Raw genomic sequence first — 124515 nt, 5'->3', positions numbered from 1 at the left:
TCAGATTAATTCAATTAAAATTCAACATATAATGGGTTTAAATGAAGACGACGCCATGGATTGTCACGCTCGCAGGTTCTGAACTTAAAATTCAAGAGGCGGTTGCAATATCGACTCTTGTTTTATTCTCTAAAATCTAAGTGATAGGTTGCAATTACAATATATGAATAATGAGACCAAAATTACTATTTCTATACTTTTATCCATCGTTTATCTATAGGAATGATAATATTTATCCGTTAATACTAGTTTCAGTTTGTTTATTATGACATCTTTTTAATATCAATTTATCCGCAGTATTTATATCAATTCTAGCAAATTTAATTTGCATTTCCATCCATACAATCATTTAATGTTATAATTCCTTGGAAGCTGAGTTGTCCAACAATCCGACGATTGACAGATTCGCGTCATTTAACTTTGGAGCTCATCAATGGATAAGTTTGAAGTCTTATATAAATTTATTTTCGGTTCCAACAATTTTTATAGTGCTTGTTATATTATCTTTGTATTGGTGTTATATTAGCTTTAGCTGATTTGTTTGATATGTACAAAATTGAGTGATTATTGTAATTTTTTTTTGAAGGTAAAAGATGTATTCTTTTAATATTTTAAAACAAAATCAACATTATTTAAACAAAATATATATTTTTTTTTTTGGCAAAATATCTTATCAAAATACTATTTAAATACAAATTCAAATTCAAATTAATATTTCATTATAGAGTAAATTTATGTAATTTGTTATTAAGTATAGAATATAATGTATATATTTATATAAGTTGTTCTTTTAACCATTATAAATTATTCTATACATTATGGAGTATATTTGTGTAACATGTTATTAAGTATAGAATATAATGTATATATTTATATAGTAATTTTTTAACAATTTAAAATTATCCTATACATTATGAAGTATATTAGTGTAATATGTTATTAAATATAGAATATAATGTATATGTTTATATAAGTTTTTTTTTTTAACAATTAAAAATTAGATATAAGAAAGTACAGGTCTTTAGTCGTGATTTCAAATTAAAATCAATATTTTGTATAAAAGATATTAAATGTTTATTGAAAACTATATATATACAATGTAAATCCACACATTTACTGTGCATTTTTTTTTTCAAACTTTAAATTTAGTTTTTTTATTAATTGTGTTTGTATTTTGTGTATTGAGTTTTTGGTTTAATTAAAATATATTTTGTAAGAAAAATACTTATTTTATGAAATAAGTGTATTCTTTTTTTAAAAAAATCATAAATAAATAAAGTCTCCACAACCTTTTGCATGTATATTATACATATCAAATCTTAAAATTGTAAATAACAATTATATGGTGTATAAATAATGTCACTTGTCATGACAGTTCAAAACATTTTTTTATGGTTTAAAATCAATTTCAGATTTTATTTTTGGTCCGATTTGATTTATTAATCAAGGATTAAAATCATCATTTTTATTGTTCTTTTCTTTCTTTCGATATATGTTCCATTTTGGTTTTTGCGGCTGACTTTTGTTAGGGTTCATGTGGTTTATTATTTTACCTATTCAATGACAATACTCTCATAAATTTTAAAATTAAGCATCTTAAAATGTTTACATTATATTAAAAATATATATTTAAGACTAAAATGTACGTATTTAAGTTTGAATGTAATGTTTTTCAATACTAATTTCTTAATTATGGTCATTTTATTTTTACAAAACCTTAAATATAAATATATATATATATATTTCATATTCGTAATCATGGATATTTATTTATTTTTTTAATAAACGAAAAGACATATAAATAAGTTATTATGTATTTTAGAGTTATAAGATTCACACACACATATTATGGCCCAACATATTATGGTCCATTTAAAATGTTACAAGTATCTTCCTAATACATACCAAAATAAATTATTTAATATTATATGGTATATAATCTTTTAACCGTATTGCCAACTATTGATACACAATGACTAAATTTTTTTTATTGAATTTAAACAAATATTGTTCTTTTTTTTGTTTACTTGATAATCGTTTTTAATTTATTTATTATTAATTATTTTTTTCAAAATAATATCATACATATTATATAAGTAAAATTTTAAAATCGAAAGTAAAAAATAAAATAAAATAAACCAACCACCAATTAGTTTATTTTAATCATTTTACTCTAAGTCCAACAAAAACTGAATAAATTTACCCAATTTTTCAACACCTAATTAAAAGTGAAACCAAATATAATTATAAACATATATTAAAATAAACAAAGCTGTGTTTAGATATGTTCCGGGGTGTTTAGGTTCCGTTCAAATATAGAATTTTAAAAAAAATTAGTAAAATTGTATCTAACGTAATATTTTTTTTTTCAAAAAATATTTAATTTGATATTAAAAATAATAGTGCATATATAGATATAGCAAAAATGGTTTTTCGATGTATGTAAATAAAATAGAGCTTTTTAATTTTTTTGTCAATTTAAAAATAGTAAATAAATATTTTATATGCTATATTCCTTCCGTCTTCTAAAATTGTGTGTGTATATATATATATATATATTTTGTTTGTCTTATAAAAATATTCTTATTTTTTTAATAAAAACTTATACCATTATTTATATTTTTTCAATATAAAAAATATCAAAAAGTTTCCATAAAAAACCCATACATTAAAAAATGTAAAGTAATAGTCATTAATGTTATGTATAGAATTATAAATGAAATAACAGTAAATTTTATATATAATCTTTGACAAAAAAGTAAAAATAAAAATTATATCATAGTAAAAATAAGCCACCCTTTTATTACTTTATTTTTCTTGGCATGCAATCGTGATATATATATATATATATATTTCAAAAGAAAACATATAAAATAATATGACAAAAAAGGGTAAATGACAAATGCCTAAAAAGGGGAGAATTGATAAGCCAAGCATGGTTTACATGAGACAAAACAATGCTTTATTTCATCGATTTATTTAATTTCGCTTCACATCTTTTCTGCCCAGGATATCATTTTTAATTCCTTTTTTTTTTAACATTATTATAATAATAATTTATTTATTTATTTATTTTTGTAAAATGTCCATTTAAAAAAAAAAAAATTCAAAAACAATACAATATTTACTTGAGACAACTTGCTGGTGAGGTGGTTATAAACTCGTAAATAATTCCAATGTCCCTACTCCCACCTTTTCATGAAATTGTTTTTTTTTTTAATAAATTTTTGTAGTTCAAATATTTTTAAAATTTATTTTTTATCTTAATTATTGCACACATACGAAAGGTGTGAGTATGAAATATTCATAAAATGTAGTCCCATTTATAATATTCTCAATTAATACTGACCATTTGATTAAATACTCGACGGTAATCACTGACGGGATGTAATGAAATTTGAGCTGACAAGTGATCACATGGAATCAACACAGCCGTATTTACACAATTGGCATAATACGATATGTATGTAACACAATCATTTTTAAAATAACACGTAGCTGTATATTTCTATATAATCGTGTACATAACAAGACATGGTCGTGTTTAATGAATATGGATAATAGACGAACGTATTATTACACAGCCGTGTTGAATAAAAATACGGTTTGTTGGATTGAATGTGACATGAAAGATTCTTATTTTTATAGACAATGCCGTATTTTTATCTATTTTTCAAAAAAAAAATTACAATTTTTTGAACAACTATTTTCATCTATTCATAGTTTTTTAAAAAAAACTTTTTTATTTCAAAATATAATTAATAAAAAGACACGCACTACAAAAAAATATCAATTTTGTAACCAGATTTTTTCGTTGTTAAATCCACTTTTTCTGTTACTAATGATATTAGAGACGAAATTTGAGATGGAATTACGTTAGCTACGTGAACTTTAGTAACGGAATTTCATTACGAATAAACTATTTTTTTGTAGTGACGTATACAATACTAATTATTATGTATACTGAATTCATTTGTGTATTAAAATGTTTAGGATATTATTCAACATTTTAAAAATAATTTCATAATATTTTTTCAAGAAAACGCAAAATTTGGTGTACATTTTGTATAGTTTGAAACAAATGAATTTATTTATTTTATTTTTTCTAAATTGAATGTAATATAAACAAAACACAAGTGTAACCTAATATAATTTTTAACATGGTTTTTTTATTAATATTAAATAAATAAAATATATACACACTCATACAATATATTTTATTCACTCAAAAAAAAATTATGCAAAATATTATTTTTATATTACTAACATAATTTTTTATAACACATAAATTTTATACAAAAAATTGAAATACAAAATAATGGAAAAAGTAAACATAATTTTAAATTATATATGACACGTGTCATGCCCTAATCGAGAGATATGACATTATAACTGAATTTTTTAAAATTATTTTGAAAAAGGTAAAAAAATTGAATGAAGTTAATACATTTGGTTTAATGTAAATAATTAGATTAAATATAATATTTTAAACAAAAAAACTATGTATTGTACGTATTTTAAATTAGCTACAAAATAAAATTAAAAAAAATATACGGAAACAAGGCATTATATTGTTATAAATATGGTGTGAGCGTGACAATATGTTTTTCAACGACTTAGGGACCAAAAATTAATTATAGATAAAAGCCGCCTCGTGGAATAAAATAAAAGGTTAGGCATTAAACACCTAATACTATTCATTATTGATTTTTTATTTTTATTTTTTTTAAAAAAAAGCTTTAAAAAAATAAAATAATAATAATAATAAATAAATAAAATAAAATAAAATTAAATTAAATTAAATTAAAGTTAGTAGAGTACATCCAAATATCCAATCATGGAACAAGTGTCGGATCACGCGCTAAGCCACAATTGAATTGTTTTTTGGGATAAGCTCTGGCTCTGTTTGTTTGTGTTTTCAAGTCACTTTTTTCGTATAACCTAACTTACACCAAGGATTTTTTTATTTTTTATTTTAACTCTCATTTCTATTATATTAACTTTTGTATCTAAATATTTTAATATTAATTATTATATCAATATATAATACAAAATAAGAAAAAAAAAATAATCATATTTTTATTAATATCTTATAATACAAATATAATGATATTTATGCTGTAAATTATATAAATATAAAAATATTTTGAACGTTAAATATAATAATACAAAAGATAAATAATATTATTTTTATGGAACAAAGATAGTATATATATTTTTTTTAAAAAAATTTAAAGTTATCGCTATTTTCTATACAATATTATCTTTAAAAATAGAAATGTTGGAAGTTGTGAGAAAATGAAAGAGTTTTATTATTCCAATCTCAATACAATACAGTAGTCTTGTTTAATATTTTTGTCCATTCTAAAATAAAAGTTTTATTTTTATAAATAATCATATCACCATAAAACTATCCATACTTTTTCATTATTATTACACAATTGTCACTACTTTTTATACTAATATACTCGTAAGGGCAAAAAAGTTATTTATTTTTATTTTTTATCAACTACTAATATAATATCAATATTTTTTAAATCACGTGTCCAACCCAATAAGATTATACTTTTGGGACAAAAGGAGTATAAGGTTAATTGAATATATATTGTTGGGATGGAAATGAGTGCAACTCCAATAAATCCTCGTACACAAATCCAAATGGGCCAACCTCCCGAAGTGTAGTTATATCACAGTTATGACACCCACTTGTCGATGAAGTAAATGAAAGTATTTCAAAGCAATAAATGAGATGCTATTTGTTTACCCGGTTCGGATAAAAACCATCCTACATCCGGGGGATACCAATCCAGGAGGTGTTCATTAATCAGTGCTGATTAATAACAAAACACTCAAACCTCCACCAACCCACGCTACAAATTAATTACCCTCCAGGGCGTCAGTTGTTACAAACGCGTACTAACAACCGTCATAGCTGGGCTGCACAGAGTTCGAATGCTCCCCTGATCAGAACTCCAGTCTTCCTTTGATCTCCAAGCTTCTCCAACAGAAATACAATGAAAATCACTTACTTAATGCATGGAGGTGGAAGGGAAGTTGTTGAGAGGATAAGCACAATAATTATCTTACTACCCAATCTCTCTAAGATCACTCTATCCACTTCCCAAAACTCTAATACTATGAAACATACCACCACAGCAGCCATGAAATGACATGCATTAAATTTCCTTTGATCTAACCAAGGAATGATGTTGTATCAAATCAGTTCTGATCACAAGAAGACAAATTCGAAATGTCCAATTTGTCTTTGAGCAGCCACCAACGTTGAGGGGACACAAGGGCTGCATGATTGGACTTAACCAGCAGGTCCAGAGTTGCTGTTTTTGAATGCCAACGACCACAGAGGCAAAAAGTGTTTTTGTCACTATGCCAAAATTAGATGTAGAGGAATTGAGATTATCTTAACAATCTCCCCCTTTTTGGCATATGTGACCACACACACAATGCAGGAGATAATCTCCCACACATGTAGATTAACCCAAATTAAGAGCAAGTTAATGTTAGGTTTACATGCCATCAATCCAAAGAAGGCTACATGCAGCCTTTACAGAAATTAAAGTCCAAGAACAGCAAACAAGAGTCTAAAACAGCAACAGGCAGTGAAGAAGTCATGACACAGTGATGCTACAAACACAGTTCAAACAGAGCTCCCCCTTTCTTGATGATCCGATGATCCCATTCCTTCCAGTAATGCAGCAGCAATCCCCCCTCTCTCCTGCATCTCTCCCCCGTGCGTGGACAGATGCCAAAAAAGGCTGGGATGCTTATAGGAAGTCAGGGATTTCCTCCTCCTCATCCGGACCGGAGGCAAACCGAGGATGAAGATGCAGAGCACGAATGATTTTCTTCCTATGTTCAGCTAAGGTGGAGTGAATAGAAGCTTGTTCCTGCAAAACTTCAAGAAGTATCCTTCGGGCTTCCAAGAGCTGACCGGACGGATCGGCTGGGAGAGGTTCCTTAAAGTCGTTGAAAAGCTTGTGCAAGTTCGACCTAGGCTTGAAAAATGTTGTTTGAATTGAATCTTCAGTGGGATCAGGAAGGATCCCATTCTGCTTCAGTAACAGTGTAATGAGGGCCGGATATGGGAGGTTCGTTTTGTCAAATGACTTGCCGCGGGCATACTTCATCATTCTGGAGATGACAACAAAGCCGAAATTGATGTCAGCACAAAGTTTGTCAATGCAGAGAAGTAACTTACCCATCTCATATCCAATGTTAGTCCCATTACTGGTGGGAAAAACATTCATTGCACAAAATCGAAACAGACACTGATATTTCATAGTCAGTTCAGTTGCACCCAGGCCAGCTCGTCCAAAGTCATCTGATTTCCATGCAGATAGTCGAAGTGCCACTTCTCTTCGGGATTCTTTGATCAAGGTAGAGGGAAACACTTCAGGATTATCAGACGGAAGATGTAGTAACTTGTTGATCACTTGAGGACTGAGTTCAATCATCTTTCCCCGTACATAAGCCCTGTGGAACCAAGGACTTTCCTCTTCCAGTACGTCTCGTGTGAGATTGGCATAGAATTCTCGGACAAGCTTCGGGCAATAGGATTTGAGACAAACTGCCCAACGTCGCAATCCTTTCATCCTCAAGAAAGCGAGGAAGCCAACATCTTTGTGTAGGGGATCGGTAAACCGAGCCTCAGGAACAAATTTCCGATTGGCTAAGATATCGTATTCAAACAACTCTGCTCCATCGTCGAAATGTGTAACGTCCATTGCTTGTTCAGCCGAGACTGGGGGAAGTGTAGCTTTCCTTTTTCGAGATTTTGACTTCTTTTGCTTCAGCTTCATCTTGGCAATCACTACCTTCTTTCTTTTCTTTGAAGGACCAGAGAAGTCATCAGAAATCTTCCTTTTCTTCTTTTGTTTTCCAGAGTGGCGTTTTCTCAGAGTGGCAAGAGGGGCATTGTCCGAGTCGTCAGACTTGGTTTCTGGTTCAACCGGTGCAGGCATCACCACAGCATTTTCATGCTCCATTCGTTCAGAAAAAAGTTTGTCAACAGTTCTATCTATGATTGTGTTGAGACTTTCATCAGAAAGAGACAAAGAGAGTTCAGCAGTTGCACCTTCATGAGTAACCGCTGGTTCCTCAGGATGAAGGGGTGAAGTACCCTTTTCGATCCTCTGTTGTTCAGATTCAGGGGCTCCCTCGGAGTGTATCATGGTGTCTTCCTCAACATTTTTAGGATCAGCTTCACCAACCTCTTGGTCCTTCCCATCGTCCTCTTTTTCAGCATGATCAGTCGCTTGATCTCCAGGAATATCATCCTCAGGACTATCATTTTGAGTTTCATCAAGGGTTTTCTGCACAAGTTCCTCAGCATCAGCAATGTGATCCCTAGAAGAGGGCGGAGTCACACTGTCAGTGACCACAGCCGGAACTTCCTCGCTTGCTTCAGGTTGAGTTGGAATCTCACTAACTGGTTCGCTGGGAGGTGGAGAAGAACTGATTCGTCCACCACGGCGCCCACGACCTCTGTTTCTTCCACGACCACGTCCTCGAGCAACTGTACTTCCTGACCCTGTTTCCTTTCCAAAGCGAGTTCGCACCATTGTTCTCTCCAAGAGAAAATTGTAGGAAGAAGAGTAAGGATAACCCTCACCACTGTACTCAGCGAAATATGAAACCACGCGAAATGAGGAAGACGAGTGACCTGTTCGAGTTATGTATTCAATGTCCTCTGAAACACTACTTCCTATAAGGCTGTGATGACAGCCAGAGCAGTGACGCAGAGCCGTCAAATCATCTCTTTTTGGGTTTTAAACTTAAAACCCTTCTCAAAATACCGATAATGTCCTTGATGCAGATTTTCTCTTTTCGCAAAATGATCCTTCTTCTTTTTGATATTTTCAGAAGGCTATTTTTAATCTCCAATTTTCTCCCAAACAAAATGGAGATGTTTATTTATTTATTTAAGCATGCATCATCAAGGAGGACTTGAGCACATACCCAAATCCCTTCGTAGCTTTTCGAATCGATCAGCATCTAGAGCCTTTGTGAGAATATCAGCTTTTTGATCATTTGTTCCAATGTGCTTTAAATCACATACTCCATTTTCCACCAAGTCTCGTATAAAATGGTACCGTATGTCGATGTGCTTTGTTCTTCCATGTTGAACGGGATTCTTGGAGATATTGATGGCGCTAGTATTGTCACAAAACAGGGTGAATGAGTCTTGAGCAATACCATAATCATGCAGCATTTGTCGAATCCACAACAACTGAGCACAGCAACTTCCAGCAGCTATATATTCAGCTTCGGCAGTCGATAAGGCAATGGAATTTTGCTTCTTCGAACTCCAGCTAACAATGTTATCTCCAATATAAAAGCATCCACCAGTTGTGCTCTTCCTGTCATCACAACATCCAGCCCAATCTGAATCTGTGAATCCGATGAGATCAAGACCAGACCTGTTGGAGTACCACAATCCTAGTTCTGTCGTTCCTTTGACATATCTGAGAATTCTCTTTGCTGCCTTAAGATGTGATTCCTTAGGAGCAGATTGAAATCTTGCACATACACCAACATTGAAGGAGATGTCTGGACGACTTGCAGTCAGGTAGAGAAGGCTTCCAATTATGCTTCTATAGAGTTTCTGATCAACTGTTTTTCCACCATCATCTTTTGACAACTTTTCTTGTTGTCCCAAAGGAGTTCTGACTCCTTTTGAATCTCGAAGTCCAAACTTCTCCACCATGTTCTGAGCATACTTGGTTTGACTCAGAAAGATACCATCTGCATGTTGTTTAACCTGCAATCCGAGAAAGTAATTTAGCTGACCGATCATGCTCATTTCGAATTCGGCTTCCATGAATTTCACAAATTCATTCTTCAAGGATTCTGCAGTCGACCCAAACACAATATCATCAACATACACCTGTGCAATCATCAAATCTTTTTCCTTCAACTTGATAAACATTGTCTTATCAGTTGATCCTCGAACGTATTCTTTCTCCAGCAGATAATTTGACAATCTTTCATACCATGCTCTAGGTGCTTGCTTTAATCCATACAAGGCTTTTCGTAACCTGTAGACATGGTCTGGATGGAAATGATCCACAAATCCTTTTGGTTGTTCTACATAGATCTCTTCTTTAATCCATCCATTCAAAAATGCTGTCTTGACGTCCATCTGGTAGAGAGTAAAACCCAAGGAACATGCAACAGACACTAGCAATCTCACTGCTTCAATGCGGGCAACAGGAGCAAATGTTTCATCGTAATCAACCCCTTCAATTTGAGTGTACCCTTGTGCAACTAATCTCGCCTTATTTCTGGTAACATTCCCTTTTTCATCAGATTTGTTCTTGAAGATCCACTTAGTTCCAATGACATTCACATCAGTTGGTCTTTCAACCAGATACCATACTCTGTTTCTTGTGAACTGATTCAACTTATCCTGCATTGCATTGATCCAGTATTCATCCTTGAGGGCCTCGTCTACTGTCTTTGGCTCAACTGTAGAAATAAAACAGTTCATCCCAGACAAATTCTTGAAATCAATCTGTTTCCCTTGAGTCAGTCGACCACCCATTGGATCACCAATAACTGCATCAATTGGATGATTATGTGAAATTCTTGAACCATGTCTCCTCACTTCAGCATCTGATTCAGTTTCAGCAGGTTGTTGATTGGTTGTTGTTACATCCGTTGAGCATTCAGGTTCTGACCAATCGAATCTTACAGAACTTTCTGCAGGAATGTTGTCACCAGTCTGTGGCAGAACATCTTGGGACTGAGGAATGACTTGAACCTCTGAAGGATTCTGAGTCACCTTAACATCTGGTACAGTTTCATCATCATCATCATTTGAGTGAATAGATTTCTTCTCTGAGATGGTATCATCGAATATCACATTCATGGATTCCATCACTTTCTTGGTACGGTTGTTGAATACTCTGTAAGCTCTCGAGTTCAGTGAGTATCCCAAGAATATGCCTTCATCTGATCGAGTATCAAACTTATGAAGTTGATCTCTGTCCTTCATTATATAGCACTTACATCCAAAGGTATGAAAGTAAGAAACATTTGGTTTCTTCCCTGTCTAGATTTCATAGGCTGTCTTCTCTGTGTGAGATCTGAGATAAACTCGATTAATCACATAGCAAGCTGTGTTGACAGCTTCAGCCCATAGATATTTGGCTACTCCCTTTGCATGCATAATCGATCTAGCCATCTCTTGTAACGTTCGATTCTTCCTTACCACTACTCCGTTTTGTTGTGGAGTCTTTGGAGCAGAGAATTCATGCCTGATTCCCAATCCATTGCAAAATCCAGCAAATCTTTGATTTTCAAATTCCTTTCCATGATCTGTTCTCAATCTGTTAATCTTTGATTTCTTCTCATTCATGAGTCTCGTACCCAGTTTCTCAAAAACATCAAACGCATCACTTTTCTCACGTAAGAAATCGACCCAAGTATATCTCGAAAAATCATCTACACAGACCAGGATATACTTCTTTCCTCCAAGACTGCAAACATCAACTGGACCCATGAGATCCATATGTAACAGCTCCAGACAGTTCCTGCTGAACTGTTGTTCCAACGAGGAATGCACAGCCCTTTTCTGCTTTCCTCTTGCACAGTCACCACAAGTAGTATTTGGAATTTTTGAAAATTTTGGTAGTCCTCTGACAGCTCCAATTTTGTTGATCCTCAACAGATTCTGTGGATTCACATGACCTAATCTGGTGTGCCACAGCATCGATTCATCATCCTTCAATATCAGTGCTTCCATTTGAGGATATTCCAGTAAGTAACAATTGTTCTTCGAACGAATACCAGTCATCACACATTTTTGTGCAGTGTCATAAACTTCACATGAATCCTTGGTGAACTTCACATGTAGATCATCATCGCATAGTTGACTTATACTGATCAGATTCGTACTCAGCCCTTCTACGAAATAGACTTTTGATAACCTTGGAATTCCTTCTCTTTCAAGAATACCATAGCCACTGATCTTTCCTTTTGCTCCATCTCCGAAAATGACTTCTCCACTTCGGTCTTCGACAAAATTCTTCAGAATTCCCTTTTGATTAGTCATGTGCCTTGAGCAACCACTATCAAAGTACCATCGATCAGCTCTGGTAGACTCTTGACTTGACAAGATCACATTACACTCGAGCTGTTTCTGAGTCTCCTTAGGTATCCATACAAACTTGACCTTAATGTTCTGTTTCAGCTCTTCAGTAGGCCATTGAATCCGTCTCCCACTGATAACATCTTTTGCCAGCTTCAAGCACTTCACAGCCGAATGGCCTGGATACATGCAGTACTTACAGTTAGTAGATTGTGACAGCTTTGTCATCTCACTCTGAGTTTTTCTGTGGTTTTTGTTTCTGATTCTGCTTCTTTTCTTTCTTGAATTCTGTTTCCAGACTTGAGTTGATTTCTTTTCTGGAAGTTTGACATCAGTAAGCAGACCACCTCGCACAAATGTAGTTGGTCTACTTTGAGAGGATTCACAGAAGCCTAATCCTTTGTGATCACCAAACGGTTTACCAATTGAGAGGACTTCATCCAATTTTTCTTTCCCTTTCCGAAGTCTATCATTTTCATTCTTCAACTTCAGATTATCTGACTGCAATTCCTTTGATTCAGTAGATTTATCTTCAATGATCTTTGTCAACTTCTCAAGTTCATCTTCAAGTTTCTCCTTTTGAGCTTCCAAACGATAAATGGTATCCAGAAGTTCTTTATTTTTTACAACAGCTTTCTTTTGCTCGGCAACCATTTCCTCATAAGCCTCAATCAACTCATCAGTATCAAGTTCTCTTGACTCATCAGTAGTTTTAGAACTGGATTCTGTCTTTTCATCACTGGAATCATCATCATCTGCCATGAATGCAACAACTTCATGATTCTCAGTCTGTTCATCACCACCAGCAGATTCACCATCTTCATTGTCACTCCAGGTAGCTTGATAGGCCCTTTTCTCCCTTTTCTTAACTGTTGGGCACTCAGATTTAATATGTCCAACACCACCACATCCATAACAGGTAGGTTCTTGAACCGTCTCAGGTTTTGCAGACACTACAAACTTCTTCTTAAATCCACCATCAAATCTATCTTTCGGTTTGCTGTATGCAGTAGGTTTCTGCTCAGGATACTTTCGCTGAGAGCTGGATGTACCTCCTCCCTGATAGCTATTCCTGTTTTGAAACTTCCCAAACTTTAGCTTGGCAGCTCGTTTCTCACTGATCATTCGAGAAAGTTTACGACTCAGCAGAGCCATTTCTTCATCAGACTCAATCATCTCCAAGTCTTCAGCACTCAGAGCCACACTTTTGGGTGCTTCATCTTCAAGATAGTTCATTTCATAGCTTACCAGTGTACCATATAGTTCATCCAATGTCATGTGTCTCAGCTTTGGCGGTTCATCGAGCATAATCACCTTTGGCCTAAAATTTTTTGTGAGACTTTTAAGCATTTTTCTCACCAGTCTCTTTTCTTCAAAGTGCATACCAAGAGCTTCAGCTTGATTTACAACATCCATGAATCGGTTGTGATAGACAGCAATTGTTTCATCTTCATTCATCTTTAGTGCTTCAAACAGAGTTTCAACATGATCCAGCTTTGATTCTCGAACCTGCACAGACCCTTCAAATGCATTTTCAAGAATATCCCATGCTTCCTTAGCAACTTTGCAGTTTGATATCAGCTTCGCTTGAGTTTCATCAACAGCATTGAAGATCGAAAATAAGGCTTTCGAGTTGGCGATTGCAGCAGCCTTTTCATTGAGAGTCCATTCTCTTTTTGGTTTCTTCACAAGAGTGACAGTATTATCTTCATTTTGAATGGTCTTCATGGGATGAGACCATGCAGACTCGACAGCTTCAGAAACATCTTCACCTTGTAACATTAGAAATGCTTCCATTTTGTTCTTCCAACTTCGATAACTTGTTCCATCAAACAGTGGAGGTCTCGATGTAGATCTACCTTCTTTACTCATCTTTGCAAACTGTGAGAGAATCTACTCAGCAACTTAGAGAACACAGCTCTGATACCAAATGTTGGGATGGAAATGAGTGCAACTCCAATAAATCCTCGTACACAAATCCAAATGGGCCAACCTCCCGAAGCGTAGTTATATCACAGTTATGACACCCACTTGTCGATGAAGTAAATGAAAGTATTTCAAAGCAATAAATGAGATGCTATTTGTTTACCCGGTTCGGATAAAAACCATCCTACATCCGAGGGATACCAATCCAGGAGGTGTTCATTAATCAGTGCTGATTAATAACAAAACACTCAAACCTCCACCAACCCACGCTACAAATTAATTACCCTCCAGGGCGTCAGTTGTTACAAACGCGTACTAACAACCGTCATAGCTGGGCTGCACAGAGTTCGAATGCTCCCCTGATCAGAACTCCAGTCTTCCTTTGATCTCCAAGCTTCTCCAACAGAAATACAATGAAAATCACTTACTTAATGCATGGAGGTGGAAGGGAAGTTGTTGAGAGGATAAGCACAATAATTATCTTACTACCCAATCTCTCTAAGATCACTCTATCCACTTCCCAAAACTCTAATACTATGAAACATACCACCACAGCAGCCATGAAATGACATGCATTAAATTCCCTTTGATCTAACCAAGGAATGATGTTGTATCAAATCAGTTCTGATCACAAGAAGACAAATTCGAAATGTCCAATTTGTCTTTGAGCAGCCACCAACGTTGAGGGGACACAAGGGCTGCATGATTGGACTTAACCAGCAGGTCCAGAGTTGCTGTTTTTGAATGCCAACGACCACAGAGGCAAAAAGTGTTTTTGTCACTATGCCAAAATTAGATGTAGAGGAATTGAGATTATCTTAACATATATTATAGTATTTTGTTTGTATATAGTTATAAAATTATTGAAATATACTCTAAGTTATATCTACCAAATAGTATTAAATAAACGTAAACTATGTTATGTTTGTATTTGTATGTCCTACTAATTAAATAGAAACTCTTTACTATTTATATATATAAATATAAGACTATCCAAATATATTTATAAGTTATATTCAAATATATTTATAAGTTATATCTGTAATAGTGTTAGATGAATGTTAATTATACGATATTTGTATTTATTTGTCTTGTTAATCGAATTTAAATTATGTGTTATTTGTATATAAATACAAGATTGTATGAATATATTTTAAAGTATTTTCATTATATAGTGCTAAACGAATATTAACTATGTGACGTTTGTATTTATAAATTCGTTTTCTTAAATTATTTTAAAAAATAACGTTGGTTGAATGAATATTAACGGCGTGGTATTTATATTTAGAGGTGTTGCTAAATATATACTAAGGATGTGTTCTTATATGTATATGTATAAATATATTATATTAATAATTTTATCTGAGTTTGGGGAATATAAAATGTATTTATTCTATGCATATGATATGTTAATTATGTTTATACTAAGTGTTGTTTTCATATGTAAAAATAAATAAAATTAGTATAACAATATGATTAAATTGATATTTGTTAATTAATTTTTTTAAATTGAATCAAATTTGATTAAGAAAATTATATAAAAATGAAAAAAATAAATAAATAAAAATGAAAAACAGATTAGAGATGATGAAAGGATTGATTGAAAAAATATCATAAAACAAATAAAATACTTTTTGTTATAACAACTATTCAATTAAAAATTAATCCAATAGATCAAAAGATGCTGATTAATTAACTTTTTCCAAATAATATAATTAGGTGAATGAATAAATCAATATTTGTCTTAAATGGAAAGATAATAGCATTGTAACATTATTAATTTTAGATTTATCAAAATGATAAAATTAATAGTAGATTAATTGCGGACCGTCCCTATATTTTATAAAAAAAAAAAAAAAAATTGCACATAAAAACCCTTTTGAACCCATGATATTACGATCACGAGTCTAACCCGTACACCACCAGACCATCCATTTTATTTATTTTTGTTAATATAATCTTTAGCAATAGTTGATAGTATTTAGTTATGTAAAAATATTTATGTCATTTTTAAAAAGTAACAATATTTAATGATATGATTGTAAATAAATGTAAAAATAGTGGTATTGTAATTTATATTGTAATTGATAGTTACTATATATGTATTGTAATTAGACAAACAAAAATAAAAATATATAAATCTTAAAAATAAGTAGAATGATTATATTAAAATTTCAAAATATTTATTTTTATTCAATAAAGAATAATTTGCATGATAAACATATGACTTAGGAATATTTTACAATTAACTGCTAACTTAGTCGTCATCAGAGTAATTCTATTATTCTATACAATTTTTTATACTAACACAATGATAATTGATCCAATGCTGCCTATTTAAATTTTCTTGAAATAATAACAGAAAGAAAAAAAAGAAGAATATGATTATAAATTTTAATTTAATATAATTATATAAAAAAATTTATTTTTTACACTAAAAAGAAAAATTTGAGGGCTAGTTTAGCCTCACTAGTTGGATTGGCTACTGCATAAACATATTATATTGTGAAATTTACCCTATATTATTTATTTTTATTAAAAATTATTATATCAAATAATTTTAGAAATTTGGTATTATTAATTTTTTTTTAAAATTATTAAATCAAATTTATATATAGTTTTTTTATAAAACATTACATAAATGCTAGTTTTTAGTACCTTCAAAATTTAGAACTTTAAAAGTCTTCAAAAATTACTATCCAACTGACCTTTACTTTACATTAAATGGGTGTGTTTATTTGTGAGATTTGATTTTCGGTTTTACTATTTAATTTTTTTTAAAATATTAAATCTAATACCTTTATTTATTTATTTATTATATTTCATTAAAATTAAATTTTATATTTAAAATTACATCCATATATATTTGTATCACATCAAACAACTATTTCAATTCAAAATTTTACTATTCAAAATTAAAATTCTGAAATCAAAATTTTATAAATAAAATAATTATTTTAATTTAAAAATTTACTATTAAAAAATCAAGTTGAAATCCTTAAACAAACAGACCCTTACAAAACTCTAATTTAGGCGTGACAACTTAAACAAACCAAAATAATTTTCACAGCCAACAGTTGACTTAACAATAATAATTACAAATATAAATTGCGTGTTGCTGTGGTAACTTGTTGACATTAAATTACATAGAGACAGACAGCTGATTATATATAAATATGGTTTAATAATAATAATAATAATAAATAATAATAATACTCCCTCCGTTCCATATAGTATTACTGTAGATACGAAAATTTAGGTAAAGTATAATTAGTAAATAATTAAGAATTTTATTAGTAAAAATAATTATAGATTAAGATTAAGATAAGTAAATAGTTTAATTAAAATTAAAAAAATTATAAAATTTAAAATGAGATTAAAGTGAATAATTATATTTTTAAAAATAGAAATGACAAGTTATATGAGACGAACGAAAATAGAAAATAGGGACAAATTATGTGAGACGGAGGGAGTAATAAAGAAGGTAAATGGTATAATTTTTTCTTGTATTTTAATTAAAATATACCAAAATATTTCATATTTTATTTATGGTGTAGAATTTCTGTAAAGAGTATTAAATTAAAATATGCACCAAACACATTCTTTATTCAAAACTAATACTATTTTGTTTATAAACTCACATTTAATTATACATGTTTTATAACTTAAACAATAAATTTTATTTAAATAAACAAATAATTTATCAATAATCTATTTAAATATTTTTTTGAGACTATGCTATTAATTTTTACAAAAAAAATTATAAAATAAAGGATTGTTAAATTATTTATTACTTTCTCCTTTTCGGAACTATAGTTTTGGTTGTGTTGGACACGAGATCTAAGGAATATTGATATTATAGTGATAGTGGGTAAAAAGTATAGGTAAAAGATATTTTGCTCTTGTGAGTGTATCAGTGTAAAAAGATAATGACAATTGTGTAATAATAATTGAAGAGTAAGTGTAGTTATATAGTGATATGATTATTTATGAAAATAAGACTATTGTTTTTTGACGAACAAAAATAATAAACAAGACTATTGTATTGAGGCATATGAAATATTTTTTATTCAAAAATATTATTTAAAATACTTGACCGTTTTTATTTGTATAAAATTTGGATAATTAGGTGTACATTTATGATAAAATATCAATTTTGGACCAAAAATATATATATATTTTATACATATTTTAATTTAACATAAAAATATTTCATAATATAAATGGAACACAAAATATTTTATGTATTTTCATTAAAATATGAAAGATATTATATAATTTACCATAATAATAATAATAATAATAATAGGTATTTTATTACAAGTGAATAACTAATAGTAGTCCAAGGGTTTACATTATATATGATTTTTTCAAAATATATAGAAAAATAAAATATTTTTAAGTTATAGTATCACAAATTTATTTTAACATATGTTGAAAAAAAAATCATTATCTAAAAAAAAATCTACAATAAATCCATTGTTATACTTATTATTATATTTTAATTTACAATGAATTCATGTACAAAGTATCTTTATCAATTTCATACAAAATAGAAAATTTTTATTGCCAAAATGCTTTGTTTAGTTTTAATTTTAATAGTATTTTGGTATAATATTTTGTAAAAAATGTAATATAATTTTATTTAAATAATATGGACTAAATTATATTGATTTGAATTTGAATCTCAAATTAAATACAACTTTTTTCAAACAAAATATTTTAGCAAAAAAAAAAATACTAATAATAATAAATTGTATGCTGCTAAGGCCATCTCCAATCCATCAACTCCTTTTACCAAATTTTAACTCCAAATAAGTAGTTACTACAGTAATTTTACTCAAAACATAACTCTATTTTTCACTATTATTCTTAAAATATTCAATTTTTTCTATTATTTTAAACAAATTTTTATTTTTATAATTTAAAATAATATTTTAAAAAATTTTAAAAAATAAAAATTAAATTTATAATTTTAAAAATTGCCAAAAATGACGTTGCTACAGTACAACACCAAAATTGGCTTTGCACTGTACCAACGCCACAAATTGGCGTTGAATTTAGCGACAATCCACGCCAAATAAGCCAACTCAGCGCCACGCGCTGGGTTGGAAATACACTAAAGGGTTTGTTTGGTTTTGGTTTGAATTTGAATTTTTTATTTGAATTTGGAGTTTTTATTTGAATTTTGATATAATATTTTGTAAGAATAAATAAACTATTTTTATTGAGAGTTATGCATTTTAAATAATAGTGCTTTGCTGAAAAAAAAAAAAGTAAAAAAGAAATCCATAACCTTAACTTTAACAATATTTAATTTAATTAAATTTGTTCAATACATCATTATTTGACTTTAAATATAATGCCATTCTATTGCATCCGTCTTTATTAGTAAAATAAAATTTTGAAAAAGAGGTTAATGTTACATATTGGTAAAAGTTTTCAAATGTTAGGAAATTCTCTAAATGGGATTTACTAATTGTTTGAAATAATTCTAAAATGAACATATTTAATAGTAACTCCACATATCATAAGAATTTTATTACGTATGTATCACAAAATTATAATTTTCTTTTTTTTTGGATTTTAATATATTTTTATAGAAAATTACGATAGTTGCAAAATAAAAAAAAAATTAAAATAGAATTTCAGAAGAATATAAGAAATTATTTTTGTTTACATTTTAAGATTCGTGTATAACTCGGATTTGTTTGGTTACATACAAATTGTACTCTTAACATCTTTAATCTCAATTATTTTTTAAAAAATTTTAAATGTAAAACTAAGTTGCAATTTCATGTGTATATTTCTCTCTTAAATATATAGATATATTATTTAAATTTCTTTATATTTTATAAGTTATCTATATTAAATATGTCTAAATACACATATACTCCATCCGTCCCCATACAATAGTTTTGTTTACTATTTTTATCCGTCCCAAAACAATAATCTTATTTTCATAAATAACCATATCACTGTATAACTATATTTACTCTTTCATTATTATTACACAATTGCCACTGCCTTTTACACTAATACACTTATAAGGACAAAAATATCTTTTACCTATACTTTTTACTGTGCCCAAGACAACCAAGACTATAGTTTTGGGACGGAGAGAATATTATTTATTTATAGTAAATAATTCCATATTACAACCAATTACATTCATCAAGACTATTAAATACTTCCCCATCATTCAAATCTATCCTCATTTTTTTTTTGTCATTAAAAAATATTTTTATTTCTTTTTTAAGTAAAATCTATGCTCAAATCTATGCTCATTTTTTTTTTGTATTTTTTTATTATAAAAAAATTAACAATTATTACACACTTTTATTAAAATTCGTATCCGATCAAATGAACACACATTTGCACGACGGAGATAGTATAATTCATTGTTTGTCACGGTTTTAATTTTAGGTATTCCACATAATAATAATAATAATAATAATAATAATAATAATAATTTGATAGACATGAAATTATTAAATAATGTTTTGTCACGGTTTTAATTTTAGGTATTCCACATAATAATAATAATAATAATAATAATAATAATAATAATAATAATAATAATAATAATAATAATAATAATAATTTGATAGACATGAAATTATTAAATAATGTTGATAAACATAGAAAGTAAAAATTAGCTCAATAAATCTGAAAAAAAGTCAACATAAAAAAATGAGTTGGTTTTTAAGCACATATTAAAAATAGTCATTCAATATATTATATTTTAAAAAAACGTGACGTATTCAAATAATTGAAATAAATAAATAAAAGACAACCTACTATCATGTTAACATTTTCCTATATTTACACTGGCAACGTCTAAATCCAATGTTTATGTATTGATTAATTTTGATTTATTCAAGCATAAATTATAAAAATAATCTCTGAATTTTACAAAAAATTTCTATATTAATATTGCAAATGTTTTAATAAAATTAAAAAAATAATTTTTTTTTTTATTCGACTGAATTCTTCATAAAGAAATCCTTAAGTAGTAACTAAATTCAAGCTTAAGGTCATTTTAGGATTATTAACATTGCTCCAACTCATTAAAATGATTGGAAAAAAGAAAATGATAAATTTAAATCAATGTTAGAAAATTATTTGCACAAAATTTTCCTTATACACATTTTTATCTAATATAAAATTAATTGTAAAATAAAATTCGACAATGTTTTTGTTTACTTGATGTGTTTTTCTTTTCTTAAAAAAATATATATATATATACTTTTAAGTAAAATAGTTGTTGAATTTTGAACTTAAAAAGTACACAATATATTTATTTTTTACTTAGTTGAAATTATTTTTGGATGAAAAAAATATATTAGTAGTGATTATATAAAATTTAAATCACTATTATTCACCCCAGACAGTTTCAATAAATATATATATATATTTACAAAATATCAAATTAAAATATTATTTAAATAAAAATTCAAATTAATACATCATTTCAAATAAATTTTAAAAGACAATAAAACAAACCCATAGTATTTGCTTTGTCCATGATCAATGAAAAATATTTTACGATTTTTTATTATTCATAATCAAAATATTTATTTTTTAATTTAGTAAATATGATCTTACTTAATAATAATAATAATAAAAACCTTTATATTTATCTATATAAAATTGTCTAAATTTTTTAAGTTATTGTATAAAATAGTATTGAATGAATATTAACTATGTATTATTTATATATATATATATATGTGTTAAAACTGTTTTAAATTTCGTAAAGATATTTTACCGAATGGTATTGAATAATTTTAATCATGTCACATATGTATTTATATACATTAGTGACTATATATCAATGATGTGTATTCTTTTCTTTTTTTTTTAATTAGTGTTTTAAAAAAATATGTCTGATGTTTTATAAAAATATATCTAATGCTCTACGGAAGTGTTATACAGTGATATTTATTGTGCTCTGCAGAGATACATCTAGACTTTTGATTGGTATTATCAGAGTAATTAAACAGTGCTTTATGAAAATTTGAACCATGCTATAAGAGAAAATCAATATCGTAATTTACATCCAAACGGAGCCTAAACGTTTGCTGTTAGCACGAAGGATGTGTTTGGAGGATTGTTTGGTGTAATTTTGACATTAGGAGCCAATGAATCTTTTTCGTGTTGAGATCGTTTTTGTTTTGTAATAATTAATTAATTAATACCAAAAATTTCTTTTTTTAGAACAGTTTGAGATAACAAACCTCATCCACAAACCCCTTTTTTTCTCTTTATTTTCAAACACTTTTACTTTAAAATAATAATAATAATAATAATAATAATAATAATAATAATAATAATAAAATTGAACTTCAAACTTTTCAGCTCCAACGCGTTTCTTCATCATCACAAATTTGTTTGGATTTTTTTTAAAAGGATTTTTGGCTTTGAAAATTTTGGAATATAATTATGTAGTATCAATTTAAAATATATGTACAAGTATTTTAGAAGATATAATAATTTAATAAAATATACTCTATATATTATTTTATTTAAAATAAAATTTTATATAAATAAAGATATAGTTACATGTGATTAATATAAACACATCACATTTATAAAAAAAAATAAAAAGAAATAATATATAATATACATTTATATATTTTATTTATTTGTTCAAGAGTGCCATAGAAATAAAAAAAATATAAATACAAAAGTAATTCAAAACCATAATATCCACATTTTTAAAAATAAAAACAAAAATTGAGAAGTCATCCAAACAAATCCGCAATCTAATGCCTTTTTCTTTTGTTTAATTTATTTTGTCCCATATGTATATGTATAGTAAAAATCTATAAATTTGGACAAATATTAATTTTACTTGTCATGATAATTGTATAAATTTATTCGATCGTGATTTAAAACTGAAATCAACACTGTTTATTTCGATTTATATTGTTCTCAATATAATAGACACTATTTTTTTTTATATATATATAAAACATTACATGAAAATTATTATTTAAACAAAAATTCATATCTAACGCATTATTTTAAATCAATGTTAAACACAACTAGACAAACAAACCTTCTTTTACGATTTTGACCACTATTCAGCGCTTCCAATAAAAACATAGGCTCTGTTCACTTATGAGATTTTATAGTTGATTTTACTATTTTAATTTTCTTTTTCTTTTAAAATATCAAATCAAATATTTATTTTTTTATTTATTTTATTAAACTAAAATCTAATTCTACATTCAAAACATCACATCAATACATATTTATATCACATCAAGTAACTATTTCAATTCAAATTTTATTATTCAAAACCAAAACAAAAAACCATAATCTTACAAATAAACACATATCACTTCAAAAAATTATTTAAATTAAAACTCAACATAAAAAAATTCAAACTTAAATTAAAACCAAACAAACTCCTCATGGAGGAGTTTTATTTTTTATTTTTTATTTTTATCTTACACTAGAATATCTCATTTTCTTTGAAAATATTAAATTTAATACATATTTTTAGTTAATTTATTTGCATATAAGTATTTAATATTTTTAATTCAAAACTAAAAATTACCTTAAAAAAAAACAAGCGCACCTACCTAAGAGAAGTTAATTTGAAAATGTAGTCTTTTTATTCCAAACCAAAGATATAATTTTTATAAAAATGTATTATATTATAAAAATGATAAATTACATGAATTTATTAAAACTCTTCCAATTTAATGTGCGTATTTTTTTATTACAAAAAATACCATTATTTAATATCCTAATAAAAAAAATATATATTATTTTATTTTATAAAATATTATATCAAAATATTATTTAGATCAAAATTTAAATAAAAAATTTAAATTCAAAACAAAACCAAACAGGCCCATGTAATTTTGTGAGTATATTTCTAATTATAATTGCATAATAAAAAATTAAAATTTTTATAACCAAACCCTATTAAAAAAAAAAAAACCTTATATTCTTATACTATATCATAAAATATTTTCAACTACTTATTAGATGACCTAACGGAACATTAAAAAGAATACTTTTCCTTTTACGTATTATTTAATTTTGTTAGTGCCTTCATTGCACATCTTCATTTCGTTGATGTAACACCCAAGGGTGTTTATTTTACTGTTTTTTTATTATTGTATTTTTTAAATAAAATAGTTGTTAAAATAATATTTTAAGTTAAAAGTAAATATTGAATATAATATTTTTCAAAATTTTGAACTAAATAGTAAACATATTAAAAACACACAAGTTAAAAAAAAGAAAAAAAAAAAAAAAGACTACAATTAAAACAAATAAAAATCCCTATTTTTTTCTTTTTACATCGTAAATCTTTGAATCGAACGCAATAACATACAAATTATACTAACAAGTTAAGACAAGAACAAAAATAATTGTATATCACTACAAAAAAATAATATATTTGTAACAGAATTCCGTCCCTAAAGTTCACGTAGCTAATGTAATTCCATTCATAATTTTGTCTCTAATGTCATTAGTAACGAAAAAAGTAGATTTAGAGACAAAAATATTTTGTTACTGTTGATGTAATTTTTCAACAAAAATAAAGTAAAATTCAAAGATATAGAAAATATCCTTAAACTTGATTAATTAGTGTCTGAGATTAGGAATCTCTAAACACTGTATGGTACAGAAAATAAACTGGAAAATAAAAGACTGAAATTTAAAGTGGTGATCCCCAAATCTGACTTTGCTTTGTTGAAGTTGATTGAAGATGCCCTGCCAAATGATTATCCAAATCCTTAAATAGTCTTTGAAGAAACTGTACTGAAAACCGTCGCCCGAACGGTTACAACGTCTCCTTCCCAACCGTCTTCCAACCCTTCTCCTGCTGACACGTGTCCTCAGCAGACCAAAATTATCCCTATATTTCACTCTTTGAGCCGACCACAGACCTTCCGCCCTTTTGGCCCGACTGCCAATCTACAATAGTATGGGTCCGACTGCCAATCCTCCCGACTTGCAAACCATCTGACTTGTTTGGATTAGAGGACCTCCCGACTTGCGGACTTTCCGTCCTGAAGGCCACCCGACCTGCAGACTTCCCGTCCTGATGACTTTCCGTCTTGAGGACCTACCGACCAGAGGTCCTTCCGCCCTGATGACTTTCCGTCTTGATGACCTCCCGACCTGAAAACCTTCCGACTTGAGGTCTTTCCGTCTTGAGGACCTACCGACCTGAGGTCCTTCCGTCCTGATGATTTTCCGTCTTGAGGACCTCCCGACCTGAAGACCTTCCGACCTGAGGTCTTTCCGTCTTGAGGACCTCCCGACTTGAAAACCTTCCGACTTGAGGTCTTTCCGTCTTGAGGACCTCCCGACCTGAAAACCTTCCGACTTGAGGTCTTTCCGTCCTGTATTTTCTTTGATTTCCACACGGTGTCCTTCAGCCAGTTCAACCAACTCTATTGCCAGGCCCATTCTTCTTTTTACCTTGGGCTTTTAACCTAATTCTAAATTTCGTACGTAACAGTTACAAAAATAATTTTTTCTTGTAGCGTATGACATTTGATTGAAAAAACATTGGCAAAATTTTAAACCCATAATCTTGCGATTATAAATTTGGCCACTCTTATAGATCAAATAAAACCTAAATTTCATATACTCCCTATGTCCAAACTCAAAGTATCTTTTTTATCATTTTTGCCCGTCTCACTCAAAAGTATCATTTTTCTATTTTAGTAAAAGCAATCATACGTCAATATCAAAATACACTCAACTTTTATCTAAATTACGAACATCCAATTACTTTTCACATAAATTAAAGGACAAAAATATCAAAATCTCTTACACTAACTAATAAAATATTATTATTTTTTAATCTACTACAAAATCTCAAAAAGCCCATTTGGACCGGGACGGAGGGAGCATAATACAAAATGTTGTTGAGATATGAAGCCTGATTATATCATAAAATCTAGGGATATGATTTCGATATTATATTATAGATTTTAGAGGTATGATTTGAATATTATTGGCATGCTTTGCCTATAAATATCCATGTATTTTCACTTTAACACGTGTCTGCGTACTTTATAATAAAATTTCTGGCTTGACAGCGTGCCCAAAACGTAGATCATTCTGATCAAACCGGATTACCAAATTCTTGTATTCGTGTTTGTCTCTTCTTAATTTCCTGGAATTTCCGCAAAAAATGTGCACACACATTATCTCTCTATATGTGTATATATATATATATATATGTTGTTGGAAGTGGAAGACATAGGGCATTAGCATAAGGGCATGTTTGGGGGGTGGTGTAGAGTGAGAAACTAGAAAGTGAAAGAGAATGGCCACCTCCCCCATGATGTTTTGGAGTATTAAGACAAGATAAATGCAAGTGCCCTAACATGGGGAACCCATTGTTTGGGACAACCAAGGCATCATCAATATCATATCATTAATAATAATCATAAAAAAAAGGATTTATATATATAATTATACTTTATTAATTATTCTAATTAAAATTCTACTACTAAGCTAAACCCTTAATTTGTTCCCATGTGCCTCCATTGAAGTGTATCCTTCCAAAACACACACTTACACATGTTCATATATATATGCCAATAGATGATTGAATTGGACAGGACAACACATTCATCAATTAATTAAAATATAATGTTTGTTTTTTGTAATATAAACCTAACCCTCTTTTATTTGAATTAAACTATGAATGGCCTCAACAAATTGGTGTATGGAAATTGGAGAAGACATTCCCATACTAATAAAACAAAATTTCAATTTGATTCAACATTATTTTCATTTATTACAAAGTCTTAAGTTCGTTTCGTCGGAATGGGAACGAGATCGTATGTTGTCAACATTTGAATATTTGAATTAGGGCTATTGTGTGGAAAAAAATACGACAAAAATTCATTGATCTTGACCTCCCTTTTGTTGCGACGGTTGTTTCCCATTTATAGAATTCATCTTACTCTTATTATCCATACGATATTTTTTTTTTTAAAAAAAAGATAATAGATAATGAATGTCATAATTTTAAATAAAAATTAAAAGATTGAAACTAAAAAAAATGAGAGAGAAAAAAAAAAAAAAAAAGAATGAACAAACCCTAAATTATTGAAAATGATCATTTGGTAATTTTTAAGTAAATAACAACAACAACAACAATAAAGACAATCCCATTGATCATATCTTTTTCCTCTTTTTTTTTTGTTTTTTAATATATATTTTTTTTATAATAAATATAACCATATGTTAATATCAATATATTGATTATTATTATTTTATATAATAGTAATTCACTAAAATATAGTATATTTTTTAGTTGTTAATTGAACTGTTGAACCACATGTTATTTATGAGGTTGGAATTTATTATTACAGAAATGCAAGGAATGTTAACTTATTATATATATTTTTTACAAAAAAAAAAAATAAAATAAAAAAACTTATTATTTTATTGAATTAGTTTATAGTGTATATGTATTAATATATATGTATATTCCAAATAATTACCTCAAATTATGCAAGTACAAAAAGGTCTAATTTAACTAAAGTCAAACCTCCATGTGCCAAGGCCAACTATTATTTCACACAATCATTCATTACATTACAAGATATATACATAAAAAAGATTATACAATATATATTTTTTAAAAAATTTTTATTTATTATTTATATTTTTGCTTGTTCTTCAAGATTATATGAGCAATCCACTGCAAAATAATTGGGCATGCCTCCAAATTGCACATTATTCTATAGTATTTTCTATTCTACAATTAATATTATGCAATTTTATTTTTATTTTATTTTATTTTTAAAATGAACCTAATTTGTCAATTTGTCATGATGTAAATATAAGTGTGAGAGTTGAAATTGTGGGATGATGACACTATTATTGCCTTTTCATCGAGGCAAAAATAAAAAATAACATTTTTGAAGAAATAAATTAAAAAGGTGAGAAGATGCCTACAAAGGTTGTATATACTTTTTTTATATATATATCGACATCATTTTCCATATTTAGTTATTAACCCAAATATAAAATATAAAATACAAATTAAAAATACAAGTAAATATGCCCTTAACTATATTTAATTGATGTTTATATATATATATATATAATCCATATAATTTTGTATAGAAATATATTATTTATTAGCACAAATGATCACATTCAACAACCCAATTTTGTTCTCTTTGCACTCTTATAGTTTTGAAAAACACATGTATCTTTTATATACACTATCTTAAAATTGATAAATAAAATAAAATTAGGGTAAAAAAATCATTTCAAACAATCTAATTTTTTTTTTTTAAATCTTTTATTTTTCTCTAACTATATAATTATCATATATATATATATATAATTTTTAAAAAATATTACTCATAAAATATCACATTTAAATTATTATTTTTAAAAATTATAATAAAAACAAAGTCCTAATAACATACACATCCGAAAGTAAACACCCTGGAAGAAGGGTTAATTAATCCGTGAGGGAACTCCAAAAGGGCAATCTTGTCATTACAACCACCCCACCCCACCCCACCCCCCACGCCACCCCATACACACATTTTCTCAAATCCCCCAAACCATTGACCTCAAATTCCTCTCTCTCTCTCCTACAATATATATACATATATATATATATTATATATTATATATGCAGCTAGGTAGCTAGCACACCCACAGCCCCTCCAATCCTGAAGAAAGAACTCAACGAAGAAGAAGAAGAAGCATGGAGGAGCACTGGTCCTGGGCAGTGGCCGCGGCGGCGGCGGCGGCGGTGTGGTGGTACACCGCCGTGAGGGTGTGGTGGGCGCCGAGAAGGATCCGCAACCACTATTTAAAGCAAGGGATTCGAGGCCCCAAGTATCGACTCTTTTTGGGGAATTTGAGAGACCTCGCTGCCCTAACCAATTCCAACAACAATAATAATAATAATACTAATAATTTCTCCCATAATATCCTCCCCAGAGTCCTCTTCTTCTACCACCATTGGAAGAAGCTCTACGGTAGGTAATGGAAGAAGCTATACATATATATATATATATGGATTATGATTAATGAATGAGTTTTGGCTGAAGAAATTGAATTAGTGGTGCAGGTTCGATGGTGGTGATATGGTTCGGAGCGACGGCGAGGGTGACGGTGAGCGATCCGGCGATGATTGTGGAGATATTGGGGGGGAAGTCGTCGGAGGTGTTCGAGAAATGTGAGTCGCCGCCATTGGTAAGGGAGATTGAAGGAGATGGTCTGCTCAATCTCCCCGCTGCTCATAAATGGGCTCTTCATAGAAGGATCATTCAGCCTATTTTTCACCTAGAAAATCTCAAGGTACTCTATCATCTATTATTATTATTATTATTATTTTCAAAGTTTTAATTTTTAATTTAAATAGTAGATTTTACTTAATATTTTGTAATAAAAATGATATTTTTTTTAAAGAAAGAAATTATAGATATTATTCTTTTACTCTAGCAGAGAAAGTAAATGAATTTGAAGGACAAATGAAGAAAGTGTATAGTAAATATAAAAATAAAAAATTATATATTTTATTTTATTTTAAAAAGTATTACATTCAAACTATTGTTCAATTTAAAGTTAAAATAATTTTTAGAAAAACTCTATTTTAGCATTAATTTATAATTTTGGTTCCATATTATTATTATCTCGGTACCAAATGAAAAGTTTACAGTATTAGTTAGTGAAAGAACTTTATGTTTGATGTATAAAGTAACTGTATGAGTAATGCTATATTTATAATTTAAATAAAAATAAAGAATATTTTGATATTAATATACAAATATTTCTTTTAAATTATGAAAGTTATATTTTGAATTGAGATAAATAAAAATGATAAAAACGGTACGAGTTTAGAAGTGAAAGGGGCCTGAAGTGAAATTTATTTTTATTTTTTATTTGATGAACTGATTTAGAGTTTTATTGGAGTTTGTAATTTTCCCATGTATTTTTTGATGTAAAAACAAATGTTCTCTTTTAAGATTTGACAAAATTTTCTACTATATTATCATCAACAGAGTTTATAATTTAATAAATTTAATTTTTATATTTAAATTATTATTAGTTTATCCGTGAATAATTGAGTTGAATTTTTGTGTAATATATAAATTGTAAAAATAATTATTTTAAAGACAACTTAGAGATATCTACATACATCTCAAGACAACATATCATCTCTCCATGTGCTCTCTCTCTCTCTCTCTCTCTCTCTCTCTCTCTCTCTCTCTCTCTCATTCAATTTTACGTATTTACTAATTTAAGAAAAAAAAATAAATACTTTTAAAATTGTAATGTTTGCTTAGAGGAAATCAATTTAATATTAACAGTCTATGTACTAATTATGCTATTATTCATTTTTTTTATTTTTTTTATGACGTGATAATCCGTAACCACTATCCGAAAATGCATACCGGGTAAACCTCCGGCCGAACCTAATCAATTTTTTGTTGAGTACGAATAGTGCCACTTTAGCAAAACTAACAATGACTGCAGATAGTGTGTGAATAATATATATAATAAAATTTAAATTATTTTAAAATAATAATTCATCACTAATTAGTTTTGGAGAAAATAGAATTCATTTCTATTCATATTTATAATTTAAATAAAAATGAGAAATTTTAAATTAAATGATCACAAGAACTGTCACATTTAAATTCCAAGGAATGAATGCGCGTGTGAAGACTATGCTGTCATTTACTACTAAATTATTAATTTTATGTACAATACAAATATTATTTGATGTAACATTAAAATAAGAATGTCATCAATTTTTATTTAGAGTCTGTTTTATATTCGAATTTGATTTTGATCTTATACTATTTTTTTTTTCTTTCAACATTATTAAATTAAATATTTCATTTTTTTTTGTTAATATATTAAAAAATATTTTCAATTCCAGAATTTTGATCCCAAATTCTCTTTCTATGTTATATATATAGTTGATGACTCCAATGATGGCAAAAAGCATGGAAGAAGCTGTAATGAAATGGAGCCAAGGAATGTCGAATTCCGCCGCCACCTCCGGCGGCGGCGGCGGCGGCGGAAAGGTTGAAATTGAAGTCTCCGAGTGGTTCCAACACTTGTCCGAAGACGCCATCATCCGAGCCGTTTTCGGAAGCCGCAGCTACGAAGCCGGCCGAGCCATTTTTAAGCTGCAGTCTCAGCAGATGGCGCAAGCCGCCGAAGCTTACCAGACTATCTTCATCCCCGGCTACAGGTAGATATATATATATCATATATGTGTATATATAAATTCTCAATATTTATATATTATATATATTGGAGTATTAATTAATTATTTTAATTGATCAGATTCTTACCGACGAAGAAGAACAGAATTTCGTGGAAATTAGAGAAACAGGTTCGAAAGTCATTGCTGGAGGTGATCGATCAACGGATGAGAAGTCAGGAGCCGTCCGATCCGTCGTCTCCTTCAGATTTGTTGGAAGTGATGATCAAGGCGAGTCTTCAATACACTTCCGGCGCCGGCGAATCGTGGCCGTCGATCACTATAACAGCAAACGACGTCGTAGAGGAGTGCAAGACGTTATTGTTCGCCGGGAAGCAAACGACCTCGAACATGCTGACGTGGACGACGGTGCTGCTCGCCATGCATCCCACGTGGCAAGAGCAGGCACGTGAGGAGGTCCTCCGAGTGTGCGGCGCACGTGACACCCCTACCAAAGATGATCTCGCCAAGCTCAAAACGGTATTTGCCGATTTCAAAATATTTTTTCAAAATTTTTAAATTACAATTTTATACTCCCTCATCTCATGTCTGGTCACGATACACACAACTATTTAGAATAAATATAATTAGTAGATAATTAAAAATATATTAGTAAAAATAATTATTTTATAATATAAATAATTATAAATTAAGATTAAAAAAATTAATTAGTTTAAAAAATTTTAAATTAAAAAATTTAAAATGAGATTAAAATGTATAATTTTTTTTAAAAAAGAAAAACTACAAAATTTTAAATCATTTTTTGAAAAATGATTACACACTTTAATCTTATTTTAAAAAATTTAATTTATAATTATTTTTACTTTAATTACAGTAATAAGTTATATTAGTCTTAATTTATAATTATTTATTATATAATAATTACTTTCACTAATATATTTTTAATTATTTATTAATTATATCCCTTCTAATTAATCAATTTATTTATTTATTTATTTTGCGCAGTTGGAAATGATTCTGAAGGAGTCACTGCGATTATATCCGCCGGCTGTGGCGTTGATCCGACGGGCGAGAGAGAATGTGAAGGTGGGTGGGGTCCACATTCTGGGTGGGACCGAGGTGCTAATTCCAATCCTGGCCGTCCATCACGATCCGGGTCTATGGTGCCACGACGCACACGAATTTAACCCGGCTAGATTTGCCAAAGGCGTGGCGCGCGCCGCCAGCCACCCTATGGCTTTCATGCCGTTCGGGATCGGCTCGCGCCGCTGCGTCGGACAAAATCTGGCCGTTCTTCAAGCCAAACTAGCGGTGGCGATGATCCTCCAGCGGTTCTCTTTTGAGCTCGCGCCGACTTACAAGCACGCGCCGGCCCTGCAGTTGATGTTGCACCCGCAATACGGCGCGCCGGTTGTGTTTAGGAAACTGTAGTATTGTTTGTAAAGGAATTTGAATATATATATATATGTTTGTCTGTATATTTCTTTTTTATTTTATTTTATTTTATTTGTGTGTGTCTATTTATTCATTTAAAGGTTTTAGGATTTTGGCTTGGGTTTTTTTTTTTTTTTTTTTTAAATGATAGGATTTTGTATCCAACTATGTTGTATATTCTTGATTTTGGGTCTTTATTAAAAACATGATTATTCTCATATATATATATATATATATATAAATTCTAGATTATTTACATAATTTATTGATCAATATCTATTTTCAATATCAAATATCTATGCCAACCATTTAATAACTACCTTAAAATATTTTTAAATTAAAATAATAAAAAAAAAAGAACTCACATTTGTCTATGAGCTATAATATTTTAGTCTTCATTTGTAATTTAAATTTTTATTAACTTAGATCGAACTAGTTTTTATTAAAAATAATATGTAATATTTATTTTAATTTTAAATATTACATCAACAACCTTACAAAATAAGGCTATCAGAGTACTAATTTAATCTCAATCATCCCAACAGCTATTGGGGAACACTCAACAAATTAAATTTTGTAAGAGTAATTCAGTAATTTCACATATATTTAGTATTTATAAATTTTAATTTAACATTAAAAAATATATTTGTCTATATTTAAATAAATAAATTGTTTATTAAGTATTAGCAATGTGTTGTATAGCGCTTAATTTATTTCACCATTTTATATTACTTTATTGAAATGTGTTGAATGTGTTAATAATATATTGTCAGTATTTTATTATATTATTAATTAAATATTAACAATGTTTTTTTTTATTTTATTTTTTAAATGATATGAGAAAGAATTATAATACAATATATATATATATATATTATTGTCTAAATTTTATAAGTTATTTCCACCATGTGTGCTGAAAGAATATTAACATGCTTTGTAGGGATTATGAAAAATTATTAAATGATTGATAAAATAAGGTAAGTAAAAACATAGTGACAAATTAATTATTACTCTCTCTATTCAACTAAAACTATATACTCTCTCCGTCCCGGTGCAAGGTTGTCATTTATTTTTTGCAAGTAGATTTTTGAATATTAATATTATAATGGATTGTAGTGAAAATGACGAAAATGCCCCTATTAGTATTGTGTAATATAAAAGTAATGATATTTGTGTAATATAGTGGAAGTTGTAAGGGTATTTATTATGTTAGGTAGGTAGTACAATTACTAAATTAGAAAATGATAATCTTATTTTGGAACAGACGAAAATGAAAAATGATAACTTTTCAACGGGACAAAGAGAGTATATCTTTGGTGCGAAATGTAAAATAATTGTATTTAAATTTAGCGGACAAAATCATAATAATAATAATAATAATAATAAAATTTTGATGACAAGGAGAGAAATTTTAATTTTACCAAACATGACAGGTAATTCCCATGTACGATGGAATCTTGATGCAATTTCTTTTATCCCCCAAAAATTAATTTTCTTTTCTTAAAAATATTCTTCTTAACAGTAGTATCTCAAAATAAATAAAATTAAATGTAGAGTCAACTTCTAATTATTTATTTCTGCAAAATTAATCATTGATTTGCTGTCCCATGCTGTGTATCAATTATTGCTTTGTCAGTACATTTAAATTTAATTTGTCTAAGTGGTAAGTACCAATGATTAATAATTTATACATTTTTGCAGCCACATTTGCTTCCAATTTTGGATATTTTAACAATGATTGTCTACAAAAGGACAAAAATGAAGATGTACTAAATCTACACTTCCCAATCGATTTCGAACCGCCGGTTCGGTTCATCAAATGGAAATCGAAACCGATTTTCATTTCATACAGTTCGGTTTTGATTCCTATTCTTTTTTGTAATTTCAAATTGTATTTATTCTCTACCGCTTTTAATAAAAAATAATTAGTACACTCGCCGTCCCTTCTATAGTGTCTGAGTTACCATAGACACGAAAATTTAAAATGAATATAATGAGTAAATAATTAAAAATATATTAGTATAAATAATTATAAATTAAGATTAAAATAACTGATTAATCTAATTAAAATTTAAAAATTATAAATCGAAAATTTTAAAATTGACTAAGATATGTAATCATTTTCCGAAAAAAAAAAAAAGTAACATGAAATATAGAACAGATAGAAACGACAACGTGGACATAATAAGTGGGACGGAGGAAGTATTATTAATAAAAATTCAAATTTTATTTTAAATGAATTTCAAACTACAATTAAACAAACTTTATATATTACTTAATTTTTACAAAATGAATAAATATAAACATAACAGTTTTTTAATAGCACTTTTGAAACTGAAAGTGTAAAATTAAAATCGAAATTGTGATTCGAAATATTCAATTTCGCTTAGATATTTTGATAAATTAAAGCTGGCAGTTTGAAACTGTAAGAACCATTTAGACAAATCTATCTAAATAAATGGTCTTATTTTTATTTTTTATTTCATGGTTAATTTTCAATGTTTTTTGTGAAATAGTTTTTACTACAAAACATATCAAACAAATTACCAATATTTTTATTATTATTTCTAAACATATATAAATTTAATTATACCCATCATCTTGACCATTTAGTTATAATATTGGAGGAATGTTCGTAGTGTCACTAGAAATGCCAACACTCAAATAAATCTATAATTATATTTTGAACTATTTACACGAGTTTGTTTAGTTTATAATTTAAATTTAAATTTTTACTATTTAGTGGTAATATTATTAGTACAAATATAATAATTTCAATAATGAAATCAAAATACAATTTAATTAAAATTTAAATTTGAATACAAATCAAATAAATCCTTTATTTTATTTTATCTATATTTTATGTTGTTGAGAGTATTAATCTACCAATTAACTAGAAATACATTGTTTGGGGGATTGAATTTAATTTTCACTGTAGATCCCATTTTTTCTCCCCAAAACATCAAATCAAACACCTATTTTTCATTTTTTTCATTTTTTATATTATACTAAAATCAATTTTACGTTCAAAACATCACATAACACCTATTTATATCACATCATACAACTATTTAAATTCAAAATTTTTACTATTTAAATCCTAACTCAAAATCCAAACCTCCAATGCGACAAAGTTATATTGCATTGACTGGAAAGTTTTATGTGAAATGTGCTTCAGAAAGCAACAAAACAAAACCTTAAGATGGATACAGATAATTGTAGGGCAGAAGACATACCTAATGTTTTCCAAGCAAGACAAGGCATCAATTTGGTAAATACAAGTCTTTGGCACTTCCAGGAACTCCAACTCCAAGGAAAAATTTAGCCAAACCCAAAATTTTCTCACCTGGAAGCTACCGTTGTGAAATCCCGGGAGATCACAAGTTAGCTAAAAACCTAAAATAAGTATAGGAACCACAATGCAATGCATCCGGTATGCACACATACATTTAAATTTTCAGAGGCAACTGCTGCAAAAGTTGTGATTCCACGAACTACTGATGCTGAGGCTGAAAGGGGACCCTGGTGCCCATGTGTATCAACTATTTTCTCATCGAAGTAACAACTGCCATCATCTACAAACAAGAGCATATTTATATCACACAAGTAGTTCAGAAATACTCTCCTGCTCTTGTCAAAGTACAATTTGCTACTGCCATCCAATTAAGAATATTAAAAGTTACAACAGACTCAATTATAGTTAAGAGCAATATTAAAGGAGACAGGCACAACAGAAATCAAAGCCCCAGATTGCTAGTATTGAAACTTAAAACAAAAAGAAATAGGTTAGGAATTTAGAATCTGCTTACTTCCTGCCATAATAGTTTACAGGAATTGATAAAATCATCAAGACCATGTGCCATTAATGCAAATTGCAGCAGTATTCAAAATGAAAAAAGCACTAAAGAAACATTCAAGTGTGTATGGAGGAATAAAATGTGCACACAAAGCAATAGAAGTGAAGAGGTGAAGACAAAACACATACCATATCTTTTGATGCCATCAAAAAGCTTTATGATGTCATTTTTCAATGTGGTAATCTGGCATGAAAAGCAGACCTTGATCAGAATATTAAACCTATATAAAGAATAAATTTCCAATATACATGCTTCATTGAAATATAAAAGAGAAAAAAAAAAGAAAAGAGGAAATCAATTAACACTAAGTAGAGAAATGGACCATTCTTGCCGCACTTTATATACAGAGTTGATGGCCACATGATACATTGACAAAAATACAGATTATGAAAATACAAAGTTCAGAAAGAAAAGGTGAGCAAAATTGAATTGATTATTCTAAACAGGGCCATTGATGAAACCTAGGGTGCTTTTCAGTTATTGGCTATTAATCCTCGACTACTAGAGTAGGTAATTATTATATTTAAAAAGAACCATAGAATTAGCATAGTTTGCTCAGACGCTTAAATGGAATCTCAACTAAGAACTTAAGGTATCAAAATCATTTTTCAAACTTGAAAATAATGTTACAATCAGTGGGAAACAGATTAACAAATAATATACTAACCAGAGATTGATCAATCTCAGAAGATGCTAAGGAAATAGCTCCAGCTAGAGCTTCTAAAGCTGCCCCTGTAAATAAATGATAAAGGATTATTAACAACATTCAGCATATAGAAAAATACATCCCCGGTAAAAGGTAGACAAACAGTTCATTTGTGGAACCAAAAAGTGGTGAAAGTAACTAACGATGCAAGATGTTTAACCAAAACATCCCCAATTATAAAATGCCATATAAGTTACCAGTAGCATCATTACTGGAGTCGGGATTGTTGGAACTATGGCGCCAGCGCCCATCACTCTCACTGAGAGTCTGCCAAGAAAACAAATGCAAGTTAGGTATATGAAAAACCTAAATACAGCAACATCTTCAGGACAGAGCAAAATTATTGAGCCAAGACACAACAATATCCATGGTTTACCTTTACAGAGCGAAAAACTTTGTCAGCATCTTCGAGATGAATGTCAGAGCCAGAAGCATCCTGATAGGGAAATATATATATATATATATACACATATACACACACAATAAACAAAATGAAACTCGAAACCAAATAACAGGAAAAATCAAAGATAGGAAAAAGATGCACGAGGAGATTACAAATAAGAAGAATAAGAAGAAGAATGGTGGTACTCTTTAAGCCTTTGAGAATAGACACTAGTTGAATATAATTTTCCCATACAAGCAGCATGTGTAAATCTAAAATTCATTCATCAAGGAAGGCCTTAGTGAAATCTTCTTACCTTTATAAGCACCAAACTCCCTATTGAGTAGTAAAAGTCAAGAAGTGAATTGGCTTCTTTTAGAGAATCCTTAAATCTAGATTCAATTCCCTGTACACAATAGAAGAAAGTTGTAAAAAAAAATTGCATTCCACCAAGTTTTTATTTAAGGAAGAAAAGGGGTGTGGACTTTGCATACCTCAAAAGCAACATTATTCAGCTCACACTTGAGTATTCCATTCGCTTTTAATGCATAGAATAAATCCTTTAAAGCTGAAGAAGTTGATGATAGGGTATCGGCCACAAATTACAGGCAGATGGTCTTACATTAGATTTCTTTTCAATCCCTAGAACATCATATGTCCTTAATGCCTCATATGTATCCTCCAGGCTGAGAGAGTAGGAACAGAAAGGTAAGCTGAACAATTATCTTGAACTGTAAATGAAAAGTTATATGCTTTCAACACAATATCTAAAACACCAAGAGCAATAAAAAAATCCTAGATAATAGGTAGAGTAACTTGCATGGGAGTTCTTATCCTTCCAAAAGCCAAAGAGAATGAAGGGCAGAACATGTATAACACATAAACTGGAATCAATAGCATATTAGCATGTTCACTCTACACTAAAGAAGGCAACTACCAATCATGTCCCATTAGAGCAACAGTAAGAACCCATGTAATTACTTCGACGAAAATGAGTTCATTTAACATCTATTTCCATTTGAGATACAGACATTCTTCTTCAAACTAATTACAGTGTCCATGCTGCTATAAACTACAAGATTAAATCTTCCCTCCTTCCATGCAAACACAGCCGAGCACCGCCAAATTTATCAGGATCAAGTAGTGAACGTACCACAGAACAAAACAAGATTCAAATTACAATCAGCAAATAACGGAGAAAGCGTGAGTGGTGTAGATAGGATTTAAAAGGGACCTTCCAAAAGACCCATCAATGGGTAAGAAGAGCTCCGCCGCAGCAGCTCGATGAAATTCCGACACAGGACTGACAATGGCCGATTCACAAATCGAAGTCAACACTGGAAGTCCTAGGATCAGAAATCCCAAACTCCCAGCCATTCCTAGAGAAATCACAGCCGAATAAAAAATGATACTATCAAATTCGAGCATAAAATTCACATGCTTCGCAAAATTAGCTAAACTTTGGATCATCCACAAAATAGACAACAAAAATGGCAAGAGTTCTGACAAAATGACAAACACCATTGTCTATACGATAATCATAGTAGCTAAGGTGAGGATAGCATCACAAATTCACCGGCTTTTTTGACTCATTGATACAATGTGTCTGCAGTATGGTGTTGTTTAAATTTAAGTCTCATCAAATATTAGGTGAAGCAATTTGCACGACTCATATCTTTAAATTTCTTAGATTACAAATAAGAGTAGAGGAAAATAAAGATTCAATTCAAGATCGATAGATGAAAGTTAGCAGGATGGACAGAAGCACGCAAACCCATAGGCGAAAATGGAAAAGTAAACAGACAAAAAATCCAGAATTACATTCAAAATGCGAAAAACAGGAAACAAAGATGATAGAAATATTTAAACCTTGAATAGAGATTTACCTACGTTCTTCCTCGAATTCCAGGGACCTGAGCTACCAGTCAGAGAGCGATTTGAAATTAGGGTTCGCCGCTTTCAAACCGGCGTTCCGGTCGCCACCGAACCGAAACCCAAACCGGTGTTACACGGTTCGGTTTCGGCTCCTAAATTTTCGAACCGTAACCGGCCGTTCGAACAGGCGGTTCATCGTTTTTTATATTTTTTGAAAATATATCCAATTATGAGTCCCTATTCAAACTTTTTAAAAATAATTAAAACGAAACGTGGCTATTTCTCGGCCACTTTCATGGTGGTTCCTCTAACCTGCGCCTAGTGCGCACCGCGCACGATAGTGCTCTTAGTAACGGTAGTTAGCAAGCCACCTCAGTCATCCTTAATGCCGCGCACGTTAGTTCCAACCGCTGGGAGGCGGGAAATACGTATCCCATTTAAAAGCCAATAACTCTCTCATTTTGAATTGCCACAACTTCCGTTTCATTCAATCAATGCGACCTACACTTCTCTCACTGCCTTCCTCCTTGAACCCTACAATGGCGTCCAGATCGAGCTCGCTGATGTGGTTCAGGAAGGGGCTCCGCCTGCACGACAACCCTGCGCTCGAGCACGCTGCCAAGGGGTCGGATTTTCTGTACCCGGTGTTTGTGATCGACCCGCACTATATGGAGCCGGATCGGAATGCGTTCTCGCCTGGTTCCAAGCGCGCTGGTTTGAATCGGATTCGGTTCCTGCTCGAGAGTCTGGTGGATCTCGACTTGAATCTCCGGAAGTTGGGCTCGCGGTTGCTGGTGCTTGAGGGTGAGCCTAGCGAGGTTTTGATTCGCTGCTTGAAAGAGGTGATTCCTGCTGTTTTTCGCGTTTTTTTTTTTTGGTGATTGTGGAGGGAGATGGAGTTAAGTTGGAATTTGGCTTAATGTGTAACTATGATCTTTATGCTGTGAATTCTGAGCAACTAGCACTAGCAGCAATTATATAGAACAATGACAGTACTGAGCAGAGCATAAATTGTAAATAGTTAGCATTGATGGGGTCTGCAGTATACTTCTAACACTTTTCACCTCTAAGTCAACTTCCTTCTGATGTACCAGTGGAGCATAAAGAAGCTATGCTTTGAATTTGATACGGAGCCATATTATCAGGCTTTGGATGATAGAGTAAAGGTAAAATTCTTTGACATTTGATGTATCTGTATTATCTTACTAGGAGTCTTCGAAACCCAAAATGCAGGGGAAATGGTGTGTTATGTCTTATGTTGACAAATAGTTTCATGCGTATTTTATGGTAATTTTTAAGCAGATTAGGTTAATGTTTGATCCCACAGAAATATGCTACAGCTGCTGGTGTTGAACTTTTCTCACCTGTGAGCCACACACTCTTCAATCCTACTGAAATTATACAAAAGGCAAGCATAGGTCAAGAAAGAACAACTATTATTCTGTGTTCACAAATTCTAAATGACAATAAAGTGATGTTCTTTGAACGTGTGTTTGACTCCTTTTGTTCTTTTCCATTAGAATGGTGGCACACCACCTCTGAGCTATCAATCTTTCGTCAAACTTGCTGGGGAACCATCTTGGGCTTCATCTCCCATTTCAACTGATCCTATCAGGCTTCCTCCTGTTGGAAGTGTTGTGAATTGTGCAATCTCTGAAGTTCCATCAGTCAAGGAACTCGGATACGAGGATTCAAAAGAGGTGTGAAGTCACTCGTATATTCTAAATATCCTCCTGTTTAAAAGTCTGTAAATTGATGATTGATGCATAGGACGAGACTCCCTTCAAAGGTGGTGAATCAGAAGCATTGCGAAGATTAAGAAAATCAATTTCAGACAAGGTATGCAGACTAATATTCTCGTCAGCTATATTAACACTGTGCCGGGTGATCTGAATGAAAGTTCTTGAGAACACTTTTTTATTTCATTCAGTGAAAAAAAAAAAAAAAAACCTCAACTCTCTCTTTATCACTATATATGGAGTGCTGATTTTTTCGTTCCTTTTGTACTCTTGACAGTTAAAATGCCCTGGTCTTTATTTGCAGGAATGGGTGGCCAAGTTCGAAAAACCAAAGGGAGATCCATCGTCATTTCTCAAACCATCAACTACTGTTTTATCGCCTTACTTAAAAGTAAGTTGTATATAGTATCTTTATATATTTACTTCTTTATACCAACTAATATTCCCTTCTCCAAATTGTTGGAAGTTCGGTTGTCTCTCTTCCAGATATTTCTACCAATGTCTTCAAGAGGTCCAGAGAAGTGTGAAAAAGCACACATCTCCACCAGTTTCCCTTCTTGGGCAGGTTAGTTATTATCACTCTGCAGTAAATGTGACTGAGTCCAACCCTACTGATATCTGAATTCCCACAGTTGTTATGGCGAGATTTCTTCTACACGGCTGCTTTTGGCATGCCTAATTTTGATCAAATGAAGAACAATAGGATTTGCAAACAGGTACTGAAACTATTCCCTGTCTGATTGTTTAAGATCATGTACTCTTACCAATACACAGTATTTATTCAGTTTTTCGTTAATGATTCATAGTAAATGATGTAATGAACTAGCTTCCAACACCGTGTTCTCATTTTCTCTCATAAAATGAATTTTTAAACTAGTGCTTGTCTGAGGATCTTTTCAGTTATATGCACGAAATGCTAGCGTCAATCATGCAATATATCTTGAGTTTCGCCACGGTGTAAATTTTGTATGTTTTAATTTATAACTATAGATACCATGGAAAACTGATGAAGAACTCCTGGAAGCTTGGAGAGATGCTAGGACAGGATTTCCATGGATTGATGCCATAATGGTTCAGGTTCAATGCAGTTTTCATTTTTTGATGCAGTCTGCTAGTTTTGGCCGTTCTTGTTCTCATGCAAAACCTTAAAACTTTCATTTGCTGAAACAGCTTCGGAAGTGGGGATGGATGCACCATCTTGCTCGACACTGCGTTGCTTGTTTTCTAACTCGAGGAGATCTGGTAATTTGACTTTAACTGCGGTGTTGATTATAGAATCTTTCACTAATCATTGTTCGAATGCTGATAGCTCATACATTGGGAGAAAGGACGCGATGTTTTTGAGAGACTTCTTATTGATTCTGATTGGTCACTCAACAATGCTAACTGGTTGTGGTTATCATGCTCATCTTTCTTCTACCAGGTTCAACAAAACCATCTAATCATTTGTTTTATGCACAAGTCCTTCGATTTTAATCTGGCATTGATTTGTTCTTTTATAGAAGTTGATTCATAGCTTTAGTCTGAAGTATTTGAAACATACCACTGTCTGTTTCTTTTCAGTATAACCGAATCTATTCTCCAATCAATTATGGCAAGAAATATGACCCAAATGGCAACTATATTAGGCACTTCCTCCCTGTACTAAAAGGTGACATATCAATCTAATGCTTTTTTTTATATCCATTTTGCTCTATAAGTTTCATCATCTTGAAGGTTTGGTTGCAGACATGCCTAAGGAGTACATTTATGAGCCATGGACAGCTCCTCCCGGCATACAATTGAAAGCCAAATGTATAATTGGAAAAGATTATCCCAAGCCAGGTTGCCATGAATCTCTTATCAATTTCACTCTCACATTATTTTCAGATTTCTACAACTTTATCAGCACAATATCAATGAAGGTCCCTTCGAGAATGCATCATCCTTTTTTTCATAGCTTTTAATATGTCCTCATGATCTTGAAATTCAATGTTGCTACATAGTTTCTTACAGTTGTCACTGATGATAAAAAAAAGTAGTAACCTCAACCTTGTCTGCTGTCTCTGTCGTAGTCGTGTCTCATGATCTTGCAAGCAAAGAATGCAAGCGGATATTGCACGAAGCGTACGAGCTGAACCGAAGGCTGAATGGCCAGGTAAGTGATGAAGACCTGCAAAGTTTGAGGCAAAAACTGGAGGATGATAAGAAAGCAGAGCCAAAATCCAAGAGACTGAAACAAACTACCCTTGCGTGAGTGATCTTCCTTGCTCTTAAACTACTACAGGTACAATATATTGCTTTCGTTTATATATTATTGTAATTGTTGTTATCATCTCAATTTCACAATATAGTAAATTAGAATGGTAAGACCATAATTCGAAGAAGTTGATGGATTTTTATTTATTTATTTATTTTTCCCGCATAATATTGTATCCAGGAATTAATTGGCATGTTGAATCTAAAGGTTAATTTAATGTGTGTTAAAATATGAGTAGATTGTAGGAAATTTTATACTCTGTCCGCTGTTAAAAGCATTCGTTTACTTCATGCCAAATTTCAATAATATCGTTTGGTTTAAGCTTTTGAGTTTTACTATGCCCATTTTTATCGAGAATTCAAAAAATTGCCAATAAATAGTTTAGATAGCACATTATTGATATTGATATAATAATTAAAGTTTAATTATTGTTTTTTATAAAAATATAATAACAATAATATGTTTTAAAAAATATGAGTTAATATGGGTCTATTTGAATACCAACTACCATCATTATTCAAAATATTACGTACGACACTCATTCAAAATTTATTTTAAATATTTTTCAATAAATAAATATATTTATATACTTTTAAAAGTTTTTATTAGTAAAATTAATTTATTTAATTATAAGTAAATATTTATATTACTTTCTATATAATTGTATTATATAAAATTTTATTTTATATAATATTTATATTGTATACTATCAGTGATACTAGCCCTTGAGTTTGGAGAACATATAAATTAGATTCTATAAATTCGATGTTATTTTTTTTCTTTGGTGTAGCCGTGTATAAAATATATATATATATAGAGAGAAAAAAATTGGACAAAAATAATGTGCGGGAAAAAAAATTTACCGTAACTATATAGTAAATTTTATTATCTTTTACTAAAAAAATTAAATACTATAGCAAATTTATATAAATTTTATTATTCTACAGAAAAATAAATAATTCCTCCCTCAATACCATTTTTCTTTTTTATCCATTTCCTTATTTAGTAATTATATTATTCACTTAATATAGTTAATCCCCTTAAAATTTTCAATATATTAGCATTTTTTTCATTTTTACTATAAAACTAATATAATACTAATATTAAAAAAATATACGTAGAAAAAAATAAAAAATGTTACTATTTTTCCGGGACGGAGGTAGTATAAACAATAAAACTTGGGATATCAAATTATTAAAAATACATTATTTTTTAATTCTTTTTAACTATATACTCCTAATCTCCACGTGGTTTCGTCCATGTATAACGTAGTACAAATCAATAGCAAAAAAATTTATCTTTATAATACTTGTACATCATTAAATAAAAAAATAGAACTTGGAATTACAAATTATTAAAAATACGGTCATTTTATTAATTTTCTTAACTATATACCCCTAGTCTCCATGTGGTTTTGTCAATGTATATTATATCAATCCAACTCTAAATATTATATTTACTCTTTGTTGGCCTTTAAATATTAATTATTATTTTAAATATTAATTATTATAATGAATAGCAAAAATATTTTTCTTATAATACTAATATAATAATATTTGTAAAAATAATTATACAAATATAAGAATATGTTTAATATTAAGTACCTTAAAAATAAATATAACCCTTAGAGAGAGACTGATGGAGTATATGTTATAAAAATATATAATACTACTATTAATTTGTTTTCGAATATAACAAAAAAAAAACATAAAATTTGTTTGTTTAATACTTTAGATTGAAATACTCTTTTTTTTTTTTTTTGGCTCTATCTACTTTGTTCACATTGTGGTTTTTTTTTTTTTTTCATTCCACTTATTTTATATTTTATAAAAATATATACTCCCTTCGTCATGGTGCAAAGTTGTCGTTTACTTTTTGCACGTGGATTTTTTAATATTAGTATTATAATAAATTGCAGTGAAAATGACAAAAATGTCACTATTAGTAATATAAAAATAATATATTTGTGTAATATAGTGTAGGTGATGAATGTAGTATTTTGTATATTTGATTTGATTTTCTTTTAAGAAAAAAATCAATTATGTGCGAAAATTTATGAACATATATACGCGTGTGAACAGAGCTCAAATTTTTAACACACATAAACACCGAATTACAGAGTCAAATGGTGGATCCGAAGTTAGTGTGGAATAATAATAAACACGTGCGCGAATCAGACCACCATCTTCTTACCTTACAGATCAAAACTTTTCACTACAATTCCCATTTTCTGTCGAAGATATCTTTCTACAGGCAGATCAACTGATCAAGGCTTCGTTCTTGATCCACGGAAGGCGACCGGGAATCAATTCCGAGAAATTTTCAATCCGAACCATGTTTAGAAGGCTCGCTATTCACCTCAGAACGTTCTGCCCGGCCCGATCCGCTTCCAGACCCGCACGATTCGCCGTCAGCTCTTCCGAAGCTTCGGAGAATGTTCTACGCATTTTCCCCGCCGTATGTCGCGAATTCAGCATCGCATCTGGTTTGTTCGTGTACTGTCTTCAGTGTATGCTAATTTGATGTTAAGATTGTGCATTCCTTGATTTAATGGATTGTAATTCGCAGGAGCTGTGGGTAAGAGAGTGGAGGATATAATGCCGATTGCTACTGGTCATGAGCGTGAAGAGCTCGAAGCTGAGCTCCAAGTAAGTGCTTCACTGCCATTGATTAGCTATCCAGACGTCTGTATACTGTCGATTTTGAAATTGTTGGTTCATTTGTTGATTCTTCATTTTTTTTTGCCCTAATTTCAATGTGGTTTAATTAGGGAAGGGATATCCTGGAAATTAACTACCCATCTGGTCCTTTTGGAACAAAGGTCAGCAGCATATGAAATCTTTCTACCTCTAATTTGTTTCTTCCTCTGTTTGTTTAGCCTTGAGATTGTCTTAACTTGTTGTGGCTTATGATGAAATTATCTTACTGTGGCAAATCAACCAAGATATATTCTAGTTATGATAATACTTATGATGTTTCGAAATTTATGAGTATGAGAAGGGCCTGATTTTTTGTTCAAGGACTAGTTTGAATTCAAGATTGTGTATATACCATTAGACCTATCATGGAAGATCGAATGGAGGCACTATTAGATACAATCTTTGTCTATACCTATTGCATTTTTTAGGTTATATATTTGAAGCTTTTGTATGTGTGTGGATGTGTTCGTTAAGTGGTTCCGTAGGATGATCTTCAACTCTTACTTCATATGGACATTTTAGTTTGGGAATTTTGATGGGAAGCTATATATCTTGTAATCTTGATTCTGTACATTCCATTTTCTTGCGCGTGTATTTATTCAAGAAAACGAGTATGAAATTCATTCCTGTATGAGGTTTCAGCCTAACTTATATTTCGATGAATCTCAACATGTGTATTAGAGAGCAACTAGTATTAAAAATGAATGAAACTTTTCTATGGTTGGTTAAAAGTGATGATGAAATAGTTACTTAAGGTGATATAGTTACGGTTGTTGATTTTAAATGATACGGTTGTTTATGATTCAACGTCGATTGCTATTCTTAACAAACATTTTAAATCAGATCCTTGTGAGCTGCATTCATGTGAAAACGAGTAATCGGTAATAAAATTATTATTGCCTTTCTTCTTCGACACTCACCTCCAATGCACACAGGAAGAACCTGCTGTGATCAAGTCTTACTACGACAAAAGAATCGTGGGATGCCCTGGCGGTGAAGGCGGTAATCAACGAACCAATAACGTCACTTCATTTCGATGATTTCATTTACTTCTGCTGAACTAATTTCTGACTGCGTCGATCCAAATTAACTCCTCTGCTCAACAGAGGACGAGCACGATGTTGTTTGGTTCTGGCTCGAGAAGGGAAAGCCTCAGGAATGCCCAGTATGCTCGCAATACTTTGTGGTAAGTACAAGAGGAGAGTCACCGAGCCAAATTGTTTGCTGTCGGCATATCTGTGACCTTTTCGGATCTTTTTCTCATTGGCAGTTGCAAGTCGAGGGCCCGGGTGGATCTCCGGACGGCGATCATCACTGAATACATTCAGTCCGGCCGGAATAAAATCTGGTGAGAGAGCATAGGTGAATGCAATATTATCATTGTTGAGGAGAGGATTCAAATAATACATATATATATATATATATATGTAAGTTTTGGTAGATTTGCAGCATAATTTCTTGTTGCTAATTACTTGTTTGTCTCTCTGTGTTGTCCGATTATTGATTTATACCATGCGTATGTTTATTTTATTTTATACTTGGTACATGACACAATATTATAGTATTAGTATTTGTATCAATAATTTTCCTTTTTGCATATTTATGGGCAAATCAACATATCTGTATAGATATATTTTGTGGGCTATTCTTTGAACACTTGTTATTTGTTAAGATCATATATTATTACGTAACTTGTGTATGTCATGACATTGTCTATTGTCATGACGTAATGGTCACAAGTGCAACCCCTACACTAACAGGTTATCCCTTACTGGACGACTAGGTCTGATATATTGATTTCAGATAAAATGTATTAAGACATTACATCACAAATAGCACAAATAGTTAGTTTGAAATGATAAAAGAATAACTCACAAAAATTTTTAAGAATTCATATAAACATAAGAGAATATAACAAATTCACAGAAGTTATTTATCCAGTTACTTTATCATTAGTTAGTCAACATGCACATATTATTTTTAAGAATTTATTATCTCTAATAAAAATAAAAAATAATTATTTAATTAATTATTACCAAAAATTTTAAATTTATAAATAATTATTTATACAAATATATCTTCAAATTATTTCAAAATACTATGGTCCATCTACACATTTTTAAAATTAAATTTCTTTAAATTTTTATATTCAATTTCAACTGATCAATAAGCATAGTAATTTCTTCGACTAGTTCTTTAACAAAATTGTCATAAATAAAGATTCTTCGACCTATGTATTAATTCTAGTTTATTTCAACTTTTAAAGACATTCTTCGACCTATGTATTAATTCAAGTTTATTTCAACTTTTAAATTTCTAATGTCATTAATCTGACAAATTCGAATGATTTTAATGTCTCAAATAATAATAAGAATTATACTCCTTCCGTCTCTAATATTAAGTTTTGATTACTATATACACGAGAATTTAAGAGGTGTGTTAGTAAAAATAATTAAAAATATATTAGTAAAATTAATTATAATTTAATACAAATAATTATGTATTAAAATTAATATAACTAATTAGTTTAAGTAAAATTGAAAAAAAAAATAAAAATATAAAATTTTAAATTTTAATATTATTAAAATATATAAATTTTTTTAGAAAAAAAATGACATGTAATATGAGATATAAAAAAAATAAAAATATATAATATTATATGTGGGATGAATAAAGTATATAATATTATCAAAATTATATAAATTAATATTTTTAAATTAAAATATAATATAACATAATAAATATTATTTATATATTATCAAACATATAAAATATATAAAACAAGTAATTATTATAAAGATAATGAGTTAAATGTGATAATATTATTACGGATTTTCGAAAAAATAGTAATTTGAATATTGATATGAATATAATATAAACATAAATATATATATCTATAAAATTTACCGATAGACTACATGATAAAAAAATTGTAAAAATTCTTAAATAAGTTATCGCCCAATGTGGAAATAATAATACTAATAATTAAGATAGTGACTAGTGTGGGATGAGCATCTAAATAGTACAATTATACTTTCTCCATCCCAAATATCATGTTCATGTTGTCGTTTCTATCCGTCCCACATGCCATGTCACTTTCATTTTTTGGAAAATGATTACACACTTTAATCTCATTTTAAATTTTTTAATTTTATTTTTTTTAATTTTAATTAAACCAATTAGTTATTTTAATCTTAATTTATAATTATTTATATTATAGAATAATTATTTTCACTAATACATTCTTAATTATCTACTAATTATACCCCTTCTAAAATATCGTATCTACAGACACGGTATTTGGGACGGAGGGAGTAGTATTGATTCAAATGGTGGCAAGCATTATATTATGTGTCCTAATCTTACCAAAAAAAAGCAAATAAAGAAACAAACAATAACATGCACAATTTGTGGTTGTTTAGAGTGTGTTTTGAGTACTAAATTTTTTAATTAAAATAATTATTTGATATAATATAAATATGTATTAGTATAATATAGTAAATAAAAAATAAAATTATAGTGTAATATAAAAATAAAATAGAAATATTTGATTTCATATTTGGAAGGAATTCTTTTTTTATATATATAAATAATAAAAAAACCGGATAAAACTCACACTAAAAATCTTTGATTTTACTTTTTTGCCATTATATTGTTATTGTATTATTATTAGATTAGACCAAAGTCCATCATATTATATATATATATATACTCATTTTATTTTAATATAATTTTTAATTTTTTCCTTAAAAACTAATATGGTATTAGAACAATTTTGCTATTTACGTACTGCTATTGAATATTTGGTTTTAGTGTAGTCTAATATTTGATGTCCCTCTCATATTGCGTTTATTAATGACTTTCGAAAATTATATTAAAAGTATTTTTCTAACAATTTTCATGGTTTACTTAGGGTGTGTTGGTTTGGGCGATTAGATTTTAAATACATTATTCATCCCATTTTTTTCGTAAAAAACATCAAATCAAACATCTATTTTTTATATTATACTAAAAATCAATTTTACATTCAAAACATCACATCAACACCTATTTATATCACATCATACAACTCTTCAAATTTAAAAATTTTATTATTCAAATCTCAATTCAAAATCCAAACCCTCAAACAAACACACCATTAGCTTATTTTTTAAAAAAAAATATTTTTAATTATCCAATATATATTCAATTTTCTTAGATGATTCACACTCAATTTTCATGCTCTATTAAATCTTGCGTACTAATAATATTTATGAGTACAATGATTCGCTCATTTTTTTTATATAATTTCTCTCTAGTCAAGTTATCATGATGTAGTGTTCATGTTCTTATTGTTCCAACAAGGTGGAGGGACAAAATGCAAACATTGTCATATTTCAATATTATTCATGCTCTTTCTCGTATATGTTAAATGTCCTGATCACTTTTGGGAGAAGCAGTCTTGAAACATATTTACACTATTAATATATTACCTTTGTATGTTATCCATAACATTAGTCTCATCGAGTTATTATGCAATCAGTTTATTGATTATAGTATGTTACATTCCTTTGGTTGTGAACGTTTTGTTCTTCTACCTCTCCATGAGCAAAACAAGCTACAACCTATGAGTCATTTATGTTATTTTTGGGGATATGTTGTAGAATATAAAGAGTTTAGATGTTGGAATTATATCTCTAATATGTTACGTATCTCACATCATGTCACATTTTGGGAACACACTTCTTTATTCACCTTATTCAAGTTTAGCATACCGTTTGACTCGTTTTCTTCAATTTTTTCATTCTCTTTCTCTAATCTCTTTCCCGACACCTATCTCTTCTCTATACCAAATTTCATTTATTAGTCTCCCTCCTCATGTCTTTTGAATTCAATCTCTTCTAAATTGATGTCTCCTCCTGAATCTACTTATGATCACTACAGTTCCATTTGTATAAGTAGACCTTCTACTCACCTCATTGACTATCATTGTTATTCTATCATTTTATCCCATTACAAGATTAAGTCATTTCGTGAGGCAAGTGCTAATCTATTATTACAACAATTATGGATAATAAATTTCAATTTTGGGAAAGACTCATACTTGAGATTTGGTGGATCTATATTTTAAAAAGATATTCATTGGGTGCAAATAGATTTTTAAAATAAAACAAATTGAGATGCTTTCATTAAACACAACAAAGCTCGTTTGGTGGTTAAGGGTTACTTACATAATATAAGATCAACGATAAAAAGACCTTTGTTTCAATTGCTTGACTTAATGTTGTTTGTTGTCTCCTTACAATTGTTATTGTTCACTCTATTTCAGTTGGATGTTAAAAACCTTTTTACATGACAATACTATTGATGAAATTTATATGAATTCTCTTGTAGGTGTCTTATATTTTGAGAAGATTTGTCGCTTATGTACAGCTTTGTATATGTTGAAACAGAAGCCCTGCGCCTGATATGCTACCTTTAGCTCTGTAATGTTTAAGTTATATTTCACTATGAATTGTCACAATTTTGGCTTGTTATTTTGGCATTTGTCCTCGAAAATTGTCATTCTATTACTTTATGTGATAATATGATCATCACAGAGGATGATGTTTTTGGTATTTCTGATCTACAAATATGTTTGCATCAACAGTTTGAAATGAAAGAGTTTAAGTCAACTTCACTACTTTATAAGACTTGATGTCTCTAATTCATCAAATGGTTTTTATCAATTTCAAGCTAAGTATGCATCTGATTTTATTTCTTGTGTTGGTCTCATTGATTGGCCTTACTGATTGTCGTACAATCTCTATACTGTTTGCCTATAATGTTCGATTTACTCTTCATGATAATTCTCTTCTTGTCTTTTCTCAACTTTTTGAAAATTTGATTTATTTGACTGTCACTTGTCCTGATATAGTTAATGTAATTCATATTGTGAATGTTGCTTCGAGGACCTCTCATCACTTCGTCATCTTAAATATCCTTCGTTATGCCAATGGTATTTTCCTACATGGTTTACATTTCTCAGTTTGTTTCTTATTAAAACTTAGCGGCTACTTTGATGCGCATTGGGCTTGTGACCCTACTAATTGTCATTCAAATATTGATTTCTACTTCTTTTTAGATGATTCTCTCATTTCTTGAGAGAATACCATATTGAGTCAGAATACTTTGTCCTTGATAACTTTACATTAGAACTATTTTAGCTATATCGGTTACTCATGATATTGGTGTCCCTCAATCATCTTCTACAATTTTTCATTGTGATAGTCAGAGTGCTACGAAGATGACGGATAATAATATCTTTATAAGCGTACCAAACATATTGAGCTTAGTTGTCTCTTTATTTTCCAAGATGCTCGTCATTGAATTGTACATCTCTTTTTGATCTGCATATATTATCATTAAGTCTATTCTTTTCCGCCGCTTCTGGTTACTCATATACAAACTCAGTTAAATTCTACTTTTACATCTTAAGTTTAAGGGAGTGTTAGCTATATTGTTATTTATATTTTTATTGTATTATTTATCTTATTATTAATTTGGACTCAAGTCCAATGTGTGTACATATATATCTCTATATGTATACACTCAATTTAGGTTAATATTTCATCTGTTTCAGCTAAATTGTCTTATTTAATTTATGCAAGGAATTTTAGGTATTGTATAATTCATAAAGAATTAAGAAGTGTATTAGTGAAAATAATTATGATTTAATAAAATAATTATAAATTAAGATTAAGATGATGAAGTAGTTTAATTAAAACAAAAAAAAAATTATATATACATAAAATTTAAAATGTGATTTAAAGTTTTTAATTATATTTTCAAAAAAAATAAATAATAAATTTTGTGGGACGCACGAAAATAAAAATATACTCCCTCCGTCCCAGAAGTAAGTATCTATTTTGCTTTTTGCACGTAGTTTTAGAAATATTAGTATTATATTGGGATATAGTAGGAATAAAGTAGAAATGACTAAAATAACCTTATTAATATGTGTGATATAAAGGTAATGACATTTGTGTAATATATTGTAAGTTGTAAGGGTATTTGTAATGTTAGATATATAGTATAGTTACTAAAAAAGGAAATGGATACTTTATTATGGAACGAACTAAAATGAAAAAATGAATACTTTGTTATGGGACGGAGAGAGCATGACAAATTAAGTGGGAGAGAGAATACACTTTAAAGTTTTCTTTCCAAAAACTAACAATAATCTCTCGTTATTGTTTTCTGTTTTGTCCTAAATTAAAGAGTTAGCAGCCAACATAATGAGATGTGTTTATGGTGTTGTTGAAAAAAAAAAAAAAAAAGCATTCAACATCATTTCCCAAAAATATTATATAAATATACTCCCTCTGTCCTCAATCTATTTATCCATTTGTTTTTTACACGGAGTTTTAGAAATATTAGTATTATATTGGGATAAAGTATAAATAAAGATAAAAAGACTAAATTAACCCTATTAGTATTGTATGATATAAAGGTAATGACATTTGTGTAATATATTGTAAATTAGAAGGGTATTTGTAATGTTAGGTAGATAGTACAATTACTAAAAAAGAAAACGGATACTTTGTTATGGGACGGATTAAAATAGAAAAATGGATAGATTGTTAAGGGACGGAGGGAGTATATGTTTTACTTCCTCCGTCGTTCAAATTTATGCTAATTTTTTTTTTTATTGTCATCGAAAAATATTCTCATTTCCTTTTTAACTAAAAAAATTATTCCATTTTTTTACTGTTTTAACTATAAAAGAAAAAATTAACAATTATTACTCACTTTTATTAAAACTCGTGTCCAGTCAAATGAACATACATTTGAACGACGGATGGAATATTTAGTAAAAATCAACAACTACATATGTATAATAAAACTTAAAAATTAAGACATACCAAACACCATTTCTATAAATCATCGTAATCGTACCTAACAAATAAAACACCTAAAATTAAACGTTAGAGAAAAGTGTTCAAATATATTTCTGTAGTTTTTAATACAATTATTATTTTTTTTAAAAGTATCAAATCAGAATAATATTTAAACTAACTCAAATCAAAACCCTAATGTTAAACACAAACCAAAAAATCTTTTATGGGGTGTGTTGGTTTGTGGGTTTTGTGGTTAGGATTTACTATTTTAAAAAATATTTCTCTAAAAATATAAAATTAATTATTTCTTTTTATTTATTACTCCCTCCGTTCCAAACACTCCGCAATATTTCCTTTTTTGTTTGTTCCAAATTCACTGCAATATTTTCAAATTTAGAAATAATTAATAATATTTTTATACAAATATTAATATACACTTCACTTTATCCCATCACATCACTCAAATTAAAAAAAAAAAAACAAATAATCATTTCTCTCTCCAATCACATCACTTAATATCCAAATTATCTCAAATTACTATACTTAATACTCCACACCTAAATTCTCATGCCAAACACAAATATTGCATAGTGTTTGGGACGGAGGGAGTATAATATATTAAAATTTAATTTTATATTTAAAATATATAATATATATATATACAGGATAATATAAAATAACCAATCATATATATGTATATTATATATATATATATATACCGTAAACTTTCATATAAAAAATGCACATTACTTTTGGGTTTGTTCAATTTTTTCTCTGTGTTTTAGTTTTCCAGATGAAATAATTACTAAATACTAGTATAATATTTTGTATAAAATTTTAATATATTTTTATAGAAAATTATAAAAATGGTATAACTTAAAATTATATATATCAATATAATATAGGTAGTATTTAGCTTGATTCTTGAAAAGTTTTAAAATATTTAAAATTTTAGAACATGGTAAAAATATTTAAAATTTAATATGATACTATATTATAAATAAATAAATAAATATTTAATGTTGTGTTTCCTTAAAATAATATTATTAGTATATTAGATATATCTATTGTTTTTATTCATAAAAAATATATAGTTTTTATTCTTAACAAATATTTGACATGTATTTTTTAATTCATATTCTTCAATATTACATTTATTTATAAATATATCACACAATCATTTGCATATTCAATCTAAACAAAAAAGTTTCTGCATCATTAATTCATGCCTATAATTTCTAAAATATATTTTTTTATGTTAGAATCAATCCATATAATAATTTATTCATTAAAATTTGTATTTAGTTCAAATGAATATATATTTTGTGAATGGAGTAAGTATAGTAGATGAAAATTATCAAAAATATATATTTTTAAGTTTTATAAGAATTGGTTCAGTGGAGTCCATAAACCCTAAACTCGTGACCGTAAAGACATATGATCTTGCCAACTATACAAATTTATTTAGAATACATTCGAAGAATTGCCAACAATATAGATTTATTTAAAACATACTCGAAAAGTAGCAACTGCATGTTCGAAAATTATTAAAAAAAACTTTTTCTTTTAAAACATATTTATTAAGGCATAGATTCTTTTTTCTTATATTTAATCCTTGGAATTAGATTCACTTACAACTATACAAGTTGTATATTTCAAACATCATAATTTATTAAATTTTTGTCCACAATTAGTGGCAAAAGGCTAAACATCACACTCTACACTTAATTAAATAACATTAAGGTATTCGAATCCATACTTGATTAATTTTTTGCAATTAATAATAATAATAATAATAATAATAATAATAATAATAATAATAATAATATTTCCTTCGTCCCGTCATATCTGATATATTTTTCATTTTAGTATATATCCTATAACAATTGATAAGTTTTTATTTTAAATAAATTTATCAATATTTAATATACTAATACATATAAATATAAATAATATGAATATCATTTAATTAAATATGTAAAATTCTAAATGTATAATCGCTCAAAATCTGCTTATTTCTACATCTTCAATTCCACTCAAAACTTTTTTCTTTCTTCCAAAACTTTTTTATTCTTCTCTCCTCAATTCCACTCAAAAGTTAAAACATTTTCCATCTTTAATCAATAAATAAATATTTTTTTATCTATATTTACAACTTCCTATTTTAACAAGAAATATTTATATTAATTATAAATAAATAGAAATAATTTTTTTATTAATCGTATTACATAAATTTTTATTCTTTTCAAAATAATATTTATATTATATATATTTTATTAAAATATAATATTTAAAATGTTTAAATAGTATATATTTTAAATTTTTAATCACATATATTAATTTTTTTATTTTAAAAATATAAAAACCACAATTCACATAAAAATAATACAATAATATCTAAGTAATCTTTAAAAATGAAAAGTTGGATTCCCTTTTCAACATTGATTTTCCTTTTTACTTTTCAACCCATAATCATATTCATACTAAAATTTTTTTATTTAATATCAAGTCAAATGGGAGAATCATTACCCATTTGTCAGTTAAAAAAAAAAAAGTTCTAATTATAAATAAATAAATAAAATTTATCAAGATTGTGTGAATGTGTTTTTTTTTTTTTTTTCCGTGTATTTTTAATTTTTTTTACTATTTAATTATTTTATTTTCTAAAAAATATTAAATCAATTTTTTTATATATATATTATGTTAAAAATTAAATTTACATTTAAAATAACACAATAAAATTTATTTATATCATATCAAATAACTATTTAAATTTAAAATTTTATTATTAAAAAATTTAAATGCAAAATTTAAACTCTTAAATAAACACACAGCATGTTCATAGAACCGAAAAAACTAAATAAATAATTATTCATTAAATTTCATATTCAATATCATGCATAAAATTTATCATATGCTTTCTACGGCTTGTCCGATTTCAAAGAACGGGAGGCAGACAAATTTTGTTTCATTTCTTCGTAAAAATACAAAAGAATTGGATTAAATTTATTGGATAAAAAAAAGTAATTTTAATAATATTAATTAGAATATGTATTGAACATAAAATTTTATGTATATATTTTCACCGTTCACTGGTAAATTTTTTATTTTAATTTTGCATCGTAAATTAATATTTTTTATTTGAACATACTGAAATAACTAATAATTGTTATTATACTCTCTTCGTCAAAATGTCTTATTGAGAGTGGACATGAGGATTAAAGAATAATAGTATTTAATTGAAAGTGAGTATAAAGTAGAAGATAAAAGACTAAAATACTCTTACTTTTTTTTTGAATGATTTTAAAAAGTAGATTAGAGTAATAATTAGGGATAGTTTGAAAATTATAAAGTGGGAACCACGATTACTAAATAAGGAAACAAGACAATTATTTTGAAAAAAATAGAAAAATAAAACAACGTATTGGGACCGAGAGAGTATATTGTATTATGTTATTATGTAATATGATATACTAAGATCAATTGTAATTTGTCTTGTATGTACTATTATCAAATATTGTACTCCCTCCGTTCCAAAAGATTTTTCTTGTTTTTTCATTTTCGTCCGTCTCAAAATAATTGTCTTGTTTCCTTATTTAGTAGCTATGGTCTCCACTTTATAACAAAATTATTCCTACTTTTCCATACTACCCTAATTATTACTTTAACATACTCTTTAAAATCCTTCAAAGAGTAAGGGCATTTTAGTTATTTACATTCTACTTCATACCCACTATTATTTCTTAATCCCCGTGTCAACTCTCAACAAGACACTTTTTTTTTTGGACGGAGGGAGTATTGTATTATATTAATAGAAATTGTAATATTTATATTGTGTTTAACATATGATATGTGATGTATTCAATGATTTTATGTACTTATGTCAACTATTATTTTTTGTTGTCAATTTATATATTAGATTTATATTATTAAATAAACTATACATTTATTATCTTTTTATTTATTATATGTTATTTATGTATATATTATATGTTGTTGCTCCTATGCTGAATAATACCCTTACAAACCACACGTTGATATGATAAGGATTATATACACAATTATTTGTTTTATTCATTCCAAATATTTTTATTTTTATTTTTATTCTTTTTAATAAATAAATATTTTTATTTATATTTAAAACACCTGATTTTTTTCTATATAAAATTAAGTTATATAAATCATAAATAAATCAATAAAAATTTTATTTTATTTGTATCATATAAAATTTTATTTTTTATAAAATGATATTCATTTGTTATATTTAATGAGAATATATATCTAATTTTTTAATCATATACAATAATTTTTATTTTATAAATAAAATAACATCATAATATAACATACTAAATTTTATTATCCAAAAGCATCAATTATTTCCGGAGGTATCAATGTCTTAACATATACTTAAATTTATTTTCACTTTCATTTTTAGCATGTTCACTAAGTTTATTCAATTACTAATTTTGACAAAATTAACAAATCAATATTTAACTATTATTCTTCATTAACACTTATTTACTGCAAATATCATTATTTTTATTATTTTTTTATTTTCTTTAATTTTTAACTAAATTTTTTAAAATAATCTCAATTATCTTTTTATTTTTATCTTTTTTTTTTTAATAAAATATTATTTTTTAAAAAATTTTCAAATGTTATAAATTTAGCGAAGGAGTTAGTATTTTAATTAAATATAACAGATGCATGTACATGTGTAGATTATTATGGATTTTTGTGCATCATTTTGGCTTTGAAAAAACTTCCCCATTATTAATTTTGTGGTTAATTATCTAATCTGATCTAATTGGGATTATTTTTCAGATAAGTCATCATCATGACTTTATTAAATAATCCGAATTGTTCTCTTTTATTTAAGAATAAATAAATAAATGTAGTCAACGAGTCAATGATTATTTCGTCAAATATGGGCCCACATGCTGACGGTTAATGGGCCACAAAATCCATTTTGGCGGCCCAATTATTGCTAAATCTTTCAAGTAAATATTTGAAGATTTATATTTAATTCACTATTGTTTAAAATATATATACTCATTTCTTATATAAAATATTGTGATAAATAACTATTTCATCTTAAAAAGTATTAAAATTGAAAATTGGAACATTAATTTATTTACAGATTATGATAATTTTTTAATTATGCAATTTTTATAATCTATTATTCTCTTGTTCTGTTAAATTTATTTTCACATTTATTTTTAGTTTTTAAATTTATTTTATTATTAATTTTTGACAAAATTAATAAATTAATATTTAACTATTATTCTTTTTTGAAGACTTATTTATAACTATCATTATTAGTTTCCTCTCCTTATTTTCTTTAATTTCTAACTCAAATTTTGAAATATCATCAACTATTTCTTTTTATATTTTTTTTTTAAAAAAAATATATATATATTTTTTTAATTTTTGTATGAATCTAACTATTCTAAATTTACCGACTTAGGGAGTAGAAAAATACTCCCCTACTATTTATCTATTTATTTTACTATTTTGTTATGTACAAAATCAAAATATCTATTTTTTAATAATTTTATTTTCAATTTAAATAAATAAATAAAAACTTCTACCGTTAGACACAATACTTTAAGAATCTCATAAAAGAAAAAAAAAAGAAAAAAACAAATTGGTAAATAAGGATTAAAAAAAGTCTTTTTATCATTATATTGTATTACTTAAATGTAAAATATTAATATTCTAAAATTTATGTGTAAAATATAAATGAATAGATTGATAGATCTAACTGTTGATTGTTTTTTCAACAATAAAAAAGTAAAATCCGAAAATATGAAATTATCTTCGAATTGATATAATTAGTGTTTGAGATTAGGAATCTCTAAACACTGTACGGTACATAAATAAATTGGAAAATAAAAGACTGAAAATTTAAATGATGATCCCCGAATCACTGACTTTGTTGTTATTTGAAGATGACTGAAGATGCATTTCCAGAATAAATCCAAATCCTTAAATATTCATTCAAGAAAACGTTTCAGAACCGTCGCCAGCAACCGCCGTCAACCACCCACAACGAAACGTTTTGAAACGTTGTTTGGGCGGTTACGGCAACCGTCCACAAGGTCCTCATCTGTCGACACGTGTCTTACACCGTCTCGCCAAACGCTTCTACCAATTCCAGAACTCAACTGGTCCGACCGATCATTCCAGAGACTAACTGGTCGCTAGACCAAACGACTTATTGGTCGCCCCATCAAGCGACCAACATCTGATCTTTCCAGACGATACAATGGTCGCCCCAACCAAGCGACTGAACTACTGTTCACTTAATTAACAGACCTTCGCTTGGTCCAAACTCCGTATTGGCCAACTCAACCGATGGCGGACCAACCAACTGCGAACCAACCGACTACAAACCATCCCATCCGACTGCAGACCTTCCGACCTGCCTATCCGACCTACCTATCTGACCGATGACCAACCGACCTGCTTATTCGACTGCGGACCAACTGACCGTGGACCAACCGACTTGAGTGCATATTTTTTCTTTTTCCGCCGGACTTCGTGTCCTAACTTCCTTTAAGATTCTGCTATCATTATTATTATTATTATTATTATTATTATTATTATTATTATTATTATTATTTGTGGGTAACACTAACAAAATATTACATCAATAATTCTTGAAACACAAACCAAATTATATGTATTACTTTGCCTTTGGCTTAGGTTTGTGATTTGTATTTTTGAGTAAAATTAATTATTTGATATGTATATTTTTTATGAATAAAAATGATATATTTTTATAAAAAATATCGGTATTTTTATAATTAAAAAATAAAAAATTATTGGGTCACTTTATTAGAATTAAATTGTCTTTCGGTAATATTAACAAAGGTATTTTTTCACCCTTTTTTCTAATAATATTTGCAACTTTTTAAAGTAAATTACATTGTAAGCGGAATATGCAAAACTTAGGCTCTATCTATGTATATACTTTTAGAGTTTTAAAAATTTTAAAATAATAAAATTTTACCATTTGATTTAATATCTTGTAACATAAAATTTATAAATATTTGATTTAAGTAATATTTATACTGAAATGATATACTATTAATAAATAATGTCAAAATTTTAAAAATATGTGAACAAAAAGGACAATATAAACTATTCTACTATTATTTATATTATAATTAATCAGTACAATGCTTATAATTTCACATTAATATAATATTATCTATTTTTTTGTATGGATTTATTTTGTAACTCCTCGGAATAATATGTAAAGTAAATGCTAATTTATAATCATTAATTTTTTTCTTTATTTTTTAACGTTTGACTTAAGTTTATTTTTCCAAAAGAAATAAATTTTTTTAAAGAGATTTATTTGTTTGTTTAGAATTTTAGTTTGAGATTTTTATCTTTTTTTTTTGTATAAATTATAAAAATTGTGTTGGTAATCCTATCCTATATCCTATATATAACTATGCAATCTCCTTTTTTGGATTTTAAATTTTTTCAAAAGATATATATATATATAATTTTCAGTTACAGTTTTTCTTTTTTTAAATAATAGGGTAGTGGGTAGTTTTTTAATTTAGTTTTTTTTTTTTTTTAATTCAGTTTGTGTATCATACTTTGCAAAATACGGTAATTCGAAGGCGTATTCTCTCAACAATTTAGCAAAATCAAAATATCGGCGATTAGTCTTCCGTGTTGGATTTCGGAAAAGTGTGCTGAAAGTTCGACAAAAGCTCGGCAATGATTTGGTGACTTTCTCTTGTACCCATACTACATTTATTTTCAAATGCGTTTTTTCTAAGAAAATTGCTTTTATTTTTAGATTTGGTTAATCAATTCTGGATAAATTTTATTTTTAATATATTTTGCAGATATTTTCTATTTTATTTGCTTTGCAGATAAATTACGATTTTGAAAAAGAAGGTAACACACAATATTCATTTATTTTTGATATATTTTACCGATATTTTTTATTCTATTTATTTGCAAATAAATCACATCTTCTAGGTAAACTATAAATATAATATTCATCTGTTATGTACAAATATTGGATAATATAATATTGTTCTATGTGTTTTTTAAATTTTTATTTTTATTTTTGGTATATTTTGATTTTTACTGATTTAAAAAAGTTATAATTAATATTTATTTATTTATTTTATTTTTAGTATTAATTATGACTAATTATTTTAATTTTTAAAATTGATAAACAACAATTTATATAAAAATACAAGTATTTAACCACATTAAATAATATTAATTACTTTCTATCTATTATTTTAAAAAAAATACTTTTTTTTCTAAATTTAATATAAAATATTTTTTTTATTTTAAAATAAGAATATAAATAATATTTATTTGATAAAAAATGTTTTATTTTAACTTTATTTTAATTATACCTTATATACTTTTATCATTCAAATATTTTATTTGATATTAATTAATTATATATTATTTTAAATTAAATTTATATATTTATTAATTGAATATAAATTATAGTGATAGATTCAATTGAAATTAAATTTTTATTTTTATGTTTTTATTTTAGTTTTTTATTTCAATAATTTGACATTATTCTATTTTATGTTATGTAGTTTATTATTTGTGAAATATATATAGAAAATAGAAATATAACATTCATAATAAATATAATTATTTGATATATTTTTGCAATTTTTACTATTTTGAATCAGTATTACATGATTTTCTATTAATAATTTTATATATTTTAAATTGATAATTTACTTATTTAAATATCTTCAATATAAAATTGAAACAAATAATTATTTAATATTTTGGTAAACTAAAATTAAATGTAAGAAATAAATTTTATTTTTATTACATATATTTATACATACTTTGTATATATTATAATATGTTATTTTTTAAAGAAGAAAAATATATATATTAAAAAAAATGATAAGTAATTCTTTTTTTTTTTTTTTTATAACTTATTTGCATATTTTACTTGAGCGATTATGCAATCTTATAATTTTGCATTAGTATTTCAATTATCTAATACTTCCTATAGCTATTTTGTCTCTTTTAACTTAGACACAATAATTTTATTTGGAATGTATTATGCAAAAAGTACGTAAATAATAATTTTATCAATTTATATTTACATTGAAATTAAAAATAAAAATTTATTCATTTTTTTAAGAATAAATATAATTAATTATTTTAATTTTTCTCAAATAAAAACTAACATTTAAACATACATGTATAATGTAACATTATTTTATATATTTCAAACTAAGCAAAGTGATAATAGACGTCGAAAACATCGAATTCAAGATATCTCATTTTACAAAAATATTCTTTTTTTTTTATATATATATATTTTTTCAAAAATAAAAATATCAAAAATATTTTATATACTTTTACTAATAAACAAAATATCATAATTTTTTAATTTACTAAAGAAAAACAATGAGATAATTTGAATCGGTCAGAAGGAGTACTACTTTTTTGTTATTTCCTGTAAAATACTTTCGAAACAATAAAGTGGAATTGAAAAAGTATAAAATGTGGATGCATGAGCTTTTTTTTCCTAATATTGTGAAATGTGTTATGTTGTATAAATTTTAAAGTTAAACAAATTTATGTAGCTTGATATAAATCACTATTTAATGAATTATTTTAAATAAAAATTAAAAAAATATACTTTTTTTTTCGTTTCATTATGAACGTGGTATTTTGGGTTTAGTAGATTAAAAAATAATACTCCTTACGTTCCGGTGTAAGGATGTCGTTTATTTTTTGCACGTAGATTTTTAAATATTAGTATTATAATGGGTTGTAGTAAAAATGACAAAAATGCCCCTATTAGTATTGTGTAATATAAAAGTAATGACATCGGTAGTACAATAACTAAATTAGAAAATAATAACATTATTTTAGGACGAACGAAAATGAAAAATGATAACTTTTCAATAGGACGAAAAAAATAATATTTTTATTAGTTAGTGAAAATATGTAATAAATTTTGACATCTAACTTTTAAGTATAAAGTAATGATATATTTAAAAGTTACTTTAGACATAAAATGATACAAATGATATTTTGAGTTTAATCGAAAAAGTATAATATAATATTAAATAAAAAAATTGTATATAATATAACATATATTAAATAAACAGATAAATAACGTGTACTGGTAATAAAAGCATTGGAATAGTTTACACATTACTACGGTAATTTAAGTGATTGAACACTCTTTGACACGTGAATTTACCTATAATGAAAACTGATATAATTAATTTTTAGAAAGTTTAAATATTTATATCCAGTCTCATGTAAATATTTATATTTTTCATTTTTTTTCGTTTCACGTAATTTATTTTTTTAAATTATAATTATACATTGTATTTTAAATTTCATAATTTATAATTTTTAAAAATTTTAATTAAATTATTTAATTATTTTTATTATATCATATTTCTTCCTTTCTACAGAATTTATTTTTATTTTTTATTTTCATCTCTCTACATAATTTGTCATTTACTTTTTAGAAAATTGATTATACATTTTAATCATATTTTAAAATTTAAATTTAAATTTTTTTTAATTTTAATTAAACTATTTAGTTATCTTAATTTTAATTTAATTATTTTTAATATATAATAATTATTTTTACTAATAAATTTACTAATTACTTACTAATTATACTTTACTTAAATTTTTTTTATTTACAGTAATAGACGGATATTATCTAAGATGGAGTGAGGGAGTATTATTTATTAATATATTTTTAAATTAATTACTAATTATGTTTTTTTTTGTAAATTTTGTTATCGCAATAAATGAACAAATTTTCTGGAAAGAAAGAGAGTATATAGTTAAAATTGTGTAAATACTAACAAACTAAGCATTGTCGTTAGCACATAGTCGAGAGGAGGGAGAGGATTGCAGAATTGCAGTTGCAGCAGCAGAAAAATGGTGAGGTGTGGCGTGGGAGCACAATCATGACAAATTGGACAGCAGAGTAGTGCGAGAGAGAGAGAGAGAGAGGGCTTCACAGCAAAGCCATGTCCCCATCCAGATTCCTCAGGTCGCATTAACAAATCATTCACATTCACACTAGAATTTGCAGCAGTTTCATATTAGGGTTTCGAATTTCCCCAAATTATTGTTACTACTGTCATTATTCTTCCCCATTCCTTCCCCTCTGCTCCTACATGTCCAAACCCCAATCCCCACCCTTTCCCCCTTTCTAATTTCTTTGTTTTTATATTATTATCAATATAGAGATAATTATTCTCTCAGGATTGCTTTCTTTTTGTCCTTTCTTTGTCTTTCCCAATTCCCACACCCTTTTTCAAGAGTTTCTTCGCAAAGTGCAGCTGGTTCACACACACACACACATACGTGTATATATTCTGTTCTCCACCCCCACCCTTTAGGTGTATAAATGGGGTAGGGCACTCACTTTCCATTACACTTAATAGGCTTTTTTTAAGCATACAAAAATAAAAATAAAACATCACTTGTTAACTTTGCCAGAAAATGAGCTTCTCAAATTCATCAATGAGTTCGGGTAATTAGTTCGTTCAAGGATTGATTTCTTGCCAGTTTTTGGTTTTGATGAATGCAGTAGATTTTATTTATGTTGCTCTGTTTTTCCTCTGTTTCTGACAACATCTGTATTTGTTTTTTTTGCAATTATGTTGTAGGAAGTAGAACAGGTCGAAGATCGTATGAATTTGGGAGGACCTATGTTGTCAAGCCTAAAGGCAAACACCAAGCCACTGTTGTCTGGTTGCACGGCCTCGGCGACAATGGCTCCAGGTATCGACCTATCTCCTGCCTTCATGTATACAATTTTGATTCGAAAGAACATCCTTTGCACCTCAAATATATATATATATATATATAGATGTGGGTGTTGTTAATTAGTTTATTCAGCATTGTGGTGAGAGTACACAGATGATTGATAACAGAACATATGATTTTCATTAACAATTGAAATCACGACAGTTTATATTTCATTTTTGGTCGAAATTAATAGTAGTACATGTTATATGAACTATTGTGATATGCCATTAGTTTATACCCTATGCTAATTATCTATAGTTCATGTGTTGTTAAATAATACATGAATAAAGTAATTTAGCACTATAATATGGTATATATATAACATAGGTAAAATGTCCCATCTTCGGCAACCATTTATCCCGGCTTTACTGAAAAAAGAATATGGTTTAAATGTTGAATATTGATACATGTAAAACATACTTAGATAAAAATGTCCCATCTCCGGCGATCATGTACACTGCTTTATTTGAAAAAGAATATCATCTAAACTTGAATATTGGTATATATATATACATATAAATATAATACTTAGATAAAATTGTCCTATCTCTGGCGATCATGTACACCGTATAAAATATAAATGATGAATATTCGTGTATATATATATATATATATATATAACATACTTAGATAAAAATGTCCCAATCTACTACTTTGTTAGAAAAAGAACATCATTTAAACACGCGAAATATTGGTATATAGGTATACTTAGATAAAACGTGATTTATACTACTTATATCATAATTCAGTAGTTTCTTGATGAATAAAAAAGATTGGGAATTAGTTAAAAGAATTTGCTTCTTGTGTTGCTCGGTCGATTTACAGGTTTGAGGCTATATATATATATATTCATATTTGTCATCTCGATGAAGAGTGTATTGATTTAATTAAATTAGTGTGAGCATATCGTTTTTCTTTTCTATCTTGTCACGTACGATGAAAATGCGTTCATACATACTTTATGACAAAGAGGCGGGCTTTATATCGCTAAAGGGTGGTAAAAAAGTTGAAGAGGTTCATCGAGGAAACCTTGTTTACATACTTAGGAACATGGTAGGATATTCATACAGTAAACTTTAGACGATGTTAGAAAAGAAATCAAACTTTTTAAATTTGGTTATGTAGGCGGGGCGACAATAACAGTTGCTATAAATCACAGTGCTTATCGCTACTTTATATCGTGTCCCATTATTTTTCTTTGTTGTCTTTAAATTTTACGGGCCCGCACGTTCATTACAAAATCAAGAAAGAAGATGAGGGAACTTTTCCCCTTTTTCTCAAAGAAAGTTGTTTCCTTTTTATCTTGTAAGAATTCTTGGGTTATTTTCGTCGCCCGTTTTGTGTTTGCAGTTGGTCGCAACTTTTGGAAAGTTTGGCACTCCCGAATGTAAGATGTGTTCACTATTTATATAACATGGTAATAATTTTTCGACGATAGTTATTCGTGTAAGATTTTGACACTATGTATTGATGTAGATAAAATGGATATGCCCGACTGCCCCTACACGGCCCGTGGCTATACTCGGGGGATTCCCTTGCACTGCTTGTAAGTGATGTGAAGACGATCGTTTCAGGACCAAAATCGATTTGTGTGGTTTGTGGTAATGAATGTGTTTTCTCTTACAACAGGGTTCGATGTGGGAGAGCTGTCTGAAGATTGTCCCGATGATTTTGAAGGTTTGGATGCCTCGGCTGCGCACATCGCTAATCTGCTGTCCACGGAGCCTGCGGACAGTACGAACTGTTTCATATGATATGCGATTTGGGACATTAGTAAGGTTGTCCTGAAGAATGTTTCGTCTGTATGTTGTAGTTAAACTCGGAATCGGGGGCTTCAGTATGGGGGCCGCAACCGCTCTTTATTCTGCGATATGCTTCGTTCATGGCTACTACGGGAACGGCTATCCGTATCCCGTTAACCTCAGGGCCATCGTAGGCCTAAGCGGTTGGCTTCCCGGGGCCAGGTTCGCACCGATTCTTTTTAATACAAACACATTATTTGTCGTATCATAGTACGGAATGTAAGAGAAAACTCGACTCTTTTGTCATTTCAGGACAGTGTGCAACAAGATCGGAGGAGGATCGTATGAGGCTGCAAGCCGGGCAGCATCTCTCCCGATATTACTGTCGCATGGGAAGTGTACGTTGAATCATCGTTAATACATCTTGCTCCGCGATTCCCATGTCGATATTGTATGTGATGAGATTGTCCGAATCTTACCAGGCGACGAAGTGGTTCCCCATGAACACGGCGAGAGGTCTTACCACGCCCTGAGCCTGGCCGGCTTCCGGAACTTATCCTTCGAGAGCTACGACGGGTAAGTATTGTCGAAACTTATACGCTTTTTTTTTTTCCCTCGAAAACTTGAGTTTAAGGCTCTGTCTATACTTTTGGAAGTTTCGATGCTACCTCCGTCCAATTCTAAAGGTCCGATTTATTTTTTGCCGTGTTGATTTTTTAATATTAATTATTATATGAAAATATAATACAAATTAAGGAAAAATAACAAAAATATTTCTATTATTGTCTTATAATATTATTAATGACATTTGTAAAAAAAAATTATACAAATATAAGAATATGTTATATATAACTATGCAAAAGTTAAATGAAACTCTTAGAGCCGGACTGAGGTAGTATTATTTATTTATTATATAATATTTATAAAATATGGCATCAAATAATTATTAATATACGGTAATGATCAAATATCCAAATATTTACTATTTTTAATTTTAATTGGAATAAAAAGGCAATAATATTGATGAAAATTGGGTATTGTGATTTGGATAGGATGGGACATTACACTGTGCCGAAGGAGATGGATCACGTTTGCAATTGGCTAAACAGCAGACTTTGTGGGCTGTAGAATTAAATTAAATTAAATTAAATTAAATTAATTACATATATCATACTTACTACATATTGTGGTTTTGAGTTTTTGTAACAAATTTGTTCTGTAAGATTACTACTCTTTTATCTCACCCTGTCTTTTGCTCTTTGATTTGTGATATATATTGGGTGTGGTGTTCTTTTATTAGAATTTGATTAAAAATACATATTATCGTTTTTTTTTTTATGAAGAAAATATATTATTTTATTTATAAATGATTATTTTTAAACTATGTTCAAATTTCAAACTCACATTAAAAAATAAAATTAAACCCTAAAAGGATAGAATGGTTGTGTATAAAAAAAAATGTATACAATTGTATACATACATAATGAGGATCAATGCATGTATTACTGATATATATTTGATGGTATTTAAACAAACTGTGATAGCAAAAAGATTACAAAAGTAAAACATGACATTTTAAATATATTTTATCAGCGATATAAATAAAAAATAATAATAATAATTTAGTATACATAAATTTTTTATTTATACTTTTTTTGTGACTTTTCCAATTATGCATTTTTCGAATTTATTTTTAATATTTTACTATTGAGAAACAGATATTTTTATAAAGTGTTTGAAATAAACAATTTTTTGCTTTACACGAATTTTAGTTGGTCAAAACCAATATTTTCTATTAATATTTTGTATTCCGTTTTAAGTGTTATCGTTATTTTTAAAATTTTTTATCATTATTGTATTGAACTAAGTGATTTATTGTACGATATTTTCAAATTTGAACACCACACATCATTCACTTTAAAAATAAGTGTGAGCTTGATTCTTATATTATACTATCTGCGTTTGACTTTAAGGCTTTAAGAGTTCCATTTACTTTTTGCGTGTTGATGTTTTAATATTAATTATTATATCAAAACTTAGTACAAATTAAAAAAAAAATTGTAAAAATACTTCAATTAATGTCTTATAATACTAATAAAAGAATATTTATACTATGTCGGGCCTAGTTTGCAGGGTATTAGGTCCGACCGGGGGTTTAGTGCACTTTCGGGTAAACTACTGTGGGTTTCTACGTCATAAAAAAAATAAAAAATAAAAGAACATTTGGACAAAAAAAATATAAATATAAAAATATTTTTAATATTAAATATAATAACGAAAAAGATAAATATGACCCTTATTGGTAGCCGGAGACCAAGGGAGTACCGTTGTATCGTTGCATTGTTGAATTGCATTGAGTTTAAAGATGGTTATTGTTATTTTTGACACATGTGATATTTTTCTAATTAATTTTATTGTTTTTACTTATATTTTTTTTTAGGATAAAGAATTCAAAATAGAATTAGAGTTTAATTTATGAAATTGAAAAGAATGGTGTGAAAAGTAAATAAAATATATAAAGGTATTATAATATTTTTAAATTGATAAGGAGAGAAAACTAAAAAAAAGTATAAAAAGAAAGTAAAATAGAAATATTTATACTCCCTCCGTCCATTAAAATTAGTTTATTTGGTTCGGCACAAAAATTAAAAAAAAATTAAATATTTTTTTAAAAAAATGATAGATTGTTGTTGAAGGTATTTTTAAAAATTTAATTGAAAAAGTAAATAAATGAGAAAAGAATGTAATAAAATTAATAGTATTTATTGTAAATAAATATTGAATAAAAAATAATAATTAAATATTAATTTATTTGATTTTAAAAAATTAATAATAAAATAAATTTAGAGGACCAATTAAAAAGAAAAGTGAGACAAATTTGGAATAGAATGTAAATAAGAATTTATAATTAAAAAAATAGAATACTGTGTAAAAAAAAAAGAAATCCTAAACACTGTTTAGGGAGGGAGAGTATATGATTAGATTAGAGTTCCATTGAAATTCACTTTCAACTCCACCCAAAATTAGGGTTCCTCAGCCGCCGCCGCCACCGCCGCCACCGCCACCGTTGCTCTGCAATTGACATGAACTATAGATTTCAAAATTTGCTTGGGGCGCCGTATCGCGGTGGGAATGCCGTCGTCGTGAACAATACTTTGCTGATTTCGGCGGTAGGGAATAGAGTTTCGGTCACCGACCTAGTCAAATCGGAGACGGTAACCCTCCCCTTCCAAGCTTCTACAAATCTACGCCGCATCGCAGCATCACCGGACGGCGTGTTCCTGTTGACAGTGGACGAGAACAACCGTTGCTTGTTCATAAACCTCCCCCGCCGCGCGGTTCTGCATCGCCTCTCGTTCAAGCATCAAGTCGGCGACGTGAAATTCAGCCCTAACGGACGGTTCATCGCCGTCGCCGCCGGCAAGCTCCTCCAGATATGGCGTTCGCCAGGGTTTAGGAAGGAGTTCTTTCCCTTCGAACTGGTTAAAACCTTCGCCGACTGTAATGACCGTATAACGTCGCTGGATTGGAGCCCTAACTCGGATTATTTAGTTGTTGGCTCCAAAGATTTGGCCGCGAGGCTTTTCTATTTCGAGGAATCCAAGACTAAGAAGAAGAACAATAACAGTAAGCCATTCTTATTTCTAGGTCATAGAGATGTGATTTTGGGGGCGTTCTTTGGTGTAGATAAGAAAACAAATTCCGTTTCAAAAGTTTATACATTATCCCGCGATGGTGCGATTTTCAGCTGGGGATATCCCAAATTTGAGCCAATGGAGGAAGAATATTCGGAGCCGGAGTCGCCGGGGACGCCGGACGTCCGGCGGGGCCAGAACGGGGAATTAGTTAATTTGAAGAAAAGGAAGGATATGGAACACGATACGAATGATTCAGATGAAGACATAGGGCCTTTGTTGCATAATTTGAAGTGGGAATTGCTGAAGAAGGATTTTTTCTTGCAAGCTCCGGCAAAGTTAACAGCCTGCGACTATCACAGAGGTCTTGATATGGTAGTGGTTGGATTCTCTAATGGAGTGTTTGGCCTTTATCAGATGCCCGATTTTGTTTGCATTCATCTGTTATCGATTTCACGAGAGAAGATCACGACGGCTGTGTTTAATGGTCTTGGAAACTGGTTAACATTTGGATGTGCAAAGCTCGGGCAGTTGCTGGTGTGGGAGTGGAAATCAGAGAGTTATATTCTTAAGCAGCAGGGCCATTATTTCGATGTGAATTGCATTGCTTATTCGCCGGATTCGCAGTTATTGGCTACTGGGGCAGATGATAACAAGATCAAGGTGATTGATTTTCGATGGATTATCCATTTTTGTTATTTTGACAAAGTAGTTTTTGTCGAATAAGTGTTTTTTTTTAAATGCACTAGCTATTCTACATTGGTTAAAGCTTTAGCGTTTGTGGCTATAGGTTTGGACTGTATCTTCTGGCTTTTGTTTTGTTACATTCTCCGAGCATACGAATTCTGTGACAGCACTGCATTTCATGGCTAATAATCATTGTCTCCTGAGTGCATCTTTGGATGGGACTGTTCGTGCGTGGGATTTGTTCCGCTACCGTAACTTTAGGACATTTGTGACTCCTACGCCGAAGCAATTTGTTTCTCTAGCCTCGGATCAGAGTGGCGAAGTGATTTGTGCTGGAACTCTCGATTCATTTGAGGTGCTTTTTCTTTTTACTCATGAACCTGATGCTCGCGCCTGCTCTTGTTAGATTTACTTTTACTGATAGTGTAATGCTTGTGAATGTTATTAGATATTTGTTTGGTCGATGAAGACGGGCCGGCTGTTGGATGTTCTCAGTGGCCATGAAGGCCCTGTTCACGGGTTAATGTTTTCACCCACTAATGTAAGTTCTTTCGTGTTTTGTATTTGGTTCATTGTTTCTCGATAATGTGCATTGCTTTCATAATCCGTAGTGACTTTAATCTTCTTCCGATGCAGGCTATTTTAGCTTCATCTTCTTGGGACAAAACGGTTCGCTTGTGGGACATTTTTGAGGGAAGAGGTGGTGTCGAAAAGTTCGATCATACTCATGATGTCCTAACCCTTGCCTATCGTCCGGACGGTAAACAGCTCGCCTGCAGCACTCTGGACGGGCAAATCCATTTCTGGGATCCTCTTGAAGGCGTTGAAATGTATACGATCGAAGGCCGCAGAGACATTTCCGGAGGGCGTCTTATGACCGATCGCAGATTGGCTGCTAACTCCTCTGCTGGAAAGTGCTTCACAACATTATGCTATTCTGCTGATGGCAGCTACATATTAGCTGGGGGAAGTAGTAAATACATTTGCATGTACGATGTCGCCGAACAGGTTAGCTTTTCCATTCTCGCTCCTGTAAGATGTCATCAAGCCTCCCCTTACATTATTCTACAATTTGAGGTTGTTTGAAAGGCTTTTTAAAACGATTCGAGGTCTTAAGAGTTCATAATATATTATCTAATGTTAAGTTGTCATCTTTCTTCTCCGAACATTTTTGATGGAATCAATTTAGCCGCAGGTGTTCATATAGTTGCTTATTTACATATCTTGCAATGTGTTCGTCAACAGGTATTGTTGCGGAGATTCCAAATAACCCTCAACCTATCGTTAGACGGAGTTCTTGATTTCTTGAACTCAAAAAAAATGACCGAAGCAGGGCCATTGGATTTGATAGATGACGACGATAGCGACACGGAAGAAGGCATAGATAAGCAAACGCGGAATAAACTGGCGTATGATTTGCCAGGATCCATGCCCAATCACGGGAGGCCTATTATTCGAACAAAATGCTTGAGAATAGCACCAACTGGCCGAAGCTGGGCAGCCGCAACCACAGAAGGAGTGCTTCTCTATTCGATGGACGAGTCGTTTATCTTTGACCCCACTGATCTTGACGTCGATGTTACACCTGAAGTGAGCTTTACAATCATCATTCCTTTCGTCAAATTCATTATATGTTTATACATATATGTTTAAATTCATTTTTCCATGTAGGCAGTCGATGCAGCTCTGAAAGATGAACAACCAAAACGGGCGTTAATCCTCAGTCTTCGAATGAACGAAGATGCACTAATAAAGAAGTGTATTGTCGCGGTTGCTCCTGCCGAAATTCCCGCTGTTGCTGCTTCAGTACCCTTTCGGTATTTGCAGAGGTTAGTCGAAGCACTAGCTGCCCTTCTGGAAAAGTCTCCGCATCTGGAATTCATCCTCCGATGGTGTCAGGTTGATCTTAAAATCCAATTATTACAGCCATCTTTACATTTGACCATTCATCGTTGCCGTACAGTAGTTGTTTCTCACTAACCTCATTTTTTTCGCATCAGGAGCTGTGCAAGGTCCATGGGAGCTCGATTCAGCAAAATTCTAGAAATCTACTTCCTGCTCTTAAATCCTTGCAGAAGGTTATCACTCGATTGCATCAAGATTTAGCTGACACTTGTTCGTCCAACGAGTATATGCTTCGGTATCTATGCTCTACGAGTAACAAGAGATAGCTCAGCACACACGTCGCAATCTGAATCAACTCACTGGTAAGAAATTGTTAGAGTTCAACCATACGCAACTTTGTTTTGCAGTTTAGTACCCGTTTAAATTTTATTACATAATTCATCCGTGTATAAAATCTTGACAATATGGGATCTTTTGTGGCTATTTCTCGCCGAGATCAGTGAATTATGCAATAAAAATTACTTGTCATTTTATGCATACTATATATTCAATTATTTTCTTAGAGCACTTTTGAGTGTTGTTTTGGCATTGGTACTTCATTATTCCCAAATATCCAACGATTAGGCGGCGTTTTTCGTAGGTTAATCATCTTCATCTTTGCATTTGCACAAGGACTTACAGCAATCTCAAAATCAACAAAGGGCAATAGACGAGCATCTGGTTGCCGGAGGAAGCCATGCACCGGGATCGTATTCTTTGTTGCTTGCCGGGTCATATTTGTCGGGTCGGGTAAAGTTTCCATCTGAGCATAAATTTATTTACAGTTTTGTAAGATCTTTTAAGGTTAGTTGGATTATAGTATTTATATGTATGTATGTCATTGGGGTTTCAATTTCTTCCCCAAGAAATTTTGGTTATTGAGAGTGTTTGCATGGACGTGAGATTTTTGTTGTTCTTTACATGATGAGGGATATTTCGTAAGGTATTGTTAGAATTAGTGATTTTTTTATTTAAACTTTGATATATATATATATATGTATATATATTCATTTTTTTAACGTTTTAAATATATAGCGTCGAAGAAATTCAGGCTGTGTTTGGTGTTTGATTACATACAGGAGTGGGGGTTAGTTTGGTATGTAATATCGAAATTTATATGGTATAAGTTTTTGGATATGATATTTTACTAAATCAATACAAAAACTTGGTATGATAAAATATCATATTGTACTTAAAAAATTGGTATGGAAGATACTATATATATATTTATTTTATAATTTTGGAAAAATATTACAAAATAACAATTTTGGTATCAATATATAGAATTATTGATACACTGAGATTGTGTTTTGATATATGGTGATATACCTACCGAAATTCTCCCTCAGTTTCAATACAGTTGTCTTGTTTTTCTATTTTTGTCAATCTCAAAATAATTGTCTTGATTCATTATTTTTATATTATTTACACAATTTTTTACATTTTACAATCAAAGTTCTTTTCTTCAAACTAAATATAAAACAATTTTTTGAAAATAGTTGAATATAACTATTTGAGCAAAAATAAATTTTGGTCCAATTGAAAATTTTTATCAATTTTAGTCTCACTCAAAAGAAAATTTATCAATTTAAGTATTATTTGTTCTCAACACAACCATATTTTTAATGTAATGATATTGTAGGTTATTTATTAGTATTATTTTTATTTTTTTTTAAAATTATTTGATATATATTTATAATTCAATATTTTTGCAATTATTTTTTAAAATATTAAAAATTAATTAATTTTTATATTATGAAATAATTGTAAAAAATTAAAAAAAAAATAATATTTATATATATATTTTTAATAATCATAATTATACATATTTTTTTATAATTTATTGTAAAACTTTTAAAATATTATTTTGAATTAATATATTTCTAAAATTATAAATTAAATTTATTTTATTGTGTTTTAATATTTATTAAGTTAAATTAGTTGTTGGATATAGACTGATTCGAACTGTTAGTTTCAGTTTTGGTTCGATTTCAACAGCTTCAATCCGTGCACTACTCAAATTGGCGATTTTATTTTTGCTTTTTTTGGTTGGAAACAATAGAAGTGTAGAAAAAGTTAATTAAATAATAATTAAAAAAAGGTGAGTAGGAATATGCCACTATGCAATGGGACTGTCCGAATTTTTGTATTTTTATATAATAATAATAATAATAATAATAATATTGAAGTGGTTTGAAATATTTAGTTTGTTTACTACCATTTTTCAATTAAATAATTCTTTATAAATATTATTAAAAAATATAAATATACACACATATTAATATAATAAATATATAATTCATTTATAAAAAGTCAAATATTTAACATAAAATATTATTTTTATAGGGTAAACTATTTTTTTTTTATTTTTTTTAGTCTCGTATCATAGACATTTTATCATTTTAGGACTTTAAGTGTGAATCCTGTATGAAAATAGTCTCGTAAGTAAAAATTTTTGCTAAAATGGTCCTCCGGTGCCGAACTCGTTACGCTGGTTTGTCGTTGCTGACGCGGCTGACATGTTATTGCCACGCAAATGCCACGTCAACGACACATAGATTTATTTATTTATTTTTATTTTAAAATATTTTGGTAAATTATTTTTTTAATCTCGTATGTGACCTCATTTTTTATTTTTAAGATATTTAAATGGACTTTGTCTCAAAATAGTCCCGCATGTAAAATTTTTTCGCTAAAATAGCCATCCGACGTGACATCTATGTGACGATGACATGTTAGCCAAATCAGCAACAACTGACAGCGTAGCAAGTCCGGCACCGGAAGACTATTTTAACGAAAAATACTGGACTATTTTCAGACAGGGTTCATTAAAGTTCTAAATTAATCAATAAATCGGATACGAAACTAAAAAAATAATTTACCATTTTTTATATTACACACGATCTTTTATACTATAGAAAAATTTCAATTCATCTACACTGAGTGAACAGTTTTTACATCATAATGTATTTTTTTTATAAAATTTAAAAATAATAATATTTTATTAATTAATATAAATATAAAATAATTTTGATATCTTTATTTTTTATATTTTAGGTATATATATAGTGATATATTTATAAAAATTAAAAATATATTTTAAAATTAATAATTTAAATTTAGTTACAAAATGATACTATATTTTATTTATTTATAATTATATACTACAATTTTTATATTTTGTACGAGAGATCACGGTTAATTTAATATATTTAATACGAGACCGATAATTTTTTTTTTTAATATTTTAATTGAGACCGATGATATAAAATTTATATATAGTCCTAAAATAAATTGAATTAGCGACTTCTAATAGAAAACAATGTAAAGCGACTATACGAGCGAGTAAACATGAAATGACTATAATATGCAAAAAGAAGCAAATCTTTACTATACTCTTACCCAGTCCAGGGACCTCAGGTTTCATAAAAGATCCAAACCAAAGCTAAGGAGTAATGGATAGTCCAGTCCTTCTAGTCCCGGATCTTATACTATTACCCTAACAGTTTTGGAGGTCCGCCTTTTGGGGCGTCCTATATATACGTTTGATTTGAGCCCTCCCTCCTCTTCGTCGTCCTTTTGCTCAGACGTAGAAATTCTCTCGCCGCCGTAGCCATATCAATTTTCCTCCGATTTCAAATGGCTGCGAGTAAGTTCACTTCTGATTCCTCTTTACTTGATACGTCTCCTGCTTGATTGTGGTGTTGTTAGTTCATTGATCCTCCTGGCAACCGTATATATGTATGTGGGTAACCTGTTTCTTATTTATTTTTTGTCATTGATTTTTGTTCCAGGCGGTTTTGGAGTTTCTGGCGTTCGGATGAAGAGCTTGGATTGTGGCTCCGCGAGCCGCACATTGGCAGCATTACGGCCTTCGCTCGGTTTGAGGATTCCAGAAACGATTCGATTTGATCAATTTGTGGTGTCGCGTAGATCAGCAAAGCCAGTAATTGCCTTGCAAAGTTCGGTTTCTAAAGCAGATCGTGAGTTGAATTTCTAATTCTATGAATTAGTTTCTCGATATCTGACAGTAGCCCTACCTGTATGGCTTCAATGTTGTTTGTTACGTTGTGTTCTGATTTTTGCATTAGAGATGGAATCTTGTGTGTGTATGTTATTAAAATAATGAGATTATAGGCGCGTTAAGTTGAATTGATGCTCAATCAATTGTTTCCTCAACTAGTTGGAAATTACTAAAAGAAGTCTGCATTGAAGCAATGATCCTGGATTATAACTGCTATGTTTGGCTGTGTGACTGGTACTTGGTTTTGTAATATTAATGCGATGAAGTATAAAAAAATGAATGTATGTGTATATATATTTTTGATTGAAATGAATATATGCATTTGATTGAAATTTTTGTGTTTTCTGTATAGATAATTTATAAGATTATGGTGTATGTAATTAATTTGATTGATTTGTATTTTCTATAATGATTTGATAGGTAATTGGATCACCGGATAGTTTGGGGGTGTATCTTACAAGATTTTACAAACATGAGTAAATTCGATTTTGAATTTAAATAGAAGTACTTGTCTAACAAAGATTAAACTGTGGAATTCGTGTGGCTTTGCAATAGCAAAAACTCACTTTAATATTTGGATGGTAGGTGTTTTGGAAGAAGACATCCAAATATTTGTTATCTTTTTCCAGCCATATATTTTTTAAGAGTGGGAGAAGCGATGATGTGCTTGCTTGAATTCTGGTGTTGCATTAACTGCAAGTAATCTACGAAAATGTCAGTGTTTATATTTTTCTGAATTTGGTATCTATCATTTGTAGGACATTAAATACAAATTAGTTTTATTTCTACACCGATGTTTTTATATTTACTAATGTTGGTTAAATGGCGCCCCTCTTATTGATTTCATCTCAAGAAATTGAACTCAAGGGGTGAATTTTTAACAGAGTAGTGATCACACATGAAAATTTGGTGTAGAATTTAATTTATGTTGGCAGTTCGTATCTTTCTAATATGGACTTTTTGCTTTGACAGCAGTGAATGCCAAGGTGGATGATCATTTGAAAGATACACATTCATGTGTTGCAGTAAAGACAGATATACCCAATGCTGCTGAGGCAAGTCGTTCATTTTTGCTTGCATGTAATACATTGTATTCTTATGTGATGTCATCACATCAATGATTAGATTATAGTTTAGTTTCCAACAAGTAGAAATGGAAAAATGTGATAAATTGATGATCTAGACACAGTTCTTTCTTTTATTCTCTTTATCCTGTTTTGTCGGATGCAGACAGCTGCCTGCATTTAATACCTTTGCTAATATATATGAAGTCAGAAATATTTATTGCGTCGTTATCTAGATTTTTGGAAACCCGCTGCCCGAACATAGCACTGTCACTTACCTTTTAGCTGTTGTTTTTCCTCTTCATATTGATGTTCTCTGATCATAGTTTGAAAATGGCTTGGATAAGAGAACATGGTTTAGTATGTATTTATCACTTTATCATCTGCAATGCTGGTTTCAATACTTTGAATTATTCGCTGCCCTGTCGAAATCCTCAGAAAAGGCTAGATTGTCTTTTATTTATTCTAAATCAGTTACGCCCAGATGCTCTGTTCTATGGAGTTGTTATGGATTGGGCAATGTTCTCTTGCTTTCTGGTGCTTGATGTGTGAATATAGGCCAAGTTTCTGTTAAGGAATTCAAACATTTTATGTTTTCTCTTTACAGATTGAGTCTTTATTGACAATGCTATGCGACACATCAATTGCCGAACTCGACCTTAAAGTGAGCATGCGTCCCTTGTTGTAAAACTTTACATTATTTTAAACTCGATATATTTTGATTCTATAATGTGGTTTTTCTTCTTGTTAAGATTGGAGGATTCCAGTTGTATGTTTCAAGAAATCTGGTTGATCATAGCGCGCCACCACAACCACCAGTTCCTGCTCCCGTTGCTATCCAACCAGTCTCTGGAATACATGATTCAAATGGCTCAGTGGAATCAACTTCCTTAACCCTATCGAAACCAAACCTTTACTCAAATGGGGCTGACACATTGTTTGAACAAGCTGCAGAGCTGGGCTTGACTGTACTTAAATCCCCAAGGGTGAATATGCCTAATATTTGCTTTTCTTGTTTTTTTAAATTACCTCTTTTTTATGAATGTTCGGACCGCTAATGTTTTAAATGCAGGTCGGGTTTTTTAGGAGATCTCGGACCATTAAAGGAAAGAAGACTCCTCCAGCTTGCAAAGAGGTTTTTGTTCTTATTATTCATTTGCTTATTCAAATTATTTGTGGAAATAATAATAAAAACCTGCTACAGTCTTCAGATGCTTTCTTCCTTCATTAAAATGTGAATAGTTCTTACATGTCCTGTTTTGATGTTGTTTGACAGAAAGACATAGTAAAGGAGAGTCAGGTGCTTTGCTACATTGATCAGCTAGGTGGCGAAATACCCGTCGAGGTTTGTTAACACAGGCTATTTCATTTTTATTATATTATATTTTTTTTTTTAAATTCCCAGATTCTTTCCATGCCAAACCACCCTTTCATTATCATGTTTCTCTAATAAGATGAGAAGGGCTAACTCTTTTGATCCGTTTGTGTTTGATTGTGTTTTACCAGTCGGATATATCTGGAGAGGTGGTTAAGATTCTCAGAGCAGATGGTGGTATGATAATCTCTTCCCTATTTTTTTTTTTTTTTTTTTTGTGGTTATGATATGCCAGCGTATTTAATAATTGATGAGCCGTTAACTGTCACAGAACCCGTTGGCTATGGTGACGCCCTTATTGCAGTGCTTCCTTCTTTTCCCGGGATAAAGAATATTCAGTAGGTACTTTTAGCTTATTGTCAGCCCTCAGCACAGGTTTTCTTTGGTTGCCATTCTATTTTATTCAATTATCTATCTATCTATTGGTTCATTGAATCCTAAATGCTAAAATTTGAGAAATGAGATCAACAGATTAGATTGTTTTAAATCGATTGCTGCGACAGCTATTATGTTTTTACATTGAGAATGAAAGAAGATTAGACATTTTTCCTGTTTTCTTTTTTTACTGATTTCCTTGCACCATTTGCAAGATTATATGATTAACCAAAACCCTCTGTTAAGACCAACTCCGGTTGAGACTTGGAAGAATTGAAAACAATGTATTTGAAATAAACTTGAAATGTGGGATTCTCAGGCAGATTTGTGTTTTTGGCTTGGCATAAAGATAAATGTGTGTTTGTGTTACATGACTTGTCAAAATTTATGACCTTAGGCCTCGATTATATAACTTTCACTTGCAAATTCCTCTCAATATGGGCATGGGAGTAGTAAAACGAATGGTTATATATATATATATATTAACTGTTTGTTAAAGCCCAATTCAGCCAGTCCATTCTAATCTGGACACATTTTTACAACATAAAAATGTAACAAAAACTCATAGTAAACATAGATACGTGATGTTTTATTATAGAGAAGAAAAAGGAAAAAAAAACACTATTTTATGTGATGTTTGTTTTTGAAAAGTTACAATTTTATGGATTGGTTGGATTTTGCCTTGATCAGTTTAGTTTTCTTTATTAATGGAATGAAGAGTAGAGTGTTGACTATTAGTGCTGCAGAAATTTTTATTTCCGATTCCCGATTAGGGTGCTAATTGCCCTGGTCACTGCATAAAAATAATAGGTAAAATTGCTCATATTTCTCATATGGTTTTGAAATTGTGTAAAATTTTTCGTTTTTTAAAAATTGCATGACACTCTCTTATATTTGTTGAATGAAATTTTACCCCTGAAACCTCCGATGTGTAATAGGATGATGAATTTCTATTTATATTTTTTGCATTGCGAAGAGTTTTATGCATTATATTTTAAAGTATAAGAGGGACGTTATGCAATTTTTTAAAATAAAGTAAAGAGTTACAATGAGTTTCGAAACCACAGTGAAGTTTCATGCAACATTTTTTGAAACTATAAGAGAGCTCCATACAATTTTTAAAATAAAAAGAGGATTTACGCTGAATTTCAAAATTATAAAAAAGTTATAGATAATTTTGCTAAAATAACATAGATAGCATATGAAAATATAACATATGCATACGTACCGTCAGTTCTATACGGTGTAGTAATGGCCGCCCAATTATGATTATTATTATGATTATTATTGTTTCCACTCTTCTTCCAAGTTGAAACAAGAATCAGATTTGCAGCATCAGATGTCTTCCTTGGCTCCATTTTTACTTTAATGGTGACGAAACAATAAATTCCCTTCTTGGAGCTTCAACAAATCGCGAAAATGTATATATGAAACACAAATGACTTGGGAATCTGCAACATCATCTAAAGATGATGCCAATGGATTATTCATCATCTCTCACCAGACCGATCTCGCGTACTCAACAGCCGATCTCGCGAGAGCCTCCATAGGGTCTACACATTTACTCCACAAAGGGTCCCCCGGCGGCAGAAGCTCCCGGAATTCATCCGAAGCAAGGACAACTCTATTCACCGCTCGCACGAGGAGAACCTGCAGAGCAATTCTGAACAAATTCTGAGCTCCTTCCAAGTCCTTTCGGCTCAGCGCCTCCACTGCAGGAATCACTGTATGCTCCATTGTCGCCTTGTCCGGAAGAACAACCTCAAACCCCTGCACAACACACAACCTAGCAGTCAAAAATTTACTCAGAGCGCACTTAAAGAGTAGCACCAACGGATTTCCACTAGGAAAAGCAAAAAAGACAGAAGTAACAATGATACCTCATTTTCAAGCTTGTCTTGGTAGAAACTACCAACCAATACCTCATTGGTGGCAAGAACACCTACGCGAAGAGGGCTTCCGGCCTCGAGTGGCCTCATCTTAGCTTCCTTGAGTTCATGTGCGACGCATTCACCAACATGAAGGAACGGAACCGAGCATCCTTCTCTAATCTCATCGTGCCAATGATGTAGTAAATGGCAAGGCATTGCTATGCAGCAAACTCCAGACTTCTCAAGAAAAGCCCTCTTACACCTCAAATTCGTGACTATTCGACTCTTATCATCATCATTTACCAACAAACCTTCATCCTTACTAGGCTGACTTCTTTCAAGAAACAAGAGCTTCTTGTTTAGAGTTGGATCTGAACAGAGGATAAAAGGTGGGCTACTTTCTTGACCATCTTCCCCCTTACAATTCACCAGCTTTTTGGTGAAATCCAGGCAAGAATCTATCGACACCCCTCCGATGATCCCGATGCTGTTGTCGCGTGGGGTTCTGATTCTCCTGTCTTCTGATGATTTATTAACAAAGACACTGCTTTCACATGCTTCAGCCTGGGGAAAGTTCACGAGGGCAGGGCTTCTCTTCCCCTGGCTTGTAGCATGTTTGTTCAGGCAACAGTTTATGCTTGATGGATAATTGAAGGATCGGAAACACAAAGACATTCTTGTACTAAAGTTTTAAGAATTTCCCCAACAAAACCTGCCAAGTGAATGAACATAAATGAATAACCAACAAAATCATAACCAGATTCACATTTACAATTGCTAGTCAGATGAATGGAAAATGGAAGAAGAGAAAAATATCAGCATACAAAAAAAACAAAACCCAAATGACCATAACCCTGAAATCTTTTTTCTTTTTCTTTTGGGGGTGGGGTGGGGTGGGGGGGAAGGGTTCTCACTGAAAGGTGAAGGAAAGGCTAAAGGGAAAAGTGGGGTTGCAGAAAGTGAGGGAGGAAAACATACCTCCAACCATGCAGGGGCTCAGCCACAACAAACCTACAAATCAGAAATGATCAAAAACAATTGAGTTGTGGAAAAAGATCTTCACCATTTGTGCCTTTCAGTTACAAATTTCCTCCACTTGACAAATAATTGAATGGATGTGACCAAAGTGCTAGAAAACAAAATCCTTTGTTAGCTTTTCTTTGTAGATCTTGGAACATGGTGCATCACTATTTCATATTGATTAATTTCTTGAAGAGGCTAATCAGTGAAAGGCAGGACAAGTTGGGGTGTGCTTCAATTCTTCTAAAAGGAAACCTATGGGCCCCATCCATCTTCTTGTAAAAACACCAGAGAGTAAAACATAAATTATAAAACCATATCCAGTTAAATTATTCATTCTGGAGGACCTTATCTTACTTTTTTCTTCACTTCATTCTCATTAAATATGGAAACAAATTTCCTCTAATCAAGGCAAAGATTTCTACATTCAATCCTGGGATTCTGAAGAATTTCATTTGCAGCTCAGATTGGATTATTACCTCTAAAGCAATTGAATTCTCAGTTGGTAGATTTGCCAAAAATGATACCTGAAAACCAGAGCTTTGAATCATTTCTATGTCCACAAGATTTAAATCTCATTACTGTTAATTTACACACACACACATACATATATATGATATCACATTCATATATTCAATATCTATTCTCATTTATACACACACTGAAACTTTATTTTCATTGAAAAGAAATAAAGAATTCAAATCAAATCACCTTAAAATATAAAAAAATAGACACGCACACCTAGGCAATTTATTTGATTACATGATGGGGGATATAAATTCAAAGATAGCGAGTGATATATATATATACATATAAATTCAAAGAAAATTGGAACAATATGCAAAGAACACAGACCTTATGGCATACGTCACTGTCTACTGTGCAGTGTCTCAATTATTTACCTGTGCCTTTATCTGATATCTGCATATCTCGCCAATCTTGTGATTCAAATTCATCAACTTGCTTCAAGAATCCAAAGCCAAATTTATTCTGCTGGCATCAATCTCCAAAATTCCCAAATCTTGCTTTACTGATATTTATGAAAGTGACAAAAAGTCCTAAACACAATTTGCAACAGAAACTACAGAAAATGCATCAGACTTTTTAAAAGGGCAGAAGAAAACATTATTCAAACATATGAGATATAGGTGAGTGGAGATACAAGAAACAATATACATACATACATATATATATATATATATGGAAGCAAGTAAGCAACTATGGAATAATGATCACCATGACTAAATTCAACATCTTTTGTGTTTAAGGCCAATATATCATATGCATGTATTCAATATATACATAAACAAAAGTTTACGAAAACAACATATTTCAAATCTGAATTTACCATATTGAACAAAGATAACAAAATAACAAAATCAGCACTAATCAGCATATGATTGGAATAAGCTCAAATGTGTTTGGGCTTGAGCCATTCAAGAATGGTGTCGGGTTTACAAATTCTCATAAGCTTTCTTACATCTCTTCTCACAGAAAAGAAGGCTATTATAAGAGTGACAATCATTTCTGGATATATGCTTAGAGTTTTACTATGATCATATGCATGTTTTCGAGTCAATATTTCCCTTGCAATGCCCCATAGGACGAGAAGCAAACCGAATAAGCCAATTCTTCCATGTTTTATCAAACCTACAAGAGCTCCGGCAACACAGAGGTAGCTTCCGATAACTACCTGTTTTAAATTGGTTTACACATCAGAAGCCATGTTCGTATTTCATGTAATCTGATATCAGAGTTTTTGTAAAAATAAGGTGCTGGAAACACAGGATACCATGAAATGCAAGCAAATTCAGCATGTCTAATGATATGTTCGAAAAGATTTAGCGAGGTTGTACTAACCTCTAAGTGCCTGGGATCGGATGGGGCATTTGCATCCCTTATCTTCGACTTGTAAGAATTCAGAAGCTGTCCGGGGCTTGGAATGGCTGTGCCCTGAGTAAATAATCTTCTAATGGCTCCGGGAAAGAGTAGGGCCTTCAGAACTAACTCAGGGGAAATTCCACTGGCTATCAGTTGGCATGCCATTACTTCTATCGGCGTTTCACACGTACCCATTCTACATGGGAATCTGAGACTCAATGAAACAGTTATTAGAAATCAGAAAAAGCATCAAGAACAGCAAGCAAGCAAGCAAAACGTCGAACTACAAAGACTGCAAAACGTCGTGTTCCTACTTACTCAAAAGTTTCTAAGCACAGTCACACAATCAAGACTGAATCATAATACAAGCATAGTTGTTACTAGAGTTGCAATAACACCATTTCAACTTCAACATAAGCATCATTATTAGATCGCCAAATTGCACACTAGACCATGCAAGAAAGAAACCATTACAATTTCAGACGAACTTCTCTGTCAGGAGTGAGACAAACATTAAACTCCCTGTTAGGCATATTTCCACCAATTCCATTACTTTTTTATCAAACCATGCTTTTGGTGCAACTTTTGCAATTCAGTAATCCATAATCTAATAACAATTCTATATGATTGATATATATATATGTATCTGAACATGCGTTTTGTAATTAACAAGTTTATTGATGCTTATAGCAAACTCTCGATTCAATATTTCGACAAAGAGTTCCATAAAAAAACATAGATAAATATGCATATGTATGTATATATATATATGTATATATTCAGTGAATCTCTCTAATAGGCTCAATGTGTTCAATCACCATTACCAAAGGATTCAGAGAAACTTCAATCTACCTCCAATTCACCTTATTGAGGCCCTTGAAATCGACATCACCCTAATTCATTCACCTAACCATACAGGACTAGCTGATTATAATACATTACAATACAATACATATACCAAATTTCTATTTTCCTTCATTTATGATCCTAACCAACAAAAGCGTAACAGAAATCCTCACGTCGAGACAAATTACGCCAAAAAGGCATTTCCGAAATACGTCGTGGAAGACAACAAAACCGGTGAGTCAAATCAAAATTATTGCAGATGGCTGCGTGCGCTACTGCACCAAAATTTGAAGCGTTTAATTGCATGATAGCATCGAATTTATTTCGGGGGAAACTCTTTCAGTTTTGATACAGTATCCGCTATTTCAATTTTCAAGTTGAACAATCAATCAATAACTCCACCACTACCATCAGCATCATTCCTAGAAATAAATAAATAAAAGGCGAATCTACCTGAATAGGGGAATTTGTAGAATGATCGCGAAGAAATACACACGAGAAGCCACTGCAGAAATCTTCTCCGCCCACTTTCTCGACGAGCGCCCCATTTTGTTGAGATAACGAAATCACAGCACATGATGATATTCAAAGTATAAATAAATGCAATTAATATATACATATATATTGTCATTACTCTTTGACAACAATATTTTAGATTCGTAAAGATTGGAAGTTTTGTAATTTTAAGAAATTTTGAAAAAGGAAAAATATTTGATGTTAATATTGTTAAATATATATATATATAATAGTACAATTTTATTTTTTTAAAAAAATAGTATACAAATTTTCAAAATAAACAAAGTCTTAAATAATAAATGACCTGGCTAAAGAAGTACTCTCTCCCTTAGAAAATAAGTTGCAAAAGATAGTTCGTGTTTTTAGGTGTATAGTATTAATTATGATAATTTAGAAATTAGATTATGTGAAAGAGAAATATATATTTTATTTTTTTATTTGGATGATGTGAGAGAATAAAGTGTGGGTAGAAATTAATTATAATTAATTATTTTCTATTTTAAAAATATTACACAGTGTTTGTGACATACTAAAAAAAAATATTGGTATTTGAGACGGAGAGAGTATTTGTTTAGATTTTAGTTTTAAGTTGATAGATTACATTATAATATTTCCTCAAATTAAAGTGATTTTATTCATATTGTCATTTAATTAATTTCAAATCATTTTTATTTTTTTAGTAATTGAATTTTCCATATGTAATAAAAATTCTCTTACATGCAACAACATAATCTAATTACAGTACAAAATATGTTATAGGTAAAAGTATAATTTCATCTATATATTATACTCTCTCCGTCCAGTTAGAAAGTATACATATTTCAATTTTGGGACGTTCAATTACAAAGTAAACATTTCATTAAATACCTTATTTTTTTTTCCACAAATACCCTTATTTTACATCACATAATTACTTTTATACCAAAAAGTAAGGGCAAAAATATCATTACACTACTTTTAACTGCCAATTATATTAAAATATTATTATTTCTTGAACACCGCGCCAAAAATAATTGTATACTTTATGAGTGGACGAAAGAAATATTATATATAAAAATTACAATATAAAAATAAAAAAAATACTCTGTTCATTCCATATGATTATTTTATTATTTTGTTTTCGAAAAAATACAAAATTTAAATAATAGATATTTTGAATTTGGAAGTTAAAAGAAACAGAATCTAAACACTTCTTACGTAGCAAAAAAAAAAATATAATAAATAAATAAAAATTAAACAATAATTTTTTTTTTATAAATTATATATATATTTAAAAAAAATAAATCCAACGGAGCCTATCACTTGATTTAAACATGTACGAAATTTGCCATTTTGTGGGCCTTTCACTACATTAATTATTAAAATAGCCACTCACAGATTTAATTATTTTTTAAGGAATTTATTTATTCTTTACGACCAATCCGGATAAGGTGACAATGATGTGGTTTTTTGGCATTAGAAAAGAAATATATTACATAAATGCATTAAATGATTAACCTAATGCAAAATACCCCTATTTTAAAAATTATATAAAACTTTTATGAGTAAATGTATTTAATTTTGAATATTTTTAAGTAAAATAAATTTAAAAATATTTATTTTCTAAATAATACAATTGTCATTTTTAAAAACATTACAAAGCAATTAGTGGTTGCGATATTTGTAAAGCAAACGTTGTCACTTTCATAAGTGGAAATTTTTGTGCAGATTGCCATCTTTGGAAGGAACAATAATTTCTTTATATATATATATCAACAATGTACTTAATTTTTATATGATTTGGTGTGTTTGTTTTTTTTATTTAAAAATATTATTATTCAATCTGTATAATTTTAATAAAAATACGTAATTTTTTTTTTTCTTATAAAATATCAAACTAAAATATTTACTTAACAAGAAATAAAAATAAAAATATATTTAAAATCAATTTCAAATTACAATTAAATTTGAAAGTTTGTATATGATTCCAAATTATTTATTGGGTCTTAATATATTGGTTGTATTTTGACTTCATGTAATATTAACTTGATGATTTATTGTAAAAAAAAAAAAAATTATATTAAAAATTATCCGTAAAAATTATTATTGAGAATAATAAAAAAGCAAACCAAACCTAACATAAATTCTTTATCCGAGCTAATATTTTTAATTTACAATGTTTGTTCGCTTAGTATTTTTTAGTGTAATGATTCCTCATAAATATTATTTAAAAAATATAATATGCTTATTCATCATCGACACTAACATATACACTTAAATATTAATTAAAGGTGTATTTACTATGCTTGACATATTGTACTCCCTCCGTTTCAGATACCGTGTCTGCTACACTATAGACACGGTATTTTAGGAGGGGTGTTCTTAATAGATAATTAAGAATGTATTAGTGAAAATAATTATTCTATAATATAAATAATTATAAATTAAGATTAAGATAACTAATTAGTTTAATTAAAATTAAAAAATAAAATAAAATTAAAAAATTTAAAATGAGATTAAAGTGTATAATCATTTTCCAAAAAGGAAAGTGACATGGTATGTGGGACGGACAAAAACGGCAACGTGGACATGGTATCTGGGACGGAGGGAGTATATACTTATACTCCCTTCGTTCCAATACAATAATCTTGTTTATCATTTTTGTTAGTATCAAAACAATAGTCTTATTTTCATAAATAATCCTATTACCGTAAAACTATCTTTATTTTTTCATTTCTATTACACAATTGTCACTATTTTTTTACACTAATACACTCACAATAACAAAAAAAAAAAAGTCTTTTATCCATTTTTTTACCAACTACCAATATAATATCAATATTCCTTAAATCCCGTGTACAATCCAATTAAGACTATATTTATGGGACGGAGGGAGTATTTTTTTAATATTCTCATTTTATCCTCCATAGTAAACAAGTTCATAATTAAGGGGATTAGTGCATGGCTGCTATTAAAATTAAATTATAGTATTAAATAAAGATTGATTTTGATAAGTGTAGATTTGATGTAATGAATATGGCCTAACAATTCTCCCAATCTAATCATTTATCTGCAACTTGCCATGACCTATTATTTACACCTAATTCAAAATTATTTTATTTATTTTAGGGGTTATAAATATCATCATGAATTTAGATCTACAAATTAATTAAATAGAGTACAATAATATATATATATATATATATATATTAAAAGCTAATTTTCTCTATCTCCATTTGAAATAATTTTTGTGCATAATTTTTTCTACAGTTATATTTTAATTTAATACTCCATTTTGCACGTAAATTTTAGTATATTAGTATTATATTGGTAGTGGTACAATTGATATACACAAAGACTATTATACCCCTTAATATTTATGGTATTAAGTGGTACTATTTGATGGCATTTGTGTAATATTATATAGAGGGTGATGTAATTTTATATTTTAGTGGATATTTCCTCCTTTTCAGCCAATTTGTCCACTTCAGTTTAGGCACGAAATTTTAGGTATTATGTAATTAGTAAGTAATTAAAAATGTATTATTAAAAAAATTATAGATTAAGATTAAGATGACTAAATAGTTTAATTAAAATAAAATTTTTTATAAATTAGATTTTTTAAAATGAGATTAAAGTGTATAATTATATCTCCAAAAACAATTTTCAAAGTATGTGGAATAGACGAAAATAGAAAAGATGAACAAATTAAGTGAGACGAATGTATAATTTTAAAATATTTATATTGTGTAGAATGAGAAATCAGATTTACTAGAAAAATAAAAATAAAAATAATGCGTTTGAACATACAAAAATTGTAAAATATAAATCTTTTGATTGAACATAATGTGAGTGTATTTTTATAAAGTTATTGGTTTTGATATTATTAATTCCAAAATTTTAATAAATATCAAGTAAAATTCAAATTAACATTCCAACTTCTGTTTTTTTAACTTGAAGATAAATTTTAGAAACAATAGTATTTTATATTTTTTATGTCCAAATTAAAATATTATTTTACCCTTTTTGTCCGTTTCACTAAATATATAAAAATATCTTATATTACAATAAAAATAATTACAAAGTAATACTAAAATATATTTAATTTTTAAATAAATTACAAATATATTATTAAACATATAAATAATTTATATATAAAGTGCAAATGACAAAAATATCAAAATCATCTTACACTTTACTTATCAACGAAGGAGAGAATACGATGCTTTATATGAGAAAAAAAATTATTTAATGTAATTGTTACGTATAAAATTTAGAATTAGGTTAAAAAGCGTAAAAGAAAAAATGGGCCTGGCAATAGAGTTGATTGAACTGGCTGAAGGACACCGTGGGGAACTCAAGGAAAATAGGTTTATTTCTAAGGAAAATATAGGTCGGGAGGTCCTCAGGACGGAAAGACCTCAGGTCGGGAGGGCCTCAGGTCGGGAGGTCCTCAAGACGGAAAGTCATCAGGACGGAAAGTCCGCAGGTCGGGAGGTCCTCAGGTCGGAAAGTCCGCAGGTCGAAAAGTCCTCAGGACGGAAAGTCCTCAGGTCGGACAGGTCGGGAGGTCCTCAGGTCGGGACTCTGCGGCTGGACCAACAAGTCGGATGGTCTGTTAGTCGGGAGGTTTGTAGCTGAACCAAACAAGTCAGATGGTTTGCAAGTCGGGAGGATTGGCAGTCGGACCAATACGGTTGTAGATTGGCAGTCGGGCCAAAAGGGCGGAAGGTCTGTGGTCGGCTCAAAGAGTGAAATATAGTGACAATTTTGGTCCGCTGAGGACACGTGTCAGCAGGAGAAGGGTTGGAAGACGGTTGGAAAGGAGACGTTGTAACCGTTCGGGCGACGGTTTTCAGTACAGTTTCCCAGGGAATATTTAAGGGTTTGGATTTTTCTGGAGAAGGTATCTTCAATCAACTTCAACAAAGCAAAGTCAGATTTGGGGATCACCACTTTAAATTTCAGTCTTTTATTTTCCAGTTTATTTTCTGTACCATACAGTGTTTAGAGATTCCTAATCTCAGGCACTAATTAATCAAGTTTAAAAATATTTTCTAATATTTTTTAAGAGATTAAATAGTTCTAAAATCTTCAAAATTATTATGTAAACACATCCATAATTTATGAAAATAGTTATATATTTTTATTAAAAATCATATAGAAGAATAATGTTGATCTAAGTTTGAACACAAACCAAACCGTGGTTAAAATATTAGTCCAGTCAAATCAGTATCTTGCTCATTTGACCAAATCAGCACATATAATCAATACTATGTATATGCTTATATATAGCACAATCTAATACTTCCTCTATCTCGGATATTTTGTTCGCTTTACTATAGACACGAGAATTGAGAAGGAGTATAATTAATAAGTAATTAAAAATGTATTAGTGAAAATATCTATTATATAATAAAAATAATTATAAATTAAGATTAAAATAACTAATTAGTATAATTAAAATTAAAAAAATTATAAATAAAAATTTTAAAATAAGATTAAAGTTTATAATTCTTTTCAAAAAAAATGAAAATGACAAAATAAGTGGGACAAACGGAAATGGAAAAATGGACATGAGAAGTGGGACGAATTGAGTATTATTTTATAAAGAAGCATCAGATGTGCAATTTATATATTATCTTGTATTGTATAAATAGTTTATTGTACTAAAATTAATATTATGATGTACTATGTATAATTATATAAAGTGTTATCATGAGTTATATATATATATATATATAAATATTGTATTATCATATGTTTTGTGTTGTTAAACATATGCTATATGTTTTTATTAAATGTGCTGATTGGGTAAAATCATACTTATTTGACTTGATCGGTACGAAAATTTAATCGTATAAAATATTATACAATATTATTATGTTAAAAACTTATTAATCGACAAAAAAAATTATTGAATTATTTTATAAATATATTAAATTACATACGGAACCAATTAAAATATAATACTAGTATAAATATATTAGATACTTATATATTGAATGACAAATTAAATAAATTAGCAAATCGCATAAAAAAATATTATAAGTTTATTTGGAAGTTTATTTCAATTTTTTACCATTCACTTCTTCCTTTTTTTTTTTATTTATAAAAATAATATATTATTTGTTTTACAAAATATTATATAAAAATAACTATTCAAATCAACATATAAAACCAACCTAACCTATGATTGATTATTTAGCATTTTAAATATACTATATAGTATAAACCTCCCGTCTATTGGCAGATGACCTAAAGCATCGGGGATTTTGAAACTATGGTCTCATGGTCACAATTCTAATTCCTACACCACCAAACCATCTTCCGGACAGCAAACAAATCAATATTATTTATGAAAAAAGTGGAAAATCACACAGATTGAGTGAGGACCAGTTAGTACAAATTTATTACTAATAATAATAATAATAATAAAATTGTTGTAACTAATATTGTTGAAGTAACAAGCATCATTCAATTGGGTAAATAATTCACAATAATGTTCATCAATAATTTTCTCTTTAAAAAAATATGTGACTTTTTTAATTCATAATATTATATCAAATGAAAAAAAAAAACAAAAATAATGCAAGTGAATACCAAAAAAAAGAAAAAAGAAGGAAATAAATAAATTGTATGAATTTAAAATGACAAAAGAAGTACAATGAATAAAATAAAGAAATAAAAAATGATAAAAAGAAAATTCATAAGATTTTAGTAGTGTGTTATCATATCATATTAATATATATAGTATAAGACACTTTAATTCATGCATTCTCATAATTTTGGAATTTTTTTTAAATAATAATAAATTTGGATAATTAATTAAAATTTGTTATAATAACAAATAATCTAATAAAATTCAGATTTAATGAGATTATAAATAACAAAAATATAGATAAAGTTAGGGTTTCGTACATCTATATATACATGAGAAATTAAGCCACAACAAAAAAAATTATTATGAGATTTTCATCCAATACGGCACAGGATTTGGAAAATCAGCGCTGTTGGATCATTGGATCAATAAGAAGTGTTCGTAATTCATTGCGTTTTCTGGTTTGGACAACTCTTATATTTTATTTTATTATTGTGAATTAATTATGGTTTGGACAACTCGTGATTTTTTATTTTTTACCTTGAAGGATTTCCACTTGAAAAATCTTTATATACTATTTATGCATATAATATCTTATTCTTCCAACAAAAAAAAATCATATATAGTAGTTTTTTTTATCTTTCTGTTTATTTATTTTATTTTATTATGTATAATAATATAATTAAATTAATTTTAATTTTCTACTAATTTCGATTCTTTTTTATTCTTATTATGTATTAATTTACTAATTTATTTAGTTTCGTGTATAGTGTTCTAATACTTAATTACTATTGTATATGTATTTTTAAAAATTATCTATTGTGTTATTCTTATTTTTAACTAATAAAATATTTTTTATTTTTATTGTGTATATATTTACTAATTTATTTAGTTTCGAGTATTATTGTATATATATATATTTTTTAAAATTATATATTATTTTATTCTTATTTCTACTAATAAAATATTTTTTATTCTTGAGTATTTGTTTTTTTTTTCCCTAATTGATTTGATTTTTTTATTATATTATATTATATTTTTTAATATTTTATATTATGTTTAAATTTGTTATCTTTTAATTTGAAAGAATATTTAAAGAAACTGTACACAAAATTATGGTAAATTTTAATATATATACATATATTTCTATTTTATTACTTTTATTCTTATTATCTATGTATTTTTAATTATACATTGTGTTATTTTTATTTTTTACTAATAAATTTTTTTCATTCTTATTTAATACTATTTTTTAATTGATTTGGTTTTGAATATTATATTAAAATATTTTTTTCTAATTTTGTAGATTATATTTAAATTTCGAATATTTTATTTAAAAGAATATTAGAGAAAATTCATACAGAAAATTAAGATAAATTTTAGTAATTTATAAAATTACTATATTTTTATTTTAGTACTTTCATTGTTATTTTGTATTCATTCTTTTATTTATTTTTTGTAGTGCATGCATAACACGGGTAATAGGCTAGTATTTTCATATGCTATCTATGATATTTTTATATGTTGATTGAAACAATTAATATTGTGCCCATAAATCTCCAATCAATATTCTATTCCAAGCGAAGTTTATCCTTGTTCGTTTCATTAAATTTATTAACTCCCTCATAAATTTTTTTCATAAACCATCGTAAATCTAAAATTTTATTTAACCATCTTATGAGTTTTATCATTAAATTTTATTAATATTATTTTTTATAGTTCCCTTCTCATCTTTCCATAATTTTCTTTTTTTTTTTTTTTTTCACATATTTTTGTATACGGATGAGTTAGGATGCTCAATTTTTAAAATCCAGTGTCATATTTATGCTTTAAAAATAATTATACATAATTATATTAACTTTATTATTATTTAATTATATAAATTATAATTATAATTATTAACTTTTAAGACGTAAGTATAATGTAAGTATGATGCTGAATTTTAAAAAGTCAGCCCGTAACTTCACTCTTATGTATACACTTCAATATGATTCTTCCTCTCGAACTCCTAATAAAAGAATGTAATTAGCATATGTCCCTATCCTAAAGTAGATATTTTCATGGAATTTTTTTCAATTTGAGTATGTTCAAATTTTAATGTTTGTTCATTTGAGCATACTTTTTCTTGAACTTTAATTTTAGATTTTCGATAATTGCTTCTAAACTATATAAGTGTGATATTCTATTGATAATTTTTGTTTTTTTAAAAAATAAATTTAATAGCCATTTTGGGTTTCTTAAAGCAAATATAATGTCTTATAGGTAGTTTGCGAGATCATTTTATTCAAGTCTGTAAAAAATTGCACATAACAACCTTAATTTGGAGGCAAAAATATCGATCACCGTGGAAAATGCCTCGTGCAGTAGATGCACATTTCAAGTCATTTCTGGCGTTCTCTTTTCTTTTTTCTTTTACAAAATAAATGGAGCATATTTTCTTCCACCCTTCCGATCGAAGCCTGATCACCGGATACAATAAATCTCCGCTTGCCCTGTCATTGTTGTACCTCAATTGTCGTTGTACTCACTCGACAATCAACGGAAACCTTCTTCCCAAACCTCCTCTTCATTGCTTCCTCGCCATCAGAAACTCTCGATCGGAGATCGGCAAGAAAAAATTTAGGTGAGAACACAAACTTTCTTCTCCCTTCTTCCTCGCCACCAAAAACTCTCAATCGGATATCGGCAAGCAAGAATTCAGGTGAGAAGAGGCATTTGAGAGCAGCTAAATAGATGCATGACAATTGTAGAAATTATTTTTGTGTTTTAGATTTTTGTTATTAGTATTTGAAAATTGTAGAAATATTTGAAATTATTTTATGTCGTTTGGATAATGCAATTTTTATTATTTTTTTTAAAAAAAATTATTTTGTAAGATAAAAAATTATATTATATTGTAAATATGAGTAATTTTTTAATAAAAAAAATCCAATATTACAATAATTATATCTAATAATTAATAATAAATATTGTATTTTTTACATTTCATTCTTTATCTTTTACTATTAATTTTTAATTTTTTAAAATAAAATATTAAATGTTATTTTTCATTCATGAAATTATACTCCTTCCATATTTGTGCTACTAAATTTAAATGAGTGAAATGTTAATGATAGTGAAGTATTATATTATATTATTTATTTTATGTGAGTGGTGGTGTTGTATAGTGTTAGTTTTTAAATATGAGTTAATATATTAATATCTATTATTAAAAAGTTTAGAATATAGGTAATAAATATTTAAAAAATTATATTTCAATAAAATATATACAATATAAATATTATTTTATTGAGAATAATTTTTTTTGAATAACTTATTTTATAATAAAACTAAATAAATAAATAAATATTTATTTATGATTAATATAAATTCTTATATAAAAATATTTATTCATTAAAAAAAGAGCTAAAAAATACAATGATTATTATTATTATTATTTTTTAATGTGGCTTAGATTTAATTAACTTGCTAAATATATTATATTAAAAATAGAAATATATAAGTTATTTTGTGATAATTTTTTTTTAAAAAAAGCTTGTCATTTATTATGAGAATAAAAGAATACCAAATAATTATATTCATTTCAAATATATCAATTTATATACAAAAGTTTAGACATTGTAAAGATAGTTAAACTTTTATTAAATAATTAATGTGAATTGATATGGCCACGTACATGTCAAATAATAATAATAATAATAATAATAATTACTTAGTATAAATAACATAACAATAATAGAAGATACGGTTATATTCGGCTAAAGGCACGTTTGTTTGGAAGTTTGAATTTTAAGTTAGATTTAAATAATAAAATTTTAAATTAAAATAGTTGTACGATGTGATATAAATATGTATTAATAAAATATTTTGAATGTAAAATTGATTTTTAGAATAATATATAAAATAAAAAATAAGTTTTTGAATTAATAGTAGATACAATAGTATATGTACAAATACACATACATACATATGATATATACATATATATATATATTTGTATGAGTATCGGAGTATATATATTGTAGGGTGCTAATTGGCAATAGGAGTGCTCAAAAACTACGGAAAGGGATAAAATTAGGGATTTGGATGGCAGGTTTGCAGAGATCTGCAGTTTCGTTCAGGAGACAGGGCTCCTCGGGATTGGTTTGGGACGACAAATTCCTGTCCGCCGAATTGAATCACCACGCCGACCAACACAAAATCACCGACGACGCACCTCAGTCAGAGGACGGCGCAGCCAGGAATCCGTCTCCGCTCACCGGATTGGCGATCGAGAGGAGTAGATCCAACGGAGGACGCGGATTTCGGACCGGAAGAGTGTCTCCGGCGGTAGAGCCGCCGTCGCCGAGAGTTTCCGCCTGTTGCTTCTGCACTGCGCTCGCGAAAGATAACAACACGCGCCGCCGGCCGCCGAAGTCTGCAAAGCGCGTGGTGTGAGTGCTCTTTGTGAAATCGCTTCTCTGCGGCGTCGGAGGGGAACTGGACGCAGTGCGCGGCGGCGTAATGCGCTCACACGGCGATCTCGATGAAATCGAGGTAGGAAATTCATTTTAGTTGTGCTGCTTGTTTGATTTTAGCCTCTCTGGTATATATCCATATATATATACACATATATATATACTCTTCCTTACTGTGATTTATGCTGCAGTGCGTATAATTTCTCCTTTTCCTTTAATCTATACGCTTGTTCTTCAGTTTGTGTAAAATATCTGTTCCTATGGTTGTTATAATCCAAAAGATTTGGCACTTCCATTTCTGTATAAATCCAATTCTTCTATATGCAAACATTTACATCCTCTCTGCAAAAACACCTGTTCAAATTGGCTTTAGGATTTTGTAATTTGGGGAAACGACAGGATAAATGGTTAATATTCCAAATGATGAAATGTAATCTGGATTTTGAGCTAGGAATGGATATTGGGAAGATCCTTTTGAGATAAGAAATTAGATTGGTATGCTTCTGGCTGGCATTAATTATTGATGATAATAATTGCTAAGTTCGAAATGATTTTTGTGTGACGATGATCACTATGTGTTCATATAATATATATATATATATATATCTTCAAATGGTTTCGTTTGTGATTAGCTACGTGGTTTGTTAGGTCATCAAAATTGACCTAACCAATCCATTTCTAATTCCAACTTTAAAATTCAATCTGGATTTTGGAAGCATGTATAATGCATAAGGATCCCAATTTTAAAAATAGCCGATTATACTGTATACATTACTGTAATATATATATATATATTTGTCGAAATATCAAAATTTAAAATATTTTACTGTTTCTGTTCGGCTTTAAGGGCCATATTTACGTTTTGTTGCGTGTTGAATATTAATATTATATCAAAAAGGTTAGTACAAAAATAAAGAAAAATGACAAAAATACCTCAATTACTGTACTGAGCAAATATACGGAGGGAGTATAATTTTAGAAAAAATAAATATCAAAACAATATTGAAATAATTTTAATATTTCAGTATATACCAAAAATATCAAACTACATCGAAATAATTTTAGTATATATATAAAAAAAATTAAACTATATCATTGCTCCTGTCCTTATTTAACGACCTAAACGTGCCCAAATTGCGAATAAATTTTAGAATAAAAAACAGTAAAAATAAACTCTTGATAAAAATAACTATTTTTGAATACATTTACTATTTTTTAAGGTTAAATATAAGAAAGATGAATATATTTGTAATTTTAGGTATTTAAAAATTGAAATTTTAAAATTTATTCGCAGTTTGAGCGCATTTATGTCAAATACCGTTAAATAAAGACCGTCGAATGGGTTAGAAGCAGAATTTTATGAAACAACAAAAGAGTTTGACACATGAAATTTGGCGCAATTGCATGAAATCACATGCAAATTTTGTATAATTTAACCAATTTATTTTAAAAGGATACTAACACAATAATAATAATAATAATAATAATAATAATAATAATAACAACAACAATAATGATAATGATAATAATAATAATAATAATAATAATAATAATAATAATAATAATATATCTGTTGAAAACGTATTAGTCTAATTGAAATAGAATATTAAATCAGTGTATAATACATTGGATGCTATTAATTAACTAACTAATACCAAATGTCCAATTTACATCTAACTTTGCAACTCAATTTAACTTGTTGATAATAATATTTCCCATTATTTATTTATTATATTGCATTTGATCAATATATTAAAAATCAAAATAAAAATAAATTCGAATAACATGTCTTTCTTTATAGTTTCATTTCAATATTTTTTGCTTTACCATAAATCAATTGTAATACCCTATAATTTAAAATCAAAATATATATGGCAACATATAAATATAAATATAAATATAAAATATTAATATACAAATATAAATATAAATATAAATATATATGTTGTGGCATGCATCATATGATCGCCATTCTTACGTGTTCCTCCGATGCACATGTTGTGCTAAAACCAAACCCAACACATCAAAATTTTGAGTTTAAAAAATTATCATTGTTAAATAAAATTGATTGATTGAATGAATAAATGAAAAGTTTGAATTAGTGCTTTTTATTATTATTTTTAATGATTATAATAACTCTTAGAGGAAATAAAAAAATATAATAATTATTTTCTTTAAAAAAACAAAAAAAATGCCAAAATTTTGTTGTGTTATTTTACACAAGCAATATTCAATCAAATAAACATATTAATATATAAAATATTTATAAATTATTAATTTACATATTTGTATTTATCGTAAAAGTCAATAATGTGATCATAATCTTTACATAATTTTTTTTTTCTTTTTATTATCCACGACAAAAGCACTACAAATCGTAAACACTAAATAAATAAACACCTTATTATTATTATTATTATTATTATTATTTTATAATTTCTCAATAATATTATTCATTCATATAAAATTGATTTTTTTATAAGTACACTGCTAATATCTTTCATCCAAAAAGAAAAAATTATATATAAATGAGTGTAATTGTTTAATATTTTTATTTTAAAATGATTTTTTTCATTAGTACATAAAAAATGTATAGATAATATAAAATTAATATTTATTTATTAAATTATTAATATTTTGTAAGTAGACATAATATATATATATATATTGTATGAATGGGTGTATATATTTTTATTTTTATTTTTTGGTTATATTTTCCATTTTAATATTTTGTGAATATTTTGTTATTTTTTTTTATTACCTTTTTAATAAAATTTGTTAGGTTACTTAGATATATTTGTTGTTTATTTTAGATGACTTGTAGTGTATTATACATTTTAAAATAATTTTTATGTTTATTTTAATCTCATGACATAAAAATAATGGTTATTATATATTTATATTGTTTTTCTAATAAAATTATATTTTTAAGTTACGATTTTCATTCTATAAATTTAAAGCAATTAAAATGATTAATAATCTTATATATCAATTATTTTATTCATAAATTTATAAATTTAATAGAATTTAGGTAAAAAAAAATATTATAAATATTATTAAACTATTTATATATATTATCACATAAATTTTATGTTTAATATAATTAAGATAAAATAAAATTATTTCAATGTATAAATATAGTAACATAATAAATTTAATAATATTTAACATAATATAGTATTCTGAAAATAAAATATTTAAATGTCTTTAATTGCCATTTTACGTATAAATAGCTAATATCGATCTACTGTTTTACCAAACACTTTACTACACACAACTAATATAATAAGCTAATCAAATAAGTTAACGACTAACAACTAATTGAATCAGCTAACAGATAAGCTAATTGTCAAACACCCTAAGTAAGAAGTTATACTAAGGGTGTGTTTGTTTGGGGGTTTGGATTTTGGATTGGGATTTGAATAGTAAAAATTTTGAATTTGAATAGTTGTATGATGTGATATAAATAGGATTTGATGTGATGTTTTGAATGTAAAATTGATTTTTAGTATAATATAAAAAATGAAAAATAGGTGTTTGATTTGATATTTTTGGGGGGAAAAAATTGGATGAATAGTGGAAATCCTCCAAAATCCTTCAAACAAACACACCCTAAATATAAATATTGAATGAAACTCCATCTGTCTGTCTCTATGAGTTACATTTACTAATTTTTCTTAATTTTTACTATATTTTGATATAATAATTAATATTTAAAGATCACGCAAAATGTAAATGAGACCTTAAAATCGGACGAAGATAGTACGTAATATAACATAAATTCAATTGTTTGTAATTATCAAATAAATTTAAATTCAATTTTTACGGTTAAAATACTTCCAATTCTACTCTAATATTCATATTCAACTCAAAAGAACAAAATGTCATCTAAACTCCATTATACACAATATATATACGTATATATATATATATATTTTTCAATTCATTTTACTTTTTATTATTCAATATTTATATTTTTTTTTAAAAATAAGATATATATATATATATATTCCTCACAAAACTAATTATGTCCAAACTCCTGTATATTAAAACCAAAAAACTAAAACTAAAAACTCAAAAAAAAAAAAAAACATCTAAAACTAAAAAAAAAAAAAAAAAAAAAAAAATCGAGCTTTTTAAAAACTTCACCGATAAATGCACCTACAATAAAATCGAGCTCACCGGCAACATTGCACAAGAAATGTTCCAAATAATCGCAATGAGATTTTTAAAACTTTACATATTTGGAAAATGCATTATCGAACGCCGATTTTGGGGCACCCGAAAGCAAGAGGCAAGTCCAAGTTTTCCACAGTCCGGAATGTTCTTGGAACCATCTTGTCGACATAAATAGTTCCATCCAAATGATCACATTCATGTTGAAATATTCGAGCTTGCCATCCCGAAGCATCTATTTTTAAAGGTTTTCCATTTCTATCAAAACCGGTAACTTCAACCTCTAAGTGTCGCTCGACTAATGCTCTAAAACCATCAACACTGCAGCAAAAGAGACGAATGGAGTATGAGATAAATAGTAATATAGCTATATATATAATATATTTTAGATCTATTTTCACACTATATATAATCTACAATAAAAATATTTTTTTCCTCAGACACATCATATCAAAGATTAGTATTTTTTATTTTCATATTATACTAAAAATTAATTTTACATTCAAAATATCACATCAAACACATATTCATATTTGTACAATTATTCCAATTCAAATGTTCTACTATTCAAACGCTCAAACAAACACACCTTTAGTTTAAAGATTACATTAAACACTTCTATTTTCCTTTTAAAATTATTTTATCGAGTGATTTATGAAATTCCCTTTCTGTCGAAGCATCTACAATTAACCTTTTTTCTTTTTTTCCCGGGACATAGGCAATAGTTTCACAAAAGAACATGTTTCCTCGGAAAAATTCAATCAACATTAAAAAAAAAAAGTTTTGTTGTGGGTAGTTTGCTAGTCCTCGTGCTTACCTCAAACAACCTTCGAAGAAGAAGGCAGATCGGTCGCCCTTCTTTTTTAGCTTCGGATTTATCACAACCTGCAGCAGAAGAGAATAAGCGCCGCACCAAAATATATAAATATTTCGAGTTTGGTGTTGCCATACCAAAAGATCAAAAGGCCTTCGATCTTGCGCCTTGATATCCTCCTTCGGGGCGTAATCAATGTATTCCTTTGTATCTTCCAAAGTAATTATCTGTTTACAGTATGAGGGGACAAAAATAAAAACAAATACAATCTGAAACATACAATTAGATCAAATGAATATAAATTTATTCCGAGAGAAAACTCGAATGGTCCTTCTAGGTGTGTTAATATCACTTTCAAGATTTATAGCAAAACAAGTTAACTTGTTCTTTTGTGATTTCAATCCACTATCCACACTATCAGCTCTTTATGATTTCAATAAAAATACGTAATTTATTTTCATAAAATATCATATTAAATGTTATTTAGACTAAATCTTAAATCAAAACTCTAATTTCAAACCACAACCAAACAACCATTCCATCGACCAACAAAAACATAAAATAAGTCCCGTAAGTAATGGTCTGGTGGTGTGGGGGTTGGATGTGACCGTGAGGTCATGGGTTCAAACCCCTGACGCCTCAGATCACCTGCCACACATGGTTCATCTAGTGTCATTAAATAAAAAAGCATTATTTTTATCAACATTCTTGAAAAAAACAAATCATTTCTTTATATATATATTTATATAAGCCCCAAGTTAACATTGAAAGCCCTTAAGTATAATTAGGCATTTCCTTATTGTTATCACTCAAATCTTCTTCTCCATTTTTTTTTCCTTTTTCTTACAAAGCCCTAATTTTATCCAACCAACAATGGTAAAACCACAAATTAATCAAAATATCCACTGCTCTGCGTAATTATGCCTTTGTTAGTCTACATTCAACAATTATTATTTTTATTTATATTTGTTTTTACGAATAAACCAAAAAATTATCTCCCACGACTATAATTATATCATAAAATCAAAACTAAATAAAAAAATAAAAAAATAAAAAATAAAAAATTACAAACCCACCCTCAATGGAATCCCAATTTGGGTGGCGGCAAGTCCAACTCCAGGCGCCTTCCTCATCACCTTCACCATATCATCAATGATCTTCTGGATCCGCTCCGACCCGATTTCCTCCAACCCGACCTCCTGGGCGGGCTCGTGGAGCACCGGGTCGCCGGCCTTCACGATCTCCGGCAGCTCATTCTTCTTTTCGCCCATACCCAGAAACCAACCCGCCCGGGCTGCCAATCCGGATCTGCTGCGGTTCCGCGTTGTAATGGGTCGGATTACGGGTCGGGTCAAGTAGGGTTTTCTCGAAATGGGATTCGTAAGGCCGCGCCTCAACGAACTTGGAAATATGCGGTGAGATATTCTCTGGGCGATTTCCATTTCTGCCGCCGCCGCGCCGCCGTTACGTCTCCATTATTTGTATTTTGAAGTAGATAATAATAATATGGTTGGATAATTTTTATTTGGGGATTTTTGTTAGTTGGGCCCAATTTTTATGGGCTTTTAAAGAATTTATTTTGGACTTTATTTATTAATAAGAATATCGCCTAGTACTTCGTTATCTTTCTATTTTTATAACGGCTAAAGTTATCATTTGCTAAGTTCGTCCCGGACAAGGTGATCCATTTATTAAGAATACGGTATTTTAGATTTTACAGAGTATAAATTAGTAGATTAATATTAATAAATTATGATATCATTTTTATTATTTTTATATGAGTAATATTGTTAGTATTTTTAAAATAAGAATTAATATATATAATTTAAAATAATTTAGAATATGTATTTAAATATTTTTAGCATTATATTTCAATAAAAATATACACCGTATGAATATTATTTATTAGAAAATTAAATTTTCTATAATACAAATAAATACAATATTTATTTTATAAAAAAAAATTTATTTATTTATTTGTTTATAATTAATATAAACTAATTTTATAAAAAAGAGTTTTAAATATAAATAAAAAAACATTTATTTATTGAAAAGAAAAGATTGAAATAAAAAAGTTTTGAATGAACTCTTTGCGGAAGAAGTTTAAAATTTGATTAAATTGATTATATTTATTAAATATGCTTAAAATTTTTAAATTTATCAAAAATAGAAAGAACCATCAAAAAGAAAAAAATAGACCATCTGAAGTGGAAGAACGAGTATTATTTTGTAACTAAAAATTAAGTCTATTTATCAAGTCTAAGTTTAATTATACTTATGCCATCTCCAACCCTCCACTCCATTTTTGGTATATATTTATCGAGATGGTCTTAAACTCTAGTTAAATATATACACATATGAGATTAAGAGGGAAGAAAATTTTAATAATGGATTTTCTTTTGGATCGACTCTAAAATGAGAAGGAATGATGGAACGACAACATACGTCTATTATTGAATTTTTTATTTTATTTTATTTTTTTAGTGCATCTAGGTTGTGATTGAGGTTTGAGGGGTTTGTTTGGTTGGAATACAACGAAATTATAAAGTTCCTTTTGTATTCATTTTGATTGGCAATTTGGTGATTTTATAGAGATACATATATATATATATATATATATTGTATTTGAGAATTTCTATTGATTAGTAAAATTATTTTCTAGTTGTGAACATAGGGATTTAGCTCACACAATATAAATTGTGTGTGTGTGTTTTTTTTTTTCTAATATTATTTTTTGATTAAAAATATATTATTTTTTATCCGTCGATTTTACAACAAATTGGTATTATAACAAATTGGTGTTACAAACATGATGTGGTGAAATTGGATGACAATAATGATTTAGAATTATGTTGGATCAAAATGGTTACTTCACTAGTTCAATAAAAGTTGTTAAATGTACTAATATGCAAATAAGTACACTTGGGAGCAATGTCCAATGAAGACAAAATAAAAACATCTTGGCATATGCTCTCAATACTATTCAATTATCTTTGAGTGATAATATTCTACGTATTCTTGCAAATGAGACATCGTCTACAGGTTTGTCGACAGAACTGAAAGAATGTATAACAAAATTGTTGATTATTTGACTTTATTCTGGAGCACTATACACTTCGTGTGAAAAAAGTTACACTTATTATGAATCGAATTTTGACAACATATTATATCTGTAAAGAATGTTGATGTCAAGATTGATGATGAAGATCAAACATTTATTTTATTTTATTTTTTTATCTCATTTATTAAAATATTTTGTCTGTCTAATTCTATATGATCATGACACTATTTATGCCGAAGATGATAAAGCATTATTGAAACCTAAAGAATTGAGCAAAATGTATCTAAAACTTGATTGATGATCGAGCTAGATCTGATTACTAGATGTATAATAAATAATAGAAACTTCAAGAAGAATTATCTAGATTTTAATTTATAGTATGTAAGATTCAATTTTATTATTACAAAGAAGATTATTGGAAATCTTATTCGAGATATATTAGAGTTGAAGATAAATCTTATTTATTTGGATAATCTTGATTCACTTGGCTATAAATATACATGTGGAGGTGGAGCTTTACGAATTTTTAGTGGTTCTCTCATTATATTTCGTAAAATGTTGATAATAATCTCTATTTATTTTAGGCAATATTTTTATAGATTCTGTATCAATTTTTATTGATTCTTCATAAAATCTTAATTTAAATAATGCTCACTTGTGACATATGCCTCTTAGCCATATAAGTGATGTATGTATGCATGTCTAATTTGAACAAACAAGACTTGGTAAGGTCAAAAGTTTGGAAAATTCAACTTTTGTGAGCATTGTGTCCGTAGAAAGTATTGCCAAATGATGTTTACAATTACTTACAAAATAAAGTGTACATTATATTACATCCATTTTGATAATTAGGGTCATTCATTTACCTTGTTCAAATTAAAGCGTTTTCAAATATATCACGACTTTTATTGATGAATACTCTAGATATGTTTTAGTATATTTTCTTAAGCATAAGGATGAACCGATGAACGAGACCCATTCTAAATTAAAAGTATTTGATTGATCTGCGAATGCTCGTATAGATAACGGAAAGCTCGAGCATCATCGCTCATAAAAGTGAATATTTCTAAACTATACAGATGGGCTAGATATCGTATAACAACTAAACAACTAGTTAATAACTACATGTCAAATAAGTTCCTTTGTGATTGTAATGAAGAATATAAAAACGAAAACAAATTTGCAAGGAAACAAGAACAAAATGGAGGCATTTATTTATTAAGTAATCCACACGACATAATTAATTAACAAATTAATTAATTTACAGCAAAGGATCAACAACGTGTTTTAGAAATTAAGGCTGGATGACTTAGACGCTTCATCATTCTTCTAATCTTAAATCTTACCAATGTAAAGTTCATATGAAACATAATGAAAAAGAGAATAATTATAAAAATTTTAAATTAAAATAATCATATTTAAAAAAAAAAAAAAAAACTACAGGCAATGGATGAGCCGTTCGATTTGTAGGATCCCTCCAGATCCAACGGCTGCCAATAATTACAACAACAATAAAAATTACATACTACAATCTAACTAAAGCTGTACAACGGGGACATGGATCTGCTGTTGCTGTAGATTCAACCTGGAACAAGAACGTACCATTCCTCCAGCCAAAGGTACAACAGCGGGGATGCTGCTGTTGTCGCAGGAACGTACCTTTCCTCCAGCCAAAGGTACAACCGCGGGGATGCCGTTGTTGTCGCAGGAACGTACCATTTCCGCAGCCAAAGGTACAACGGGGATGTTGTCGCAGTTGCAGATCTCAATCATGAAGCCGTCGGGATCGTGGAAGAAGAGCTGGTCCACGTACACCCCGCCTTCCTCCACTCTTTGCCGCACCCAATCAATCCCCATCTCCGTCAACCTCTTCTCCACCGTCGCCATGCTCTCACACTATATACATATATACATATATATATATATAAAATAAATAGGAATTTAATTTCAGATGACAGACCAAACCCTAGGTACTATGTACCTGGAAAGAAATGTGGTTGTCCTTGGGATTGATGACGGTTTTCCTGGTCATAGTCTGAGGGGTTTCTGATTGCAGAAGATGTATGCCAATTCCATGTCCGAACAGCCTGAACCAGCACCCAAATTAATTAATAAAATAGGGTTTAATTGATGAATGAATGGAGGAATTGATTGATTACCAGGCGCCGTCGAATTTGAGGGATCCGGGGCGGCGGACGGGGGCGAATCCGAGGAGATTCTGGTAGAAATCGAGGGATTGTTGAACTGATTTGCAGACAAGGGAGATGTGGTTTACAGACGAGAGCTGCAATGGATTCCCAGATTTCATCTCCTTCATCTTAATTAATTAATTTAATTGTGTTCGATCCAGACAGGATTCCGACGACCCAGAGAAGATCGGACAACGATTAGGTAATGAATGGTCGAAATTGGGGATGATCGGCGATACTGCAGCCGCGAATTGGTCGCCTGAATTGTAGCAGATTGATTTTTGATTTGTTTATATATATATAGAGGATGGTGGATCGAAGATATATATGGGGAGGGTGGGGTGGGGGTGGGGGTGGGGGGGCAGTCGGCATTGTTTATCTAACTTGAGGATGTCACGTGCTGTTTGACTCGGTTTGGACACGTCACCTCCCACGTTGCTGCTGAGTAGATTCTTATTTGGATAACGTACGGTCGTTTCATTTTTGTGTAGGTTTTGGGAGAGTACGGGATCTTGGATCCGGATGGATCTGCACCGTTGATGTGTGCAGTAAATGGTGGAGATTGAATTGATGTTGGGATGACGGGGGCTTGTGTTATTCCTGACACGCAAGCTCTGAGTCCTTTTTGGATTTCGGCACGTTTTAGACCATGTATAGCCACAGGGGTTTATGTTGTTTGCACTAAATTTCTATCCCCAAATTCTCTTATTCTTTTTATTTTAACCAATAAAATTATGACATATAGAGAAAGATAAAAAGAGAAAGAATTTAAAATATATATATATGAATATAATTTAAAATTTATATATTTTAAAATTATAATTTTAAAAATAAAAATTAATTTGAGATATAATTTATATTTACCTGCAATCATTCTTTCAGGTGTTTTTCAGTAAATTTATGACTTAACCAAATAGCTCCACAAAAATTAACTGACAAAATCTGAAAGTGTAGGAGTTATGTCATGATTTCTGTTTATCTCTATTCAATAGTTTATATCATTTTTTTTTTTTAAAAAATATTTTTTAATTATTTTTTAAAAATTATAATTTATAATTTCTAAAATTTAATTAGATTAACTAATTATTTTAATTTTAATTTAATTATTTATATTATAATGTTATTCATTTGATTAATATATTATTAATTATTAAATAGTCATGTCATTTTTTAATTTTTGTGTATATAATGTTTGCGAGATTAGTTATCTTTCTATTTGTATTTCTATGTTGTTTTGGATAAGAATCTTTGACTATATTATTATTATTATTATTATTATTATTATTATTATTATTATTATTATATAGTATGTTCCTGACTACATTGTTAACTCGCAAATAATATGTCGGAAGAAAATGAAAACGTTGAAAATATATGAGTGTAATATTAATTATTAGGTGAATATATTTTGTCCTGTTTACATAGATATTTTTAAAAATTTTAACACTATTTAGTAACAAAGTTTTTATTTCTCCTTAGAAAATATTATATTAATTTTTATTTTTTATAACACATAAAATAATTCTATCTAAATGGATGCTTAATGTGTGAATTTTAAGATTAAAACCACAAAATACACTTAACAATAGTATGATATTGTCCGCTTTGGGTTGAGCTCATACGAATTTATTTTTGGATATTTTTCAAAAGACCTCGTACTAGTGAAGTTCACTTGAGACTTATAAAGTATAAAATTTTCTTCAAACTCCCAATGTGGGACTTGGGTTTGCACCCCAACAATCCTCCCTTCAAACCCTGCCACCTTGTTTTATTCTTCTTTAATGAATCGAAGCGAAGGACTGAATCTCAACGGATCGTGGCAGCAAGGCCACTCTGCCGCTTACAATACCCCGTCGCGTATTTAAGTCGTTAGCAAAGGATTCTACCCGCCGCTCGATGGGAATTGTACTTCAAGGCGGCCTACGCGGCTTGTCCACCGCGGGGGCTTGGCCAACGACATGTGCCCTTGGGGGCCAGAAGGCCCCTACTGCGGGTCGGCAAGCGGGCGTACGCGTCGCTTCTAGCCCGAATTCTAACTTAGAGGCGTTCAGTCATAATCCAGCGTACGGTAGTTTTGCGCCACTGATTTTTCAACCAAGCGCGATGACCAATTGTGTAAATCAACGGTTCCTCTCGTACAGGTATTTTCTAACAGTCAATCAGGTATTCAATTATGCAAAAACCCCGTTTTTCACGATAGAACCAACATATTGATGTTATATTCCATTTTATTCGATATATAGTTGCAAAATGTTTTATAAAACTTGAAAAGATACCTTCACAATTTAACCCCGCTGACATGGGGACAAAGCCTTTGCCTGTTTCGAAATTTGATTCATGCTTAAGAATTTGAAATTTCGATCCTGGTTAGTTGTTTACTGCTTGCTAGTATGTTGTTTCTTGTATTTGATTTTTTGAGTAAATACTAACTTTGTGTTCTAGCACATGTGGCTATGATGATCCCTTAGGCGCCCCTCATTTTATCATGCCAAAAAAGGTGGAGAGTTTGTTGGGTTTTGGCCCATGATTTATAATGAGACATTTGTATATTAAAGCCCAATGTGAGAAGCTATGGTCCAATTCCTTGGCCCAATCCACTAACCAATGTAAGTGTTGAAGATCTAGTACGAGGGGCTGTTTTCTAAATTGATTAATCATCGAGTCATCAGATCGCGAATTTTCTTTTCTGCTCTTCGTCTTCTTCCTCTCAATACTGTGTGCAATCGATTGAGGAGTTTGTGTGGGGTTTTACTCTATGTTTGTGGCGAGTGTTTCCTCGGGTAAGAGTGAAAGATTTGTGCGATTTCATTCGTGTATCGGCGAGGGTTCACTGTGCGATTGATTGTGGTAGGGTTTGGTGTGTGGGACTTAAATCGATTAGTCGAGGCTGTTCTAGGTAGAGCTGGTACCTGTGTTTCCTTTTCCACACGTCCGATATATGTTCTAGGGTTGTGCCAGGGGCTGAGCCGAACTTCGCTTTGCTGTTCTTGTGTTTTATTTTTTGTTCGATGCAATACAAGAGTTTTAAAGTTTAGTTGTATTGTTTCTCGTTAAAATCAAATTTTACTATTAAAAAACACAAAATTTTTTTTTTCTCTCTAATTTAAGTTTAAATTTTATTAGATCATGTGTTAATTTATTATTGATCATTCTTTTAATTAAAAGTTTGAATTAAAAATTGATACTTCAATTCTACAGTTCTAAACATATTACTTCAATTCTTCAAGGATTTTAAATTATATTTTTATTTTTTCAAAATGTAGAACAATATAATTGCATTCCAAATATATATATATATATATATATATAGTAAGTATAGAAAAAGTATAATTAGTATGAACAAAAAATTGCTAGAAACCTTGCTAGAAACCTCGCGTGTGATTTTTTTTGGTGTGTTTTCTAATGAGAAATTAATATTTTTTTTTATTTCAAAATATAAAAAAACTTAAATATTTACAATATATGGCTATTGTTAGTGCTATAGTTTATTATTTAATAATATTTTTAAAATATGATTTTCAGAAAATAAATTTGTTTGACAACAAATAGACATATTATTTGTATATCTAAATCAATTGTATTTTATAAATTTGGAAAATTAATTTCTTTCCATCAATCATGATTCTGTCATTGTCTATGATTTGATAATATTTTACCAGTAAGGATATTTTTCGAATACTCTCTTCGTATCGTTAAATTTATTTTATTTTATTTTATTGCATGCAGTTTAAAAAAATATTGAATTAAATACTTTATTAAGTTGAGTTAATTGATATAATATTTTTAATGAAATATTATTTTGATTACTTTTTATTGGATGAAAAATAAAATAAAATAAAATATGGAATATTTATTTACTTTTAAATACTCTATCTATTAAAATAAATATCTAAAAAAATAATTCAATTCCATATATATATATATATATCGATAGATATATATATTGCCATCGTGGGTCACGATTGAATTCGTCGATTTTAGAAAAATTGTGATCAAAATATGTGAAGGAAAAGGGAAGGCTCTGGATGCCTTTCTTTAATTTCCAATTAGGGCTGTTTGTTTGTATTTGATTTCTAAATTTCTAAAATTATTTTGCCTTTGTTTAATTAGTTTAATTCTAATTTCGATTTGGTTTAATATTATTTTGATTTTATTAGAATGTTGATTTAGCTAATATTTTGTATTTTTATATTGGATGTATTGCTCGAATAAAGTCTTTCAATCCTGGGCTGTTTGTTTGGTTTTAGATTTGATTTCCAGAATATCCGTTTAAGCCTTTATTAATAGTTTAATTTCATTTCGTTACAATATTATTAATTTTGATTTTATTCGAATTCGATTCCGCTAATTTACATTCGTATTTTTATATATCAGACATTGTTCGAATAAATTGCAACAACCCGGGTTATAAATTCATAACATAGTAATTTCCAATACTTTAAATAAAATTTAATTCAAAAATTCTTTCTAAAAAGTTTCTCAATTTCCCTCCATATTCAATTTTCATAATATAATTCATTTGCAAACAACAATATCATCAATTTCGTTGTTAATTGGGTCAAATCAGCATGATGTTAATTTGATCTAATTAATATATGTTTATAAAGAAAATAACAAATATTAATATAGAATATAATACATATTTGAATAGTATATTATATAATTATATATAGCAAAATATATTTTGATTTTTACAAAATATATTTTGGTTCACACAAATTTGATCAAATTAAAAAATGTTCATAAAGAAAATACCAAATCATCGCATAACATATACCATATTATATAACACAATATATATTATGTCTTATGAAGATTTGCTAATTATTTTAAATTAATGTACTAACTTAGTGATATGCTATATATTAAGTAATAATCTACTAATTCTTTCAGTTTGCTGATTTAGTCAAATCAGTACTCTAAGGCGGCCCATCAAATTCCTATCCATTCTTTCCATTTAAAATCATGTGAGAAAGTATGAAATTTTCAGCATCCAATTAGCGTCAAAATACAAGTAGCATCATATATTTAGCACCCAACCTGAAAATACACACAATATCACATTTTCAGCATTCAACGAAGTTTGTGATCGTAATTTCATAAGTATAATTCACAATAATATTTTGCAAATCTATAGAACATTATTAATAGAAGTATTAAATTTCCAACAATAAAAGTCTTTAGTATAATTCTAACTAGTGTTTATTGTCAAAGTCCTTAAATAAGCTTGGGAAATTATGCATCTTACACAAATTATCTAGTAATTCTTGTTTCAACATTGGAATCATCAGCCTAATTTAAATTTATTTTTCAATTATTAGTTTTCATCTCACTAGCTTTCTCATCTACTACCAGAGGGCGCCATCCGCAGGTCTTACTCCCAGAGCAAGTCACCTCTTCAATTACGAGAGAAGTAATTGATTCATAAGTGGCCAAACTAATATTCTGTCGGGCCTAGTTTGCAGGGTATTATGTTCAGTTGGGGTTTATCCAGTGCGCACTTTCGAATAGCGGCTGCGATTCCCACGTCATAAAAAAAATAAAAAAATGAACACGGTGGGCTAAAATTTTCCATAAAGGCCTATTTCTCCTCTGAAGAGACATAGCTTATGAATAGAAGATCAATTTAAAGATGGTGACCTAAATGAAAATTTCTTACAAATTTAGGGTAAAATATGGAATTAGATTAAAGTATTCACCAAAATATTGAATTTACCGACACAAAAAAATGGAGGATGCGAGGAGGAAGAAATAAGGATGAACGAAAAGGAGAAGAAGGGAAAAAATGGCTTAGTTGGTTTTTGATTTTATTGGCTAGGTTTGTTCTTTATTTTATTAAGTTGAAGAAGTGTCGATTTTCTTAATTAAATTTAACTAAGTTTTAATTTGTTTGATTATTTAGTAATTATTACATAAAAAAACAAATAAAACTAATTTTTGGAACAAACTAATTAACCAAAAATGTGAATGATGGTTAAACCTAGTGGCAAAGCTCTCAATTCTTGACGTATTGGATTCCCATCATGTTTATTTCCCCTCCCTCTTATCCCTTTGTATTGACATCTATTTTTAGAAGAACAAAAATAAAATAAATAAATAAATAAATAAATTTTAATTCTCCGAGCGTTGCATATATCATACAATTACTTAAAACATCAAATTTACTCAATGCGTATGTCAAGTTATGGAAAGAGAAGAAAAACAGAGAATTAAGAAGATTGAAGACGATGGTGATAAATTGGGTTAGGTTATAATGGGCCTATTTCTTTTGCAATCAGGGCACGCATTATCCCCTACTCCACAGTAGGCAGTTAGTATCATTGAACTGGGTAGTAATCAAGCTCATACCAGGTTGATCAGATGGATGCAACTCCAAGTGTGCCATAGATGTTACCACTTGAGCCGCTGCATTCAAGCTCTGTACATCAGAGGTAGAAGAATCAATTGACATGATTCAAGGTTGAAAACTCCCAATCAGATAAAGAGAAATAATGATCCTTTAATCGCAGAGCAGTAATCCCAATGCCCTGAGTGATCTGATACCATGAAGAAAATGAAAATACAACTACTGTGTATCTCACTGTTGATTAGCCAAGGAAGAAGACGATATATACAAAGAATCTACCTCTAACAAGCTCTGACAACCTAATGGGCTGGCCCAAGAAAAATAAACTTAAATCAACCAAATAAAATACAATAGCAAAAAGATTATCACCATAGTCTTCAATCTTCTTAATTCTCTGCTTCTCTTCTCTTTCCATAACTTGACAGCGTACTTTCGGGTAGCGGCTGCGGATTCTCACATCATTAAAAAAAAAAAAAAAACATCAAATTTACTCAAATAAAACATTAATTAGATGCACTAATAATCAATACCTTATTTTCCGACATGAAGAATAATATTAATTGTGTGATAAACTATTAGATAATCTCATCTCATCTGGCTAGGGCATCTCAGCCCTTCCATTGATGATACGCTGGCGTGGTTGCAATACACTTGCGCCCGAGCCAGCTCTCGGCCGGCTGATTTTATTTCGACATTTTCTAGTACAATGTCCTTACATGGAGCAGTGCTACTACAGTTGAAGTCAGTGGCGTAGTTACTCACTGTTGTCCCTCGAAGCCCCGAGTATGTCACATTCATTACCTTAACATTGGACTCCTGTCGATAAAATATTACAACGGATCAGTGTAATGATCAAGAAATTAAAATAATTTAATGATCAAATAAAATAAAAATGAAATAGCATCATCGTACGATAGAAGGGCATTGCTCATTAGGGCAGTAATGTTGCTCCATGATAATAGGGTTCTTCACTTGATCGAATTCTATGTTGGAGAATACGATGTTTCTGGCAGATCCAAAGCCACCCTATGTCGGGAACAAGCATCCATAGTAATTTAAGTTTGGCACGAAAAATAGGAGCCTTTGTAAATTTTAGGCTAGTTTAAGGTTGTCTTGATTTCTTACCTCCCATGTCTTGATCCTCACTCCATTTTCCGATCTATGAAAAGTGCAGTGATTCACAGTTACTTCATGTACTTCCTCGGTTTGTCCGTTTTTCTCTAAGCTCCCGATGCTGTAAGAAAAATGGATTAATTTGAAACATGTTAATTTCATGCTTATAACCCACTTTTGATTTGAAAAATTATTACACAATTTGTTTTTTGGAATTTTATGCAATTTTTTCAAATAATATTTTTTAAAATACGAGAAAATCTTTTTAAATTTATAAATTATAAGAGAGGATGGTGCATATTTTAAAGTCCATTGTGTTTCTTCAGGAATTTAGATTTTGGACTGCGTAAAATTATTTTTAGAATAATATAAAAAATAAAAAATAAATGTCTTATTTGATATTTTTGAAAGAAAAAATTAGTATGAATAATACAAATCTCTTATAATCCTTCAAACAAACACACCCAAAGTTTGTTAGAAGCAATTTTGCCTATAAATTTTGATGCATAGATACACATTTGAGATTTCGATAATAACAAGAAATGGTTCGAACCTTATTCCGTGCCCCGGACTACATTGTATGTCCGATATGTTGATATTCGAGCTTCCGGAATTTAAAGCTATGCAATCATCCCCTTTCATTTATCAACATACAAGATATTATTAAACTCGGTTATATATATATATTGATCCAGGTATAATTAGTACAAAGGCGAATGTAAATTCGAATATATATTTACCGGTTTCCATTGTGTTGTTATGAATATAAATGCCGACAGAATAGCTGATGTCTATGCCGTCGGTGTTGGGACTATCTTCCGGCGCCGTCATGTGTAGGCCCAATAATTCTCCCTTTTGGCAGTCATCTATCGAGACATGGTTTCTTGGGCTGTTTACATGGTTGAGTCCTTCAACTTGAAAGTTGACACAACTTAGAAATTGCAATGCCTAAAAAAAAAAAAAAATTACGTTGTAGGCACAAAGATTAATGTAACAAATAAAAGATCGTAACAATAAACCACGGGTTAAGGCTTACCGTAGGCCTTGAACCGTCGGGACACCCCTAGAAAATATAGTACAAATCAAATGTTAGAAAATATAGAAAGATTAGCTCTATATAGATGAAAAATTTGAAAATTTTTAATAATAATACAAAGTTACTCTTGCTGTCCGTCAAATTTATTCTATTTTTTTTTCGTCTGTCCGTTAAATTTACTCCGTTACTATATTTAAAAAAGTAAAAAAGTCAAATTTAATTATTACCTTTTATGCAACACTTATTTACAATAAATACCATTAGCTTAATTACATTATCTCTCCCTTATTTTTACCTTTAATTAAAATTTCAAAATACCCACCAAACTACTTTTTTAATTTTTTTCTACTTTTTTTTAATAAAAAATTTATTTTTCTTAATCCGCATACCGAGCCCAAATGAGTTAAATTTTCCGGATGGAGAAAGTATTAAATATGATATTTTTTGAGAAAAAAAAAATATTTAATATGATGTTTTGAAAAAATTATTACTGATAAATACCGCCAAAAGTTCTAAAAATATCTGTGTAAATAAAGTTGAGATAAGTTACAAATCATAATTTATTTGTAAACCAACCTTTTGCCACCAAGTCTCTCCCCGGCCATCGATCGTTCCTTTCCCATTCCCGGAGACAACGAGGCCATCGACCTGTTCGAATTCCAACCACACTCGTATAGAGGTATCATTCCATGCTTCCTTCGGAGGCGCTACGATCTTTCCCATAATCTATTAGGGTTTTACAAAAAATTGCATCAATTTACTCACATTGGAATTAAAATTCATTTACATTGAAAAATTTCTCTACATATATATATATATATAATTACATGAAATACGACTGTTTTCGATTTGCATGGGCCTCCGAAGGAGATGGGAGACACTAAAAATGTGTAACTAGGTACAATTACCGTCACATTGTCCGATCCAGCTTGGCATGCTGCTGCCCATGCCGATTCAAAACCCTAAACGGACAACATTTTTGCGATCAAACGGATAATTAAGAACACAGATAAATTAGCAAAAATTCAAGGTCATGGAAGAATTATTAATCTAGACTTACCTTGACATCATCTTTAACTCCATCTCCGACGGCTCCAAACTTCGTGACATCGAACGTGCTTTCCTCTGAAACATACTCTTGTAATGTTGTTCGCCAGGCAGCAGCGCCCGATCCGACAAGAGCTATCGATAAAACTAACACGTTCAATATAAACTCCTATAATAGCAATGTAATGAATTAATACAAAAAGATAAAATTAAAAAAAATATATTTTTTTCTATAAATAAAACAAATTTAAATTCTATTTTATATTAAAAATATTTCAAATAACAATTAAATGAAGTAGAGAAGTATTTGCAAAGTGTAGGAAGTAATGTTAGAAATCTATAGTTAAGTAGGGATCAAAAATGGTATTTTGTTGTCATACCATATCTGTAAATATATGGAGCTAGGAAGAAGCTTTGCAACCACAGTATTTTTATTGAAAAAGCTACACTATAGATATATATATATATATATATTTCAATATGATTGTATTGTTACCATGTATATGTGGATAATATTAGTAACAATAAGAATTTACATTACTATAGTATAAATTGCCCACTAAACATAAATATATATTTCCAAAATTGACAGTTATGGGTGTGTTTGTTTGGGAATTGGATCTTAAATCCACTATTTATTTCATTTTTACTTCTAAAAAGCATCAAATTAAACACTAATTTTTTATTTTTTATATTATATTAAAAATCAATTTTACATTCAAAATATCGCATCAATATCTATTTATATCACATCATATAACTATTCAAATTCAAAATTTTTACTATTCAAATCCCAACTCAAAATCCAAATCCCTGAACAAACACACTTAGTAGTATGAATAGTAACTTAACATTTTAACTTACTATATTGCATTTGGGGAAGTGCATTCATGTGATATATATATATATTTATTTATTTATATAAACTAGAAGGCAATAAAACTTGTTGGGATTATAAACAACATCAAATAAAAGGCATTGATTGTTACATCTAACATAGTGACTTTTGCTATATTACTATTGACATATTTCAGATACTTAAATTATTATTTAGATTATATTGTCATGATTTGATCAAAGCCCGGTAGATAAATTTGTTATTATTTGATTATGTCAATTAGATTAGGTTATTACGTTATTATAACTATTAAATTATATTTTTATTATTTGAATTAATCGAATTTATCGAGTATGTATCATGTTTATTTATAGACTCTTGATTTTATTATTAATAATACGTAACTTTGAAATTTCGCAAAATGTAATATAGTATTAAGGCCATGTTTATCGGAGTATGTTTAAAAAAATAAAACAAACGAACAATTCGTAAGCTCGATTCGTTAAAAACTCGTTTGCTAAGTTAAACGAGCCCAACACTAATATATATTTTGACTTATTATGTTCACGAACTAGCTCTAACTTGTTCGCAATGTTTAACCGTATTTGTTAAAAAATAAAATTAATATTTTTATATTAAATAAATATATATATCTTTATGAATATTATACTTAACTCTATCTTTTATTTAATTTATTAGTAAAAATTATAATTATTATTAATTGAATTTAAATTTAAATATAAATAAAATAAATAAAATAAAAAATTCTCTAAACTAGCCAAATCAAGTTGAACACGAACACAGAAATTGCTAGACAAGCCATGTTTAAACGAAAATTTTAGTTCGTAATCTTAACGAATGAATACGATCGAGCTCGAGTTCTTAACGACGTGAAATCAAAAATAAAAATTTCGGCTCACTTTGGCTCATTCACAGCTCTAATTAGGTACACTCAACCTGAAATATATCAAGAGGTCTCTCAATGTGAAATCTTATATTTGTTTCCAAATATAATTCCATTCAAAACCTTATCTACTTACTTCTTTGATTCCGTTCATAATTCATCCGGTGTGATTCTACTTAGAGCCCTATTCGCTCTTAACTCTTGTTGAAATCCTCTGTTTGTTTTCGACTTTGGTTCCATTCACATCTTTATATGTTTCTAATTCTAATTTTGTTCAGAGTTCTACTTTTGTTTGAGTATGATTTCATTTGACTCTTGATTCCATTTAGTACCATGTATGGGTTCTAATTCTATTGGAAGTCCTACTTTTGTTTTTAACTCCGATACTTTTAAGGCTTTAGCTTGCCCCTATTTGACTCGGTGGACTATTCCGCCTATGTCATCTTCAATTTCTTTTAGTAATATCAAATTGTTCATATCACTAACTGAGTTTGAAGGAATTGTTTGAAATATTTTATATATTTAGTTTACTATATATATTATTAATTATATACAACTCTCAAACTCTATGAAATGCAACAACAAATAGCTTACTATTGTTTTTTTTTTTTTTTTTTTTTTTTTTTTTTTTCAAAATGCAGAAGTTTCCTAAATTTGTCCATAAAAAAAAAAAAAATTGTATCACATCCAAAATTGTGAATAATAATAATAATAATATTTCAAGTGGCATCCTGTATCATAGTGGTGCTATTTTTATTTTTATTTCAACTATGTTCTTTCATTTATAATATTCTATTTCTATTCATCTTTTAAATAAATAATATAGAATAAATTACATAATAATCCCTTTCATTTAAGTAAAAATATAGTATACATAAAATACTTTTTTTTTTTAATTCAAAATTGATATTTAATATGTACACACATGCAAGTTATGCAAATACAAGAAGTAAAATATTTTAAATAATTTTATTTGAATTAAAGAAATAAAAATAATTGATCAACCATTCATTTGATCAATCATTTTGTTATTTATTTTATTCAAAAGATTTCATTTAAGATATTTTACTAATTTTATTTGTATAGAACTTGTATAATTAAGTGTGCATTTATAATTAAACATTAACTTTAAAGGAAAATAATATTTTGTGCATATTTTAATTTAAAACTAATAAATATAATGTTGGAAATATATAGGTATTGCGAGAATAAACGTAAAACCGAGTCGAAGATGGATCCTCTTTCCGAAAATTAGATACACCTTGGTAGTGCCTTCGATGGATGACGTTCTAACCCAAAGATAAAACGGTTTTCGTCTCTAATGAGAGTGACACTTCTAATCGTTGGAGCTCCGGCGAACAAAGACGAGAGAGGAACTGTGCTGGGGGCTGCTGGAAAGCTAGAAGAGAGGAGAGAGGGAGAAGAGAATTGTTGTTGGCGATTAGAATGAAGGGGAAGCCCTTTATATAGGCGTCTCCACTCCGCTAAAATGGCAGGGGATTAATTACGACCTTAATTATCGATGTAATTAATATAATTCAAACCTTCCGTTTGAAATAGTCGTAATTTATTCTAATTACAAATCTTCCGTTTGTGACGATCGTAATTTATTCTAATTTCAAACATTCCGTTTGAGATTATAATAAATTTGTCCAACGGATAATATTTTATCCAAATAATATTGCGACTTAGGCCATATACCCGGGTTTAATTTGGGGTTGCACAAATTGGTTTGTCTCGAGACAGACAAAATAGCCAAAATATTAACCAAACCTCATACACAATAAATAATATTTATTTATTTCTTCCAAATTAATTATATTAATTTGGTACACCGACCCGTCGCATTATAATCGATTGCAAACCGATTATCCAACATATAACATAAATTAAATAAAACATGAAATAGTTTATGTATTTCATTTAAACATAGGGTAATACTTACCCATATATATATATATATATATATATATATAATTTTGACTCAATTTTTGTTTGGTTTAGATTATACTCCTTCACTCGCGGACCGAAGGGGTATTTACAAAGGATTTGGGTATAAAATTGATGGTCGGAAGAAATATTTGATTATATCTATTAGATTAGATTATATTGTTTTACATTAGATTAGATTATTTTAATTTGTGTAAATTGCGCTTAATATTTAAATGTCAATATTAATATGCATATCAGAAAATCATAATGCAAAATGTAACACATTGGATACAACTATATGAAATTTTACGTACAACGATACTTTTTTATATATAATTTTATGATATGAACAAGAAAGTACAAGTTAAAAATCACACAGAAAATTTAACTTAGAGCATCAAACTTACTCAAATCAAACGTTAGATCAGCTAAATAGTCCTTTATTTTCCGACATGAAGAATATTAATTGTTTGATAAAATATGTATAACATCATCTCATCTAGCTAGGGCATCTCAGCCCTTCCTTTCCTAATACGTCGGCGTGCTTGCAATACACTTCGCCGGGATCCTCTCCGCCGACTGATATTATTTCGACATTTTCCAGTACAATGTCTTTACAAGGAGCAGTGCTACTGCAGTTGAAGTCGATGGCATAGTCACTCAGCGTTGTCCCTCGAAGCCCCGAGTATGTCACATTAAAAATCTTGACATTCGACTCCTGTCGATGCAATATTATTACAACATATAAATGATACATATCCTTACAAATTTAAACTTTTAAGTAAGATATGTTAAAATGATGCTCCCACGGTCCCATGTAACTTGGGTGTATTACTGTAGATATAAGAATTTAGGTAAAGTATAATTAGTAAGTAATTAAGAAGTATATTAGTAGAAATAATTATAAATTATCAAAATAACTAAATAGTTTAATTAAAATTTTAAAATGCAATTAAAGTGTATAATTATATTTTTAAAAATAGAAATGACAAATTATATAAGACGGACAAACTACATATATATCAGGTGAGATGGTCATTTAATACATGACATTCCGTTCTGATTCCATGTTATGATAATTTCACCTAAAAATTTAAACCTATAGGGACAGTCTTGCATACTACATAGTCAATTAACAAGTAAAATGATCAAGAAAACATCAATGATCGAACATAATTGTAATAAATCGTAGAGCATGAGAAAATAGCATCAATCGTACCGTAGGAGGGCATTGCGCATGAGGGCAGTAATGTTGGTCGATGATAATCGGGTTCTTTGCTTGATCGAATACTATGTTGGAGAATACGATGTTTCTGGCAGATCCAGAGCCACCCTATGTCGAGAACAAGCATCGAAATTTATGTTAGGTACGAAAAAATACTAGCATTGTAAAATTTAGGCTAGTTTAAGGTAGTCTTGATTTCTTACCCCCCATGTCTTGATCCTCACTCCGTTAGTCGATTTATGAAAAATGCAGTGATTCACCATTACATCGTGTACTTCCTCGGATTGTTCGCCTTTTCCTAAGCTCCCGATGCTGTAAAAGGAATGAATTAATTGGGAGCATATGAATTTTGATGCATAAAATTACATTTGTTTAGACCTAGAGATTTTGGGAGTTTTGGAATTTTGGGAATGTAAAAAGTTAGTATTTGATATAATATTTTATGAGAAAAAAAATGGTGTGATATTTTTGAAAAAAATTGAAATAGTACGAAACTTCCAAAATTTTAATCTAAACAACTCTAGTTTTCATGACAAGAAAAAATAAACGATTCAAACCTTATTCCATGCCCCGGACCACATTGTATGTTTGATATGTTGATATTTGAGCTTCCGGAACTTAAAGCAATGCAATCATCCCCTTTCATTTCATCGATGAGCAAGATATTAAACTCGGTCATGTATTAAATCGATTGATTCTAGTTATATAAATACATATATATATATATATATATATATGGAAAAATATACACAATTTTGATTCGCCAAGTGACATCTTTTAATTTATCATTTTTGGTTTTATAGGTATAACATGTTTATATCTTATATTTTCGAAGACAATCCACTTCAATAATAAAAAAATATATATCGATCTGTGTATAATTAAGTTGATGACTAATGTAAATTCGAAGTTACCAGTTTCCATTGTGTTGTTATGAACATTAATGCCGACAGAATCGGTGATGTCTATGCCGTCGGTGTTTGGACTATCTTCCGGCGCCATCATGTGTAGGCCCGAAAATTTTCCATTTTGACAGCCTTTAATCGAGACATGGTTTCTTGGGCTGTTTAAATGCTTGAGTCCTTCAACTCGAAGGTTTACACAACTTTGAAATCGCAATGCCTAAAAAAAAAAAAAAAAAATTATTATATTTACATTGTAAATACGAAGATTAATGTAACAAATAAAAGATCGATACAATAATGTGGCTTAAGACTCACCGAAGGCCTTGAACTATCGGGAGATTCCTAGTCACCATGGTACAAATCAAATGTTAGAAAACATACAAAGGTTAGCTCTCTTTAGATAGAGATTTTGAAAATTTTTAAAAAGAGTAACATATTGAATATTTTATATTATCTTCGTTCGGCTCTAAGGGTCCCATTTATATTTTATGTATCAGATATTTAAATATTAATTATTATATTAAAACATAGTACAATTTTTTTTAAAAAAATGAAAAAATACTTCCATCAGTATATTATAATACTAATAGAAGGATTTTTGTCAAAAATAAAAATATAATAATATAATAATATTTTTAATATTAAGTAAAATAATGTAAAAAATAAATATAACCCTTAGAGGCGGACGAAAGAAGTATAATTTATCTGAGAGAAAAAAATATTTGGTATTAATATTTTTTTTAAATAATTAATATGGATGAATAATGACAAAAATTCCAAAAGTATCTAAGTAAATAAAATGGAGATAAGTTACAAATCATAATTTATTTGTAAAACGAACCTTTTCCCACCATGACTCTCCCCGACCATCGATCGTTCCTTTCCCATTCCCGGAAACAATAAGACCATCGACCTTTTCGAATTTCAACCACACATCTTTAGATTTATTCTTCCATTCTTCATTTGGAGGCGCTACGATCTTTCCCAAGATCTATTAGGGTTTTAACAAAAAATTGCATCAATCTACTCGCATTAGGATTAATTCATTTATATACATGGAAAAGTTTCTCTAAGCATACCTCACATTTTTTTTTTGGCGTAAAAAGAATATTCTTGTTTTATTTTTA

General features: G+C 29.1%; 14 protein-coding genes across 22 annotated transcripts in view; 7 read left to right on the top strand and 7 right to left on the bottom strand.

Annotated features, from left to right (window-relative positions):
- Nucleotides 1-11071: 11071 nt before the first annotated feature.
- LOC127254406 (uncharacterized) lies at nt 11072-13981 on the bottom strand. The gene has a single exon (XM_051279498.1). The coding sequence runs from the start codon at nt 13979-13981 to the stop codon at nt 11072-11074; it is 2910 nt and encodes a 969-aa protein (XP_051135455.1).
- Nucleotides 13982-28650: 14669 nt separating this feature from the next.
- LOC127253997 (cytochrome P450 734A1-like) lies at nt 28651-32789 on the top strand. 3 transcript variants are annotated; one of them, XM_051278831.1, is made up of 5 exons: nt 28651-29041; nt 29122-29359; nt 30988-31265; nt 31361-31757; nt 32244-32789. In XM_051278831.1, exons 1-5 carry the CDS (start codon nt 28761-28763, stop codon nt 32667-32669), a joined length of 1620 nt encoding a protein of 539 aa, XP_051134788.1. In that variant the 5' UTR covers nt 28651-28760; the 3' UTR covers nt 32670-32789. The 3 variants fall into 3 exon arrangements, with proteins under 3 accessions (XP_051134788.1, XP_051134789.1, XP_051134790.1); XM_051278832.1 differs by having other exon boundaries at nt 28653-29037; nt 29130-29359; XM_051278833.1 differs by having other exon boundaries at nt 28928-29041; nt 29130-29359.
- A 3146-nt stretch (nt 32790-35935) lies between these two features.
- On the bottom strand, nt 35936-38994 carry LOC127254405 (dolichyl-diphosphooligosaccharide--protein glycosyltransferase subunit 2-like). The gene is made up of 10 exons (XM_051279497.1): nt 38852-38994; nt 38224-38303; nt 38112-38155; nt 37934-38023; nt 37612-37671; nt 37433-37502; nt 37197-37261; nt 36658-36712; nt 36120-36247; nt 35936-36025 (listed from the first exon to the last, which is right to left on the bottom strand). The coding sequence occupies exons 1-10, from the start codon at nt 38992-38994 to the stop codon at nt 35936-35938; spliced, it is 825 nt and encodes a 274-aa protein (XP_051135454.1).
- A 952-nt stretch (nt 38995-39946) lies between these two features.
- Nucleotides 39947-43620, top strand: LOC127254595 ((6-4)DNA photolyase). Of its 2 annotated transcripts, XM_051279788.1 has the most exons (14): nt 39947-40334; nt 40587-40658; nt 40820-40900; nt 41013-41192; nt 41263-41331; nt 41536-41622; nt 41698-41796; nt 41864-41947; nt 42222-42308; nt 42402-42473; nt 42541-42654; nt 42795-42882; nt 42960-43055; nt 43286-43620. In XM_051279788.1, exons 1-14 carry the CDS (start codon nt 39987-39989, stop codon nt 43465-43467), a joined length of 1659 nt encoding a protein of 552 aa, XP_051135745.1. In that variant the 5' UTR covers nt 39947-39986; the 3' UTR covers nt 43468-43620. The 2 variants fall into 2 exon arrangements, with proteins under 2 accessions (XP_051135745.1, XP_051135746.1); XM_051279789.1 differs by lacking the exon at nt 40820-40900.
- Nucleotides 43621-45591: 1971 nt separating this feature from the next.
- LOC127254613 (cytochrome c oxidase subunit 5b-2, mitochondrial-like) lies at nt 45592-47699 on the top strand. The gene is made up of 6 exons (XM_051279821.1): nt 45592-45955; nt 46039-46118; nt 46241-46291; nt 47105-47171; nt 47276-47355; nt 47440-47699. The coding sequence occupies exons 1-6, from the start codon at nt 45805-45807 to the stop codon at nt 47485-47487; spliced, it is 477 nt and encodes a 158-aa protein (XP_051135778.1). The 5' UTR covers nt 45592-45804; the 3' UTR covers nt 47488-47699.
- Nucleotides 47700-65097: 17398 nt separating this feature from the next.
- On the top strand, nt 65098-68764 carry LOC127253984 (uncharacterized). The gene is made up of 9 exons (XM_051278819.1): nt 65098-65567; nt 65704-65818; nt 67196-67232; nt 67322-67391; nt 67475-67579; nt 67659-67809; nt 67900-67985; nt 68070-68163; nt 68640-68764. The coding sequence occupies exons 1-9, from the start codon at nt 65537-65539 to the stop codon at nt 68713-68715; spliced, it is 765 nt and encodes a 254-aa protein (XP_051134776.1). The 5' UTR covers nt 65098-65536; the 3' UTR covers nt 68716-68764.
- Nucleotides 68765-70549: 1785 nt separating this feature from the next.
- LOC127254650 (periodic tryptophan protein 2) lies at nt 70550-74797 on the top strand. 3 transcript variants are annotated; one of them, XM_051279871.1, is made up of 8 exons: nt 70550-71885; nt 72013-72264; nt 72358-72450; nt 72546-72917; nt 73155-73499; nt 73581-73808; nt 73910-74116; nt 74436-74797. In XM_051279871.1, the coding sequence occupies exons 1-7, from the start codon at nt 70671-70673 to the stop codon at nt 74078-74080; spliced, it is 2676 nt and encodes an 891-aa protein (XP_051135828.1). In that variant the 5' UTR covers nt 70550-70670; the 3' UTR covers nt 74081-74116; nt 74436-74797. The 3 variants fall into 3 exon arrangements, with proteins under 3 accessions (XP_051135828.1, XP_051135827.1, XP_051135826.1); XM_051279870.1 differs by having other exon boundaries at nt 74427-74797; XM_051279869.1 differs by having other exon boundaries at nt 74395-74797.
- A 2438-nt stretch (nt 74798-77235) lies between these two features.
- On the top strand, nt 77236-81300 carry LOC127254946 (uncharacterized). Of its 2 annotated transcripts, none has more exons than XM_051280312.1 (9): nt 77236-77442; nt 77588-77776; nt 78793-78872; nt 79489-79545; nt 79634-79867; nt 79954-80016; nt 80158-80226; nt 80388-80433; nt 80528-81300. In XM_051280312.1, exons 1-9 carry the CDS (start codon nt 77433-77435, stop codon nt 80596-80598), a joined length of 819 nt encoding a protein of 272 aa, XP_051136269.1. In that variant the 5' UTR covers nt 77236-77432; the 3' UTR covers nt 80599-81300. The 2 variants fall into 2 exon arrangements, with proteins under 2 accessions (XP_051136269.1, XP_051136268.1); XM_051280311.1 differs by having other exon boundaries at nt 78790-78872; nt 80528-81297.
- Nucleotides 81301-81877: 577 nt separating this feature from the next.
- On the bottom strand, nt 81878-83749 carry LOC127254945 (uncharacterized). 3 transcript variants are annotated; one of them, XM_051280308.1, is made up of 3 exons: nt 83481-83749; nt 82512-83214; nt 81878-82401 (listed from the first exon to the last, which is right to left on the bottom strand). In XM_051280308.1, the coding sequence occupies exons 2-3, from the start codon at nt 83175-83177 to the stop codon at nt 82129-82131; spliced, it is 939 nt and encodes a 312-aa protein (XP_051136265.1). In that variant the 5' UTR covers nt 83178-83214; nt 83481-83749; the 3' UTR covers nt 81878-82128. The 3 variants fall into 3 exon arrangements, with proteins under 3 accessions (XP_051136265.1, XP_051136267.1, XP_051136266.1); XM_051280310.1 differs by lacking the exon at nt 83481-83749 and adding an exon at nt 83327-83344; XM_051280309.1 differs by lacking the exon at nt 83481-83749 and having other exon boundaries at nt 82512-83320.
- Nucleotides 83750-84821: 1072 nt separating this feature from the next.
- Nucleotides 84822-86802, bottom strand: LOC127254947 (uncharacterized). Its single transcript, XM_051280313.1, has 3 exons — nt 86703-86802; nt 85383-85611; nt 84822-85215 (listed from the first exon to the last, which is right to left on the bottom strand). Exons 1-3 carry the CDS (start codon nt 86795-86797, stop codon nt 84934-84936), a joined length of 606 nt encoding a protein of 201 aa, XP_051136270.1. The 5' UTR covers nt 86798-86802; the 3' UTR covers nt 84822-84933.
- Nucleotides 86803-97367: 10565 nt separating this feature from the next.
- Nucleotides 97368-98233, top strand: LOC127254660 (MAPK kinase substrate protein At1g80180). The gene has a single exon (XM_051279889.1). The coding sequence runs from the start codon at nt 97432-97434 to the stop codon at nt 97780-97782; it is 351 nt and encodes a 116-aa protein (XP_051135846.1). The 5' UTR covers nt 97368-97431; the 3' UTR covers nt 97783-98233.
- A 3731-nt stretch (nt 98234-101964) lies between these two features.
- Nucleotides 101965-104278, bottom strand: LOC127253999 (peptide deformylase 1A, chloroplastic). Its single transcript, XM_051278836.1, has 4 exons — nt 103869-104278; nt 102930-103019; nt 102796-102863; nt 101965-102299 (listed from the first exon to the last, which is right to left on the bottom strand). Exons 1-4 carry the CDS (start codon nt 104232-104234, stop codon nt 102059-102061), a joined length of 765 nt encoding a protein of 254 aa, XP_051134793.1. The 5' UTR covers nt 104235-104278; the 3' UTR covers nt 101965-102058.
- Nucleotides 104279-107269: 2991 nt separating this feature from the next.
- Nucleotides 107270-108328, bottom strand: LOC127254611 (glyoxylase I 4). The gene is made up of 3 exons (XM_051279819.1): nt 108013-108328; nt 107835-107940; nt 107270-107749 (listed from the first exon to the last, which is right to left on the bottom strand). The coding sequence occupies exons 1-3, from the start codon at nt 108168-108170 to the stop codon at nt 107390-107392; spliced, it is 624 nt and encodes a 207-aa protein (XP_051135776.1). The 5' UTR covers nt 108171-108328; the 3' UTR covers nt 107270-107389.
- A 6000-nt stretch (nt 108329-114328) lies between these two features.
- The window catches only part of LOC127254404 (polygalacturonase-like), an 11936-nt gene continuing 1749 nt past the window's right edge, over nt 114329-124515 (bottom strand). Inside the window, exons 5-20 of the mRNA XM_051279495.1 lie at nt 124230-124379; nt 123398-123605; nt 123041-123122; nt 122687-122795; nt 122478-122591; nt 121794-121976; nt 117598-117753; nt 117365-117499; nt 117114-117263; nt 116538-116564; nt 116242-116449; nt 116055-116136; nt 115514-115622; nt 115301-115414; nt 115019-115204; nt 114329-114460 (exon numbers count right to left, since the gene is read on the bottom strand). Of these exons, the coding sequence (XP_051135452.1) occupies nt 114329-114460; nt 115019-115204; nt 115301-115414; nt 115514-115622; nt 116055-116136; nt 116242-116449; nt 116538-116564; nt 117114-117263; nt 117365-117499; nt 117598-117753; nt 121794-121976; nt 122478-122591; nt 122687-122795; nt 123041-123122; nt 123398-123605; nt 124230-124379 (2145 nt within the window). The remainder of the gene's footprint in view (nt 114461-115018; nt 115205-115300; nt 115415-115513; nt 115623-116054; nt 116137-116241; nt 116450-116537; nt 116565-117113; nt 117264-117364; nt 117500-117597; nt 117754-121793; nt 121977-122477; nt 122592-122686; nt 122796-123040; nt 123123-123397; nt 123606-124229; nt 124380-124515) is intronic.

This window comes from Andrographis paniculata, unplaced genomic scaffold (assembly GCF_009805555.1).
Source record: "Andrographis paniculata isolate CXL003 unplaced genomic scaffold, ASM980555v1 Contig52END, whole genome shotgun sequence".
In the NCBI taxonomy this organism is placed as follows: Eukaryota; Viridiplantae; Streptophyta; class Magnoliopsida; order Lamiales; family Acanthaceae; genus Andrographis; species Andrographis paniculata.
This window is presented reverse-complemented; position numbering and strand designations above follow the sequence as displayed.

Bases quoted from the DNA above. Each gene is read 5' to 3' on its own strand.
- LOC127254406 (XM_051279498.1), bottom strand. From the start codon at position 13,981: ATGAGTAAAGAAGGTAGATCTACATCGAGACCTCCACTGTTTGATGGA.
- LOC127253997 (XM_051278831.1), top strand. From the start codon at position 28,761: ATGGAGGAGCACTGGTCCTGGGCAGTGGCCGCGGCGGCGGCGGCGGCG. The intron at 31,266-31,360 runs GTAGATATATAT...TTAATTGATCAG, and splicing joins ATCTTCATCCCCGGCTACAG to ATTCTTACCGACGAAGAAGA. The intron at 31,758-32,243 runs GTATTTGCCGAT...TATTTTGCGCAG, and splicing joins ATCTCGCCAAGCTCAAAACG to TTGGAAATGATTCTGAAGGA.
- LOC127254405 (XM_051279497.1), bottom strand. From the start codon at position 38,994: ATGGCTGGGAGTTTGGGATTTCTGATCCTAGGACTTCCAGTGTTGACT. The intron at 37,503-37,611 runs GTAAACCATGGA...TTTTCTTGGCAG, and splicing joins AAGTTTTTCGCTCTGTAAAG to ACTCTCAGTGAGAGTGATGG. The intron at 37,262-37,432 runs GTAACTTATATG...ATTTATTTACAG, and splicing joins CTCCAGTAATGATGCTACTG to GGGCAGCTTTAGAAGCTCTA.
- LOC127254595 (XM_051279788.1), top strand. From the start codon at position 39,987: ATGCGACCTACACTTCTCTCACTGCCTTCCTCCTTGAACCCTACAATG. The intron at 41,193-41,262 runs GTGTGAAGTCAC...ATTGATGCATAG, and splicing joins GATACGAGGATTCAAAAGAG to GACGAGACTCCCTTCAAAGG. The intron at 41,797-41,863 runs GTTAGTTATTAT...GAATTCCCACAG, and splicing joins CAGTTTCCCTTCTTGGGCAG to TTGTTATGGCGAGATTTCTT.
- LOC127254613 (XM_051279821.1), top strand. From the start codon at position 45,805: ATGTTTAGAAGGCTCGCTATTCACCTCAGAACGTTCTGCCCGGCCCGA. The intron at 46,119-46,240 runs GTAAGTGCTTCA...TGGTTTAATTAG, and splicing joins AGCTCGAAGCTGAGCTCCAA to GGAAGGGATATCCTGGAAAT. The intron at 47,356-47,439 runs GTAAGTACAAGA...TCTCATTGGCAG, and splicing joins TATGCTCGCAATACTTTGTG to TTGCAAGTCGAGGGCCCGGG.
- LOC127253984 (XM_051278819.1), top strand. From the start codon at position 65,537: ATGAGCTTCTCAAATTCATCAATGAGTTCGG. The intron at 67,233-67,321 runs GTAAGATGTGTT...GTATTGATGTAG, and splicing joins AAAGTTTGGCACTCCCGAAT to ATAAAATGGATATGCCCGAC. The intron at 67,392-67,474 runs GTAAGTGATGTG...CTCTTACAACAG, and splicing joins GGGATTCCCTTGCACTGCTT to GGTTCGATGTGGGAGAGCTG.
- LOC127254650 (XM_051279871.1), top strand. From the start codon at position 70,671: ATGAACTATAGATTTCAAAATTTGCTTGGGGCGCCGTATCGCGGTGGG. The intron at 72,265-72,357 runs GTGCTTTTTCTT...GAATGTTATTAG, and splicing joins GAACTCTCGATTCATTTGAG to ATATTTGTTTGGTCGATGAA. The intron at 73,500-73,580 runs GTGAGCTTTACA...TTTTCCATGTAG, and splicing joins ACGTCGATGTTACACCTGAA to GCAGTCGATGCAGCTCTGAA.
- LOC127254946 (XM_051280311.1), top strand. The intron at 79,868-79,953 runs GTGAATATGCCT...TTTTAAATGCAG, and splicing joins CTGTACTTAAATCCCCAAGG to GTCGGGTTTTTTAGGAGATC. The intron at 80,227-80,387 runs GTTTGTTAACAC...GTGTTTTACCAG, and splicing joins GTGGCGAAATACCCGTCGAG to TCGGATATATCTGGAGAGGT.
- LOC127254945 (XM_051280308.1), bottom strand. From the start codon at position 83,177: ATGTCTTTGTGTTTCCGATCCTTCAATTATCCATCAAGCATAAACTGT. The intron at 82,402-82,511 runs GTATCATTGTTA...TGTGTTGTGCAG, and splicing joins AAGACAAGCTTGAAAATGAG to GGGTTTGAGGTTGTTCTTCC.
- LOC127254947 (XM_051280313.1), bottom strand. From the start codon at position 86,797: ATGGGGCGCTCGTCGAGAAAGTGGGCGGAGAAGATTTCTGCAGTGGCT. The intron at 85,612-86,702 runs GTAGATTCGCCT...ATTGAGTCTCAG, and splicing joins CTACAAATTCCCCTATTCAG to ATTCCCATGTAGAATGGGTA. The intron at 85,216-85,382 runs GTTAGTACAACC...AATTTAAAACAG, and splicing joins CCGATCCCAGGCACTTAGAG to GTAGTTATCGGAAGCTACCT.
- LOC127254660 (XM_051279889.1), top strand. From the start codon at position 97,432: ATGGCAGGTTTGCAGAGATCTGCAGTTTCGTTCAGGAGACAGGGCTCC.
- LOC127253999 (XM_051278836.1), bottom strand. From the start codon at position 104,234: ATGGAAATCGCCCAGAGAATATCTCACCGCATATTTCCAAGTTCGTTG. The intron at 103,020-103,868 runs GTGGGTTTGTAA...TACTGTAAACAG, and splicing joins AAATTGGGATTCCATTGAGG to ATAATTACTTTGGAAGATAC. The intron at 102,864-102,929 runs GTATGGCAACAC...CTTCTGCTGCAG, and splicing joins GAAGGCCTTTTGATCTTTTG to GTTGTGATAAATCCGAAGCT.
- LOC127254611 (XM_051279819.1), bottom strand. From the start codon at position 108,170: ATGAAGGAGATGAAATCTGGGAATCCATTGCAGCTCTCGTCTGTAAAC. The intron at 107,941-108,012 runs GTAATCAATCAA...GTGCTGGTTCAG, and splicing joins CTCAAATTCGACGGCGCCTG to GCTGTTCGGACATGGAATTG. The intron at 107,750-107,834 runs GTACATAGTACC...ATATGTATATAG, and splicing joins ACAACCACATTTCTTTCCAG to TGTGAGAGCATGGCGACGGT.